This window comes from Phyllostomus hastatus, unplaced genomic scaffold, assembly GCF_019186645.2.
Source record: "Phyllostomus hastatus isolate PE091 unplaced genomic scaffold, TTU_PhHast_1.1 phas_contig_118, whole genome shotgun sequence".
NCBI lineage: Eukaryota > Metazoa > Chordata > Mammalia > Chiroptera > Phyllostomidae > Phyllostomus > Phyllostomus hastatus.
The window spans coordinates 10395040-10539218 of record NW_025333543.1 but is presented as its reverse complement, the minus strand read 5'-3'; the positions used below and the strand labels follow the sequence as shown (position 1 = coordinate 10539218).

At 35.4% G+C, this 144179-nt stretch overlaps 1 pseudogene; it reads right to left on the bottom strand.

The window, feature by feature from the left end:
- Positions 1–34204: 34204 nt before the first annotated feature.
- Positions 34205–137413, bottom strand: LOC123824337 (annotated as a pseudogene).
- Between the last annotated feature and the right edge of the window lie 6766 nt (positions 137414–144179).

Here is a 144179-nt window from a genome sequence, read left to right as displayed (position 1 = left end):
ACTAAGCAAAATCCATTTACCCACCATTCAGATTTAATAGATGTTGCTATTTTGCTATTTTATTTTGCCTTCTTATTATGAAATATTAAAAGATAGAAATCTTCATTTTTTATTATTGAAATGCCCATTTTATTTTCTTTTATTATGCAAATATTTCTTTTTTATTGTTGTTAAAGTATAGTTATCTCCATTTTTACCCCACCACACTCCTCACACCACCCATCCCTGCCTCCCATCCTCAAACCTGCCCTTTTTGGCTTTGTCCATGTGTCCTTTATATGTGTTCCTTGATGGCCCTTTCCCTATTTTCCCTCATTATCTCTCTCCCCCATCCTCTCTGGTTACTGTCAGCTTGTTCTTTACTTCAATGTCTCTGGTTGTATTTTGCTTGCCTGTTTATTTTTTTTATTAGGTTCCACTTATAGGTGAGATCATATGGCATTTGTCTTTCACTGCCTGGCTTATTTCATTTAGCATAATGATTTCTAGTTTCATCCATGCTGTCATTTGACAGCAACATCTTAAGGTTGTTAAGTGATATTTCTTTCCAAGTTTAATGTTGTATTGGTAATTGTAGTTTCCTCAAAATGGCTACAGCTCCTTGGTGGTGAAGCTTAAAGAAGATGAAAGGCTATTCTGTCACAGAATTTCAATTTTCCTACTCATTATTTTCATAACACCTGAAATTATTTTATTTTCCAATTTTTAATTAAAGGACAATGGGGGTTATTATCAAGCATAAATGCTTTTTGGATAGAATAACACATTAAGCCATCATAAGCTATTATCGCCATTCAGATGCTAATATGATAGAACTGGAATCCAAGAAGATAGAGTGACTGGAAGAACAAGAAGGCATAAGGTAAGGTTCACCTTTGCATTTCATAGATGTGTAGAAATGAGAGAATCCATATGACACATATAAAAAGAATCATATAATGTATCACAAAATTCTTTAGTGGGACTGTATGTGGCAAGAGAAACAAATAAAAGCAACATCATATTTAGGTACTTGTTTTTTGGCAAAGTAAAACTCAGCTGTTACTATGCTGTTTAATATGTACAACTACTAAGTAAGCTCCTTTTTGGTTTCAACATACATTCAGAAAATTTCATATGTAGCTGCTTTAAAACACATTTACTAATGAGAATATTGTCTAAAAAAGGGAGTTAATAACTTTATAAAATTGTACAGCTAAGAGGTTAAGATTCTAGAATCCCTTCTTTTAAGTCTATCTGTTGAATATACTTTAATACTTCATGTAATTGATTGTCTTCATTACCAAAAGGTACTTCATCCACCTTTAAACTTACCTAAAGTTTACCTGCCTTTAAAGAAACAGTTCAAGTCCTATACTTCCCATAAAATGTTGCCCACAAAATTCAGTGCTCTCCTTTCTGAATACTTAGTGCTTACAATATATTCAGATTTTTATGGTCTCATATATTCCACTAACATTGTATGTGTGTTCATTATCCTTTTAAACTGTTTTATTGGCCCCTTTTCATATGGGCCCCTTAATACTATTTGGTTGCAATTATTACTAATCCAGGGCTAAGCACTGAGTGGATCTCAATGGCATATGTTTCTGAATTTAATCCAGGGCTCCATTTCCAGTGCTGCCAATTACCAATTATATGATATCAGGGAAATTAATATCTCAGCTTTAATTTCCTCATTTGTAAAAAAAAAGGTAATAAAATAAAGCTATCTCAAAGGTTGTTATGAAAATTAAACAAGATATTATAACATAAAGAAGTTAGCTTAGTGTGTGGAACATAGAAAGTGTTCAATAAATGCTAGCTGTAGTTATCATTTTTATCATTATAATCAATTAATGCTCACAAAGTGAAGGACTACCCATAGAATTACCTTTATTAGAGAAATTCTCTAATTTAAATTTTTGTGTCCCATTTGGCAAAAAATCTTTTTAGAGTAAACACTTAATTCAGAAGAGTGTGATTAAATAGAAAACATATGTACACACAAGTTTTTTCTTTTTTTCTTTTTTTATTGTTCAAGTATAGTTGTCTCCATTTTCACCTCCTCATGCTCCCCTGCTCCGCCCATCCCCACCTCCCACCCTCTGGCTTTGTCCGTGTGTCCTTTATACATGTTCCTTGATGGCCCTTCCCCTATTATCCCTCTCCCTCCTCCTCTCTGGTAACTCTCAGTTTGTTCTTTATTTCAATGTGTCTGATTGTATTTTGCCTGCTTGTTTGTTTTCTTTTTTGATTAGGTTCCACTTATAGGTGAGATCATATGGTATTTGTCTTTTACCGCCTGGCTTATTTCACTTAACATAATGTGTTCCAGTTCCATCCATGCTGTCACAAAGGGTAGGCAACTCCTTTTTTTTCTGCTGCATAGTATTCCATTGTGTAAATGTACCATAGTTTTTTGACCCACCTATTTACTGATGGACACCTAGGTTGCTTTCAGCACTTGGCTATTATAAATTGTGCTGCTATGAACATTGCAGTGTGTAGGTTTTTTGAATTGTTGTTTCAGGATCCTTGGGGTATAATCCCAACAGTAGTATTTCTGTGTCAAAAGGCAGTTCCATTTTCAGTTTTCTGAGGAAGTTTCATACTGTTTTCCTCAGTGACTGCATCAGTTTCCATTCCCACCAACTAGGATTCCCTGTTCTCCTCATCCTCTCCAATACTTACTGTTAGTTCATTTGGTTATGTTGGCCATTCTGACCAGTGTGAAATGATATCTCATTGTGGTTTTTATTTGCATCTCCCTGATGGCTACTTGTGCTGAACATCTTTTCATATGTCTCTGGGCTCTTTGTCTGTCCTCCTGGAGAAGTTTCTGTTCTGGTCCTTTGCCCATTTTGTAATTGAGTTGTTTGTCTTCCTGTAGTGGAATCATGTGAGTTTATACATTTTATCCATGATCAGAAATTTGAACCTAGCTAGTAAGCAAATAACCTAGAAATCCCAAGTTTTTCTTGGAGTCATTCACTCCTCTTCATATCCACTACAATAGCCTTTTTAATTCTACATTCCCTCATGTTCACTAGCAGGAGTTCTTAAACCTGGACCTTTTGCCTCCACAGGTTCCCAACAGAAATTAATTTTAGCATAATTAGTTTCTTTTGTGATCCTATGTATTTTAAATTATTATTCTGAGAAGGGATTCATTGGCTTCACTGAACTGACAGAAGGGCACCAGAAACATCTAAGAATCCATACCAGAAATCTATTTTTTTCAGACCACCATCATGGTGCTGAATTAATAATGCTAATTGGATAACGTCACTTTTCAATGTTAAAGCCTTAACTGTACTTGGAATAAAATATAAACTTCTTACCGTATGTATTGGCTTTTGCCTAACTTTCCTATCTCATCTATTGACACCTTCTCCCTTGCTTACTTAGCTTGGCATAGCTGGCTTTCTGTTAGCTCTTGAAAGCCTCTCTGACTCTTTGCACTTGGTGTTTCCATGATTTAGAACACTCCTCTTTTGCCTGTTCTGTGCCTTCTTATCCTTTAGATCTCAGTCTAAAGCAAAAGCTCCCAGAGAAGGTTTCACTTAGTTATTTCTTAAGTTTCACTTAAGTTATATCTCAAACTTTTAATAAAATATAGGAAGTCTTCACTCCTCTATATTCTCTTGTTCTTATATCATCTACTTAATTATTTGTAACACATGAATATGTTCATTTAATTCCTGTTTTTGTATTAATTTGTAAATTCCATGGGAGCATAGAACGTGTCTTATTCATGTTGTCACTTTGTACAGAGCCTGACCAATTGTAGAACAGTAAATATCTATGGAAGGAAGGAAGGAAGGAAGGAAGGAAGGAAGGAAGGAAGGAAGGGAGGGAGGGAGGGAGGGAGGGAGGGAGGGAGGGAGGGAGGGAGGGAGGGAGGAAGGAAGGAAGAAAGGAAGGAAGGGAAGGAGGGAGGGAGGGAGGAAAAAAGGAAGGAAGGGCATGTGAATGGTCTGCTAATTGGAATATGAATTGTGAATTATGAATATGAAATATGAATCATGCATATATGAATTTAAACTAATTCTTTGTCATATATAATATTACTTTTAAAAAAATCTTACCATTTGTATAGAAAATTATATCTCAAATTTATTATAAATATTTTGATCCTATTACAAGGTAAGGTATTGCCATTTGTTATATCCTGACTTAAATTATTGGGTTGGCCAAAAAGTCCCTTTGTTTTTTTCATAATATAAAAGGCATATTTTCTCCAATAACTGTATTGATATGGATATTTTTCATATATTGGATATATCCCACATGGTATAATATTGGTTGTTCTTAGTTAATGTTTTGATTTGATTGCTATCAGCTTCAATTGGTCTACCTGACTGTGGAACATCATCCAGTGAGAAATCTCTAGCACAAAACTTTGCAAACCACTCTTGACATGTTTGATAAGTCACAGCACCTTCTCCATACACTGTCTAAATCTTTCCCTTCTGCATTTCAGTTGTGTTTTTACCTTTCTTGAAATGATAAAGCATAATATATCAAAAATATTGTGTATTTCTTCCCTCTTCAATATTACAATGGATACACAAAAATTCATCAATTTTTATGTTTTTTTAAGTGTGCACTGATATGATAGATGTCACAATACAATCTAACAATATAGTTTAGAGTGAAGTTAAAGACAACTAAACACTACTAGAGCCATCTTATAGAGAAAACCAAATGAACTTTTTGGTCAACCAAATATGTTTATTGAGCTGATATTTTTCTATTAAAATGGAAGATACCTCTTAATCATAAATGGATTTGAACAGTAAGTCTTTTATTTACCATATTTTTTTGGATTATAAGATGCATCTAGGTTTTAGAGGAGAAAAACAGGAACAAAAATTTTGAGGCAAAGTGCTAAGTGGTAAAATATTTATAACATAAATAACATAATATTTCACCAATTTAAATGTAAACAGAACTCAACAGCAGCATTAAAAACCATTATTCCTCCCAAATTTGGGGGTGTGTTTTATAATCTGAAAAATATGCCTATGTGGAAATAAATCCCAGAAAGGTATACTCTTCTATTACCCATGTCTTCTTTGGAGAGAAAGTATTCTTTAGTGGAGTTGGAGAACGGTTGTGTACAGTACATTGTTTCTTTAAGTAGGTCAGTGATAACCTGAAAATGTTTTTATTCTTTTCTTAAATAACCAGAAACATATTATCATGGATGGCCTTGTGATCTATAAAAGTGAAAAAAATATACTTTATATCTTTATCATGATTTAGAAGACTTTTGCTAGACAGGAAGAAAAACAGGTAACTTTCTTCTTGAAGAGAAAATAACTTTATTTTTTTGGTTTAGTACCTTTGTTACTTTAATTCATTAGAAAACTCACAAAATACCAAGTAGTTCCAATAATGATTAAAGATGTTCTTTTTTTTATTTCACTTATGTGTTGACATATTTCCATAATTGATTACTTTTAGTCTTGTTCTTTTCTTGGTTATATTGACTCTTTGTAGAGAATTTCATGCAGATGAATGCATTTTTATAAACACATATTTATGGAAGAAGTTTTACTTTAGATCTATTAGTATATAACAGGAATGGAAAAGAAGGCTTATTATATACTTATTTGATGTACTTTATTATTTCTTTTAGGACTCTGAGAACACAGGGACAATGTTCTTATGCCATTACTTAAGTGATAAGTGCCAAATCCTGTTATTACTTTTCTCCTCATTGTTGAATTTAACTAAATTATGTTTAATCCCAGTTCTTAATATTCGTATGTCTTGTCCTGTATCCATTCTTTGTTTTCTTTTAATTTTATCTCTTCCTCCTCTATCTGTTCCTATTCTTCTTCCAAAAATATGTAAAGAAATGAATTCAATATCATAAAATATAAGAAAACAAAGAACCCAATCAATATAAAAAGAAAAATGTGTCAAATAGTGATATGGGTTTCTGCTTGGGTTGGGGAAGGAGGTGTTTTCTGGTTCTGTGGAATAAGGGAGGGTAAGCAAGGGAGTCTAATCCTTTCTTAAATGTCTTCATTCTTATTCCAGAGGTACCTAGTACTACAATGATGTGAGCTGCTGCAATATGGATCAGGTTTACCCCCAGTGTCAGCCAAGGATTCAGCTTTATAAATGTTTGCTTAATCAACTATAACTCAGGTGTTAGTCTTTCCAGCTTCCAAAGTTTTCTTGTTATTGTCTTTTATTTTGAATTTTCTAACTGTGAATATTTATTTCTTTTTTTAACAGTCTTTAGCTGTCATTTTTGTATGGCTTATAGAAGGAGAAGGAATAAATGAGTTCCATTTCTATTTTTAACGGCAAGTTCTTGTTTCATTTTGACAGGTATATTTGAGATATCTAGTTATACATGGAATGAAAAAAGCATCATAGAGTAATATAAAATCTCAAGAGATTTCATTGTGACATATACCTGTGTACAATAAAGGTATTTAACTTCATCCATACCTATTAGTTCCCAACTACCCTAGAGCATGAGTTGAGGTGAGGATGAAGGTAAAAACTAAAGGCACATATGCAGCCAAATACTTAAGCACAATTGCTTAGAAGGCATATAGTATCAGTCCACCCATAAAAATTTTCCATTGAAGGACTATGACCATATAACCTGATTTATTAACTTCTTTTTTAAAAATTATAGACCTAATTTATAAGAGAAGTATTATGTTTATAGGAAAAAATGAGCAGTAGGTACAGAGTTTCAATATTACTTCACCTGTCTCCTCAAAATAGTTTTCCCTACTATTAACATCTAGCATTAGAGTAGTACATTTACTACCATTGATGAACCAAAACTGAATATATTATTAACTAAATTCCAGAGTTCACATTAGGATCAAATTTTTTGTCTTATAAAATTCTATCAGTTAAATACATAGTCATATGTATTCATTCATATATATAATGTCATGCAAATATATAATGTCATGCAGTATCAAAGAAAGAAATATCACTGCCCTAAAAGTACTGTGGTCTTCCTATTTTTTTCTCCCCCTTTTTTCATTCCCTTGAAGCCCAATGGTAGCAGCTGATCTTTTATTATCGCTATAGTTTTTTCCTTTTACAAAGTGTCATGTAGTTCAGTCATACAGAAATGTAACATTATCAGACTGTCTAATTTTACTTTGCAGTATACATGTAAGGTTCATCCATGTCTTGTCCTGGTTCAATATAATAGGTCATTTCTTTTTGTTGATGAACGATATTCCCTCCTTTGGATGTATCCCAGTGTGTTTATCCATTCAATTATTGAAGGACATATTGGTTGCTTTGGAATTCTTGCAGTAATAAATACAGCTGCTATAAACATTACTGTACAGGTTTTTGTGTGAATGTGTATGTTTTCATCATATTGGGTAAATGGCTAGAGTGTAATTCCTGGGTCATATGGTAAGATTACATTTGGCTTTGTAAAAAAATAGATAAATACATACATATAAACATATATACATACATACGTACATAAATACTGCCCAAATGTTTTACAAAGTATCTACACATGAACATTTTTTAGTAAACCTCACTGAGGATATGTTTATTGATTTTAGAGAGGGGAAGGGGGGAAGGAGGGAGAGAGAGAGAGACAGACATGTGTGAGAGAAACATTGATTGGTTGCCTCCTGTATGCACCCAAACTAAGGATTGAACCCTCAACCTAGGTATATGTCCTGACTGGGGTGGAATCTCCAACATTTTCGTGAACAGGACAGTGTACCAGCCAACTAAGCCATGTAGCTAGGTCTGCATTAACATTATTAATAGTTTAGAAATATTCTAGATTGTTTATAGAGTGATATATATGGTAATCAATAGTCATATGTATTCATTCATTATTTACACAAGGGAAAATTCATTGTAAAGATATTATGCTTTTAGTATTTATTTGTACATTACTTTATAAGTTGTCTTCAGCCTAACACTGCTAGAAGAGAAGGATTTAAAAGAAGATGCTGTGAAAGTTTAAAGTAATAACATTAGCATTCTCTACTTTTCATATAGTGAAGTAATTCTTAATACCTTAGAAATAAATATACATAAATGGAGAACTATGGACTATGTTCGAATGATGATGTTTTGTTTGATACTTCATCTACTCATTTAGTAAACATTTATTGAGCACCTATGGACTATGATCTTAAAGAGACTTAAATAATTATAAACATGTTTATATCTTAAAGAATGTACCACAGGAAATTGCAGGGCATCTAGTATCCCTCACCTTTATCTATTAAGTACTACCAGATCCTATCAATTATTATGAGAACTAAACATGCCTTCTCAGTTTTTTTTTATTTTTTATTTTTTTATTGTTGTTCAATTTCAGGTGTCCCCATTCCCCCATATAACTCTGCCCTGCTCTACCCATCCACATCTCCCACATCTAATCCTCCCCCACTGCCATGACCTTCTCAAATTTTTTAATTTCAGTGACACTAACATTGTTAAGGACTGTTTGATTATTTAAAGGTGAGTCTATTTGTAGCTCAGTTTGTCCTTTATTGCACATTATATTTCACCGTAACATAAGTTAGTGGCTTCAGAAATCAGTCAGTGATGGTTTATAAATGAACTTACAACATTTAGTCAGTTAAGGATATCAGAAATCTGCTGAGACGTGTTTCAATAAGTAAATTAGAAAACTGAGCCCTGGCTGGCATAGCTCAGTGGATTGAGCGCGGGCTGTGAACCAAAGTGTCGCAGGTTCGGTTCCCAGTCAGGGTACATGCGTGGGTTGCAGGCCATGACCCCCAGCAACCACACATTGATGTTTCTCTCTCTCTCTTTCTCCCTCCCTTCCCTCTCTAAAAATAAATAAATAAAAATCTTAAAAGAAAAGAAAAGAAAATCATAAAAAAAAGAAAAAAAAAGGAAAACTGAAAGTTGTATTGTGGGATAGAAGGTAAGTTAATTGTGCAATGCGATAAAGCCTGCCAGTAGCAGCACAGTTTTTATAAGCCCATATTGTATTTCTGTACACTGGAAATATTGTTCTAAATCTCTTGTGCATAACAACTAATTTTTCTTCTTATCAATAACAACCAAAGAGATAAAAAAATTGAAAGCTGATTAACATTGTACCTTTTCTATTTTGTGTTTTAAATTAATTTACAATGGCTTTTATTTTACTCTTTATTTTTTTTTTGTTTTTAATACTCTGAGTATCTTTTCTTAAGTACTTGCTGTTTCTTTGTAATCACTGAATGTTGTCTTTTTACTGGCTTCTTGAATTCTGCTGTATTGCTTTTTGCCTTTCTTTAATCTTTGCTCTTATGTTTAATTTTTAAAGTCTTTGCTCTTCATCTTTCTTTCAGTCTTTTCAACTTCTCTCCCTTCCTTTGATTTCCTCATAAATGATACTTCTTCTTAACATTGTGCTACTTCATTGATTTTCTTGTTTTATCTTTTCAGTTGTAAGATTTTCATTGCATATGAGGACAACCCACTTTGCCTACCCATACTTAATTAAAAAGAAAAGATACTACTAAATTATCTGTCTTAAATGAGAAAACAACAACAATGTTTAGTCAGACTAACTCTGCAGATACTGAAAGATTTATGACACATTTTCTTCTTTTTTCTTGTTTTTTTTTAAATAAAGCTCAAATGATTGATGTGCTGCTGATACACATCAAATTCAATTACTTTTTATCATGCACTAACTTTAACTGTATACAAAATATACTTTTGAGACTGTTTATTGTAATTAAATCAATTTTGCCTTTTATAAGATGTTTAGGATTAACTGTAATACATTTATAATACTATTATGAGCACATATCAAAGGCATAATGAAAAACAAGATCATGATGAAGTTGTTTTTTTCCCAAATTATGATATCTTATCTGTTCAAATATTCAATAAATTTAGTTTAATATATGCTAGATTTTAATAGTAATATTCATTTATCTTTGAATTTAAGGAAGATCTGAAGAAAATCCATAAACAAAACTTTCTTCAACTGGGTTGCTTCTTGGTTTATGGGTCTGTCTTCAGGCATTCTAAGAAATCACTAAGATAGCATTCTAGATAGTCACTTTTCAGAGAGAGAAAGGAACAGGCAAGTATTATAAGGAACAAACAGATGTGAGTGAAATCTTAGGTATATTGTTCTGCTTCAAACAAGGGACAAATTTCTTAAGGGACATAGTATAGTTGAAGAAAGAGAGACCAAGAGAGATCAAGAGACTTGCCTTAGTTAACCCAGAGAAAATAGAAGAGTTAGGAATTAAATTCAGATTTACTTTATTGATCATTTTTATTCTAATGTATCTTATTTATTTATACATTGTGCTGAGTATAATTACTGTTTATACTCAAGCTTGATTTATAGTTTATTCAAAAGACAAAATATATCCTCAATTGTTATTGTTGGAGAAGGGAAGATGGTGTGGTAGCAGGGAGCAGATTCCACTTTCCCCTACACATGGGAGAAAATATGAGGTCAAAAATTGTAGCAGACATTGAAAAACCAGATGGTAAGGAGAGTGCTTCAGAACAATAAGGGCCCAGGGATTGGCTCAGGGACCAGAGGGGCTGCAGCCCCAGGCCCAGTGTTCACTGGGTCTGCCACATGGCTCTTGGGGGAGAGCTGGGTCAACCGCTTCCTCCCCAGGCCAAACAAGGTTTGAGCAGCACTGGGAGAGACCTGGTTGCTTGAAGTCACAGAGAGGGGAATAAGGACTAAGTGGCAAACACACAGGGGCTGTGAGCACCCACACATAGCTCTGGGAAGAGTGTACACCTGAACTCTTGGGACCAGAGGTAGCCTGGCCACGTGTTCATGCCTGCAATCTGGGGAAAGTGTGCTTTGTGGAAAACCTGGAGCCCACACCTGTAAACCCAGGGAGAGCACATGCTTCAGAAGGCCCTGATCACACACCCAAGGCCCTGCAGAGAGGGACCAGGCTATCTCTGGGGAGAATGCATGGCTACCCCTGGGGAGAGTATGCACCTGGCTGACTGAGTGCTGAACAGGAAGGCAGAAGAGTGATACTAATTTCCCCTCAGCCTGCTGCAGACTGCAAGACCAGAAAAAAACAGTTTGGCCAGTTTGAAACCAGCAAGAGGTTTGCTGTTGTTGTTTGATTTTTGGGGTTTTTTTTAAGTAATTATTTTTTAATTCTTATTATTTTCATATCTCTCATTTCCTTTTACTTCCCTTAGCTTCATTCTAGTTTTATTCCTTCTTCCTTTCTTTCCAATTTTATCTATTCTTCCTTCCTCCTTCTGCTTTTCTTTTTTTCTTTTTTCTCTTTAAATACCCACAAGTGAGACAAAAAACCCCTGGAACTGTAAAGAGACCAGAGTTGGACCCAAAGAGGGGGCATCCCACCAGCTGAGACAGTGAGACAAATTTCACTTTGCTGTTACAGAGAACCTGCAAGTTATTGCATATTTGTATTATTTTTTTTCATTATTCTTATATCTTTTATTTTAATAGTGTTTTTGCATTCCTCTTCTTTCTGTATACTCTTCTTTGCTTGACTGTTTATATTATATCATTTGACAGGTTTCCCGTTATCTCATTCATAGTGTATTGCTAATTTACTGTCCTTCACTTCATTTGTGTTCCATTAGCACATTACTAAAGGTCCTATACTCCCTATTCTTGTTATCTAGATCTCATAGATTCTCTCATATGATTGTTGCTCTCATATTACTGTAAATAATAGATATTCCATACAATTGTAAATACTACACAACACCCCTTCCAGATCTTAGCCCACTTCATAGTTTCCTGAAATCTATTACTGTAGTGTTAGTTAACTCTATTCTCTCACACACTATGCCTATTTATTATCCTTCACTCTCACCTTACCTCAGAATCTGACCTCCCAAAACCTCACTGCTTTCTAGATCCAACTCACAATCCTTCCCTCCCCAACAAGAGTCTTATCTTCTTTCCATCCTTTCTAAAAAGTGGCTAGTTGGGTGGAATATCACAGTTAACACTATACATAGCAAAAGGATCACCTATCTCTCCTCTACCAGCTGCTATTGTAATTATCATAGAATACTTTCTTGCTGTCTTAAACCAATTTGCCTTACCCTTCCAACTGATCACAAAAAAGAGTAGGTGGAATCTGTGAACACCAGGATACCCAAAGGAGACTGCCCCACTGATTCTCACAGATATTCTACCACAGAAATTCACACCATAAACCCAGGTAGCCAGAACAGATCAATTTAAGAAGCTGAAGCTAACAAAGAAGAGTCTCACAAAACAATGGGAAGATAAAGAAACAAACCCTAAATGAAGGAAAATGAGGAAGCCTCAGAAAGAATGCTAAATGAAATAGAGGCAACTCAACTATCAGATACTGAGTTCAAAGCCATGGTTATCAGGAAGCTCAATGAGCTCACAGTGAATTATCAGAAACAACAGGGAAAATTACAATGAACTCACTGCAAACTACATCAACATGAAAAAGGAAACAGAAACTATCTACAAGGGGTGACAGGAAATGAAGAACACAATATCTGAACTGAAGAGCACAGTAGAAGTAAACAAAAGCAGGATTGATGAAACAGAAGATGGGATCAGTAGAGGAAAAAGTAGGAAAAAACACCCAGAAAGAGCAAGAAAAGGAAAAAGAGGCTCAGAAAGAATGAAGAGGGATTGAGAAAAATTCAAGACATTAAGAACATAATAATATCCATATAATAGGGATACCAGAAGGGGAAGAAGAAGAGCAAGGGATAGAAAACCTATTTGAAAAAGTCATGATGGAAAATTTTCCTAATTCGATGAGAGAAAAAGTCACATAACTTCAGGAAATACAGAGAGTCCCAATCAAGAGGAACCCAAAGAGGCCCACCTCAAGACACATCATAATTATAATGGCAAAATTTCAAGACAAAGAAAGAATGTTAAAGGCAGCAAGGGAAAAACAGGAAGTAACTTACAAGGGACCCCCGATAAGGTTAGCAACGGACTTCTCATCTCAATGGAAACACCCAAAGCCAGAAGAGAATGGCAAGAAATATTCCAAGTAATGACAACCAGAGTGCTGCAACCAAAGCTACTTTACCCAGCAAGGCTTTCAATCAAGACAGAAGGCCAAATAAGGACCTTCCTACACAAAAGAAGGCTGAAAGAATCCACTCCACTGAACCAGCTCTAAAAGAGATGCTAAAGGGCCTGCTTTAAGGAAAGGAAGGAAAAGAGAGAAAGAGAGAGGAACACAGGCACAAAAACCACAATTGAATAAGTACTTATCAATAGTAACCTTAAATGTAAATGGATTAAATGCTCCAATCAAAAGACATGGAATAGCTGAATGGATAAGAAAGCATGACCCACATATATGCTGCCTACAAGAGACCCACTTTAGGAAAACAGATCTAAACACACTGAAACTGTAGGGCTGGAAAAAAAATTCCAAGCAAACAGACAGGAAAAAGGCAGGGTAGCAATACTCATATCAGACAAAATAGACTTCAAACAAAGGGCCATAAAGAGAGACCCAGAAGTTCACTTCATAATACTAAAGGGAAGAATCCACCAAGGGGACATAAACATTGTTAATACACATGCACTCAACATAGGACCACTAAAATATATAAGGAAAATCTTGGAGGACTTCAGGAAAAATATTGACCACAAAATAATTATACTATGGGATTTTAACACCCAACTGTCAAATATGGACATATCTTCCAAACAAAATATCAACTAATATATTGGGGCATTGAACAATACCCTAGAGGAAGTGGACTTAACTGATATATAGAGAAACCTTCATCCCAAAGAAGCTAAATACACATTCTTATTAAATGCACATGGGGCATTTTTAAAGATACACCACATGATAAGACACAAAACAAGCCTCAACAAATTCAAGAAAATTGAAATCATTCCAAACATTTTCTCTGACTGCAAGGGACTGAAACTAGAAACCACCCCCAAGGAAAAACCCAAAATACTCAAAATCATGGAGATTGAATAGAATGCTGTAAAACAATGGATGGGTCAAGAATGATATTAGGGAAGAAATTAAAAAGTTTCTGGAAACAAATGAAAATGAACTCACAACAACCCAAAACTTGTGGGAGACAGCAAAGGCAGTCCTGAGAGGGTAGTTTATAGAAATACAGGCATACCTAAAAAAGATAGAAACATTTCAAACAAACAACCTAACCCTAAATCTACAAGAACTCAAGGCACAACAACAAAGACAACCCAGAGCAAGTATAAGGATGTATATAAGCAAGATTAGAGCAGAATTAAATGACATTGACATTAAAAGCAAATTTCTAAGGATCAATTAATCCAGGAGCTGGTTCTTTGAAAAGATAAACAAAATTGACAAGCCTTTAAGCAGGCTCCTCAAGAAAAAAAGAGACAGGACCCAAATAAATACAATCAGAAGTGAAAGAGAGAGTACAACTGATACCACAGAAATACAAAGGATTGTAAGAAATTACTATGAAGAACAGTATGCCAAGAAACTTGAAAACCTAGGTGAAATGGACAAATTTCTAGAAAAATATAATCTTCCAAAACTCAATAAAAAATAATCAGAAAGCCCAAAAAGACCAATAACAGCAGGTGAAATTGAAGCAGTAAAAAAAAACTCCCAACACACAAAAACCTTTGAATGGATGGTTTGACAGGAGAGTTCTATGAAGCATTTAAGGAAGATCTAACCCCTATCCTTCACAGACTATTCAAAAAAAATCCGAGAAATGGAAGATTCCCAAACTCTTTTTATGAAGCCAGCATCATCCTAATCACAAAACCAGATAAAGACTCATCCAAGAAAAATAACTTTGGGCCAATATCGCTGATGAACATAGATGCTAAAACCTTCAACAAAATATTGGCAAACCACATCTGACGACACATTAAAAAGATCATACACCATGACCAAGTGGGATTCATTCCAGGGATGCGAGGATGGTACAATATTCCCAAATCAGTAACTGTGATTCATCAAATAAAAAATAACAAAAACAAAAATCACATGATCATATCAATAGATGCAGAAAAGGCATTTGATAAGGTACAGCACCCATTTATGAAAAAAACAAAAACAAAAAACAACATTCAGCAAAGTGGGAATAGAGGGAGCATTCCTCAACCTAATAAAGGCCATATATGTGAGACCTACAGCCAACATCATATTCAATGGGCAAAAACTAAATTCTTTTCCACTAAGATCAGGAACAAGACAAGGCTGTCCACTTTCACCGCTTCTAATCAAATAGTACTGGAAGTTTTAGCTACAGTGATCAGACAAGAAAAGGAAATAAAAGGCATCCAAGTCAGAAAGGAGGAAACAAAACTGTCATGGTTTGCAGATGACATGACAGTGTATGTAGAAAATCCTATAGATTCCACCAAAAACTGCTTGAACTAATAAATGAATTTGGCAAAATAGCGGGATACAAAGTCAATATCTGGAAATCAAAGGCATTTTTTGTACGCCAACAATAAAACAGCAGAAGCAGGAATCAAGAAAAAAATCCCATTTTATATAGCAAAAGGAAAAATAAAATACCTAGAATAAACCTAACCAAAAAGGTAAAAGCTCTGCATGCAGAAAACTACACAACACTGAAGAGAGAAACCAAGGAAAACACAAACAAATGGAAATATATACCATGTTCATGGATCAGAAGAATTAACATCATCAGAATGTCTATACTACCCAAGGCAATTTACTGATACAATGCAATACCTATTAAAGTACCAATGCCATATTTCACAGACATAAAACAAACACTTCCAAAATTTATATGAAACCATCAACGACCCTGAACAGCTGCTGCAATTTTGAGATGGAAGAGCAAACTGGGAGGGATCACAATACCTGATATCAAACTGTACTACAAGGCCACTGTACTCAAAACAGCCTGGCACTGGCATAAAAACAGGCACACCAACCAATGGAAAAGAACAGAGAGCTCAGAAAAAACGCAAGTTTCTATGGTCAATTAATATTCGACAAAGGTGGCAGAAACAAAATGAAGTAATAATAGCCTCTTCAACAAATGTTGGAAGAGCTGGACAGTTAGTTGCATGCAAAAAAATGAAACTCAGGCACAAAATTATACCATACACAAGAATAAATTCAAGGTGGATACGAGATTTAAACATAAGCCATGACACCATTGGCTTATGGTGTCATGAGGAGAACATAGGCAGGAAAATCTCAGATATTTCATGCAGCAACATTTTTACTGATATGTCCCTTAGAGCAAGGGATATAAAGGAAAGAATAAACAAATGAGATCTCATTAAAATAAAAAGCTTTTGCACAGTTTAAGAAAACAATATTAAAATAAAAAGAGAACCAACCATATGGGAAAACATATTTGCCAATGATACCTCAGACAAGGGTTTAATCTCCAAAATATATAAAAAACATACATGACTCCACTGTAAGAAGACAAGCAACCCAATTAAAAAAGGGCAAAGGACTTGAACAGACACTTCTCCAAGGAGGACATGCAGAGGGTCCACAGACACATGAAAAGATGCTCAGTATGGCTACCTATCAGAGAGATGCAAATTAAAACCACAATGAGATACCACTTCGCACCAGTCAGACTGGCCATCATAAACAAAGCAACAAACAGCAAGTGTGGGAGAGGTTGTGGAGAAAAGGGAACCCTAGAGCACTGTTGGTGGGATTTCAGACTGGTACAACCACTGTGGAAAACAGTATGGAACTTCCTCAGAAAACTAAAAAAGGATCTGCCTTTTGACCCAGCAATTACACTGCTAGGATTATATCCTAAGAGTCCTGAAACACCAGTACAAAAGAACCAATGCACCTCAATGTTCATAGCAGCACAATTTACAAGTAGCCAAGTGTTCAAAGAAACCTAAAGTGCCCATCAGTAAATGAATGGATCAAAAAACTATGGTACATTTACACAATGGAATTCTATGCAGCAGAAGGAAAGAAGGAGATCTTACCCTTTGTAGCAGCATGGATGGAACTCGAAAGCATTATGCTAAATGAAATAGGCCAGGCAGTGGAAAACAAATACCATATGATCTCACCTTTAACAGGAACCTAATCAACAAAACAAACAAACAAACAAAATATAACCAAAGACACTGAAATAGAGAACAGGCTGACAGTGTCCAGAGGGGTGAGAGGAGGGAATTTTAGGGGAATTTCAGGAGAAAAGGGAAGGGTTTACAGGAGCAAGTATAAAGGACACATGGACAAAAACAGCAGGGGTGTAAATGGGAAGGAGGTGGGAGCGATGGGTGGGTGGGATTGGATGAGAGTAAAAGATAGAAAACTGTACTTGAACAACAATTGAAATAAAACAAAAACAATGTTATTGTTGCTTATGATAGCTTTATATGTATATAGTTATATAAATATTAAATATATAAAATTGTTATTTATAAGTAAAATTATTATATAGTGCATTGGTATATTAAATAATAGTTCTTTTTCATTAATTTTACTGAATAACAATTACTGAAGCTTACTCTTCCTAAAGTTAACTGATAGAGTTATTTTTTCTGTCATATGATTATTTTTAAATTCTCATGTGCTCTTTTGGATAATGTGTTATCTGTTGGATTCATTCTGCCTACCATTGGAATAGTTTACATTTATTATGCTCAAGAAAATGAGAATTATTATGTATGTAGGTAATACACAGAATTTTAGAGATGCATATCAAATATATTCAAAATAATGAATTTTCTGACAATGATGCACTTTAGAAATAATAATAGTATTTTAATAGTATATTTCATAAGGAAATTGTGGTAAGACACTTTTCTAAATAATATTTTAACCAATTTTTATTGTATTCTAATTAAGGCAATGAAAGTTTCCTTGCTAATTTTAAAATTTTAGAGTATTAATTCCTTGTTAAAACAAACTGGAGATTTTTAAATCTTCCTTTTGAAAACACACCCTACTCTAGATACCCAGGATAAAAATCTTGTAAATCCATTTTGATATTATGTGTATGTGTATGTGTGTGTGTGTGTTTTATGTTTTTCCTTTTATTTTATTTTTTAAATTATTTTGTTGTTCAATTACAGTTGCCTGTATTTTCTCCCCACCCTTCCTCCTCCACCCCCTCAAAACCCAGCTCCTTCCCTTGCTTCCACCCTCCTCCCTGGTTTTGTCCATGTGTCGCTTTTAGTAACTCCTGAAATATGTGTGTTTAAAATGCACTCTTGGTGTTCCTAATGTATTGTGATTTATACTTTTCCTCTATCTATATAAATAATTTATAAAATGTGGTTTTGTAAGCATAAACATTACTGGGAACTTTTGTTAGAAATGCATGTGTTTGGGCCCCAACCCAGACTTGTTGAATAAAACACTGTGGGGTATGCGGTCATTGATCTATATTCCAATAAATTTTTCAAGAGATTACAATGCAGCCTATGTGCAATTTCAGCTTATTTATATGGACTTCCTCTTTTATTAGAATAATTTTTTAAAAAATATTTAATTTAATTGTTGTTCAAGTACAATTTTATATATTTTACTCCCATCCCAGCCTACCCACCCATCGTTCCCCACCTCCTTCTCATTTCCACCTGCCCGTAGTTTTTGTCCATGTTTCCTTTATACTTGCTCCTGTAAACCCTTCTTTTCCCCTGCAATTCCCCTGAAGTTCCCTCCCATCTCCGCTCTGGATACTGTCAGCCTTTTCTCTATTTCAGTGTCTTTGGTTATATTTTGTTTGTTTGTTTGTTTTGTTGTTTAGGTTCCTGTTAAAGGTGAGATCATATGGTATTTGTTTTCCACTGCCTGGCCTATTTCACTTAGCATAAGGCTTTCCAGTTTCATCCATTCTGTTGCAAAGGGTAGGAGCTCCTTCTTTCTTTCTGCTCCATGGAATTCCATTGTGTAAATATACCAGAGTTTTTTGATTCATTCATTTACTGATTAGAACATTTGTTATTTAAAAAAAATAAATATTCCTAATATATAATATTTAATGTGATAATATTCAATAACACCTAAAGTTTGTAAATGCATATATTATTTATCATTAGCTTCTATAATAAAATACCATAGACTAGGTTGCTTAACAAATAGAAACATATTTGTCATAATTCTAGAAGATAGAATTTCAATATAAGAGTGCCAACATGGTGAGTTCTAGTGAGAGTTTTTACCTGGCTTGCCTTCTCACTGTATCCTTACATAGTGGGGGCCAGGGAGAGATAATTTGTGTGTGTGTGAGAGAGAGAGATCATATATCTGGTACGTCTTCTTATAATCTCACTCTTTTTATAATCCCAATCTTTTTATAATCACATGATGGGATGGCACTAATCCCATTATGTGAGCCCCACCCTCATTAAGTCATCTAAACTTAATTCTCTCCTAAAGTCCTCATCTCCAAATAAGATCATATTGGGGATTTGAGGGGGTGGATTTCACACTTCAGCCCATAGCAATACAATTTCTTATATAAAACGAGAGGTAATGCTAAAATAAAAGGACTTCTGGAGTCTAGTTCTTAGTCATAATTCAGTTCTTAAGTAATAGTGCACCTCTTTAGTCTTAGCTTCCATATTTGGAAATATAATAAAAATGTAAACTATATGTGGGTTAGGATTGTTGGGAAATTCAAAGTAATAAATATGTGAAAGACTGGTATATAGACCACATTACTGTATAACTAGAATAAAAGATTATTATTATATTTAAGCAATATATTTTATTGTAAGCCAGCTGCCTATAATTAGTAACTATAAGCCCATCTAAACAATACACCATTTGATACCCAAATACTATATTGATTAAAATGATATGTTACTGGAAGTCATGAAGGGATATTGAACATGCTCAAAAAAATTATCCAGATTACTCTACTTTCTACCTGATATGGAAACCTACTCTAGAGAATACCAACCTTAGAATGAATGCCATCAGTTACCTTATTATTCAGCATACTCCAGAGTAAAAGAGACAATAGGATGTATGTGTGTTGCAGGGGATGGAGAGAGACAGAGATTTACTTTAAATTGGGTACTAATGATTCTGAAATCTGAAGACCAGGCTCCCAGGCTGGAGAGCCTTGGAAGATTTGATGTTGAAACTCAAGTCTGAAACCACTTTGGAGGGAGAATTCTCTCTTTATCAGGAGATCTCAGTCTTTTTTTTTTCCTTTAAGATTTTTAACAAGTTGAATGTGGCCCACCCACATTATGGGGGCTAATCTGCCTTACCCAAATGTTAACACCATCTAAGCAGTACCTCCATGGTGACATCTAGACTGCTGTCTGATCAAATATCTAATAATCATAGGCTAGCAGATTTGACACATAAAATTAACCATCACACCATTCCTTAATATTCTGGGTCTTTTGAATTTGAAAATATTATGTAACCTTTATAATTTTGAAATGATACGAACATGACATATAGTAAATTGATACAAGAAGTCTATCTAGAAGGTACCCAGCCATGTAATATGAAAAATAAAGACATTTATTGAAGAAGATTCAAGATACAAGAAACATTGTGCATAGAACAATAACATCTCAGTTCCTTTCAAAGTAGACACCTTGGGACCTCACACAGTTCTCCCAATTGCCATCAGCTACCCCATTTATTTTCCTGAATCTTATAAACATACTCAAATCTCTTCCCTCTCAAAGGTGATTTTAATTTTGGGAAAAAGCCAGAAGTCACATGCTGCCAAATCTGGGTTATAGAAGGGATGATTCATCTGGCTGATTTGATGTTTCATCAAAACACTGCATGAGACATGATTCATGAGCAGGCATGTCATTGTGATGAAGCTACCAATCACTAGTTGCCCACAGCTGCAGACTTCTGAATCATCCAAATAGTTTCTGTGGAGGAATGTTCAAGCTTAATGCAAAATTTGATGTAGATTCCTTGCTCTACTCACTCAGTCATTTTGAATACGATGGCTCACTCAATGACATCTGCCACCCCCACTGACTAGTAATACTGTGAAGTCATCATTGTTCATGCCTGTGCATTCTAGTCCACTCCCCTTGGCTGCCAGGTTACATTGATATTGAACAACCCATTCTTGTTATATTAACAATGGCTGACTTTTCCAGACAGGCCTCATATATGTAAATCAATGAGTGGATAAATAGAAAAATGCAGTCCGATACCAGATATATTACCTTTACTTATCCCTTAATTAAAAAAGATTCAACTTCCTCTCAATTTTGTGGACATTTTAGAAACAGAGCAGCTAACAGAAGTATGTGTTGAGTGCATTGATTCAAAGACACAGTAATGTATCACAGAGCCCTTTTTTTGGCCTTAGCTGAATAATTATCACATCAAGCAAAATACACAAACTGAGGAAAGGTAACTGCTATGTTGAATGTCTGATTTGAGATCCAACAACATTTTTGGCACAGTGGTTTGAGGACAGCAACATGAAAATTAATGGGGTGGACAAAAATCTTTCCCTCAAGTTTCAAAAAAGTTGTATAAGTGTGAATAAAAATGACAACCAAAAATCATTAATTCATTTATTCTCTCCATTGTCTGTGTATGGGTTGAAACTTGCTTGGCGAGGTGGTCATTATTTGTGTTCAACTATTTGTACAAGATGATGGTGATATGGTTGATCTTACACTTATCTCCCCCCAACACAGAACCAGAGATATAATTAAATTTTTAAAAAATCTCCCTAAATTACCAATGAGTATCTGAAGAGGAGTCTTATAACCAGGGATTTGCAGAAGAAGCCACATCAAAACTGCATCTGCAGAGCAGCTTGCACATCATAGACAGGGTTGAGCCTCACAGTTAGCCAGTCTGCGGCTCTATCCCATGCTTGAATGGAACAACAGCAATTAAGATTCAATTACATCAGAAGGGCCCATATTACCTTCAAAAGTGGCAATCCTAGAACATCTAGCTCAGGAGATAAAAGAGACTGCACCATTGGATCCACCAGGATATCCCCTACATAAGGTTACCCCATGAAGACTGGGAGTCATAGTAGATATATATTACTTAGTAAGAAACACAAAGCAGCATCAAAAATAAGGTGACAAAGAATCAGGCCCCAAGTGAAAGAAAAGGAGAAATCTCCAGAAAAGAGCTAAATGAAATGGAGTCAAGCAATATATCACACATAGAGTTCAATATCATGGTTTTAAGCAGGCTCAAGGAACTTAATGAGAACTACAGCAACATGAGAAAGAACATAGAGACCATGAAAGAGAACCAGTCAGAAATGAAGAATACCATATATGGCATCAATAATACACTGGAAGAAATAAAAAGTAGGTTGGATGAAGTAGAGGATAGAATCAATAATTTGGAACACAAGAGAAAAAAAACAGAGCACTGAAAAAAAAAGAATGAGGATAGTTAAAGGGACCTTTGGGACAACATGAAGCATAACAACATCTGCATCATACAGTCCCAGAAGAAGAGAGAGATCAAAGAATTGAAAACCTATTTGAATAAATAATGACAAAAGTTCCCTAACTCAGTGAAGGAAAAAAGACATACAAGTGCAGGAAGCACAGAGAATCCCAAACAAGAGGCCTGTGCCAAAACACATCATAATTAAAACAACAAATGTTAAAGACAAAAGAGAATGACTTGAAAACAGCAAGAGAAAAATCAGTTAATTACCCACAAGGGAACTCCCATAAGACTGTCAGCTGATTTTTCCAGAGAAATATGTCAGGTCAGAAGGGATTGGCATGCAGTATTCCAAGTGATGAAAAGCAAGGACCCACATTTAAAATTGAAGGAGAAGTAAAAAGTTCCCAGACAAGAAAATCATCAAGGAATTTGTTAACACCAAACCAGTATTACAAGAAATGTTAAAGGGCCCACTTTTAGAAGAAAGACGAGGGGGTTAGGAGGATAAAGAGAAGAAGAAAACAACACAACAAAAAGTATCAAAGTTAAAAGAATGACGTGGCAACAAATACATACATATCAATGGTCACTTTAAATGTAGAGGGCGTAAATACTCCAATCAAAAGGTCTATTATAAGGTCAATGTAGCTGTATTGACAAGAAAGCAAGAGCCATCCACAAAAGATATTTCATGCAAATAGCAATGAAAAAAACAAGCTGGAGTAGCAATATGTATATGAAAAAGTTGACTTTAAAACAGAGGGTATAGTGAGAGACAAATAAACTCACTACATAGTGGTAAAAGGAGCAATACAACAAGAGGATATAACTACTGTAAACATTTATGTACTAAACATAGTAGCACCTAAATAGGTAAAGCAAATCTTGATGGACATAAAGGGAGAAGTTGACATTCATACAGTCACAGTAGGGTATTTTAACACCCCATTGACATCAATGGAAAGATCTTCCAGACAGCAGATCAACAAGGAAATGGTGGGCTTAAATAACCCACTAGATCAGGTGGATTTAAGGGATATCTTCAGAGCACTTTACTCCAGAGAATTGAAATACACATTCTTTTCAAGTGCATATGGAACATTTGAGGATAGACCATGTGTTCAGACACAGAAAGCAGCACAATAAGTTTAAGAACATTGAAATCACATCGAGCATAATTTTCGATCATAGTAGTATGAAACTTGAAATCAATCACAAGAAAATAAATACACAAAGACATAGAGGCTAAGTAATGTGTTACTATACAATGAATTAGTAAATGATGTCAAAAGATACTTTGAAACAAATGACATGAGAATACAACAACCCACAATCTATAGGACACAGAAAAAGCAGTCCTAAGAGGGAAATTCATGGTATTATAAGACTACCTCAGGAAACAGGAAAAATCTCAAACAATCTAAATTTGACTTACAAGTGCTGGGAAAAAAAGCAAAAAACAAAAGGACAATGTGAATTGAAGGAAGGAAATTATAAAGATTAAATAAGAAATAAAAGAAATAGAGTATAAAAATACAAAAAGATCAATGAAAATAAAGCTTTATTTTTTGAAAAGATAAACAAGATTAACAAACCACTAGCCATATCACTGTGAAAAAAAAGAGAAGATTCAAATAAATAAAATTAGAAATGAAAATGGACAAGAAACAACTGATACTAAAGAATTACAAATGATTGTGAGAAACATTATGAAAAACTATATTGCAACAATGTAGACAATCTAGAAGGAATGGATACATTTCTAGAAATATAGTCTTAAAAAATTGAATCAGAGACTTTTAATGGACAGATTACAGCTAGTGAAACTGAAGCAATAATCAAAAATTTCCCAGCAAACAAAAGTCCTGCACCAGATGGCTTCACAGGAGAATTTTACCAAACTTTTCAAGAACTAACACTTACACTTCTCAAAATATTCAGAAAAAGTTCAAGAGGAAGGAAAACTCCCAAGCTTGTTTTATGTACCCAGCATTATCCTGATATCAAAACTATATAAAGACACAACAAAGGAAGAAAATTATAGACCAATATCCCTCATGAACATAGATGCTAAATTCCTCAACAGAATATTCACAAACTGGATCCAGCAATATATTTAAAAGATTATACACCATGATCAAGTGGGATTTACTCTGGGAATGTAAGGTTGGTACAGCATACTCAAATCAATTAATATCACATTTTTAAAAAAGATAAAAATCACATGATCATATCAATAGATGCAGAAAAGAATTTAGTAAAATTCAACACCCATTTATGATTAAAAAAGAAACACTCAGCAAAGTGGGAATAAAGGGGACATAACCTCAATGTATTATGGGTCATATATGACAAACCCATGCCAACATCATACTTAGTGAGCAAAATTACAAGCATTGCCTTAATAATGGGAAGAAGATAAGGATATCCACTTTTATCACCGTTATTCGACATTGTACTGGAAGCCTTGTCTCAGCAATCAGACAAGCAGAAGAAATAAAAGTCATCCAATTGGACATGAGGAGGTAAAAATATAATTTTTTGTAGATGACATGATACTACTGTCCATGGAAAACCCCAAAGACTTCACCAAAAAGCTACTAAGACTAATTAATGAATTTCTTAAAACAGCAGGACACAAAATCAATATTCAGAAATTGGTTGCCTTTCCATACAACAACAATGAAACTACCAGAAAGAGAAACTAAGAAAACTTTTGATTTATTATTGCAGCAACAGCAGAAAATAAGGTATTTTGGGTTAATTTAACCAAGTCAGTAAAAGACCTGTATTTGGAAAACTATAGGACATTGAAGAAAGAATTCAAGGAAGATACAAATAAATTGAAGCATATACCGTGTTCATGGATTAGAAGAATTAACATCACTACATATGCATACTATCCAAACAATCTATAAATTCACTTCAATTCCTATTAAAATACCAATGATTTATTTCACTTATCTAGAATAAATATTTAAAAATTATATGGAAACAAAAAGATTCTGAAAAGCCTCAGAAATCTTGAGATAGAAGAACAAAATTGGAGGTATCACAATACCTGATATCAAACTATACTGTAAGGCCATTATAATAAAAACAGACTGGTATAGGCATAAGAATGGGCATACAGACCAGTGGAACAGAACAGAGAGCCGAGAAATCAATTCACACTTATGTGATGAATTGATATTTGACAAAATAAATAAGGGAAAGCAATAGCGTAAGGACAGTTTATTCATAAATGGTGTTGGTAAAAGTGGAGATACTAGTTACATGCAAAATATAATATAGTTACATGAAACTAGGCCACCCATTTATACCATGCAGAAGACTACACTCAAAATGTTAAAAGACTTATATGTAAGTCACAAAACCATGACAATCCTAGATCAAAACTTAGGCAGTAAAATCTCAGAAATCTTTCATAGCAATATTTTCCTCAATCTATCTCCTAGGGCAGGGAAACAAAGGGAAAAATAAATCAGTAGGACTGCACCAAACTAAAAAGCTTCTGCACAGCCAAAGAACCATCAAAAATTAACACAGGACCAACTGTATGGGAGAACATATTTGCCATTGATACTTCTAATGAGTTTAATTTCCAAAATATATAAAGAACTTATACAACATGAGGTGGACAAACAATCCAATTAAAAATTGGGGTCAAGGACATGAAAGGGACTCTAAGGAGGCCATGCAGAGGGCCGATATACCTGAAAAAAAAATGCTCAATGTCACTAATCATCAGAGTGATGGAAATTAAAACCACAGTGAGATACTACCTCACATCTGTCAGAGTGGTATTCATCAATAAATCAACAAACAACAAGGGCTGGCTGGCAAGAATGTGGAGAAAAGGGAACTCTAGTTCACTATTGGTGGGAAATGCAGACTGGTGCAGCAACTGGGAAAACAGAATGGACTTTCCTAAAAAAAAAATAAGAATGGAACTGCCATTTGACAAGTGATCCTACTACTAGAAATATATCCTAAGAAATCTGAAACATCAATTCAAATGAATATATACACCTCGTTGTTCATAGCAATGTTATTTACAACAGCCAAGATCAAGAAACAGTCCAAGTGACCATCAGTATATGAATAGATTAAAAAACTGGATACATTTACACAACAGAATACTGTACAGCCATAAGAATGATGCAACTGGAAAACATTATGCTAAGCAGAATAAGCCAGGTGGTGAAGGACAAATACCATATCATCTCACCTTTAACAGGAACCAAAAGAACAAAACAAAGAAACAAGCAAAATATAACCAAAGACACTGAAATAGAGAACAGTCTGACAGTGTTCAGAGGGGAGAGGAGAGGGAATTTCAGAAGAAAAGGGGAAGGATTTACAGGAACAAGTATAAAGGACACATGAATAAAAACTAGGGGCTGGTGGAAATGGGAGGGAGGAGGGAAGGGCTGGGTGGGCAAGTTGGGATGGCAGTAAAAGATAGAAAATTGTACTGCAACAACAATTAAAATTAAAAAAAGATTAAAAATGGTTAAATCTAAAAAAAATAAAATTAAAAAATAAAACATATGTACACTTGCCAAAAAAAGAATGCAGCCATTAAGAATTTATTAATTATTTTTATTGTTGTTCAAGTACAGCTGTCTCCATTTTCATCCTACCATGACCACCCACCCTACCCATCCCCACACTCTGCCCTCGAACCCACCCCTTTTAGCTTTGTCCATGTGTCCTTCATACATGTTCCTTGATGGCCTCCCCTATTATCTCTCTCCCCTTTCCTTTCTGGGAATTGTCAGTTTGTTCTTTATTTCAATGCCTCTGGTTGTATTTTGCTGCCTTGTTTGTTTAGTTGATTAGGTTCCACTTACAGGTGACCTCATACGATATTTCTCCTTCAGTGTCTGGCTTGTTTCACTTAGCATAATGCTTTCCGTCCCATTCATGCTGTTGCAAAAGGTAGGGGCTCCTTTCTTTCTGCTGCATAGTATTCCATTGTGTAAAGGTACTACAGTTTTTTGATCCATTCATTTACTGATGGACACTTAAGTTGTTTCCAGCACTTGGCTATTGTGAATTGTACTGCTATGCACATTGGGATGCATAGGTTCTTTTGGATTGCTGTTTCAGGATTCTTAGGGTATAATCCTAAGAGTAGTATTGCTGGGTCAAAAGGCAGTTCCAGTTTTAGATTTCTGAGGAAATTCCATACTGTTTCCCATAGTGGCTTCCCCAGTATGCATTCCCACCAACAGTGCACTAGGGTTCCCTTTTCTTCACAGCCTCTCCAGCACTTGTTTGTTGGTTTATGATGGCCATTCTCATCGATGTGAAGTAGTGTCTCATTGTGGCTTCAATTTACATCTCTCTGATGGCTAGTAATGCTGAGTATTTTTTCACATGTCTCTGGGCCCTCTGTATGTCTTCCTTGGAAAAATGTCTATTCTGGTCATTTGCACATTTGTTAATTGAGTTGTTTGTCTTCCTGGAGTGGAGTTGAGTGAGTTCTTTATATACTTTGGAGATCAAACCCTTATCTGAGGTATTATTTGCAAATATGTTTTCCCATCCATTAGGTTCTATTTACATTCTAATGCCCCTTTCTTTAGCTGTGCAGAAGGTTTTTATTTATTTATTTTTTTAATTTTTAAAACTTATTTTATTGTTGTTCAATTACAGTTGCCTGCATTTACCCACCCCCAACTCTCCTCTAGGAGACATATCGGTAAAAACATTACTGTTTACAATATCAGAGATTTTCCTGCCTATGTTATCCTCTAGGACATTTATGGTATCACCACTTATATTGAAGCCTTTTATCCACCTTGAATCTATTTCTGTGTATGCTGTAAGTTGTTGGACGAGTTTCATTTTTTTGCATATGTCTCCTCCAGATCTCCCATCACCATTTGTCTAAGAGGCTATTTTCACTCCATTTTATGCTTCTGCCATTTTTGTCAAATATTAATAGATTGTAAAGACTTGGATTTATTTCTGGACTCTCTATTCACTTCCATTTGTCTGCATGTCTGTTTCTGTGTCAGTACCAAACTGTTTTGATTACAGAAGCCTGGTAATGTAGCTTGATGTCAGGTATTGTCATCCATCCTACTTTGTTCTTCTTTCTCAAAATGGCAATGGCTATTAGGGGTCATTTATGGTTCCATATAAATTTCTAAAATGTTTGTTCTGTATGTGTGAAATATGTCATTGGTATTTTAACAGGGGTTGCATTGAATCTATAAATTGCTTTGGGTAATGTGGAAAATTGAATGTTGTTTATTCTTCCAATCCATGAGCACAGTATATACTTCCATTTATTACTGTCTTCCTTAATTTCTTTCTTCAGTGTTGTGTAGTTTCCTGAGTACAGGTCTTTTACTTCCTTAGTTAGGTTTATTCCAAGTATTTTATTTTTCTTGTTGCTATAGCAAATGGGATTTTTTTTCTTTATTCCTGTTTCTGATCTTTCATTGTTGGTGTATAAAAATGTCTTTGATTTCTGAATATTGACTGTGAGCATTGCTATTTTGCCAAATTAACTTATTAGGTCGCGTACTTTTTTAATTGGAATCTATAGGGTTTTCTAGGTACACCATCATATTATCTGAAAACAGTGACAATTTCACTTTCTCTTTTCCACTTTGGATGCCTTTTATTTTTTTTCCTTGTCTGATTTCTGTGGCTAGGACTTCCAATACTATATTGAATAGAAGTGGTGAAAGCCAACATCCTTGTCTTGTTCTTAATCTTAGTGGGAAAGAATTTAATTTTTGCCTGTTGAGTGTGATGCTAGCAGTATATTTCCAGTATATGGCCTTTATTATGTTGAGGCATTCTCCCTCTAATCCCACTTTGCTGAGTGGTTTTTTTTTTTTATCATAAACGGGTGCTGTACCTTACCAACTGCTTTTTCTGCATCTATTTATATGATCATGTAATTTTTGTCTTTTGTTTATGTGATATATTATATTTATTCATTTGAAAATGTACCATCCTTGCATCCCTATAATGAATCCCACTTGATCACAGTGTATTATCTTTTTAATGTATTGCTGGATGCATTTTGCAAATACTTTGTTGAGGATTTTGGCATCTATGTTCATCAGATATATTGACCTATAGCTTTATTTATTTGTTGTATATTTATCTGGTTTTGGAATTAATATAATGCGGGCTTCATAAAAGGAGTTTGGGAGTCTTCCCTCTTCTTGCATTTTTTGTAATAGTCTGAGATGGATAGGGGTTAGCTTTACCTTAAATGCTTTGAAAAAATTCTCCTGTGAAACCGTCCAGTCTGGAGCATTTGTGTGCTGGGAATTTTTTATTACTGCTTTGATTTCATTAACTGTTATTGGTGTGTTCATACTTTCTGTTTCTTCCTCATTCCATTTTGGGAGATTTTATTTCTCTAGAAATTTTTCTATTTCACCTAGGTTTTCAAATTTCTTAGCATATAGTTGTTCATAGTAATTTCTTTAATCCTTTGTATCTCTTTGGAATCAGTTGTTATCTCTCCTCTTTTGTTTCAGATTGTGTTTATTTGGGTCCTCTCTCTTTTTTCTTGATGAGTCTGCTTAATGGCTTGTCTATTTTATCTTTTCAAAGAACCAGCTCCTGGCTTATTGATCCTCTGGATTGTTGTCTTAGTCTCTGTGCCATTTAATTTTGCACTGACCTTGCTTTTTTTCTTTCCTTCTACTAGCTCTGGACTTCGTTTGTTTTTGTTTCTCCAATTCTTGTAGATGTAAGGTTAGGTTGTTTATTTAAAATGTTTCCATCTTTTTTAGGTAGGCTTGCATTGTGGTGAACTTTCCTCTCAGGACTGCCTTTCCTATGTCCCATTAGTTTTGGACTATTTTATGCTCATTTTCATTTGTTTCCAGAAACTTTTGGATTTCTTTCTTGATCTCATTCTTAACCCATTCATTGTTTAATAGCATGCTATTCAATCTCCATAAATTTGAGTGTGTTTGGGTATTTTCCTTGAGGTTGGATTCTATTTTCAGTCCCCTGTGATCAGAGGAAATGCTTGATATGATTTGCATTTTCTTGAATTTGTTAAGGCTGGTTTTGTGTCCTATCATGTGGTCTCTCTGAAAATATTCCATGTGATTTGAAAAGAATGTGTATTTTGCTTCTTTGGAATGAAAGGTTCTATATACATCAGTTAAGTTCATTTGATCTAGGGCATTGTTCAGTGCCACAATATCCTTGTTGATATTTTGTTTGGAAGATCTACCCCTTTTTAGCATTGGGGGTGTTAAAATCCCCTACTATAAGTGTGTTGCTTTCTCTATTTTTCTTGAAGTCCTTCAAGATTTTCCTTGTATATTTGAGTGCTCCTATTTTGGGTGCACGTATGTTTGCAGTGTTTGTCTTCTTGATGAATTCTTCCCTTGAGTATTTTGAGGTGTCCTTCAGTGTCTCTTTATGGCTTTTGTTTTGAAGTCTATTTTGTCTGACTTAAGTATTGTTACTCCAGCTTTTTTTTCCTGTCCATTTGCTTGGAATATGTTTTTTCCAACCCCTCACTTTCAGTCTGTGTAGCTCTTTTTTTATATAAGGTGATTTTCTTGTAGACAGCATTTGTCCAGTTCATCTTTTCTTATCCATTCAGCTACCCTATGTCTTTTGGTTGGAGGATTTAATCCATTAACATCTAAGGTTTTTTATTGATAGGTATTTATTCCTTTTACCCACTTTGTATCTGTTTTCCTCTCTCACTCTTTTCCTTCCTCTTCTTATAGTAGTACCTTTAGCATGTCTTGCAGTACTGGTTTGGTGAAGGAGTGTTCTTTCAGCCTTCTTTTGTCTGGGAAACTCCTTATTTCACCTTCCATTTTAATTGAGCAGCTTGCTGGGTAGAGTAGTCTTGATTGAAGGCCTTTACTTTTTATTACTTGAAATATTTCTTGCCATTCTCTCCCGGATTGGAGTATTTCTGTTCAGAAACCAACTGCTAGTCCTTTTGGAGCCCCTTTGTATGTTACTTCTTGTTTCTTCCTTTCTGCTTTGAAGATTCTGTCTTGGTCTTTGAAACTTGGCATTTTAATTATGATCTGTCTTGGAGTAGGCTTATTTGGGTTCATCTTGGTTGGGACCCTCTGTGTTTCCTGAACTTCTGTTTTCCCCCTTTCCAGGCTCAGAAATTTTCCTGTTATTATCTTTTCAGAGTCTCTATCCCTTGTTTCTTTTATTCTCCTTCTGGTATTCCTATGATTCTAATGTTGTTGCTTTTCATGTTATCTTGGAGTTCCCTTTAGCTATCTTCATATTAATTGAGACTTTTTTCATACAGCTGCTGTACCTGGGTGTTTCTTTCTGCCTTGTCTTCCAGCTTACTAATTTGGTCTTCTGCTTCATTCAGCCTGATTGTAATTCCTTCAAGTGTTTTTTTTTTTTTATTTCAGAGATTGTATTATTCATTCCTTCCTTTTTTTTATAGTTTCTATTTTATTTTCATTCTGTTGTAGTTCTCACTCAGTTCCTTGTATTTGTCTTTGAGTTCCTTGAGCATCCTTATAACCATTATTTTGAATTCTATATCTGATAGTTAGTTAGCTTACCTCCATTTCATTTAACTCTTTTAGTGGGGAGTCTTCCATTCCTTTTGATTACAGGTTCTTTTTTGTCTTCCTATTTTAGGTGACTCTTATTATTTGTTTCTGCACTTTTTATGTTCTGCTTTGCAGGCTGTCTTTGTAGGGTGGACTTCTATGGTAGGAACTGTGTGGGATTCAGTGATGTGGTCTCTTTGATCTCCTTGCCTGGATGCTCTAGGGTTGCCCTTTTTTTCTGTTTGTGTAGGTTCTCTTGTTGTACTTGGGTTTTTACCCACTGGTGGTTCCTTTGTTGTTAGGTTCTCTCCTCCAGCAGGTATACTGGTGTTTATAACTCCTACCTAATCTTGTATGTGATCAGTGGCCAGGGGAAGGCAAAATGAATTAAGACAGCAGGATCATATTCTATGGAATTTAAAGTACCAACCAGTATGGAGAGAGTTAGGAGATCCCTTGGAGAAGTACAGTATTAACTGTGATATTTCACCCAACTAGCCACTTTTTATAAAAGTTTAAAAAAGTAATAAAAGTCTTATTAGAGGAGTGAAGGAATGTGGGCTGGATCCAGAAAACAGAGTGCTTGTGCAAGGTTAAATGGTGAGGTATACCTGGTGAGAGTAAACGAGAGAAAGTCGGCATAGTGTGCCAGAGAACAGAATTAACCACAACAATAATAAAGCTTAGGAAGATAGTGAAATGGACTAAGGTCAGGGAGGGGGGCCATGTGGTATTTACAGTAATATGTAACAACAATTATTTATAATAAAGTTGGAATCACAATAATATGACAAGAAATATATGATTTGCATAAAAATAATAGAAAGTTAGAAAGTACATGAACAGGAGTAGTGTTGTTAGAACATGAGTGAAGTGAAAGAAAGAAAATTAAAATGCAATACGAGAGAACAAGGAAATCCAGTCAAACAATGCAATTAAACAAACAAAATGAAGAAAACTAAGTAGGAAGAAGAGAAATAGAAATACTAATAAAATAAGTAAAAACAATGAAAAATAAAAATAATAAAATGCAAGTTCTATAGGACAGCAAAGTAAAAGTTGTCTCAGTTTCTCAGTTGTTGGCTTTAGCCTTGTAATCCCTCTGTGGATCTGTCTGTCATCCTTTCACAGCTTCAGGTCTTATTGTCTCACACTTAAGATAAAAAAAAAGCTTCCTGCTCACTTTAAACCTACCAAGGGAGTTCTGCTGGTCTTCCTGGATGCTTCTAGGCAGAAGGGGGCTTAGCTTAGCTTTTATCCCTTCCTGCAGTTTTGTGAGGATGGGTCAGGACTGAGCTACAATATTCACAGTTGTCCAGTCTCCAACCCAAGTTGTGTGTGTGTGCTGCTGGTTCCTCACTGTCCATCTGCACCAGGCCAGTGCCTTTAATCCACCAGTTGTGTCTCCCATGAGGCGCACTGATTAGGAGCAACTCACACCCTACCTCCTACCTCTTTGCTGGCCTTTGTGCTGTGTGCTCTCAAAGTCCCTTCAGAGCAGTTCAGCTCTCCCACTAAATTAAGTCTCTCTGGGGACTGCTAGCTCTCTGAGCCCCACTGCCCTTCTTTGAATGGTCAGTGTGGTGTGTGATCCTCCTCTTCCTCCCTCTTCATGAGCCCAGCCTCTGCACAAGAGTCCTTTAAACAGCAGCTGAGAGTCTTTTTTTGAGTAAAATCCTCGTTTAAGAGGATATTGACCAACTGTCTGACCAGTCTCAAGGCTCTCTAGGTCAGGGTCTGACACAGTCTAACTCTTCTCCTCTCTCCAGGTGTCACCCTGCTCCCCAGTTTCTCTGTTAATGACCTATCCAGTGACCACAGTCCCATCGGGTAAATACCATCTCTGTGCATCTGCCACTTGTCTTTATTCCCCACATCCCACCCACCTCCACCCTGTGACTTCAAGAATCCAGGTCTCTCCTGGCAAGGCTAGGTGTTCCAGCTGAGTGCAGGGGCAAGTTGGCTCTACTCCTACCTGCCTCACCACCATCTTCCTATATACCACATTCTTTCTGATTTTATTTAAACTAGCTAATTTAAATATTATGTATCTTGGATTTTAAAAAATTTGTTCTTTTAATTTCATTTTAATTTGTTTTTTATTTTAATTTTTATTCCTAAAATGCTTTCATTTTATTCTTCTATATGTACATTCTCCAGCTCCCAGATTTGAAAGCTTACCATAATATAAGCTCAGCAGTCCTGCTCAGAACCTTTAACAGATTCTATCAGTTTCCCTTTTCCTATCCCCCATCTTCACCCAACTCCAACTCACGTTTCCTGTCCATTTCTCATGGATAAGAAGAGCATAGTAGAGATAGAAGCCTGAGCTCAATCTCCCCTCCCATCCTTCTTCTCTCTCCAACTACAAGAGAGCAAGCCTGTATAGAAAAGACCTAGATTCCAGTGAGAGATGTTGGCTGGTTTCCACACATAGATTGGGGGAGGGGGAGACTTTCTCAACATATCCACTGTTTTGTTCAGATTTGGGTATATGCTGTCCCAGAGCCTGGGTTTGCTATGCCTTCGACTGAGGAGGAAAGTAATGTGAGGACACTAGTGGGGGTTCACAGATACCATGGAGGCCAGCCACTGCCACATCACTAAAGAATGCCTGGGTCTTTGCAGGTGGTTTTGCACGGTAAGGACCATGCTGTCACCCTTCTAGAACACCATGTCAATAAGGGCCTTCCCCAAACATCACAGCATATAACGCACAGCCTAAGGGCCAGACATCAATCCACACATCAATGACATAGTGGCTCTGCACTGGGAAGAGATCTAGAGCCAGGTAGGAGATGGTGCACTGCTGGGGGGCCTAGTTCTCTAGCACCAGAGCCTGGCAGAATCCCTCCACATGGATGCATGCTTGATTAATGGAACCCAAGTCCATTACAACAAGCTTCCCCTCATCTCCAGGTAAGGTACTGGTGTGTTTTAGGTCCCTGTGGGCATAACCCTGGGCGTGAATTGCATTAAAGCCTCTATAGATACCTAACAGCAGATAAAGAATTTGATTTTCAGTCAAGAAGTTACCTTTGTCTTTCAGTCTTTCTATCTCATTACACAGTGTACCTCTCTTGCAGAATAGCAACAGCCAGGACTGGTGGTGTGCCCTGCTCTCTCAGACAGAAAACTATAAGGCAAATGATGTTGGGGTGATGGAAGAGGTTATGTATGTCTGCTTCTCATTGTGCCTTCCCCCAGTCCTGCCCTCACCCTGTTTCTGGATAAAGAGGTAGCATTTATTGTCAATGATGATAGTTCCCTGGGAGCAGACACAGAGTGTGGCCTGTAATATCTAAGTCATCCACCTCAAGGTCTGTCTGAGGCTGCCACAGGGGTTCATCCAGCTTGAGTGGCCTCTTCCAAGGATGTTCTGGGGGACCTAGCAGATCATGCTAGCTTGAGCTGAAGGTAATTTATTTTTTAAGTCACTTTTTTTTTCTCAATAATCTTACTACTTAAAATGGTTTTTTTCCAAATACTGACCATTTCAAATAAGTGCCCTTCACAATTAGTAGATAACTTACTGAAGAAATTTAAGAAGCATACAAATTTTGAATTTATAGTTATACTAATGTATTTTGTTTCTTATTTAGTTATACCTACCTTGTTTATACAAAGATTGTAGTTTTTTTCTGCTACACATCTGCTATACAAACTAGAGATTTACTTTTATTAAAAGGATTTCTGGACCATACACCTGATAATATAGTCTTAGAGTACTATAGAGGTTGCAACCATAATAGGTTTCAGTTTAATAAAAAGATGACCTATTATATTCAGCACTTAAGTACTACAGTTAAGCAATGGCTGAAAATTCCATAAGGAACAAGAATATGGAGACAGGGCAATTAACTTATTATAAATATGAAACTGCACTTGATAGTACTGTAACAAAATCAGATATTTGGGCTTTTTGGTCTAAATCAACAAATTTCAAGAAATTTAGTTACAATCAAACTTTTTGAGGAAAGGGAACTTCCTCAATCTTCCCTGAGAACTGTTCTCGCCTTATTTCTTTCTTCCTTCTTTCCTTCTCTTCTCTCTCTCTCTCTCTCTCTCTCTCTCTCTGTCTCTGTCTTTTTCTTTCTTCAAGAAATATTTATTTAGTTTCTTCTCTGTGTAAGACACTGGGCTAAACATTTGTAACATGTAACATTTATAGGTTTCTAAGAAATGGATTAATAAATTCCATTACCTGTTTCAAGTCTGTTAAAACCAGCTGTATAATTTTTCACAAAAACCAGTTTATTACATAGTCACAATGCTGCATCTGATTCTGAATGTCTTCTCATATATTTGTCACTTTTAATTATCCCTTAATCTTTTAAATTAAGACTTTATTTTTAGAACAATTTTAGTTCCATAGGAAAATTGAAAAAGTAGAGATATTTCCCAAAAACTCCCTACACCCACATATGCATAGCCTCCGTTATCAACAACCCCCACCAAAGTTACAATAAATCATATACATTTGTTAAAACTGATGAACCTACATTGACATTATCATCACCCAAGTTTCATAGTTTACATAAGGGTTCACTTTTGATGTTGTACATCCTACGAGTTGGAATAAATATGTAATGAAATGTACAATATCTATCATTATGTTATCATATGAAGTAGTTTCCTTGCCCCAAAAATCCTGTCCTCTGCCTATTTACCTCCCATAACCACTGGCAACAACTACTGATGTTTTTACTGTCTCCATTGTTTTGTCATTTCCATGTCATGTAGTTGGAATCATACAGTATGCAGCCTTTTCAGATTGATTTCTTTCACTTAGTAATATGCATTTCAGTTTTTTCATGACTTTTCATAGTTTGTTATCTTATTTCTTTTTCACACTTAATAATATTGTATTGTCTGGAAGTTCTATAGTTTGTTTATTTAAAATTGTAGTCCTGGCATTAGCATTAACTATGTTTGAGATCTTAGATAAGTCTCCTAAAGACACCTTCCCCTCTTCCCAGCTCTTGGAAACCACTATTCTATTTTCTGTTTATATGGATTTCCTTATTCTAGATATCTCATAAATAGAATCATACAATATTCAACTTTTATATCTAGCTTTGTTCACTTAGTGTAATGTTTTCAAAGTTCATCCATGTTATAGCATGTATCAGTATGCTATTCCTTTGATATGTCTAAATAATATTCCACTGTATAGATGCACTCCATTTGTTTATTCATTAGTTGAGGGACATTTGGATTATTTCTAATTTGGGGCTATTATAAATAATGCTGCAATGAGCATTTATGTTTTTATTAGAATATACATTTTCAGTTCTCTTACATACACACTTTGGATTCATACAGTAACATCATATGTAAATTTTCAGGAACTGCCAAATTGTTATCAGAAGTGGACACACTACTTTATAATCCCACTAACAATGTGGGAAGTTTTCACTTATTATAGTCTGTCTTTTTTAATTTGAGCCATCTTAGAAGGTGTGAAGTAGTATTTCATTGTGTTTTAATTTTTGTTTCCTTAATCACCAATGATGTTGGCAACTTTTTCTGTGCTGATCATTTCTTCTCTGGAGTAATACCTTCTCAAAACTTGTGTCATTTAAAAAAATGGGTTATATGTATTTTTATTGTTGAGTTGTAAGAATTCTTTATGTGTTTTGGGTACTAGTCTCATCAGATCTATAATTTAAAAATATTTTCTCCATTTCTGTGGCTTTTTTTCAATTATATCTTTTGAAGCAAAAAATTTAAAATTTTGACAAAGTACAGTTTCTTCCTTCCTCCCTCTTTCCTTCCTTCCTTCCTTCCTTCCTTCCTTCCTTCCTCCTTCCATCATTTGTGCTTTTGATGCCAAGTCTAATAATTCATTACATAATGTGGGGGTCATAAAGATTGACTCCTATGTATTCTAAGAATTTTATAGTTGCAGCTCTCATATTTAGCTATATGATTCAATTTGATTTAATTTTTATGTATCTTGTGAGGGAGGGCTCCAAGTTCACTCTTTTGCATTTGTATGTCTGGTGCTGCCAGAACCATTTGTTGAAAATACTATTCTTTTATCATTGAATTTTCTTCCCTTATTAAAAATCAATTGGCAAAACATGTAAGAGTTTATTTCTATACTCTCAATTTTATTTCATTAGTTTACATGTCTATTCTTATGTTGGTATTATATTGTCTTGATTATGTAGCTAAGTATTACATTTTATTTTTTAACTATTCTACTTTTCAGTTACAGCTAACATTTGATATTATATTAGTTTCAGGTGTACAGCATAGTGGTTTGACATTTACATAACTTACAAAGTGATTTCCTGGTAAGTCTAGTACCCATAGGGCACTACACACAGTTATTACAATATCACTGACTATATTCCCTACTTGTACTTTATACCCCTATAATTATTTTGTAACTGCTAATTTGTACCTCTTTATCCTTTCACCTTTTTCATCTCCCATCTGGCAACCAACAGTTTGTTCTCTGTGGTTTATTTCTGTTACATTTGTTCATTTATTTTGTTTTCTAGATTCTATGTGAGATTCTAAGTGAGATCATGTATTTGTCTTTCTATTTCTGACTTATTCACTTAGCGTAATACCCTCTCAGTCCATGAATGTTGTCACAAAAGGCAACATTTCATTTTTTAAAAAATACTTATTGTATTTTTCCATTACTATTTAGTACCTTTATACCACACCCCCAGCAATCACTCATGTTCATGAGTCCTTTCTTCATTATTTTTATGTTTGACTATTATTTCATTGCATATGTATACCATCTCTTCTTTAACAATGGACAGTTAGGTTGCTTTTATATCTCATCTATAATAAATAATTCTGAAATGCATATAGAAGTGTGTATGTCTTTTTGAATTATTGTTTTGATTTTTTTCTGATAAATGCCCATAAGTGGGATTGTTGTATCATATGGTACTTTTATATTTAATTTTTTGAGGAGCATCCATAGTGTTTCCCATATTTTCTGCACCAATTAGCATTTCCCCCAACAGTGCATATGATTTCATTTTCTTCACTTCCTCTCCAACATAGTTTGTTAATTTATTGATAACATCCATTCAGCAGGTTGAGGTTATACCTTATTGTAGTTTTAATTTGCATTTCTCTGACGATTAGTGACCTTGATCATATTTTTAAGCCTATTGGCCAGCTCTATTCCCTCTTTGAGGAAATGTCTATTCAGGTCCCCTGCCCATTGTTTTTAATTGGATTTTTTTGGTTTTTGGTGTTAAGTTGTATAAGTCCTGTGTATATTTTAGATATTAAGAATTATGGATGTATCATGGACAAATACGTTCTCTCATTCAGTAGATTGTCTTTATGTTTTGTTGATTGTTTGCTGTGCATTGACTTTTTGAGTCTTTAATCCATTTTGGGTATATTCTTGTATGTGGTGAAAGAAAGTGGAATAGTTTCATTTTTTAGATATATATATATATATATTTTCCTAACACCATTTATTGAAGAGACTGTTTTTGCTCAATTGTATATTCATTCCTACTCTGATATAAATTAATTGACAATATAGGCATGAGTTTCCTTCTGGTCTCTTTTGTTTCATCAATCTCTGTGTCTATTTTTTTTCCAGTACCATGATGTTTTGATTTCCAATATCTAGATATGGCTTAAGAGCATGAATTCTTTTGAATTAGTGTTTTGGGATATTTGGGATATATTCCCTGAAGTGGGATCACTGGGTGAAAAGACAGGTCCCCATTTTAAATTTTTTGAGTGAACACCATACATTTTCCACAGTGACTGCACCAGTTTTCATTCCCACTGACACTGCACTAAGGTTCCCTTTTCTCCACATCTTTTATACTTGTTTGTTGATTTATTGATAGTAACTATTCTGGCAAATGTGGTGATATTTCATTGTAGCTTTAATTTGCACTTCTCTGTTGATTTGTGATGTTGAGCATTTTTTTCATATGTCTATTGACCACCTCTGTGTCCGCTGTGGAGAAGTGTCTATTCTGGTCCTTGGCCCGTTTTTTAAAAGTTTGGATTGCTTGTGTTCCTGGTGTTGAGTTTATATATTTTGGAAATTAAACTCTTATCAGACGTATCATTGGCAAATATGTTCTCCCATACAGTGGATTGCTTTTTCATTTTGTTGACTTTTCCTTTAGCTGTGTGGAAGCCTTTAGTTTGATGTAGTCCTGTTTGTTTTTTCCTTTGTTTCTGTAGCCTTATGAGATATATCAAAAAATATTGCTATGTGAGATGTCTGAAACTTGACTGCCTATGTTTTCTTCTAGAATGTGTTTTGTCTCATGACTTACTTTTACGTCATTTAATTATTTTAAGTATATTCTTGTGCATGGTATAAGTTGGAGGTCTAGTTTCATTTTTTGCATGTACCTGTCCAGTTTTCCTAACACCATTTATTGAAAAGGCTTTCTTTACTCCATTGTATGTCCTTGCCTTCTTTATCAAATATTAATTGACCATAAATGTATGGGTTAATTTCTGGGCTCTTTGATCTGTTCCATTGATTTATATACCAGTTCTTATGCCAATATCAGGTAGTTTTGATTATACTGGCTGTATAGTATAGTTTCATAACAGGTATTGTGGTACCTCTAACTTTTTTTTTCAAAGTTGCTGAGTCTATTCAGGGTCTTTTCTGGTTCCATACAAATTTTTTGAAAATTTTTTCTAGATCTGTGAAATATGCCACTGGTATATTAATGGGAATTGCATTGACTGCTACTGGTGGTGTGGATATTTTAATGATATTAATTCTTCCAACCCATGAACAAAGTATAGGCTTTCACTTGTTTGTAACTTCCTCAATTACTTCTTTTAGTGTCCTTTAGTTCCCAGTACAGGTCTTTACCTTCTTGGTTAAATTTATCCCCAAGTCCTTGTTTATTTTGTTGCAATAGTAAAATAAATTGTTCTGTCAAATTTATTTATTAGATGTTGTAATTTTTTAGTGGAGTCTAGGATTTTCTGCTTACAATATCATGTCATCTGTGAATGATGACAGTTTTACTTATTCTTTTGCAATTTGGGTGCCTTTTATTTCTTCTTTTTTGTCTGATTCCTGTGGCTAGGACTTCTAGTGTTGTGTTAAATAAGAGTGATAAAAGTAAGCTTCCCTGTCTTGATCCTGATCTTAAGAGAAACACTTAATTTTTGCCCATTGACGATGATGTTGGTTGTAGAATTTTTTTATATATGCCTTTTATTATGTTGATGTATTATCCCTCTATTCCCACTTTGCTGAGAGTTTTTTAAAGAGTTTATTTATTTATTTTTAGAGAGAGGAGAGTAAAGGGAGAAAGGGGGGGAGAAAAACACATGTATGAGAAAAACACAGATTGGCTGCTTCTCACATGCCTCCAACTGGAAATGTGGGTCACACCTCAGGCTTGTGCCCTACCTGGGAATCAAACTGGTGACCTTTCAAGTCACAGACCAGTGCTCAATCCACTAAGCCACACCAACCAGGGCTGCTGAGAATTTTTATTATGAATGGGTGCTGGATTTTATCAAATGCTTTTTTCTTAATCTATTGATATGATCATTATAATTGTTATCTTCCATTTTTTTATATAATGTATCACAGTTATTGATTGTGAATGTTTTACTACCCTTGCATCCATGGGATAAATCCCAGTTCATCATGTTGCATGATTTTTTAAATGTATTGCTGGATTCATTTTGCTAATATTATGTTGAGAAATTTAGCATCTATATTAATTAGGGACATTGGCCTACATTTTTCTTTTTCTGTAATGTCTTAATCTGGTTTTGGAATTAGAATAATTCTGGCTTGGTAAAAAGAGCTTGGAAGTTTTTTCTTCTATTGAATATTTTGGAATAATTTGAGAAAGATAAGTATTAGTTATTCTTTGAATGTTTGCTAATATTCTCCTCTGAAGCCATCTAGTCCCGGACTTTTGTTAGGTGGGAGCTTTTTGTTTAGTGCTTCAATTCTGTTAGTTGTAATCAGTCTATTGATTTTTATGCTTCTTTCTGATTTACTTTTGAAAGATTGTATGTGTCTAGAAATTTATCCATTTTGCCCAGATTGTCCAATTTGTTGGCATATAGTTGTTCATAGTAATTTTTTACAATCATTTGTATATCTGTGTCATAAGTTTTTACTTCTCCTCCATCATTTCTGATTTTATTATTTTGGTTCCTCCCCCCTTTTTTTTTTGATGAGTTTGGTTAAAGGTCTTTCAATCTTCATTATCTTTCTAGAGAACTAGCTCTTAGCTTCACTGATCTTTTTAATTTATTTTTTTAGTCTCTATGTCATTTATTTTTACTGTGATAATTAATATCCCCTTCCTTCTAATTATTATTAGCTTTGCTAATGTTTTTCTAGTTTTTCAAAATTAAAAAAATATATATACTTTATTCCACACAGCAATATTTGCACTGATATGTTTGTTAGAGCTAGAGCTACAAAGTAAAGAATGAACAAATGGGACTACATCAAATTAAAAAGCTTCTGCACAGCTAAAGAAAATATCAGCAAAGTGATAAGGGAACCAACCTTATGGGAAACTATTTTTGCCTATGATACCTTGGTAAGAGTTTGATCCCAAAAATACATTAAAAATTCACATGACTCCACACCAGGAAGACAAACAATCCAATTAAAAAATGGGCAAAGGACCAGAACAGACACTTCTCTGAGGAGGACATACAGAGGGCCCAGAGACATATGAAAGGATGCTCAGCATCACCAGTTATCAGAGAGATGCAAATTAAAACCATAATGAGATACAACTACACACTTGTCAGAATGGCCATCATAAACAAACCAACAAACAAGTGTTGAAGAGGTTATGGAGGAAAGGGAACCTTAGTACACTGTTGGTGGAAATGCAGACTGCTGCAGCCACTATTGAAAACAGTATGGCATTTCCTCAAAAAACTAAAAATAGAACTGCTTTTTCACCCAGCAATTCCACTGCTGGGATTATATCCTAAGGACCCTGAAATATCAATCCAACAAAACCTTTGCACCCCAATGTTCACAGCAGCACAATTTACAATAGCTAAGTGCTGGAAGCAACCTAGATTCCCATCAGTAAATGAATGGATCAAAACATTATGATACATTTACACAATGGAATACTATGCAGCAGAAAAAAAGAAGGAGCTTCTATCCTTTGTGACAGCATGGATAGAACTGGAAAGCGTTATGCTAAGAGAAATAAACCAGGTGGTGAAAGACAAATACCATATGATCCCACCTTTAAGTGGAACCTAATCAACAAACAAACAAGCAAGCAAAATATAACCAGAAATGTTGAAATTAAGAACAAACTAACAGTAACCAGAAGGGAGGTGGGAGGGGACAATGGGGGGAAAGGGTCAAGGGTTTTCATAAACAACTATAAAGGACACATTGACAAAACCAAGGGGGGTAGAATTGGGACAGAGAGATGGGGATGGCTGGGGTGGAGGGAGTGGTGGGGAAAAAGGCAGACAACTATACTTGAACACTAAAATTTTTAAAAAGGTTAAAAATATTGATAAGATTTCAATCTTCTTGAATTTGTTAATGCTTATTTTGTATCTTAATGTGGTCTGGTCTTGAAAATATTCCACGTGCACTTGAAAATAATGTATACTTTGCTATTTTTGGATGAAGTCATCTGTAAATATTAATTAAATCTGCCCAGTGTAGTTTGCTATTTAAGGTCACTATTTCCTTATTAAATTTTTGTTTGGAAAATCTATCCATTTATGAGATTTGGTTGATAAAATCCCCTACTATGGGGATTTTACTGCTGCCAATCTCTTCCTTGAAGTCTACAAAGATTTTCTTCATATATTTAGTTGCCCCAATATTGGCTGCATAAATGTTTTACAAGGGTCATATCCTCTTCATGATTTGATCCCTTTAGTATTATGCAGTGTCCTTCTTTGTCTTTTGTCATGGCTGTTGTTTTCATGCCTATTTTCTCATATATAAGTATTGCTACACCAGCATTTTTTTTCATTTCCATTAGGACGGAATGTTTTTACATCCATTAACTTTCAGCCTGTCTGAATCTTTTGTTCCAATGTGGGTCTCTTGTAGAGAGCATACATAAAGGTCATGTTTTCTTATTCATTCAGGTATCCTATGTCTTTGATTGGCACATTTAATTCACTTACATTTAAGGTTATTATTGATTTGTGTTTATTTATTTTTGTCTTTATAGCTATGTTCCTCTCTCTCTAGTTCTTCTTTTTAAAGCATTCTTTTTAACATTTCTCACAATGCTGGTTTCATTAGCACTTCTTTTTTGTCTGGAAAATTCCTTATTTCACCTTCCATTTTAAATGATAGACTTGCTGGTTAGAGTAGTTTGGTTGCATGTCCTTGTTTTTCATCACTCTGAATACATTATGCCAGTCCCTTCTAGCCAGAGGTCCTTCTATTGAAAAATCACATGAAATCCTAATGAGAACGCTCTTGTAAGTAACTAACTCTTTCTTTTTTGCTGCCATTAAGATTCACTCTTTTTCTTTAACCTTTGCCATTTCAGTTATGTTGTGTATCAGTATGGGTCTCTTTGGGTTCTTGTTTGGGACTCTATGTGACTGTGTCTGAACTTGTGTGATATTTTTCTTTACTGTTAGGGAAGTTTTCAGCCATTATTTCCTCCAACAGGTTCTCTATCCCTTGCTCACTCTCTTCTCTTTCTAGTTCCCCTATTATGCAGATGTCATTATGCTTGTTGTTGTCCCAGAGGTCCCTAAGGCTTTCCCCATTTCTCTTAATTCTCTTTTGATTTTCACGTCCTCTTTGGATGAGTACTGTCATTTTATCCTTTTAATTTGCTAAAACTACCCTCTGTTTCATCCAACCTAAATTTGTTTCCTTTATTGTATTCTTCATTCCAGACATTGTATTCTTCATTTCTAACTGGTTCTATGTTATGGTTTCTATGTCCTTTTTAATGCTTAACATCTCTCTCTATAAGTTCTTACTGACATCATCCATTCTTCACCTGAGGTCCCTGAGCATCCTTACAAACATTTTGAGCATATTTTAATACTTTATTATATTATAACCATTGCTTTTAAGCTCTGCACCTGACATTTTTGTTGTTTTCATTTCATCCATTTCTCTTCATTCTTTTTTTATGGGGATGTTTCATGTTCTTTGGTTTGGGAAATTTTTCTTTGTCTCTATTTTGTCTCTGTGTGTTAGATACATCTGCTAGGTCTCCCTAACTTATTTGATAATTTTATGATGAAGGTGTCTTTTGGGCTCAGTGGCATAATCTTCCAGATCACCTGAACTTTGAGCTTTCAGAGTGTTTCTTTTGGTTTATGTGGACCCTTTGTTGTATTTGAATCTTGAATGCTGTTTGTCTTTGCTTAGATAGACTCATCCCTTCAGGCTGGGCAACTATAAGGATAAACCTCAATTACTGTGTATGAGACGTTGTGTAGGGGTTACACCTTAGGTCGGGTTGTCCTGAGCAGGATCTTTGGCCTCCTGGAATCCCACTTCATGTGTGTCCTTTGTGTGGCTAGTTGGATTGAGCTCTGGTGTGGTCTGAAGCCCATTACTGGTTGTTTTATTTTTTTAATTGTTGTTGCAGTAAAATTTTCTATCTTTTACTCCCATCTCAACCCACTCACCCAACCCTCCCCACCTCCATCCCATTTCCACCCACCCCTAGTTTTTATCCATGTATCCTTTATACTAGTTCCTGTAAACCCTTCCCCTTTTCCCCTAAAATTCCCCTGAAATTCCCTCTCCTCTCCCCTCTGAACTTGGTCAGTCTGTTCTTTATTTCAGTGTCTTTGGTTATATTTTGCTTGTTTCTTTGTTTTGTTGTTTAGGTTTCTGTTAAAGGTGAGATCATATGGTATTTGTTTTCCACTGCCTGGCTTGTTTCACTTAGCCTAATACTTTCCAGTTGCATCCATTCTGTTGCAAAGTGTAGGAGCTCTTTCTTTCTTTCTGCTGCATAGAATTCCATTGCATAAATGTACCATAGTTTTTTGATCCATTCATTTACTGATGGGCATTTAGGTTGCTTCCAGCACTTGGCTATTGTAAATTGTGCTGCTATGAACATTGGGGTGCATAGGTTCTTTTGGATTGTTTTCTCAGGGTTCTTAGGATATAATCCTAGAAGTGGAATTGCTGGGTCAAAAGGCAGATCCTTTTTTAGTTTTCTGAGAAAATCCCATACTGTTTTCCATAGTTGTTGTACAAGTCTGCATCCCACCAACAGTGCACTAGAGTCTCCTTTTCTCCACAACCTCTCCAACACTTGTTGTTTGTTGGTTTGTTTATGATGGTCATTCTGACTGGTGTAAAGTGGTATCTCTTTGTGGTTTTAATTTGCATCTCTCTGATAACTAGCGATATTGAGCATCTTTTCATGTGTCTCTGTATCTTTTGTATGTCCTCCTTGGAGAAGTGTCTGTTCAAGTCCTTTGCCCATTTTTTTTTTATTTGGGTTGCTTGTCTTCTTAGAGTGGAGTCATGTAAGTTCTTTATATATTTTAGAGATTAAACCCTTGTCTGAGGTATCATAGACAAATATGTTTTCTGATACAGTTGGTTCTCTTTTTATTATAATACTGTTTTCTTTAGATGTGCAGAAGCTTTTTATTTTGATGAGATCCCATTTGTGTATTCTTTCTTTAATGTCTCTTGTTCTGGGGGACGTATCAGTAAAAAAGTTTCTGCGTGAAATATCTGAGATTTTCCTGCCTATGTTTTACTCTAGGACTTTAATGGTGACATGGCTTATATTTACGTCTTTTATTCACCTTCAATTTATTTTTGTGTATGGTATAAGTTGGTGCTCAAGTTTCATTTTTTTGCACTTAGCTGTCCGGTTTTCCCAATACCATTTGTTGAAGGGACTTTTTTATTCCATTTTATGTTGCTGTCCCCGTTGTCAAATATTAATTAACTGTAGAGACTTGGGCTTATTTCTGGGCTCTCTGTTCTGTTCCATTTGTCCATGTGCCTGTTTTTATGCCAGTACCAGGCTGTTTTGATTACAGTGGCCTTGTAATAGAGTTTTGTATCAGGTATTGTGATCCCTCCTACTCTGCTCTTCTTTCTCAAAATTGCAGCAGCTATTCGGGGTTATTTATGGTCCCATATAAATTTTTGAAGTGTTTGTTCTATCTCTGTGAAATATGCCATTGGTCCTTTAATAGGTATTGCATTGAATGTGTAAATTGCTTTGGGTAGTGTGGACATTTTGATGATGTTAATTCTTCCAATCCATGAACATGGTATATGTTTCCATTTGTTTCTGTATTTCTTAATTTCTTTCTTCAGTGCTGTGTAGTTTTCTTTACACATCTCTTTTACTTCCTTGGTTAGACTTATCGCTAGGTATTTTATTTTTCTTTTTGCTGTGCCAAATGTGATTTTTTCCCTCTGATTTCTGTTTCTGCTGTTTCATTGTTGGTGTACAAAAATGCATTTGATTTCTGGATATTGATTTTTTGTCCTGCAGTTTTGCCAAATTCATTTATGAGGTCAAGCAGTTTTTTAACAGAGTCTATAAGATTTTCTATGTACACTATCATGTCATCTTCAACCAATGACAGTTTTGTTTCCTCCTTTCTGATTTGGGTGCCTTTTATTTCCTTTTCTTGTCTGATCATTGTGGCTAAAACTTCCAATACTATATTGAATAAAAGTGGAGAAAGTGGACAGCTTTGTCTTGTTCCTGATCTTAGTGGAAAACATTTTAATTTTTTCCCATTGAGTATGATGTTGGCTGTAGGCCTCTCATATATGGCCTTTATTATGTTGAGGAATGATCCCTCTATTCCCACTTTGCTGAGTGTTTGTATAAAAAATGAGTGCTGTACTTTATCAAATGCTTTTTCCAGCCCTGGCTGGTGTAGCTCAGTGGATTGAGCATGGACTGTGAACCAAAGCATCACAGGTGAAATTCCCAGCCAGGGCACATCCCTGGGTTGCAGGCCAGTGCAGGGTCATGTGAGAGGCAACCACACGTTGATGTTTCTCTCTCTCTCTTTCTCGCTCCCTTCCCATCTCTAAAAAACAAAACAAAAACAAAAACAAAAACAAAAAAAACCAACAAATAAAATCTTAAAAAAAAGAGTATTAAAAAATGCTTTTTCTGCATCTATTGATATGATCATGTGATTGTTTTCTTTGCTTTTGTTTATGTGATGTATTACAGTTACTGATTTGGGAATATTGCACCATCCTTGCATCCCTGGAATGAATCCCACTTGGTCATGGCGTATGATCTTTCTAGTATATTGTTGGATGCGGTTTGCCAGTATTTTGTTGAGAATTTCAGTGTCTATGTTCATCAGCAATATTGGTCTGAAATTTTCTTTCTTTGTTTTGTCTTTATCTGGTTTTGGGATTAGGATGATCCTGGCTTCATAAAAAGAGTTTGGGAGTCTTCCATCAATCTGGATTTTTTGTAATAGTCTATGAAGGATAAGGATTAGCTCTTCCTTAAATGCTTTGTAGCATTCTCCTGTGAAACCATGTGGACCCAGACTTTTATGTGTCGGGAGTTTTTTGATTACTGCTTCAATTCCATCTGCTGTTATTGGTTTGTTCAGACATTCTGCTTCTTTTTTATTGAGGTTTGGAATATATTATATTTTTCTAAAAATTTGTCCATTTCACCTGGGTTTACAAATTTCTTGGCATACAGTTCTTCACAGTAATTTCTTACAATGTTTTGTATTTCTATGGTGTCAGTTGTAATCTCTCCTCTTTCATTTCTGATTGTGCTTATTTGGATCCTTTCTCTGTTTTTCTTGATGAGCCTGCTTAAAGGCTTGTCAATTTTGTTTATCCTTTTAAAGAACCAGCTCCTGTATTCATTGATTCTTAGAATTGTGTTTTTAGTCTCTATGTCATTTAATTCTGCTCTGATCTTGGTTATTTCCTTCCTTCTGCTTGCTCTGGGCTGTCTTTGTTATTTTTCCTCAAGTTCTTGTAGATGTGGAGTTAGATTGTTTGTTTGAAATGTTTCTATCTTTTTTAGGTAGGCCTGTATCACTATGAACTTGCCTCTCAGGACTGCCTTTGCTGTGTCCCATAAGTTTTGGGTTGTTGTGAGTTCATTTTCATTTGTTTCTGGAAACTTTTTGATTTCTTCCCTTATTTCATTCTTGATCCATTCATTGTTTGATAGCATGCTATTCAATCTCCATGATTTTGAGTGTTTCGGGTTTCTTTCCTTGAGGTTGGTTTCTAGTTTCAGTCCCTTGTGGTCAGAGAAAATGCTTGGTATAATTTCATTTTTCTTAAATTTGTTGAGGCTTGTTTTGTGTTCTATCTTGTGGTCTATCTTTGAAAATATTCCATGTGCATTTGAAAAGAATGTGTATTTTGTAAAGCCCATCACCTGCTGTGGTTGTTCTGGGTCTGCTTGAGTGGAATTTAGATATAGTGTTTTGTAACCAGCCCTGGACTACTTGTGGGTAGCTACTGTTGAGAGCCCCCATGCCTGGCTTCAGAATCTGTAACCCCCCATGACTAAGGCTGAGTGGGAGACCTTGGGACCATAAGTCACTGAGGAGACAAAGTTTATCTCCTTGGCAGGAGCACCTCCTCTTCCCATTTTATTTCACCCTGCCTGGCCCCCAAGCTTGGTTGGTTAGCCAATGAGGGGTAAGATTCCTCAAGGGAGGATTGATCTAAGACAGGCATGATCACATGGAGGCCCCAGGGAAGGACTTGGGGGACTATGGAGAAAGAGTGTGATGGACCCTCACCCCTCAGCTTTGACAAAGCCTGAGTCCTCATTCTGCCTGCAAAAAGTCTCCTAATTTCTTGGCTTTCTTGCTTCCTCTGCCCGACTTAAGCCTGAAACAATGATAGAGGGCAGTGCAGCCCTGTGCTAGAAAGGATGGGCTCCCTGGGTGATCAGGCCTGAGAAAGAACATCTAAAATACTGTGATACCTGTTTTGCTAAGAATGCTCTTAATTAAATGATAAAGGCCTGAGCAGGAAATAAGTTTGTTTCTCAAAGTTTTGTAGCCTTTTAGCTAATAGACCCTGATGCAGAATGAGCCCTAATAGTTCTTTCTATGCTATCTATCACTTGATCCTTACTGCCTGGCAATGACTAATAAGCTGTGCCTGTATTCCTGCACAAATTAAACCCAATAAAAGCCTGTCTAGGCAAGGGCATGCTGTGCTCTTCCCTCGAGAGAGTGGCCTGCCTCTTTTCCTCCACAGGAATCAGTAGTTCCTGTGAATTTGTCCTGCATCCCATCCATAATGCTGTGACACTGTGGGCTGGTGCACACATCAAGGTACCAAGCTGTGCACTGTTTGTGTCTCTCTACTGGAGCTGTGTGTGTATGTGAGGGGCCAATCTGTGTAAGTGTCAGTGTCTTTCTACTTAGAGCTGGGTGCTGATCTGTAAAAGGACTGAGGCTTCTTGAGGTCCACCTACACCTTCCATCTACTCCATCATCCCCTCAGGTTGCCTGGTCTTTCTCAAGAGCCATTTGATGAGAGACTGTAGGGTGGTCCTTGTCTAGTTGAGATATAGCTACCAGGTCTCCTACTTGGGGGGTCACAGGGTCAGATACTCAAGGACAGAATAGTAGCTCCTGCTTCAAAGCCAAACCCCTCAGTCTCTTCCAGATTTTCCAACTCCAGTTCCCCTAGCAGGCTTACTGCAGATTTAAGTTGTGTATACCCAGCCATCCCATTTGTAGGAGCAAGCTCAGCTGCCCAGGAATCAGGGCAGCAGATCAAAAAAGTCTCCAATTTGAGGTGATGGTCGTGTACCCTGTGAATGGGTCATGCTCTGTGTTCTGCTCCCAGAAAATAGCCTCCTGAGGTCTCCCACTTTGAATGTCCTTGTTCCATGCTGATCTTCCTTCTTCCCATGCAAGTGCACCCAGCAGGATTATCTGGGACTTAGCAGGGCTGATTCAAACAGTTTCTGATTGGGGGTGGTGCACACATACCATTAGGAGCAGGCAGGCCCTTCTTGCCCTTCTTGGGGTACCTTAGGCTGAACTCACAGGGGAGATTAGATTAGCTTCCCTATAATACAACCATGAAGCCCAGAACACTCCCATCTGGCTCCTGAAAAGTATCCTCTCCAGGAGACAGTCTGAAAATCCCAGCTCTGTTTGCCTCCTTGGCATGCCACAGAACCAAGCAGTATGGGCCAAAAATCACAGCACTTTGCTGTGCTCTGATCTCTCCACATGGTTGGTCTTAGCAGATCGGGACCCAAATTTCCAGCCCTGCACAGATCCTCTGTACCTTTGTACTCAGCAGGACTGGGCAGGCCAATTGGCTCAAATGCTCAAGGAGGAACAGTGTTTGTGCACTTGTAGTGTGGGGAACCTGTCCTCTTTCCAGAGACACAATTTAGTCACTGTGTGGGTCTCTGTCAAAAGCCTCACCAAGAAATAGAGGACGTTCTAAAAGTTACTACTGGGTGTAGCCAACAGATGCTTCCACAGGACCCAAGAGTCTAGACCATGAACTTCTCAGACTGATGCTGTAATAGCAGTGCTCTACCCTGTGAGGGTAGTGCTCTACCCTGGAATGCTCTGAGTATTCCAGGCAGGGTAAATCCCCACTGATTCTCACCACTAGATGCTACACAAACTCCTCTGCCCATCTCTCTTGCTCTGGGTTGAGGACCTCTGGGTGTGGTTAAGACTTCATGCTTCTAGGGGAAAGGAGTTCTGCAGCCATGACATTTCACCAGCTTCTCAGCTGCTTCTATACCTATATGAAGGGGTATATCCCCATCAGAATCTCAACCCTTCATACCAGTCTATATGTAGCTTCTACTGTACTTCTTGGTTATAATATCACAAACATATAGGCCATTAAATTTCATATCTCCTGGCTTTAAGTTGGTTGTTCAAGATGATTGCTCTGTATGTTAGCTGTAAATCTGAGTTGGGGCTGGGTGAAAGTGGTTGCAGCTTCCACCTATTCTGTAGCTATCTTCAACTCTCCAACAATAGCATTTATTTTATGTCATGAACTGGGATGTAGTCCTTAGCCTGTAAAATGGACTGACCTTTCTGAGGATAGATTTGTGTTAACCAAGTTTATGAAATTAATGTTTAGAAATAAAAAAATACTTACTGAATGTATTGTAATAAATTATTTTATCTTATTTTAGGGACAAAACTGCTTAGTATATTATAGAATCCATGAATTCTGTGTATAAGGAACTGAAAATGAGTAATTTGGTCATTAAAAACTTTCTTTTCCTACAGGCAGAGCAGCACTGGAAACTAAAAACTAATCATAATCACAAGATTTCTTGGAGGTTGTGGAACTGCAATTAAAGTGAGATTGATATGTGATGTGTTTTATGGTATTGAGTCAAGACAGATGTAGCCATATATACCGTAGGTGTGGTCTTGCTACTGGAACTAAAATACTGATGTCTGCTGGCTCCCACTCCTGCCAGTCAGGGGAAGAATATTCCAATATGTGAATGACCTTACATGTGAATGGATATTAAATCAGTAGACCTTACTAATCACCTAATTGGGTATCACGATTCACGCTAGGTAGTGGAAAGATGAATAAGACATAGTGCTTGGACCTCCATAGAATTAAAATTAATGTAACATACTATAATAATGTTTCACCATAAAAGTTCTTTGACTGAAGTATAAACAAAACATTGTAGGAGCCAGAATGATGAACTGTTTTAATGGTATTGGGAAAGGTGGTAAATGTGAACTAGGTTCTGATAGGTGAGTAAAATTTGAAGCACTCTAAAGGTTGATGAAGTCACTAGATGCATGTTGTACAGCATGCCAAAAAGTGAGTAGGTGTGATACATCTGGGCTATAAGGTTTGTGTTAGGGAGTGGGGAGACATGTGAGGATGGAATGACTGGTTGGAGTCAGTACAAAGTTGGGGAACGAATTGAGTTTGGAGCCAGACACTTACATTCAAATTCCATCTATGCCATTTACTACCTTTTAATCTCTGGTAAATTTCTTAGCCTCAATTTCCTAATTTCTAAAAAAAGGGTGATAGTATTAATTCAGCAGTATTGTAGTGGCTGAAAATTAATACATAAAGGACATGGCATGGAATCCTCCCAAATAACAAATGTAAGTCAGTAATAACATATTCATAGGGCTGCTATAAAAACTAAATGGAGTAAAAAAAAGCAAATATAAGATCCTGTTTACACAAAGCCCTCAGGCTGAAATAATGCTAATGAAAATAAAACTTTAATAACTGTTCACTGCAGTTATAAACCATCACTTTTATAAAAACAATTTGCATAATTTAGGAAAAGCTTTATTATTATCTGTGTGAAAATTAATCTATAAATGTATTAACTTGTGTTGATTCCAGGTCCTTCTCTAAGTAATGACTCTTCTCAGTTTAGATCTGAGTGCAGACAGCAGGTTTTATTCCAATCCATTTGATTTAAAATCATATTTTGTGAATATATGCACGCCTTGACTATATATATTAAAATTAATCATTGTTTTATCTCTTCACTAAAAAGTGAGCACTTTTTCCATAATGCTTCAGAAAATATTAGGCTCATAGGAGTGGGTTGAAATGATTTTAGGCTTAGACAGAATTAATATGCATATGTGCACATAGTGTGTATTATAAAATTGCTATTTTTTACCTTTGAATTTAAAAGCCTACTGTAATTTTGTTATAGTACCCTCTATTCTCTGAAAGTAGCGTGACATATTTCTGTCCACACAGTCCAAAATTTATGGTTTAAATAGATGTATAGTTAGAAAAGTAGAGATAGCCCACAACCTCACCCCTAGAATTATCTCCATTACATCTTTGCTTAGCAAGTAGTACAAATTATAAGGCAGCTCTTAAATATAGGCCTTTCTTATAGCAGTAGAATATACAAAAATGCCCTTAGGCAATCCAAAAATATTTTTTTTCCACACAACAGTAGAGTGACTCTTCAGAGCTGTGTAGTATTTAAAGACAGGAAGCTCACCAAGAAGACCACAGTGCATATCCCTACATATAATAAGCAGTAATGGGATCAGTATGGGGAAAAAAATGAAGACAAATAAAAAGAAATCTAATTTAAGCAAAATCAAAGAAATGTCAACATTAAATACATTAACTATGAAAGAATAATATTCACTTGTCTGAAATAATTGCAGCATGGTTCTATTGTGTGCCATTTCAGTTATATGTATTTGACAGTTTCAGTCATTAAGGGTATTATTTATCCTAACCATCCACATTTCTGCAGCAATAGTACACATGTTTATACAATTATATCAAATCATACTTGATATATTTTGGTACCAGTTTGTGTTCTAAACTCATACAATTTTGGGATACATTTACTGCCTCATGGGAATCCTTACTTCCCCTTCTTTTTTACCTTGAGTCTAGACAAGTGCCACATGAAATGAAATGCTAACTGGATTCAGCATTTAGATGGAATCCAAACAAGTTCCATTAAATTTTAGTTTAAAAACTGCTTGTATCTGAAATAAATTAATTATACAAATTTCCATAAGTCATTTAGTAACCAAAATTTTAATTTCATGAAGTTCCAATAATAAAGGTTATATCAATTTTAACTGTGTCATTTAAACCACAGATCCATTTTTAAGATAAAATATTTACCCAATAGTAGGAAGAACATAAGGTTGGTTTCTATGACAATAAAAATGGAAATAGTAGTACTTTATTAGTAGATCTAGTAAAGAAAATGCAACTTTAAAGAGGTATAATAATATATGAGCTTTACCTTTCAAAAGTGTTAAAATTTTAATATACTTAGCTTGGCTTTGATAAAATGTATTATTTTTTCTGCTTTTGAGTTTTTCTTAGTAGCAACAATTAGATTTGTTTTATGTCATTGGTAGCACTTTAGAACCATTTACTTTACTAAAAAAAATACTTTCCATAGCTTTGAGTGACCTTATTTGTGAAAATGATTTTTTAAACATATTTGTATTTATTTGGTTAAACTCATTGCAAGTGTAAAATAACTTCACAAAAATTTTAAATTATTTTATTGGCTTCTGTAGTTTTTTACCTCTCCACTATATTGCTCCTTTATTTATTTCCAGTTGATTAATAACATCAGCCTTTATTTCCTCCATTTGTTTAATTTCATGGTACAGGCACAGCATAATCACATTGCAGACATAGCTGATATAAAATTGAAGTTTTCATAATGCTATGTTGGGACTTGGTGGTACTTGTTTCTTTTTCTTCTTAAAATATTACAACATAATAAAAAATAGGAAAAATATAAGTAAGCTTACATTACTATATAGCAGTATCTGTTGTCCATATTCTTACATGGATTCATGACTAATTATGAAGTATGTACCATTTTGTATTCTAATTTCTTCCCTTAAATATATATTATAACTTTATTTTTATAACTATTACTTTTAATTAATATAGGTATTCCTCCTTATGTATATGCAATAAGAATATACACACTTAAATTGAACATTATTTCAAGTAGCATTATTTACCTGATATAGATATTATTTTAAGTAGCTTCCCATAACCTTTGGTGGTAGCCCTTTTTGATCTATTTCAGGCTATCTCTGCATAGGAGAGAAATGAAGGGGAAAAAATGACAGTTCAGACTTTGCTTTTCAGAGTCTTTTTGTCAAAGAAATACCACAACTTTATCACCACTACAACAACAATAAAAGAACTATGTTCAATATTCCCTTTCATTGAAATAATCCTAAGGTTAATTTAAATGGACTCATGTCATTTCTAAAATACTCATTATACTGAGTGCCTATTGTTTCAATGCCCAAACATTATCTGAAGAATAAATCAACTGAAGCTTTTTTTTTATTTTTGGGGGGTTTTGATTAAATGAAAACTCAAAGTTTTTTTTAAAATTCTACATTAAATTGGTTTTAATTAAGTGAAATTTTGTGGTTATTATCATCCTTCTTTTTAAATTAAAATTTTAGGGTGATATTGATTAATTAAATGATACAGGTGTTAAGTGTACAATTCTATGATACTTCATCTGTATATTGCATTATGTATCTACCACCCAAAGTTGAGACTTATTCCATCACTATATATTTGACCACCTTTACTACCCCCCACACTCTTTTCCTCTGGTAACCAACATACTGTTGTCTGTGTCTAAAAGTTTTTTTATAGTTTGTCTTGTTTGTTCATCTGTTGCTTTCCAGTTTATATCACACATAAGAGTGAAATCATATGGTTCTTGACTTTTTATGTCTGATTTATTTTGCTTAGCATGATATTCTCAAGAACCAGTTATGTTGTTACAAATGGCAATATTTCAGCTCTTCATATGGCTGAGTAGTATTCCACTGAGTGTATACTACATTTTCTTTACCATTCATTTATCAAAGAACGCTTTGGTTTTTCCTTGACTTGGCCACCATGAGAATAATGCTATAATGAACACAGGGCTGCATATATCTTTGTGAATAAATGTTTTCAAATTCTTGGGGTAGATATGCAGAAGAAGGTTTGCTAGGTTGTATGGCCACACTGTTCCTCACACATTCTTAGTTTGTGAGGACTTTCCATACTGTTTACCATACTGGCTGTACCAGTTTACATTCCCACCAGCTGCGAATGAGGGTTCTTTTTTTCTCCATAGCCTCTCTAACTCTTGTTATTACTTGACTTGTTGAGAATAGTCATTCTAACAGGTGTGAGGTAAGATTGCATTGTAGTTTTGATTTACATTTTCTTAATAGCTAGTGAAGATGAACACCCTTTCATATATCTGTTGGCCATTTGCATGTCTTCTTAAAAGAAACATTTGTTCAGGTCCTCTGCCCATTTTTAATGGGATTCTTTGGGGTTTGTTGTTGTTGTTGTTGTTTAGTTGTATGAGTTCTTTGTACATTAACCCCTTGTCAGAGCTACTATTTGCAAATATCTTCTCCCATTTGGTTGGTTCCCTTTTTGTTTTGTTTGTGGTTTCTTTGGCTGTGCAAGAGCTTTTAGTTTGATATAGTCCCATTCATTCATTTTCTTCTTTACCTCCCTTGACCAAATGACTTCACTAGTGAATTCTACCAAACATTCAATGAAGATGTGATACCTACACCTCTCAAACTCTTCTAGTAAAAAACAAAGAAGAGGCAATACTCCTTAAAATGTTTTATGAGGCCAACATAACCCTAATACCAAAACCTGGCAAAAATAACGCACATACACAAATGAAAACTGAAGGCCAGTGTCTCTAATGAATACAAATTCAAATGTCCTGATGAAAATACTGGAAGACTGAATACAGCAATATATTAAAAACATAATACATCATATTCAAATGGGGTTCACTCTAGTGTACAAGGATGCTTCAGTATATAAAAAAATTGAGCAGTGTAATGCACCACATTAAAAAAAAATATAGGATGAGAATCATATGACCACATCAGTAGATTAAAACACTCCATAAAATGGGTATGGAAGTACCTCAACATAATAAAGATCATATACGATGAACACTCAGCTAATATCATACTCAATGGTGAAAAACGGAAACATTTTCATATAAGATCGGGAACAAGACAAGGGTATTTACTCTCATCACTCCTATTAAACATAGTTTTGGAAGCCCTTGCCAGAGCAATTAGGAAAGACAGATAAATAAAATACACCCAAATTAAGAATGAAGAAGTGAAAGTGTCACTTTACGTAGATGGCATAGTTCTTTAATACAGAAAACTCTAAAGACTCCACTAAAACACTATTAGAAACAATAAACAAATACAGTAAATATTCAGGATACAAAATAAAGGTACAAAAAACCTATATACTAACAATACAATTTCAGAAAAAGAAATGGAAAATGATCTCTTTTGCAACTGATTTTCAACAAAAAGAATAAAATACCTAGGCATAAAATTAAGGTATTTGAAGTACATATGCATTATTAAAAGAGGTGGAAAAAGACACAGTGAAATGGAAAGATATTTTGTGTTCATGGTTTGGAAGACTCAACATAGCTAAAATTGTTATTACTGAAAGCAGTATACAGATAATGCAATCCCCATCAAAATCCCAAAGAAATGCTTAAAGAACTAGAACAAATTATCAGGTTTGTATGCAACTACAAAACACCACAAATAGCTAAATAAATTATGAGAAGAAAAAGAACAAAGCCAGAGGAATCACACTCCCTGGTTTCAAATTGTATTACAAAGTGACAATAATCAAAACAGTATGATATTGGCAGAAAAACAGACACACTGACCAATGGAACAGAATTGAGAGTCCATAAATAAATACACATGTATATAGGCAAACATATATTTTAAAATTTTATTTATTTATTTTTAGAGAGAGGGGAAGGAAGAAAAGGAGAGAAACATTGATGTGTGGTTGCCTTTTGCACACGCCTTACCGTGGACCGAGCCTGCAACCCAAGCATGTGCCCTGACTGGGAATCGAACTGGTGACTCTTTGGTTTACAGACTGGTATTCAATCCACTGAGCCACACCAGACAGGGACAGGCAAATAATTTTTGACAAAGGATCCAAAAAACATACAACAGAAACAAATTCTGTTCAACAAATGGTGTTGGGAACATTGGAAAGTCACAATGCAAAAGAATAAAACTAGACTAATGTTAGTTCCCATATGCAAAAAATTAACTCAAAATGGATTAAAGACCTAACTATGAGGACACAGAGTAAAGGAACCCTAGTGCACTGTTGGTGGGAATGCAGAAAATATTGTGGAACTTCCTCAGAAAACTAAAAATGGAACTGCCTTTTGACCTGGCAATTCCACTGCTGGGATTATGTCCTAAGAGCCCTGAAACACCAATCCAAAAGAACCTATGCACCCCAGTGTTCATAGCAGCACAATTTACAATAGCCAAGTGCTGGAAGCAACCTAAGTGTCCATCAGTAAATGAGTGGATCAAAAAACTATGGTACATTTACGCAATGGAATTCTATGCAGCAGAGAGAGAGAAGGAGCTTATACCCTATGTGACAGCATGGGTGGAACTGGAGAGCATTATGTTAAGTGAAATGAGCCAGGTAGAAAGGGACAAATACCATAAAATCTCACCATTAACTGGAACATAATCAACAAGAGTAAAAAGCAAACAAAATGTAACCAGAGTCATTGAAATTAAGAACAATCTAACAATAGCCAGAGGGGAGAGGAGGGGACAGTGGGGAGAAGGGTTTTCAGGAACAAATACAAGGACACATGGACAAAACCAAAGGGGAGGGTGGAAGCAAGGGAGGGTGGCAGGTTTGGAGGGGGTGGAGGGAGGGGTGAGGAGAAAATACAGACAGCTGTAATTGAACAACAATAAAATAATTTTAAAAAGACCTAAATATGAGAGCTGAATAAATAAATTACATAGAAGAAAACATAGGTATTGAATTTATGGACCCTTATCTTATAGAGGATTTTATGAATTTGACCCCAAAGGTAAGAGAAGTAAAGGCAAAAGTAAATGGATGGGACTATGTCATCATCATTCTTGTAAGTAGTAAAAGCAGTATTAGCATGACAGTATATTAGTTTTAAGACACACTTATGATACAGTGAATTTTCAATCTCAGCTATTTTTATATCTCACATTATATTTTGTAATCAGTATTTTAAATATCTGTCATGAATCTGTGCTTATTGAAGTTTAATTTTATGATTTAAGTAACTATTTTATGACTTTATGATTTTATTCATATTATCTTAGCTTTTTCTATCATTTTTTCATAAGTTTAATACTAAGTTCTTGAATGAAAGTTCAGTTCTGAATTATAATATTCTTCACATAAGTAAAAATAGTTCATTTTGTTTTTTAAATATATTTTATTGTTTATACTATTACAATTGCCCCATTATTTTCTCCCCTTTATTCACCTCTGCCCCGTACCACCCCTCCCACCAGCATTTCCCCACCTTAGTTCATGTCCATGGGTCATATATATAAGTTCTTTGGCTTCTTCATTTTCCATACTATTCTCAAACACCACTTGTCTATTTTGTACCTACCATTTGTGTGTGTGCATTTGGGCTGCTTATTCTCTATACCTTATCCCCCATTCTCCTGCCCTCCCCACTGGTAACCCACCATATTATCTCCATTTCTTTGCATCTGTTCCGGTTCTAGTTGTTTGCTTATTTCATTTTTTTTAGGTTCAATTGTTGATAGTTTTGAGTTTGTTGTCATTTTACTGTTCATATTTTTTATCTTCTTATTTTTATTAGATAAGTCCCTTTAACATTTCATATAATAAGGGCTTGGTGATGATGAACTTTAACTTGACCTTAGCTAGGAAGTACTTTATTTGCCCTTCCATTCCAAATGACAGCTTTGCTGGATACAGTACTCTTGGATGTAGGTCCTTGCCTTTCATGATTTTGAATAATTCTTTCAAGCCCTTTCTTGCCTGTAAGATTTCTTTTCAGAAATCAGCTGATAGTATTATGGAAACTCCTTTGCAGATAACTCTCCTTTTCTCTTGCTGCTTTTAAGATTCTCTCCTTATCTTTAATCTTGGGTAATGTAATTATGGTCTGCCCTGGTGTGTGCTTCCTTTGGTCCAACCTCTTTGGGACTTTCTGAATTACCTGGACTTCCTGGAAGTCTATTTCCTTTGCCAGATTGGAGAAGTTCTCCTTTATTATTTTTTCAAGAAAGTTGTCAATTTCTTGGTCTTCCTCTTTTCCTTATGGCACCCCTGTGATTCAGATGTTGGAACATTTAAAGATGTCCTAGAGATTCCTAAGCCTCTCCTCATTTTTTTTGAATTCTTGGTTTTTCATTCTGTTTTCATTGAATATGTATGTCTTCCTTCTGTTCCAAACGATTTGAGTACTGGTTTCCTTCCCATTACTGTTGGTACCCTGTGTATTTTTCTTTATTTTACTTTGCATAGCCATTACTTCTTCTTCTATTTTGGGACCATACTCAACCATTTCTGTGACCATCCTGATTATCTCTGTTTTGAACTGTGATCTGATAGGTTGGCTATGTCTTCATTGCTTAGTGTTATTTTATCTGGAGCTTTAATATATTCTTCCATTTGGGCCTTTTTTGTTTGTTTGTTTTGGTATGTCTGTTATGTTAAGGGGCAGTGCCTTAGGTATTCCCCAGGGCATGGCAACCCACTTTGCTGACTTGTGGTGCTATATGTGGGGAAGGGGTTTGAGAATATACAATGTCACAATGCCACTTGCTTGGCTCTCAGCTGGCTTTCAATCACTTGCTCCACTACCCACAAACAAATCAGGCCCTTCTGGTGCTGATTCCCAGGTGGATGGGTTTGTGCTCATTCTAGGACCCTGTGAGTCTCTTCCATGATCTCTCCTGTGAGGCTGGGAGTTTCTATAGCCCCCTCAACCCCATTAGTTTTTTTTTCTCAGAGGTTTTGAGGCTTTATGTCCCTATGCTGGAAAGCTGGATTGTGCCATCTGTCTTGCTCTCTGTTGTTCCTCCCAGTTTATTGGCACAGAAATGTGGGACCACCTGGTCTGTCAGCTGCCACCTCCCCCACCCCAGTCCTATAGCCATCATCTTGCTCTAAGTCCTGTTCACCTCAGCTACCCATCTCCACTCCTCCTACCAGTCTGGATGAATATTTCCTCTTTAACTCCTTGGTTTCCGGGCTTCTGTACAGTTTGATTTTATGGCAGTTCTGGTAATTTTTTTTTTGTTTTAAAATTTGTTGACCTTCTTTTGGTTGTTCAAGGAGTCAAAGCATATCTACTTATGCATACATCTTGGATGGAAGTCCCTATTTTGTGGTTTTCTACTTTATGATACAATTTCCAGGAAATTGTGAGGGAAAATGATACTGCCAAGACTTTTTTTTTTTTGTAGTTCAAATTGTCTTGAAATTCTTGACCTAGAAATGAATAATTTCAATATTTTTCTAAGAAATCTTTTGATTTACTATACTTAGGGCCAAAAGAGTCAAGGAAAAAGAGGACAAATGGATCAGTCTTAGGTAAAATTGGCAAGTAACATTTTTTTCATGTGTATTCTCCTTCATTCTTTTTATTATTTTTTAACCGCCAGCCACTGGACAGTGTTTCTTCGGACTCTTCCACATTCTCTTGTCTCCCAAAGGCTGTGCACCATAATAAAGCACCTTCTTCAGAAGGGGAATTTTATATGCCTTTTGCAGCACCAATTCTTCATTTCCTTTAATTAAAGCCTAATTCCTTTGTCATCATCAAGAAAACCATTTGAACTTAATGACTTGAAATACCTGATACATTAATAATGCTATGGTACAATTCTGGCCATGACCCTTGATAACTATTCTCAAGATTTAATGAGTTCATCCTTCATCCTTTCCTCCTAAGCTCTGCTCTTTACCAAGACATTGGCTCTTGATATGTCTTAAGGATACACAACTGATTTTTCAACCAGATAGAAAGGGTTTCTGGCAGAAGGGGATGAACTTCTTTATTCATGTGAACTAGACCAGTCCATATCCATCAGGACAGGAATCGCTCCACATGAAGTGGTCCTCTCAAGAGACTTTATCTTCAAGCAGAACATATAGTTGTGTAGTAATTCTTGACATTGCTTCTAATACTTCATGTTCATGTATTCATTCACTTATTTATTCACTGATTTATTTCAATTCATATTCATATATGTACTTATTAGGCATTAACTATGGCCCAGGCTTTATTCAATATGCTAAGGACATAAAAATTCTCTTCATCTTCTGCAGTTTTCTTATAGTTCAGTATAATCACTAGATTATGAGACTCTATGGAAAGAGAGGCAAGCAACTATGTTTACAGTAAGTTATGTTGCATATTAAAAGGACTTTGCATGAGTAGCTTTGTGAGCATAAAAAGAAGTATTTTAAAGTAATTCCAAGGATGTGAAGTTTCTGGAAGAAATCACATTTGAGTTGAGTCTTGAAGGATATGGAGGAATTGTTACAAGAAGAAGAGGAAAGGAATTTCAAAACAAAATAAGGGCATAGGATACTGTAACATTAAAGACATAGGAGAAGTGTTGAATGCATACCCAAAATGATTACTCATACTAGTAGTATATTAGAATGCCTATTTCCTTGCAGATTTCCTATCAATTAGCATTGTAATTTACTAAATACTTGTTACTTGAATAAACAGCTCAATTATTATCGACATTTAAAATATCATGTCTTTGCTGGCAAGGATAAACACTTTTATGATGTCTTCTAGCTATACTGCTTTGCTTCATATATTTTGGATTTTAATGTTTTAAATTTCTATAATCTATTTAAATACTAAAGATAAAACTGCTGTAAATACTTTTCAGTCTATATTTATTACTTTATACAGATGTTTTTCAAAAAAAGAAAAATATTAAATTATACTTTTTTAGTATTTTTACTAGAAATATATGTTAAAATTTATCTAATGCCTGTTCATAGGCATAGTCATATAATTTAAGATGTTAAAGATATGGATGTATCATTTTTCTATCATACTTCCTTAGCCATAATTATTAAGTTAATAAGGCTATGGTATTTTCTTTGAGAAATTAGTTTGCATTTTTTATTCCATTTGGTCTTTCTGTGTAAGTCACACATAACTCATTATATGATTTTTTAGGTTAGGTATCATTAAATTTTTGCTTCAGAACCTAAAGAACTTGGAAAGCAATCTGAGGATAAAATCCTTTAAGGTCTTTATTACATTTATGCCTAATTTAACAATAAAATCTTTTTAAAGATTTTATTTAATTTTAGAGAAGGGAAACAGAGGAAGAAAGAGAGTGGGAGAAACATGGATTGGTTGCCTTTCAAATGAACCCTGACCAGGGACCAAACCCACAACCTGGGCGTAAGTCCTGACTGGGAATTGAACCAGCGACCTTTTGCTTTGCAGGATAATACCCAACCAACTGAGTCACACTGGACTAATCTTTAATGAGTTTTTCCAAAGTACTAATTCAGTCACCCCCCAAAAGATCATTCTGCTCTTTTGTTTTTGAATTCATATTCTAGTATATTACTTAATGCTTAATTTAATCATGCAACATCCATAAATTCAATGGGAATTTATAAGTTCAAACAGATGCAGCAGAAGACATACTCAGCCCTGGCTGGTCTGGCTCAGTGGATTGAGCATGAGCTGCTAACCAAAGGGTTGCCAGTTTGATTCCCAGTCAGGGTGCATGCCTGGGTTGCAGGCCAGGTCCCCAGTGGGGACCATGTGAGAGGCAACCACACATTGATGTTTTCCTCCCTTTCTCCCTCCTTCCCTTCTCCTCTCTCTAAAAATAAATAAATAAATAAACTTTAAAAAATATGTAGAAAGCATGTGCTGATATGCACCAATTTTTTTAAAGAAGACATATTCAGATTGTTTTCATGAGAGTTTAATAAAGGGCCTAATACAAAAATATAGGCAAGGTGCAGGGAAACCCTAAAGGATTAGGCAGCACTGAAGAATAGCTACCCTAAGGTCATTCTCCTTATTCTGACTTCTCTTAGTTGTCCCCAAAAAGAAACCAGAGATGTACATTGATGTATATGGTGTAGTTCACTTCGTTAGGACAGACAAGAGAATGAGAAGAATGGGGAGTGGCTATGGGAAGGCAACTGAAATATATCTGGCACACTTGGGACCCAACACAGTCTGTCCCGATTTAGCACACTAGAGCATGTGTTCATATTCGCTCTCCTATAGATATCAGTCAGTGTGTTTAATAAAGGGAGTGTGAAACACTGTTAACGAGTGAGTGAGTTAACAGACCTTTTATTGAGTGTGGCCACTAAACTTCCAGTAACATACTTTCTCCAAATCTGTTCTGGCTCTTCATATCTGGGTAAAGGTTTTTATCTAGATTTTTCTAACTCTTTCCAAATTAGTACACCTTTTTTTATTTTCTAAGTCTCCACTTTCCATATCTACATTAAATATTGAGGTAAATAAATTAAGCTGTTGGAATTTTTTATTATATTCAAGAAAAACTTCAATGAAAAAATTTGGAAAAAAAATTTCCCTGCTACTTTGAGTAACTGTTATACTTCAGGGAGTTGTTTTAAATTATGATTATTTGTGTTTTTCTCCCTCTATTATGTAACAGTTAATACATACAAAAGAATATGAATGTCTTCATAAGTTTCGAAACATAATAAAACTGTGTGAATCCACACTCAATAAAAGAATATTACCAATAAAATTAATTTTTTGCTACTTAATGTTTCAGTAATATATCACATTTTTACTTAACTATTTTATTGTTGATAGGCAGTTGTTTGTTTTTGCTATTTCAAACAACAATAAATAATTTTTATACCTTTCACTCAGATTTGTTAGTGCACATAGGCAAGACTTTCCACAGTATCTTTTCTTAGGGATGGAATCATTTAGTCATAGAGTATGCAAGTTCAGGGTTAGAAGACAATATCAGAATATTTTTCATGATAATGCATCTATTTCACTTTTCTACCAATACAGATAACTGTTCTACTTTCTATACATGTTCATCAATATTTCTAGTCAACTCTTTTTTTTTAAAATCAGGTCAATGGGTAAAAATATGTATACCTCACAATATTCCTAATTTTCATATATTTGACTGTTAATCAGTTTCATCCATCTTTCATTTTTCTATTACTCATTGGGCATTCATCTTCTTTTTTTTCTATTTATCCTTTGGGTTATGGGCCTATTGTTTTGAGGGTTTTTTATACTGCTATTTATTTTAATTTAATTATATTTTATTATTTTATTTGTTGTTCAAGTACAGTTTTCTCTTTTACTCAAATAGCAGCTCACCTTCCCAAACCTCTCCACCTCCCTCCCATTTCCACCACCCCTAGTTTTTGTCTATGTGTCCTTTATACTTGTTCCTGTAAACCCCTTGCCTTTTCCCCTGAAATTCCCTCCCCTCTCCCCTCTGGTCACTGTCAGCCTGTTTCAGTGTGGTTGGTTTTATTTTGCTTGTTTGTTTATTTTGTTTACGATCCTGTTAAAGATGAGATGATATGGTATTTGTCTTGCACCCCCTGGCTTAGTTTGCTTAGCATAATGCTTTCCAGTTCCATCTATGCTGTCGCAAAAGATAGGAGCCCCTTCTTAATTTCTGCTGCATTGAATTCCATTGTGTAAATGTACCATGGATTTTGATCCATTCATTTACTGATGGGCATTTAGGTTGCTTTGAACACTTGGTTATTGTAAGTTGTGCTGCTTTGAACACTGGGGTGCATAGATTCTTTTGGATTGGTGTTTCAGGCTCTTAGGATATAATCCTAGTGGTGGAATTGCTGGATCAAAAGGCAGATCCATTTTTAGTTTTCTGAGAAAATCCCATACTTCTTTCCATAGTGGTTGTACCAGTCTGCAATCCCACCAACAGTGCACCGGATTCCACCTTTTCCACAACCTCTCCAACACTTGTTGTTTGTTGCTTTGTTTATGATTGCCATTCTGACTGGTGTGAAGTGGTATCTCATTGTGGTTTTAATTTGCATCTCTCTGATAGCTAGTGATATTGAGCATCTTTTCATGTGTCTCTGGATTCTCTGTATGTTCTACTTGAAGAAGTGTCTGTTCAAGTCCTTTGCTCATTTTTAATTGGGTTGCTTGTCTTCTTAGAGTAGAGTCATGTAAAGTCCTTCTATATTTTGGAGATTAAACCCTTGTCTGAGGTATCATTGGCAAATATGTTTTCCCATACAGTTGGTTCTCTTTTTATTTTAACGCTGTTTTCTTTAGCCATGCAGAAGCTTTTTATTTTGGTGAGATCACATTTGTTTATTCTTTCCTTTATGTCCCTTGGTCTAGGGGACATATCAGTAAAAATGTTGATTCGTGAAATATCTGAGATTTTTCTGCCTATGTTCTCCTCTAGGACTTTAATGGTGTCACAGCTTATAATTAAATCTTTTGTCCACCTTGAAATTATTTTCATGTGTAGTGTCAGTTGGTGCTCAAGTTTTATTTTCCTGAATGTAGCTATCCAGTTCTCCCAACAACATTTGTTGAAGAGGAAATTTTTACTCCATTTTATGTCACTGCCCCTTTGTCAAATATTAATTGACTGTAGAGACTTGGGTTTATTCCTGGGCTCTCTGTTCTGTTCCATTGGTCCATATGTCTGTTCTTATGCCAGTACCAGGCTGTTTTTCTTACAATGGCCTTAAAATACAGTTTGATATCATGTATTGTGATCCCTCCTACTCTGCTCTTCTTTCTCAAAATTGCAGCAGCTATTCCAGGTCATTTATGGTTCCATATAAATTTGTGAAGTGTTTGTTCTATGTCTGTGAAATATGCCATTGGTACTTCAATGGGTATTGCATTAAATCTGTAGATTGCTTTGGGTAGTATGGACATTTTGATGATGTTCATTTTTTGATCCATGAGCATGGTATATGTTTCCATTTGTTTGTGTCTTCCTTGATTTCTTTCTTCAGTGTTGTGTAGTTTTCTGTGTACAGATCTTTTACCTTCTTGGTTTGGTTTATTCCTAGGAATTTATTTTTCTTTTCACTCTATCAAATGGGTTTTTTTTCTTGATTTCTGCTTATGCTGTTTCATTGCTGGTATAGAAAAATGCCTTTGATTTCTGGATATTGACTTTGTATCCCACCGTTTTGCCAAATTCATTTATTAGGTCAAGCAGTTTTTTGGTGGAGTCTATAGAATTTTGTATGTATACTATTATGCAATCTTCAAACAATGACAGTTTTGTTTTCTCCTTTCTGATTTGTATGCATTTTATTTCCTTTTCTTGTCTGATCACTGTAGCTAAAATTTCCAATACTTTAATGAATACAAGTGGTGAAAGTGGACAATCTTGTCTTGTTCTTGATCTTAGTGGAAAACAATTTACTTTTTGCCCATTGAGTATGATGTTGGCTGTAGTTCTCTCATATCTAGCCTTTATTAGGGTGAGGAATGCTCTCTCTATTCCCACTTTGTAGTGTGTCTTTATCATAAATGGTGCTCTACCTTATCAAACGCTTTTTCTGCATCTATGGATATCATCATGTGATGTTTGTCTCTGCTTTTTCTATGTGATATATTACATTTACTGATTTGCAAATATTGAGCCATCCTTGCTTCCCTGGGATGAAATCCACTTGGTCATGGTGTATGATCTTTTTAATATATTGTTGGATGCAGTTTGCCAATATTTTGATGAGGATTTAGCATCTATGTTCATCAGTGATAATGGCCTGGAGTTTCCTTTCTTTGCTGTGCCTTTACCTGGTTTGGGGATTAGGAGGATTCTGGCTTCATAAAAAGACTTTGGGAGTTCCATCATTTTGGATTTTTTGGAATAGCCTGTGAAAGATAGGGGTTAGCTCTTTCTTAATTGCTTTGTAGAATTCTCCTGTGAAACCATCTGTTCCAGTGCTTTTGCGTGTTGGGAGTGTTTTGATTAATGCTTCAATTTCACCTGCTGTTATTGGTCTGTTCAGGCTTTCTGCTTCTTCTTCATTGAGTTCTGGAAGATCATCTTTTTCTAGAAATTTGTCCATTTCACCTAAGTTTTCAAGTTTCTTGACGTATTGTTCTTCCTAGTAATTTTTTACAGTCTCTTGTATTTCTGTGGTGTCAGTTGTAATCTCTCTTCTTTCATTTCTGATTGTGTTTATTTGGGTCTTACCTCTTTTTTTCTTGATGAGTCTGCTTAAAGGCTTGTCAATTTTGTTTATCTTTTCAAAGAACCATCTCTTGGATTCACTGATTCTTAGAATTGTGCTTTAGTGTCTATGTCATTTAATTGTGCTCTGATGTTGGTTATTTCCTTTCTTCTACTTGCTCTGGGCTGTCTTTGTTGTTGTTCCTTGAGTTCTTGTAGACATCATGTTAGGTTGTTTGTTTGAAATGTTTCTATCCTTTTTATGTAGGCCTGTATCACTATGAACTTTCCTCTCTGGACTGCCTTCATTGCGTCTCATAAGTTTTGAGTTGTTGTGAGTTCATTTTCATTTGTTTCTGGAAACTTTTTGATTTCTTCCCTTATTTCATTCTTGACCCATTCATTGTTTAATAGCATGCTATTCAATCTCCATGATTTTGAGTGTTTGGGCTTTTTTTCCCTTGAGGTTGGTTTCTAGTTTCAGTCTCTTGTGGTCAGAGAAAATGCTTGGTATGATTTCAATTTTCTTGAATTTGTTGAGGCTTGTTTTGTGTTCTATCATGTGGTCTATCTTTGAAAATGTTCCATGGCAATATGAAAAGAATGTGTATTTAGTTTCTTTGGAATGAAGGCTGCTGTCTCTCTCTCTCTCTCTCTCTCTCTATATATATATATATATATATATATATATATATATATATATATATATATATATATATATATATATATATATATATATATATATATATATAATCAGTTAAGTCCATTTCATCTAGGGTATTGTTCAATGCCACAATATCTTTGGACAGGGGGCTGTTAAAATCCCCTACTATAATTGTGTTGCTGTCAATATCTTTCTTGAGGTCCTCTAAGATTTTCTTCATATATTTGGTTCCTCCTATGTTGGGTGCATATATATTTACAGTGTTTATGTCTTCTTGGTGGATTCTTCTGTGTAGTATTATAAAGTGACCTTCTGGGTCTCTCTCTTTATGGCCCTTTTGTGGAAGTCTATTTTGTCTGATATGAGTATTGCTATCCTGGCTTTTTTCCCCCTGTTCATTTGCTTTGAAAAAATTTTTTCCAGCCCTTTTCTTTCAGTCTGTGTAGGTTTTTTTCCTGAGCTAGGTCTCTTGTAGGCATCATATGTATGGGTCATGCTTTCTTATCCATTCAGCTATTCTATGTCTTTTGATTGGAGCACTTAATCCATTTACCTTTAAGGTTATTATTGATAGGTACTTATTCATTGACATTTTTGTACCTGTGTTCCCCCCTCTCTCTCTCTCTTTTCCTTCTTTTCCTTAAAGCACTCCCTTTAGCATCTCTTGCAGAGCTGGTTAGGTGGAGGTGTATTCTTTTAGACTTCTTTTGTCTGGGAGGGTCCTTATTTGGCTTTGTATCTTGATTGAGAGCCATGCTGGGTAAAGTAGCCTTGGTTGCTGGCCTCTGGTTCTCATTACTTAGGAATATTTCTTGCCATTCTCTTCTGGCTTAGAGCATTTCCATTGAGAAGTCAGCTGCTAACCTTATTGGGGCTCCCTTGTATGTTACTTCCTGTTTCTCCCTTGTTGTCCTTAAGATTCTCTCTTTGTCTTGGAATTTTGCCATTTTAATTATGATGTGTCCTGAGGTGGGCCTCTTTGGGTACCTCCCTTGTTTGGGACTCTCTGTGTTTCCTGGATTTTTGTGACTTTTTCTCTCATCAAATTAGGGAAGTTTCCCTTCATTACTTTTCTAGTAGGTTTTCTTTCCCTTGCTCTTCTCCTTCTCCTTCTGGTATCCCTATTATATGGATATTATGTTTCATATTGTCTTGCATTTATCTTAATCCCTCTCCATTCTTTCTGAGTCTTTTTTCCTTTTCTTGCTCTTTCTGGGTGTTTTTTTTTCTACTTTGTCCTCCAATTTGCTGATCCGATCTTCTGCTTCATAGATCCTGCTTTTGAGTCCTTCCACTGTGTTCTTCAGTTCAGAAAATTGTGTTCTTCATTTCCTCTATCCCTTTGTTGATAGTTTCTATTTCCTTTTTCATGATATAGTTTTCAGTGAGTTCATTGTAGTTTTCCTGTAGTTTCTGGTAATTCACTGTGAGCTCATTGAGCTTCCTGATAGCCACTGCTTTGAACTCCATATCTGATAGTTGAGTTGCCTCTATTTCATTTAGCATTCTTCCTGAGGCTTCCTCCTTTCATTTCACTTGAGGGTTGTTTCCTTGTCTTCCCATTATTTGTGAGACTGGTCTTGTTAGCTTCAGCTTCTTGAATTGATCTGTTCTGGCTCCCTGGGTTTATGTTGTGAACTTCAGTGTGATAATACTTGTGAGATTCAGTGGTGCAGTGTCCTTGATCTCCAGAACTCACTGGTCTTGGGCTGTCATTTAAGTTGGCTCTGTGTTTGTCTTTGGGTTTTGATTGTTGTTGGGTCTTTCTTTGGTGGTTCCTTCCCACCAGCTGGTTAAATGAGGGTCACTCTGTCCACCACCTCTTGTATTTTGTTGTGCTGATGAGGGCAGGTTGTGTTGAAGCTGGTTCTTCTGTGTGTACAAGGTTTTGAGGATTCTCTCTTGCTCTTGTTCAGTTGTTTGTAGTGGGTAGTTTTTCCACTTTTTAGTTGTGTTTCCAGATAGGTCCTGGATTGATGTCTGTGTGGTTTCCACTCCCTCCTTCACCTTCTTCTGTTGTTATCTGTTAGTGGTTCCTTTGTTGTTGGGTTTCGTCTTTCAGTGGGTACCCTCATGTTCACTGCTTCCACCTACTCTTTTTTTTATGATCAGGTGGAGGGGAAGGCAAAATGGTTTAAGACAGGAGGGGAGTATTCTATGATATTTACAGTAGCAGCTGCTAGAGAAGAGATAGGAGATCCTTTGGCTATTTATAGTGTTAACTGTGATCTTCCACCCAGCTAGCCACTTTTTAGAAAGTATGGAAAGAAGATAAGACTCTTGTTGGGGAGGGAAGGATTGTGAGTTGGATCTAGAAAGCAGTGAGGTTATAGGAGTTTAGATTCTGAGGTAAGGTGACAGTAAAGGATATTAAATACATGTACTGTGTGAAAGAATGGTGTTAAACACTACAGTAATAGAATTCAAGAAATTGTGAAGTGGGCTAAGATCTGGGAGTGGTATTGTGAAGTATTTACAATTGTATGGGGCAGCTATTATTTACCATAATATTAGAGCAACAATCATACAACAGAATTTATGTGATCTGGTTAACAAGAATAGGGAGTATAGGACCTTGAGTAGTGTGCTAATAGGACCCAAGTGAAGGACAGTAAATTAACAATACACTATGAAAGGGATATCAGGAGAACCTGTTAAATGATACAATATAACCATCCAAGTGAAAAAGACTATACAGGAAGAAGAGGAATACAAAAATACTATTAAATTAAAAGATGGAAGAATAATGAAAAAATAATAATACAAATATGCAATAACTTTCAGGTTCTCCGTAACAGCAAAGCAAAATTTGTCTCACTCTCTTAGCTGGTGGGATTCCCCTTGTTTGGGTCCAACTCTGGTCTTCTCACAGTTCTAGGTTTTTTTTTTTGTCTCACTTGTGGGTATTAAAAAAAAGCATAAGACAGAAGCAAGAAGAGATAAAATTGGATAGCAAGGAAGAAGGAATAAAACAGGAAATAAGGAAAGAGAGGAAAAAGGAATTGAGAGATAAAAAATAACAAAAATTAAAAAATTACTTTAAAAAGAAGGCTCTTGTTTGTTTCAAACTGGCCAAATCGGTTTCTCTGGTCTTGCTGGCTGTAGCATGCTGAGGGCCATTGGTATGGCTTTTCTCCCTTCCTGATCTGCACTCAGTCTGCCTTGGGCACACTCTCCCCAGAGCTAGTCTGGTGCCTCTCCCCCGTGCCTTGGGTGTAGGGTCCAGGCCTTCTTCAGAGTGCACTTTCCCTGGGTACCTTGGGTGTAGGATCAAGGCTTCTTAAGAGTGCACTTTCCCTGATGTTACTGCTGTGGGCTGGGGTGTGTGTGCGTGTGTGCTTGGCCAGACTGCCTCTGTCCCATGGGTTTGGGTGTGCACCCTTCTCAGTGCTATGGGGGTGCGTAGGTCTTTTGGTGCAACCTTCCGCTCAACCTGGGAATTGCTGCCTGGCTGGGTGGGTAGTATGCAGGAATGTTTGCTGCAGGAGAATTCCCCAAACAGTGTCTCTCTTTTCACTTTTTCATTTTTGATAAATTCCTCCTACTCAAGCCTGCCACTCTGTACAGTGGCCTGCCCTTTCCCACAGCCCAATTCTCCAACCAGACCAGGGATTATTGGGGTCAGGGCCCATCACTGAGGGACTCTCAACTCTCCCCAGTTGGCCTCCACAGACTTTGTGGGTGCTCATAGTCCCTGTGTGTTTGCCAATTAGTCCTTATTCCCCTCTCTGCAACTTCAAGGAAGCAGGTCTCTCCCAGTGCTACTTAAACCTTGTTTGGCCAGGGAGTGAGCAGTTGACCTGGCTGTCTCCCAAAGACCCTGTGGCAGACCCAGAGTGTGCCAGGCCTGGGGCTGCAGCTACCCTGGTTTCCATGCTGGTCCCTGGGACCTTATTGTCCTGATGCATTCTCTTTACCAATGGGGTTTTCAGTGTCTGCTACAATTTTTGGTCTCTTATTTTCATTTATGCTAAGGTACTGTTGGCTGTTTGCTCTGTTCCTCCATAGATAGGCTAGGTTTTACTCCCGTGTGTAGGAAGAAGTGGAATATGCTCCCTACTACCTCGCTGCCATCTTCCTCTTATGGGCCTATTGTTTTCTGATGTTAAGGAATTCTTTATATATTACGTATACAAGTACTCTGTTACATAAGTAGGTGATAGATAGGTAGATATACAGATAATTAGATAGCAAAACCATTCTCCTAATTTGTGAATATATGTTATTATAGATACATCTTTCCAATTTGTGTTGCTTTTTAAAAAATTTCACTGGGAAAGTTTTGATGTGAATTTTAATTTCATTTATCAATTATTTTTCTTTTAAAGTTAGAAATTTTGGTTTCTTATTTAGGAAAACATTTCCAATCTTACAATTTGCAAAATTATTTTTCTTTATTTTATGCTACAAATTTAAAGTTTTGCTTTTTTCATTTATATCTTCATTCTATGATGGATATATATTTTTATGAATAGCCTGAATTTCATTTCATTCTCTATGTCTAACCAATAATTTAGCACTGTTATTGAGTAGTCCATGCTTTACCAATTGTATACTATTTCCAAGAAGTGTCTTGAATATTCTTATGCAGTTGTTTTTCCATATGAATTTAAAAACACTTTGGCAGTTTACATGAAATCCTTTGGGATTTTCATGGGAATAACACTTACTCCATAAATCAGTATGGGGGAACTCTGAGAGATATTGAGTCTTCCTTAGAAGACACTTTCTGCTCTATACATTCTTAACCTCTTTGAATAAAGTTTAACAATTTACTTTAAGAAGAATATACAAATTTCTGAATATGTTTTTAGAATATTTATTCCTTATGTTGTTAAATTATTATACAAAAATAGATTTCTCATGTCAAAAATTGTATCATGTGCTAATCACCAGTTTTATTTCTTCTTTTTCAAATCTTCTACCTGTTATTATTTTTTCTTATTTCCTCAGCTGACAAGAACTTCTACTATAGTATTGAAAGAAGCACTCATAGTAGGCATCTTTGTTTTGTTCTTGATTTTAAAGGATTTCTAATATTTTTGGAAGATAGTTGATAAGATTTAATAAACTATTACTAGTTTTTAAGAGATATTAAAACACAAGAAGATGATAATCCTTACAAAATGTTATTTTTCTACAGTTGAGAAGAGTTAAATTATCTATTGAGTTAAATTATAGCTTTTCTGTTGTTAAATTTCCCTTGCATGTTGTGATTAAAATCTAATTCATCATAATAGACAATACATTATTCTTATGCCTACAGGCCTCAGCTTGCTAATATTTAGAATTTTGGTCTATCTTTTCCCTCTTGTACAGTACTTTTCTGATTGAGGTATTAGGGTAGGAGTGTTTCTGTCTTTGTTTTATTTTGTGGAACAGTATGCAAGATGGAAAAATAAATTTCTTCCAAATTTGGTAGAATTTGCCTCTTGCTTATAGTTTATTAGGTTCTTGTGTGACTTTTCTTTTTTTTTTGTAATGTTATTTACTACTGGTTCATCTTATTTTACCTCTCAATTTACAGTTGAGGTAGTTAAACTTTTGTAATTTCTAACTTTCATCTAAACTTTGAAATATTTTATTACAATATTTGTTTTTATTTCCCCTAATTTTTAATTTTTTGTTTGTTTTTCTCTCTGCCTTATAATAAATGCTTCATATGGTTCATTCAGCCTGCCAAAATTTTTTAAAAAATTATTACATTACTTTTCCCATTTTATTTATAAGAGATTTTGTGAGAATAAGTAACTGGTTCAAATTTACATAGTCAGTGGTGGGAATGAATTGCATTTGTTTTCTTTAAGATTACACAAGTTCTTGTTAGTACAACACAATATCCATTTTCTAATGCCTGAGTTGAAGGAAGTAATCCATGTCATTTGTCTAAAAGCATAAACTTGAAGTGGAGAGAAAATGACTTCTTTTGACCCTACTTTGACCACATAGTTGTCTACAAAGCCTAGTCAAGAAGTTTCTGCTCTAATCATGTTTGTCTCAAACAGTGCTGAATTTCAGTCTTCAAAATGGCATGAAAAAATAAAAGTAAATCTTATATGGTATATTCCATATTAAGACATAGTCCCTCATACATTGCTGATCTCTCCTTTAAATGAAGGAAAGCTAATTGGTCTAATCTGTTCTACAACATTGTTACATTAGTTTTTCTGAGGTTTTCTGTCTACTTCAACAAAGTACTAGATGTAATTTATTTATTTCTCTTATTTTATAAAGATATTTAAGCCCTGGTTGGCGTATCTCAGTGGATTGAGTGAGGGCTACGAACCAAAGTATCGCAGGTTTGATTCCCAGCCAGGATACATGCCTGGGTTGCAGGCCACGACCCCCAGTAACTGTACATTGGTGCTTCTCTCTCTCTCTCTTTCTCCCTCCCATCCCTCTCTAAAATAAATAAATAAATAAATAAATAAATAAATCTTAAAAAAAAGAAATTTGACAGGGGAGGGAGGTGGGAAAGGCTGGGATGGTGGGAAGGGATGGGGGTAAAACACAGAAAATTGTACTTAAAAAACAATAAAAATGTTAAAAAATAAATTTAAAATAAAAATTTAAAAAATCATGCTCATAAAATGTTTGGTTTTCCACCTATGACTTTAAAGCCCATTTTAAAGGCCTAGGCAGTGTGGCTCAGATGGTTGGAACATCATCTTATAGACTGGAAGTTTGTGGGTCCAATTCCTGATCAGAGTACATATCCAGGTTGCAAGTTTGATCCCCAGTAGAAGTGCTTATGAGAAGGCAACCAATCAAGGTTTTTCTTTGACTCTCTCTTTCCCTCTCTCCCTGAAAGTAATAAAAAATGTCTTCACATGAGGATTAAAGAAAAATATACCCATTTACATTTTTGTCAATTATTGGAAATCTTTAAAAAATCTACATTGAATTTTAGGAAAAAATGTTATTGTAGAAGTATACTTATTGCAGGTGCTCCCTTTGTACACTGCATAATATTTCAGATGGTTTATTTGACTAGGAGGAACATAATTTCAGTGACTCTGGATGTCCTTGTACAAGGACTAGTTTTCTTTCCCCAAATACAATAATCGGTTGTTCTTAGTTGCTCCATTGAGAATAGAAAATTCACATGAAACTTGAAACTGTTCACTTTTTACATGTTCACTAACATTTAGCACCTTTCTGTACAATGGATAGGATGTTTTATGTTCATCTGAATATTTACGTGGTCTCATCTTCTTTAACGTGCTTCAACAAGAAGTTGTTTTTAGAATTTATTTGTTTAGCAGTGTTGAGAGTGTATGTTTGCAATATAGTCTTTCCTATAAGCCAGGCTTCAATCCCTGCCTGGGTTCTCTGATTTGGGTCTTAAGAACTGAAAGTGCCAAGCCTCCTGTACAACCACCAGTCCTACACTGCCACCAGGAGATAACAGGGAGCCAACACATCTATAGATGACTATGCTGTTCATTTGGATTTTATTAATGAGCGTTCACTCAGCTTTTATTACTGCATACTTAATAAGTTTATACTAACCTAACAACAATGTTAATCACTCAAAAACAATCAGTAATAATGTCACACGAGAGAATTGGGGGATAATGAATCTGAGTCCCAGAGTGTCAGCCTGTCCATGACACAAAAAAGTGAGTAAGGGAGCCATCAGTGTTTTGCAAGTAGGAATCTCCAAAGCCAGGTGGGCAGCAGGGCGGATGACATCCTCAGTCAAGCAGGGCAGAGTCTCTAGTGGCTGATGCCAAGGGTGACCGGCATGGTGTGGAGCATCACACTGGTGTGTGGAGCCCCGCTGTCTCAGCAGTGGTCTGAAGCCTGCTTAGTTAAATCCCTGAAAGTGGTGTACTCCACCCTTCTGAGTCTCTTGATAAGTGTCTTGGTATTGCTGATGGCAAGTGGGGAATTTCCCTAAGAGTTAGTCTATGGGTGGTCCTGCTCTGCAGACCTGTCTGTTTTGGTCATGTGTGTAGATATCTTAGGAGTGTCTCCTTGCCAGTGTCTAGAATGATTTAGGTAGTTTCTATCTTGAAACAAAGTGTCATGGCTGCTGGCAGCCATCTTAGTTGACATGAATGATGCCGTTTTGTTTTATATACTTTATGCTGTCTTGACTGGACCAATGCCATTTTACTTGTCCTCTTCTCCACAAGCAGATTAGAAAACTAGAATTTCCAACTTTCTGCGATATTTAATTTGGAAGCATTCACATTGACCTTTAACTTTTAGCTTTGGAATGTTTACCATTTTAGTACATCTCTCCCATTTTCTGTTAGATAAGGTAGTGCAAATATTATATCTGTCTTATTTATGTTAATATTCTCTTTGTTATTTTGATTTTTTTTGTTGTTATGCAGAGAACAACATTATTGGTATGTATTTCCCTCATAGGTTTTTTTCCAATATTGATTTTTGCTTGAGTCAACATAGATAGAAAATTTTTACTTATTTTAGTATTAAGCTGCAGTAATACAGATGTGATTTAAATTCATTCTGTATACAGTTGCTTGATTATTTTCAATTACTCCAATGTGCTGAGCCACTTAAATCTTTGCAAGAGAGAAAAGGCAGTCATTTTTCCCTCTTGTAATTTTGGTTTACTAAACCAGTATTCTGTGTCAGATTTTATAAATAAAACAAATTTTGTATGTGGGCTTGGAATAATTTCTTGTTAATTGTAATCATTCACAAAAATAGGGGATACTACTTAGTGTGTCAAAATAATTATAGATTTTATAGGTAAACTACAACATTTCCATTATTTTGTTATGGTGGAATCAATGTGAGCACAGAAGAAATTCAAAAAGTATGTGGCCTGACTTTAGGGTTGAGGTTCAGTTTCCTTCTAGCTGAGTTTTTATATTTCATGTCAGTCAGTCTTTATTTATTTAATTATTTAGTGTTTCTAGGAAGAAAAAGTGTTATGGTTCAAGCAGACTGCCAAACACCCAAACAGCATTCTGATTTGCTTCTCTTCTAGTCCCTGATGCATTTACTTTCCTGAAACTTTGTGCTTTCTCTTTTTCTTTAATACACACTTTAAAAAATATATTGCTTACAGTTGTAATCCAACAAAAAGCCCTAAGAATTGCAAGCCTTTCTTGAAATACTGTTTTAGATTTCATTTTACTTATATTGTAAAACTTTTTAAAAATAGAGTATTTAATTAGTATTTACTTACTGTTTTCCATATAATGTAGTTTTCACTTTTTTTCAAAAAATATTTAAGGTGGTTACAAAAGTATATACAATAAAATTATGAAGTGAAGAGATAGAGCTAAAGGCAAATATCATTGTAAAGTCTGAAGTGAAACACGGAGCAAAGTTAATACATACATTGACAACATCAAGTCCAATTTACTTTCTACAGATAAGCCACAAACTGAGCATTTCCTAACCACAGATGCCACAGAGAAATATGGATATTTGCATAACCCACACAGAATCTATCACAGCAAAGCAGTGGTACTTTGAGTAGTGAGGGTATGGAGAAATAAACACTTTAAATAATGTTATTCTCTTAAATTCAATTCAATATTTTTATCTTCATTCAAATATATGTTTCACTGGGCTTTTCTTGTACGTTTCTTAATTTATTGTGATGGAATATTCAAAAAGGCTCATATCAACAAATTTCGGGGACTTCCAGCAAGATGGAGGCATAGGTGGATACACCGTACCTACACGCACAACCAAGATTAGAACAACAATTTAGAGCTAGAATAACACCCAGAACTGACAGAGAATTTATCTGAATGGAAGTCGGACAGCCAAGAAGTTGAAGTAGACCTGTTCATCCAGACCGGTACTAGGGGCGGAGAGGAGGAGCCAGTGGGCACCGGTTGGTGGCACGCGGGAGGTCGGGGAGAACTTGGCTCGAACTCGGCACGTAAGCCATCAGGGCACGCAAGAACGAAGTGGTGGACCCTGAATACGAAAGCTGCGGCTGGAGGACCCAGTGAGGCGGCGATTGTGAACCAGGGCAGAGCTCGCAACCCAGGATCCCAGAGAAGGGACTGAGATCCCAGGAGAACGGAACTACTGCCATTGTTCCCTCCCGCCCCCACTCCCGCCCCCGCCCCCACATATAACGTCACAATCTAGCGACTGGGGTACCCAGCCCCGGTGAACACCTAAGGCTCCACCCCTCATTGTAACAAGGGCCAACAAACTGGAAAAAAAAAAGGAGAAACAGGGAGAGACAAGTCGCCAACAGAAGAACAGATCAGTCCTCCAGGACTCATCCTTTTGAGCGACCAACAAATAGCCAATCTGTCAGATGCACAGTTCAAAACACAGGTGATCAGAAAGCTCACAGAATTGGTTGATTTTGGGCACAAATTAGATGAAAAAATGCAGGTTACCATAAAAGAGATGAAGGAAGATGCACGGAGAGCCAATAGTGAAGGGAAGGAACCTGGGTCTCAAAACAATAGAGTGGACCAGAAGGAAGAAATAATCAACCAAGCAGGAAAGCATGAAGAAATAAGAATTCAAAAAAAAAAATGAGGAGAAGCTTAAGAGCCTCCAGGACATCTTTAAATGCTCCAAAATCCAAATTATAGGGGTACCAGAAGGGGAAGAGGAAAAGCAACAGATTGAGCACATATTTGAACAAATAATAAAGGAGAACTTTCCCATTCTGGCAAAGGAAATAGTCTTCCAAGAAATCCAGGAAGCTCAGAGAACTCCAAAGAAGTTGGACCCAAGAAGAAACACACCAAGGCACATCATAATTACATTAGCCAATGAAAAAATGAAGGAGAGAATCCTAGAAGCAGCAAAAGATAAGGGGACAGTAACCTACAAAGGAGTTCCCATCAGACTGTCAGCTGATATCTCCAAAGAGACCTTACAGGCAAGAAGGGGCTGGAAAGAAATATTCCAAGTCATGAAAGACAAGGACCTACATCCCAGATTGCTCTATCCAGCAAAGCTCTCATTTAGAATGGAAGGGAAGATAAAGTGCTTTTCAGATAAGGTCAAGTTAAAGGAGTTCATCATCACCAAGCCCTTATTTTATGACATGTTAAAGGGACTTATCTAAGAAAAGAAGATAAAGAAAAGACATGTATAGTAAAAGGACAGCAAACTCATCATTATTAACAACCACACCTAAAGCAAAACCAAAAGAAACTAAGCAAACAACTAGAACAGGAACAGAACCACAGAAATGGAGATCACATGGAGGGTTAGCAACAGGGGAGTGGGAGGGGGAGAGAGGGGGAAAAGGTACAGAGAATAAGTAGCATAGAATGTAGGTTGAAAATAGATAGAGGGAGGGTAAGAATAGTATGGGAAATGTAGAAGCTAAAGAACTTATAAGTATGACACATGGACACGACTAAAGGGGGGGATATGGGTGGGAGAGGGTGTACAGGGTAGAGGGGAGTGAAGGGGAGAAATGGGACAACTGTAATAGCATAATCAATAAAATATATTAAAAAAACACAAATCTCATTCTTTGAAACATCAAACAATTCCAGTATAGTACAATACTACCTGATCACCTGACCAAATCTAATGGTAAACTTCTGAATATGCAAATATGCAGTCTTAAAAATGAATGTTGTTGGATTCATGAATGGATGTAAGTGAAATAAGTCAGACAGAGAAAGGCAAATACCTTGTGATTTTACCTTAAAAGTGAATAAACAGAAGAAAACAGAAATAGACCCATAGATACAGAGAACAACCTGATGGTTGCTAAAGGGGAAGGTTTGGAAGATAGGTGAAAAACAAAAGAAAATCATAAATAGAAGGTAGTCCAATGAAGGCAATTTTCCCTTTTTTAAAGCTCATATATATATAAAGCTTAAAACAAAATGAATTAAAAATACTGTGAAAGGTGGGGAGATGGTGAGTGAGGACCAGAAAATAGAGGAGAAAACAATTAAATATAAATAACTCAGACAAATATTCCAAAATATTTGATTATCTGAAGGACTATTTGAAATAACAATTTGTCTTTATTATCAAATATGTAGCTTGAAACTCATTGTATGTACACTTTTAGTTATTTTACTAATTATTTAATTATACTAGGTATTGGTTTTAAGTGTATAGTGGTTAGACAAGGATACACTTTACAGAGTGTTTCCCTTGATTTTTCCAGTATCCCAAATGGCACCATACATAGTTATCACAATGTTATTAACTATATTTCTGATGCTTTGTTAATTCCTTGTGACTATTTTGTAACTACTAATTTATTCTCCTTAGTACCATCACCTCTTTACCCACTCATAAGTGAAATCATATGGTATTTGACTTTCTCTGACTGATTTAGTTCATTGAGCATAATACACTCTAGGTCTGTCCATGCTGTCTGAAATGGTTAAGATTTCATTCTTTTTTATGGAAGAGTAACATTCCATTGCATATATGTACCACAACATCTTTAGCCAGTCATTTATTTATGGGAACTTGGATTGATTCCATAGCTTAACTCTCATGAATAATGCTACATTGAACATAGGGATGCATATATTCTTTCAAATTTGTACTTCGGGGTTTTTTTTATATATTTTCAGAAGTGGAATCACTGAGTGTTAAGGCATATAATTTCTTAATATTTTAAAGACACTCCATACTGTTTTTCACACTGGATGCACCAATATGCATTCTTACCAACAGTGCATGAGGGTATCATTTTTTCCACATCCTTGCCAAAATTCTCATTTGTGGGTTTATTGATGATAGCCATCCTGACAGGTGTGAGGTGATATCTCATTGTTCTTCTTTCTGAAGACTGCCATTGTTTTCCAGGATCTATTGTGGTTCCACATAAATTATAGAATATTTTATTTAGTTCAGTGAAATACACCATTAATATCTTGAGTTGAATCTATAGATTGGTAGTAAAATATAGACATTTCAATGTTAATTCATTCTATTCATTAGCATGGTGTGTGCACTTATTTATTTGTATCTTCTTAATTTCCCCTGTGATCTCCCTCACCCCTCCCCTCTGATCACTGTCAGTTTGTTCTTTATTTCCATATCCCTGGTTCTGTTTTTCTCATTTGTTTGTTTTGTTGATTAGGTTCCAATTATAGGTGAGATAACTTTCACCACCCAGCTTATTTCACTTAGCATAATGCTCTCCAGTTTCATCCATGCTGTAGAGAAGGATAAGAGTTTCTTCTTTCTTTCTGCTGCATAGTATTCCATTGTGTAAATGTACCGCTGATTTACTGATGGGTACTTAAGCTGTATCCAGCACTTGACTATTGTAAATAACTCTGCTATGAACATAGTGGAGCATAGGTTCTTTTGAATTGATGATTTAAGATTCTTAGGGTATAATCCAAGCAGTGGCTTTGCTGGATCAAAAGGCAGTTCCATCTTTTTTTTTTTTAAATAAATTCCATACTGTTTAAAACAGGGGCTGGCACCAATCTACATTCCCACCAGCAGTGTACCAGGGTTCCCTTTTCTCCAAAAATTCTCCAAAACTTGTTTGTTGATTTGTTAATGATGTCCATTTTCACTGGTGTGAAGTAATATCTCATTGTGGTTTCAATTGCATCATTTGATAGCTTGTGACAGTGAGCATTTTTTCATGTGACTATGAGCCCTCTGTATGTCCTCCTTGGAGAAGTATCTGTTCAGGTCCCTTGCCTATTTTTTAATTGTATTGTTTGTATTCTTGGTGTGGAGTCATGTGAGTTCTTTATATATTTTGGAGATCCAACCCTTGTCTGAGGTATCATTGGCAAATATGTTTTCCCATACAGTTGGTTCCTTTTCATTATCTTCATTTTTTTCTTTAGCTATGCAGAAGCTTTCTACTTTAATGTAGCCCAATTTATTAATTTTTTCATTCATATTTCTTGCCCTAGAGGATGTATCAGTGATTGTTTTTTGGGATATTTGAAATTTTCTTGCTTATGTTCACCTCTAGGACTTTAAGATATATTTAAGTCTTTTATCCATCTTAAGTCTATTTTGGTATATGGTGAAATTTGGGGATCTAGTTTCATTTTTTTGCATGCACTTGTCCAGATCACCAAACACAATTTATTGAAAAGGTTATTTTACTCCATTTTATGTCCCTGCCCCCTTTGTCAAATATCCATTGCTCATATCGACATGGGTTTATTTCTGGGCTGTCTGTTCTGTTCCATTGGTCTATGTATTTGTTCTTATGCCAGTATCAGACAGTTAAAATTACAGTAGCTTTGTAATATAGTTTGATATCAGGTATTTTGATCCCTCCTACTTTGTTCTTCATTCTTAAATTTGCTGTGGTTATTCATGGATATTTATGGTGCCATATAAATTTTTGAAATCTTTGTTCTATACCTGTGAAATATGTCATTGGTATTTTAATAAGGATTATTAATAGCATTGAATCTATAAATTGCTTTGGGTATTATGGACATTTAAATTATGTTAATTCTTCTAATCTATGAATATAGTATATGCTTTCACTTATTTGTGTCTTCCTTAATTTCTTTTTTTTTTCAGTGTTCTGTAGTTTTCTGAGTACAGGTCTTTTAACTCCTTGGTTAGGTTTTCCTAAGTACTTTATTTTTCTTTTATAAAGTAAATGGATTTTTTTCTTTAATTTTTGTTTCTGTTATTTAACTGGTGTACAAAAATGCCTTTGATTCCAGAGTGTTTACCCTGCATCCTGCAGTTTTGCCAAATTCATTTATTAGTTTGAGTAGTTTTTGTTTTGTTTTTTTTTTTTTGAGCCTATAGGGTTTTGTATATATACTATGATGTCATCTGCAAAGAGTGACAACTTTACATCCCCCTTTCCAGTGTGGATCCCTTTTATTTATTTTTCTTTTCTGATCTCTATAGCTAGAAATCAATACTATATTGAATAGAAGTGAAAGCAGACAACCTTACCCTGTGTCTGCTCTTATGGGAACAGCTGTTAGTTTTTGTCCATTGATTACGATGTTGGTTGTAGGTTTCTCACATGTGGTCTTTATTATGTTGAGGAATACTCCCTAAATTCCCACTTTGCTGAGTGTTTTTGATCATAAATGGGGAATGTGCTGTGTTTTATCAAATGATTTTTCAGCATCTATTGATATGATCATGTGATTTTTGTCTTCCATATTATTTTCCTATTACATTTATTGATTTGCATATATTGTACCATCCATGCATCCCTTCAATGAATCCCAGTTGATTATGGTGTATTATCTTTTTAGTGTATTGCTAGATCCAGTTAGCCAACATTTTCTTGAGGGTTTTAGTGTCTATGTTCACCAGTGATATTAACAAGAAGTTATCTTTCTTTGTTGTGTCTTTATCAGGTTTTAGAGTTAGGATAATACACATCTCATAAAAAGAGTTTATGAGTCTCTCTTCTACTTGGATTTTTTGAAATAGTTAGAAGAATTGAGATTAACTCTTCCCTAAATGTCTGGTAAAATTCTCCTTTGTATCCATTCAGCTCAGGGCTTTTTCTGTTGTTGTTGTTCCGTTTTTTTGTTTTGTTTTGTTTTTCTGCTTCAAATTCACTAACTGTCATCTGTCTATTCAGGTCTTCTGAAACTTGTGACTCAATTTTGGAGAATTATATTTCTAGAAATTTGTCCATTTCATTCAGGTTTCCAAATTTCTTGGCATATAGTTATTCATAGTAATTTCTTAAAACCCTTTGTATTTCTGTGGAATCTGTTGTCATTTCTTCTCTTTCCTTTCTTACTTTATTTATTTGTGTCTTTCTTTTTATCATGATGAGTCTGGTGAAATACTTTTTGATTTTATCTTTTCAAATAACCCATTCCTGGATTTATTGATCTTTTGAATTATTCTTTTAGACTATATGTCATTTATTTCTGCTCTGATCATGATTATTTCCTTCCTTATGCTCACTCTGGCCTTTGTTTGCTGTTGTTCCTCTAGATTTTGTAGATGAAGAGTTAGTTTTTTTTTTTTTTAATTTTTTTCTGTCTTTTTAGTTAGGCTTGTATTGCATATGAACTTCACTCTCAGGACCTCTTTCTCTGTGTCCCACTGGTTTTGGCTTGTTGTGTGTTAATTTTCATTTGTTTCCTGAAACTTCTGATTTCTTCCTTGATTACATTGCTTACCCATTCATTGTTTAATAACATGTTATTCAGTCTCCATGCATTTGATTGTTTTGAACTTTTCCTTGAGGTGGGTTTCTAGTTTCAAGTCATTGTGGTGTGAGGAAATGTTTGATATGATTCAAATTTTTTGAATTTGTTGAGGCTTGTTTTGTGTTATCATGTGGTCTATCTTTGAAAATGTTTCATGTGCATTTGAAAAGAATGTGTATTTTGTTCCTTTGGGGTGAAAATTTCTCTGTGTATCAGTTAGGTCCATTTGATCTAGCATATCATTCAATGCCACTGTCCTTTGATTCTTTGTTTGGAATATCTGTCCATTGTTGACAGTGGAGTGTTAAAACTCACTTCTATAACTGTGTGTCTTTCTATATTTTCCTTGAAGTCCTCCAAGATTTCCCTTATATATTTGGGTTCTCCTATGTTGGGTGCATATATGTTTGCAATGTTTATAGCTTCTTGATGAATTCTTCCCTTATGAATTATGAAGTTACTTTCTTTGTCTCTTTTTTATGCCTTTTTTTTTGAAAAATATTTAGCCTTATATAAGTACTGCTACCCTGACTTTTTTTTCTTCTCTATTTCCTTGGAATATTTTTTCTGACCCATCACTTTCAGTCAGTGTTTGTCTTTTATTCTGAGGTGTGTCTTTGGTAGACAGCGTATATGCAGGTTGTGTTTTTTAATCCATTTAGCTACACTGTCTTTTGATTGGAGCCCTTAATCCACCTACATTTAAGTCTTTATTGATAGGTGTTTATTCATGTTTCCCCTTTGTACCTGTGTCCCCCCTCTCACTCTTCTCCTTCATCTTCTTAAAGCAGTCCCTTTAAAATATCTTGCTATGATGGTTTCATGGAAATGTATTATTTTAGCCTTCTTTTGTCTAGGAAACTCCTTATTTCACCTTCCACTTTAAATGACAACCTTGCTGGGTAGAGCAGTCTTGGTAGCAGGCCTTTGCTTTTCATTACTTGGAATATTTCTTGCCATTCCCTTCTGGCTTATAGTGTTTTTGTTAAGAAATCAGCTGCTAGCTTTATCAGAGCTCCTTTTTACATTACTATCTGTTTCTCCCTTACTGCCTTTAAGATTCTCTGCTTGTCTTTAAATTTTGGCATTTTAATTATTATGTGTCTTGGAGTAGGCTTCTTTGGGTTCCTCTTGATTGGAACCCTTTGTGCTTCCTGAACTTGCATGGTTTTCCTCCTCTCCAATTTAGAGAAGTCTTCTGTCATTATTTTTTCAAACAAGTTTTCTATCCTTTGCTCCTTCCCTTCTCATTCTTGTATTCCTTTGATGGAAATGTTGTTACATTTCATGTCATCCTTAAGTGACCTTAAACTATCTCATACTTTTTGAATTTTTTTTTTTCATTTTGGTACTCCACCTGAACATTTCTTGTCTTCCAACTTGGTAATTTGGTGCTCTGCTTTATCCAGCCTGCCTGTAATTCCTTATATTGTATTTTTTTATTTCAAGTATTGTATTCTTCATTTCTTCCTGGTTCCTGTTTATAGTTTCTATTTCCTCTTCCATGCTGTTGTAGTTCCCACTTAGTTCTTAGCACTTGTCATTGAGTTCCTTGAATATCCTTATAATCATTTTTTTTAATTGTGTGTCTGATATATTTCTTGCCTCCATTTCATTTAGTTCTTTTTCTGGGCATTCTTTCCTCCTATTTGATTTGGGGTTCTTTCTTTGTCTTTCCATTTTATGTCACTCTTTTTGTTGGTGTCTGAATTTCCAGATGCTCTTCTGTGCCTGCCTGTGCTCTTTGTGGGGTGGACTTCTTTGGCAGGAGTTCTATGGGATTTAGTGGTGCGCTGTCTTTGATCTCCTTGCCTGGATGCTCAAGGGTTGCCCTTTCTTCCATTTGCATGGGCTATCTTGTTGTACTTGAACTTTGCTTGTTGGTGGCTTCTTTGTTGGTGGGTTCCCCTTTCCAGTGTGCTTCCTTGTAGTCACAACTCCCCATGGCCTTGTATGCTGTTATACAGGTTTTGGTTAACAAAGCAGCATTACCAGACATCCAAACATACAACAGCAAAAAGAACCACCCCCAACACATCAGCAATACCAACCACAACTGAGCAAAGTTTAATAAAGTTGAAGAGAGATTAAGAATATTATAAGAAAAAGGGAATATGAGATGACTAGAAAAGGGGAAATGTTTTTGAGTGAGTAGAAAGAGGAGAATTAATAAAAGCAAGGATAGAACCATGGTGAAGAAAGGGAGACAACAAATTTAAAATGTAAGTAAAATACAGAAGGGCAATGGCAAAAAATGGGGTAAGAAAGGAGAAGAGTATACTATGAAACTTGAATTAAAATTAAAAAGATAGTGGACCAATGGTAGCAAAATTGCAGACAAACCACAGGAAGGTCAAGAGCAACCACAGCTAAATAAAATTTAATGAAAGTGGAAAGGGAATATGAATATTGTAGAAAAGAGAAAAGTGAATATAAGATTTATAAGGTAAAGAAAAATGATTTTGATAGGATGGGTGAATCAAACTAATAAGAGTAAGGGGTAAAGCCCAGGCTGAGAGAGGGTAAAAATTAAAATAAAATTCCTCACTCAACTGAGCAAGGGCAGGAGAAGCCATAATAGAGACAGAGGGAGAGTATTTTATGGGATTTAAAATATAAACAAATAGTGAACAAATAGGAGTTCCTTTGGAGAAGTACAACAATAACCATGGCATTTCACCCAATTAGCCACAACTCATAAAGGTAGAAAGGAAATAAGACTGTCATAAGGAGTGGGGCCAATGTAAGCTGACTTAAGAAAGAAGAGAGCTTATGCAAGTTCAGCTGAAGGAGAAATAATGAGAGTAAGGGATAGGAACATGACTTGGTGTGAAAGAAAATAAAGTTTAAAATAGTATCAAAGGTCAGGAGGATGGAAAAAATGGATTAAGACCAGGGAAGAGTGCTGTGTGTGATTTGGAATAATGATATGATAAAAATATATAATCTGAATAAAAAGAATAAAAAATAAAAGACCAAGTGTAGTGAGTTATTTGGAACATGAGTGAAGTGAAAGAAGAAAAATTATAATGCTATCTATATGAAAGGAAGCAAAAAAGGCCTAAAACATAAAAGATAAGAAGAAAGAAAAAAAATTTTTAAATCATGCATGTTCTGATGAAGATCAAGGTGAAATCCGTCTCAGCTGTTGGTGTTCACCTTCTGAATTCTTTCTGGATCCATTTCTGATTTTTTCTCAGCTCAAGGTCCCAAGCAGATTGTCCAACTTTTGGCAACATTACCCGTATCTCCTTCCCCTCTCTTTAGAGGGAGGTTCTATTGTGATGGACAGGGTGAAGTCTGTGTGTTTCTACTGAGACACTGTTTGGTCTTCTGGGAAAATTGTGGGTATGTTTCCCCTGGCCCTACACCTCCCATCTTAGTCTGTCCCAGTTTATTTCCTATAATGTATAGTTTCTGCTTAAATAGCTGTCCATTTCATTGGAAGCAGAGGGCAATCTGTGTAAGAGTGTCAGCTCTTTAGTGCTTGATGTAGCCTACAGCTCTGTGTGTGAGCCATGTTGAGGTGGCACTCTCAACCCCCTTGTTGTGTGTACCCTTTCTTACCTTCCTGTTTTGTTGGCCTCAGTGAAATAGGGCCCTTGGACCAAGGGCACTTTGTCTCCCTGTGAAGAGCTCAAAATGGGCCCTTTTAGGCATTAATCCTACTGTCTTCCTCTTGCAGAAAAGCTCCTGCTGGTTGCTAAGCCTACTCACTGGTTTTGCAGATCTCCCTCCTTCCTGCCCCCCTGCCAACTCCTCACCCCTGCTCCTGCTGGAGGAGGGGTCTGGGCTCATTTTTCCCTTTTCAGTGGTTCTGCCAAGGAAGAGGGCTCAGTCTGGCCTACAATAATCACAAGTGCACAGTTTCCAGCCCACTGCCCTCACAGTACTCTGTGGCTCACACTTACCAATCTGAGCCATTGCCCTGGGCTGGGCCAAGAAAGCACCTTGCTTTGTATCCCATTGATCAATCTGCCAGGTGTACTGAGTGGGAGCAAATAGCGCCCCCAACTCCCTCCTTGTTGCTTAGGCAGCAACACACATGCATGGCCCCTGCCCAGTATTCCTCAGTTCCCCTTTTGATAAGTTTCTTTGGGCATCCCTGGCTCTGACCCACTGCCTGGCTTTCCACACACTCCAACTCTATGACAAGTCAAGAGTTTATCTCAGTCACAGCCAGTCATGTCCGTCCTCTTCTCCCAGATTTAGGAATAACCACAATCCCCTCCATAACCTGGGAATCTCCTGACCAGCAACCACTGCCCCTGCTAGGGTACATTGCCAACTGTGTGCATGTGTGCAGCCTGTTTCTCCCCAGTGACTTTGTGATTTTAAGTCATTCCTGGTGCAGTTCTATGGTTTTCCCACCCTGGGAGGGAAGGGAGCCACTAGGCTGCTATTCCTGACCAGGTTCTCCTCAGATGTTGTCCCTGCGACAGTTGTGGTTTCTGGCACCATGCCAGGGGACTCTACCTATCCACTTATAAAACCTCCTTACTGCCCATTTTGAAGCATCCTCTGCAGACTTTGGCCTCCATACTTCATATCAGCTAAGATTCTATTGAACCTCATTTTGTTTTTTGGAAGAATGGCTAAGTGTCATAGTTGGGTGCACAATTAAGTGGGCTCAGCTCCCACCTACTTTGCCAACATCTTCCTAAAACCCCCATAATTGTTTTATCCATATATCTACTGATGGGTGCTTGGGCCGCTTCCTTATCTTGGCAATTGAAAATAATGTTGCAATGAACATAACTGTGCTTATATTCTTTTGAATTAGTGTTTTGTATTCCTTCAGATATATTCCCAGAAATGGGATTGCTGGGTCAAAAGGCACATCCATCTTTAATTTTTTTGAAGTATCTCCATACTTCTTTCCAGAGGGGCTGCATCAATCTGCATTCCCAAAGATAATGCAAAAGGATTCCCTTTTCTCCACATCCTCACCAACACTTGTTTGTTGCCTTATTGATGATCTATTCTGACAGGTGTGAGATTATATCTCATTGTGGTTTTAATTTGCATTTCTCTAATAAGTAGTGACATTGAGCATCTTTTCATATGTCTGTTAGCTATCAGGATGTTCTATTTGGAGAAGTGTCTATTCAGGTCCTTTGCCCATTTTTTAATTGGGTTGTTTGTTTGGTGTTGAGTATTGTAAGTTCTTTATGCATTTTGGATATTTACCCCTTATTAGGTATATTGGTGAGTATGTTCTCCCATTCTGTGGTTGTCTTTTTTATTTTTTGATGTTTTCCTTTGCTGTGCAATTTTTTTTAGTTTAATGTAGGCCCATTTATTTATCTTTCTTCTTTTGTTTCTCTTGCCTAGGAAGAAATATCTGAAACATATTGCTACAAGCAATGTCTGTGATTTTATGCCTATGTTTTCTTCTACAGTTTTGGTTTTGGGTCTAAGATTTAAGTCTTTAATCCATTTTCAACTTATTCTTGTGTATGGTGTAAGAAGGTGGTCTGGTTTCATTTTTTCTCATGTATCTGTCCAATGTTCCCAACATTATTTATTAAATAAATTACCTACAGCCCATTATATGTGTATGTTTTGTCTGTAGAATATAATTGACTCTGAAGGTGTGGGTTTATTCTGGACTCTTTATTCTGTTCCATTAATCTATGTGTCTGTTTTTATTCAGTACCATGCTGTTTTGATTACTATGGCCTTATAGTGTAGTTTGATATTAGATATTGTGATTCCTCCAACTTTGTTATTCTTTCTCAGGATCATGGTTGCTATGCTGGGCTTTTTGTGGTTCCTTATAACTTTGTGAAACTTTTTTTTGTAGTTCAGTAAAATATGTCACTGGTATCTTGATCAGAATTGCATCGAATCTATAGGTTGCTTTGGGTACAAAATCCGTGGACCTGATATCTTCACAAGTCAATTTTACCAAACATTCAGAGAAGAACTAACACCTCTCCTTCTCAAACTAGTTCAAAAATTCAAGAGAAGGGAAAGCTCCTAATCCCATTATATGAGGTCAGCATTATCCTAATTCCAAAACCAGGTCAAGACATGACAAGCTAATATCCCTGATATACATAGATGTAATATCCTTAAAAAATATTAGCAAACTGAATACAAAAATACATCAGAAAGTTAATTCATATACCATGATCAAGTGGGATTTATTCCAGGTATTCAAAGTTGGTACAACATTTACAAAGCGATAAATGTGATTCACCTCATAAACAAAATTAATGATAAAAATTACACAAATCACATCAATAGATAAAGAAATTCATTTGATAAAATCCATCACCCATTTATGATAAAACCTGTCAGCAAAGTGGGATTAGAGGGAACATATTTAAACATAATAAAGGCAAACCCACTGTCAGCATCGTACTCAATGGGCAAAACCTACAAGTGTTCCCCTTAACATTGGGAACAAGACACGGATGTCTGCTTTCACTTCTCTTATTCAACATAGTACTGGAAGTCCTGTCACCACAAACAGACAAAAAGAAGAAATAAAAGGCATCCAAATTGGAAATGAAAAAATAAAACTGTTTTTAGATGCAGATGATGATACTATACGTAAAGAAGATTCCACCAAGAAGCTACTAGAACTGATAAATGAATTCAGCAAGGTAATTGGATACAAAGTGAATATCCAGAAATCAGTTTCATTTTATATGCCAATAATGAACTAACAGAAAAGGAAATTAAGAAAACAATCATGGCCCTGACTGGCATAGCTCAGTGGATTGAGCGCGGGCTGTGAACCAAAGTGTCGCAGGTTAGATTCCCAGTCAGGGTACATGCCAGGGTTGCAGGCCATGACTTCCAGCAAACGCACATTGATTTCTCTCTCTCTCCCCACCCCCCCCGCTCTCTTTCTCTCTTTCTCTCTCCCTTCCCTCTCTAAAAATAAATAAATAAAATCTTAAAAAAATCAACAACACCAAAAAAGAAAACAGTCACATTCATAATTATTTCAAAAAGAATAACATACCTAAGAAAAATGCTAACCAAGGATGTAAAAAAACCTTTACCTGGAAAATTATAAGACACTGAAGAAAGAAACTGAACAAGATACAAATAAGTGGAAGTTCATACCATATGAATGGATAGGAAGAATTAACATCATTAAGATATCTGGCAGTTTTTTATTATTACTCTGATGTCATTAGTTTTAATCACTGTGCTCAGATTTTCTAATTCTGCTCAGTTATGGAAGAATGTATGTTTATAAAAACTCATCAGTTTCTCTCTGGTTGTGAAATTTGTTGGCATATAGTTGTTTGATACATTTTCTTACAATCTTTTGTATTTCGGTGGTGTCCATCATTACTCTTCTTTCATTTCTGATTTTATTTATTTGGGTCCTCTCTCTCTTTTTTTCTTTATGAGCCTGGTTATATGTTTATCAATGTTGTTTTCCTTGCAAAAATACAGCTCTTGGTTTCTTTTTTTTGTTTGTTTGTTTGTTTAGTCCCTATATCACTTATCACTTCTCTGATGTTTATTATTTCCTTTCTCCTACTCATTTGGTGCTTTGTTTATTACTGGTTTTCTAATATCTTTACATGTAAGTTTAGATTGTATATTTTATATTTTATGCTTTTTGAGGTAGTCCTGGTTGCTCTGAATTTCCTTTTTTGGACTGCTTTTGCCTTACCCATAGTTTTCGATTGTTATGTGCTCATTTTCATTTGTCTAAAGTTATCTTGTAATTTCTTCCTTGATCTCATTTTTGATTCCTTCATTGTGGGGTCACATGTTATTTAGCCTCCATGTTTTTGTGTGTTTTCAGTTCTATTCTTGTAATAAATTTCTAGTTTCATACCATTGTGGTTGGAGAAGATGCTTGGTTTGAAATGCTCTGAAAATATCAATGAAATCCATTTGATCTAGTGTATCATTTAAAAGCTGCTGGGTTTTTGTTGTTGTTGTTGTTGTTGAGTTTTTATCTGGAAGAGCAATCTATTCATTTCAGTAAGGTATTAAAAATTCCTTAGTATGACTGTATTTCTCTTGATCCCTTCCTTTACATCAATGAATATTTGTATTTCATATTGAGTTGCTTCTATGTTGGGTGCCTAAATCTTTAAAAGGGTTATATCTTCTTGATGGGTTGCCCCATTTTATCATAATGTAGTGTCCATCTTTGTCCCTTATAGCCTTTGTTTTGAAATCTAACTTGTCTAATATAAACATTGCTACCTCAACTTTTTTTCTTTTTCACTTGCATGATATATGAAGGGGCACCCCTGCAAAAATGAAATTATCTTCTGGAGGGCAGGCGCTTTGTAGTACAGGCTTCACCCACTAGGTCAGTGTTCTAAGAACCCATCTATATCAGTGTACCAGCTGATGTTGTTGTGAGAGACTGCCTTTGGCTTCAGTTAATTTTTTTGAAGGCTCTTTTCACATGTTTGCTCATATAATGATGGGTGATTTATGAGTGCACCTACCCACACCATTCTGAGTGTTCAGCAGTTTTTTGACCAAAAACATCATGACCCCCATATCCCATCCTCTCTAATTACCTGACCTCACCCTGAGTGACTTTTCTGTTTCCTCAGATGAAAGAAAGTCCTCAAAGGGAAACATTTTGTTGATGTGGAAGAGGCAAAACAGAAAATGGTGGAAGCACTAAAAGACATCAAAATCTAAGAGTTCAAAAACTGTTTTGAGCCTTTGTAAAAATGTCTCAATAGATATATTCAGTCAAATAGAGAGTAATTTAAAGATTACTGAAGTTTAAACATGTAAGAATAAATACACAATTTTTATAAATAAATTCCAGTTTGGGGGGACCTCTCATATTCTTTTCCATCTGTTTACTATCAGTTAGTGTGTATATTTTGTTCTGAAGTGGGTTTCTTATAGACTGAATATATGGGTCTTGTTTTCTTATCCATTAAGCTACCTGTTTCTTTTGATTGGCTCATTTAAGTTGTTTACATTAGAGGAGATTATATATAGGTATGTGTTTATTGCTATTCTTTATAATTATGGCCCTGTGTTCTTTTTCTTTCTTTTTAAAGAAGACCCTTTAACATTTCTTATAATCCTTGTTTTGTGGTAGTAAACTCCTTTAGCTTTCTCTTGTCTGAGAAGCTCTTTATTTCACCTTAATTCTGAATAATAGACTTATTAAGTAGAGTAGTCTTGGTTGTAGGTCTTTGCTTTTCATCACTTTGAATATTTCATACCAAAACCTTCAGGTCTGTTGAGAAATCAGCTGACAATCTTATGGGGCTTCCTTGCAGGTAACTGTCTTTCTATTGCTGCTTTTAAGATTCTGTCTTTGTCTTTAAACTTTGCCATTTTAATTATGATGTGTCTTTGTATGTGCTTAAGTTCATTTTGTTTGGGACAGTTTCAGGGTATACAAAGGTTAGTTGCCACTTTCCATGTGCTGCTCATGGACCTTTGTGGTGGTACTGGGTCTCAGGGATTCATCAGGACCTTTCCAACATCATTCATCAGGCCCACACAGACCAGAGTTTGACCATGTGAAGGGAGGGCTCTGCACGTGAACTGCAGTACTGGTGTGAAGGAAAAGAACCAGAACAGCACACACAATATTAAAGAAGAACAAAGTTGGAAGATTAACACTACCTGACTTCAAGGCTTACTAGTATATGGTCTGGTCAGTGTGGCTCAGTTGGTTGGAGTATCATCCCATAATCAAAAGGTTGCAGCTTTGATTCCAGGTCAGGGCACATACCTAGCTTGCACATTTGATCCCAGATCTGGATGCTTATGGGAGGCAACTGATCAATGCTTCTCTCTTTCTCTGGCATCAGTGTTTCTCTATCTCCTTTCCTCTCTCTCTAAAAGCAATGAAAATATACCCTTGGGTGAGGACTTAAAAAAGGCATACTAGTATAAAACTACAGTAATTAAGACAGTGTGACATTAGCAAAAAATAAACATATAGGTCAATAGTATGGAAAATAGAGCACAGAGATTGACTTACAAGAAGCCAGTCAACTGATATTTGACAAAGAAGCAAAGGTAACTTAGTGGAGAATAGTCATTTCAATGAATGGTATAATGACTGGGGATCAGTAAAACAAAAAGTGATTCTAGACACACTTCTTAAACTTTTCACAAATATGAAATCTAACTTGATTACAGATCTAAATGTAAATACTAAACTATGAAAAAAATAAAATAGGAGAAAATCCAGATGACCATGTGCTTAACAATGACTTTTTAGCTGTAACTTAAAAAGTGGGAAGCAAAACTCACTATTTGTGGATGGCATGATAGTGTACAATGCAAATCTTATAGACTCCAACAAAAAATTACTCAATTGAATATGTGAACTTGACAAAACAGTGGGATACAAAGTCAGTATGCAGAAATCGAAGGCATTTTTGTCTACTAATAATGAAATATCAGAAGCAGATATCAGGGAAAAAATCCCATTTGACAAAACAACAAGAAAAATAAAATACCTAGGAATAAACCTAACCAAAGAGGTAAAAGACCTGTACTCAGAAAACAACACAACACTGAAGAAAGAAATTAAAGAAGACATAAACAAATGGAAGCATATACTTTGCTCATGGATTGGAAGACTATATCACCAAATTTGCATACTACCCAAAGGAATTTATAGATTCAACACAATCCCTCTTAAAATACCAATGGCATATTTCATAGATATAAAGAAAACATTTCAAAAATGTATATGGAGCCATAAATGACCCCATATAGCCACAGTGATTTTGAGAAAGAACAAAGTAGGAAGGATCACAATATTTTATATCAAACTGTATTATAAGGCCACCATAATTAAGACAGCTTGGTTCTGGCATAACAACAAACACATATATCAATGGAGTAGAATAGAGACCCCAGAAATAACCCCATGTCTCCATGGTCAATTAATATTGGAAAGGGGGCAGAAGCATAAACTGGAGTAAAAATAGTTTCTTCAACAAATGGTGTTGGGAGACCTGGAAAGTTACATGCAAAAAAATGACTCAACCACCAACTTACACCATACACAAAAATAAATTCAAGGTGGATAAAAGACTTAAATATAAGTCATGACACCAAAAAAGTCCTACAGTAGAACATCAAGGTGAAAATATGAGATATTCCATGAAGCAATCTTTTCAATGATATGTACCCTATAGCAAGGGACATAAAGGAAAGAATAAGCAAATGAGCTTTCATCAAAATAAATAGTTTCTGCACAGCTAAAAAAAAAGCATTCAAATGCAAAGAGAACCAACTGTATGAGAATACATATTTGCCAATGACACTTCAGACAAGGGTTTGATCTCCAAAATATATAAGGAACTCACATGACTCCACTCCAGGAAGACAAACAATCCAATTAAAAAATGAGCTAAGGACCTAAACAGACACTTCTCCAAGGGGGGCATACAGAAGGCCCAGGGACACATGAAAAGATGCTCGGCATCAATAGCCACCCCAGAGATACAAATTAAAACTACAATGCGATATTATTTCACAACAGTGAGAATGGTCATCATAAACAAATCAACAAACAGCAAGTGCTAGAGAAGTTGTGTAGAAAAGAGAACCCTAGTGCACTGTTGGCTGGAATGCAGACTGGTGCAGCCACTATGGAAAACAGTATGGAATTTCCTTAAAAAACTAAACTGAAACTGCATTTTGACCCAGGAGTGGAACTGCTTAGGATTATATCCTAAGAACCATAAAATACCAATCCAAAAGAACCTGTGCACCACAATGTTCATAGCAGAACAATTTACAATAGCCAAATGCTAGAAAGAACTTAAGTGCCCATTAGTAAATGAATGGATCAAAAAATGGTACATTTACACAATGTAATACTATGCAGCAGAAAGAAAGAAGGAGCTCTTACCCTTGGTGACACTGTGGACAGAACTAGAGAGCATTATGCTAAGTGAAATTAGCCAGGCAATGAATGATCTCATCTATCAGAAGCAGATATCAAGTGGGTCTCACCTATGTTCTCACCTATTAGTGGATCTTAATCCACAAAAGAAATAAGCAAGCAAAATATAACCAGATACATTGAAGTTAATAACAAAGTGATAGTAACCAGAGGACAAGTGGTAGGGGATAATTGGGGGAAAAGAGGAAGGTTTTCAGGAACATCTACAAAAGACACATGGACAAATCCAAAGAGAGGTAAAATCAAGGGTGGGAAGTTTAGATGGCTGGGGTAGACAGGAGTGGTGGGGGGAAGATGGAGACAACTGTAATTAAACAATAATTAATAAAAAGTTTTAAAAAAGAATCTTCAAAGAACAACACTTCTATATATATTTTAAAGTTTGGACTAAGTTAAAGTTTTAACTTTATTTAATACATATATTCTGTGATGTTCATGTGGAAATTGTCTCTCTGTATGGAGCATGTCTGATTTGGAGAACAAAATGTACTTCACTTGTGTTTTTCAAAATATAGACAAGAGTTTAATGAAACTGTTTACCTACAAAACAAGATCTAGACTGAGAATAAGTAAAGCATTTAATTTTCCCCATATTCTAACCTTGTTCATAAAACATTCATACAATCAGGCTTAGAATTGTGCTATTTATTATTCTAATAAGCTTATTTTTATTTGATTTTTTTAATTGTTCAAATACGGTTGTCTCTGTTTTCCCCTACTACTCCTCCACCACACCCATTCCCACCTCCCACCCTTGATCCTACTCACCTTTGGCTTTGTCCATGTTAACTTTATATATGTTCTTTGAAAACTCCTCTGCTATTTTTCCCATTATCACCCTCCCCTGACCATCCAATTAATATCAGTACAGATATGTTGTTTTCCATGCACCTGTAGATACAAAAGAAAAGAAATAATAGCATTGAAAATAATTTTGTTTAATTTGGGGGGCTGAGAAAGCTTCTACTTCTTCATTTATAAATTTGCAATGATCAAAATTAATGCCCTTCAATTTTTAAAACACATAAATTTTCCCTACATTATTTGTATTTACTGTATTCACTTAATTTTTCACATGGTGCCCTCAAATATTTTCATTTTGTACGTGAAGGTTTTTACTAAAGAATAAATTCACAAAATGTGGATATAAACTATGAAATATTTTATTTTAATAACATATTTCCTTCAGAAAAGCCAAAGTAACAGTACTTAGAGAAAATACATTTCAAAACAAAGACCATAAAATAGACCAATAAAGATATTTTATAATTCTAAATGGAAGATTCCATCAGAAGCTAGAAACATTGTAAACATATACACACCAAACATAGGAGCACCCGAATATATAAGGAAAATCTTGGAGGATTTCAAGGAAGATATAGGCAATGACACACTTACAGTAGGAGACTTTAACACCCCATTGTCTGTCAACAATGGACAGACATTTCAAACAAAGAATCAGCAAGGACACTGTGGCACTGAATGACACACTAGATCAAATGAGCTTAACTGATATATACAGAACCTTCCACCCCAAAGAGGCAAAATAGTGGTCTATCTTTGAAAATATTCCATTGTCATGGACATATTTTCAAAGATAGACCACATGATAGGAAACAAAAGAAGCCTCATCAAATTCAAGAAAATTGAAATCATATCAAGAATTTCCTTACACGACAATGGCTTGAAACTAGAAACCAACCTCAGGGACAAAACTCAAAAACATTCAAATCCATGGAGCCTGAATAACATGTTGCTTAACAATGAATGGGTAAACAATGAGATCAAGGAAGAAAACAAGAAGTTTCTGGTAAAAAATGAAAATGAACACACAACAACCTAAAATCTATGGAACAGAGCAAAGGCAGTCCTGAGAGGGAAGTTCATAGCAATACACGCCTAACTAAAAAGATAGAAAATTTTCAAATAAACAAAGTAACTCTATATCTACAAAAACTAGAAGAGCAACAACAAATAAAGTCCAGAACGAGTAGAAGGAAGAAAATAATCAAGATCAGAGCAGAATTAAGTGGCATATAGACTAAAAGAACAATTCAAAGGATCAATAAATCCAGAGGATGGTTCTTTGCTAAGATAAAATCAACAAGCTTTTTACAAGACTCATTATAAAAAAAAAAAGAATGAAGACCCAAATAAAATCAGATGAAAGAGGTGAAATTACAACTGAAAACACAGAAATGCAAAGGACCGTAAGAAGTTACTATGAACAACTATATGACACATAATTGGAAAACCTCGGTAAAATGGACACATTTCTAGAAACATAGCCCTCCAAACCCGAGTCAAGAAAAAGCAGAAAGCCTCAATAGATAAGTATCAATTAGTGAAATGGAAGCAGTAATAAAAAAACTCCTGGCACACAAAAGCCCTGGGTTGGACATATTCAGAGGAGAATTTTCCGAACCTTTAGGGAAGAGCTGATTTATTTCAAATGATTCAAAAAAAAAATCCAGAAACATGGAAGACTCCCAAATCATTTTTCTAAGGCCATTATTATCTTAATTCCAAAACCAGATAAAGACACAACAAGGAAATAAAACTACAGGCCAATATTGCTGATGACCATAAATGTTAAAATCCTCAACAAAATATTGGCAAACTTCATCCAACAATACACTAAAAAGATCATACACCATAATCACATGGGATTCATCCCAGGGATGCAAGGATGACACAATATATGCTTATCAATAAATATAATACACCACACAAGAATCTAAAAGACAAAAACCACGCGATCATATCAATAGATGCTGAAAAACCATGTGATAAATACAGCACCCATTTATGACAAAAACACTCAGCAAATTGGGAATAGAAGGAGCATACCTCAACATAATAAAGGCCATATATGAGAAATGTATAGACAACATCATACTCAACAGGCAAAAACTAAAAGTGTTTCCCTCAGGCACAAGATGAGGTCGTTTGCATTCACCACTTCTATTCAACAGAGTATATTGGATGTTCCAGCCACAGTGATAAGACAAGAAAAGAAAAGTCATACAAATTGGAAAGGAAGTAAAGCTGTCACTTTTTGCAGATGACATGATAATGTATATAGAAATCCTTGTAGTCTTGAGTGAAAAGCTACTCAAACAAATAAGTGAATTTGGCTAAATGATGGAATACAAAGTCAACACTCAGAAATTGAAGGCAATGTGTATACTAACAATGTAATATCATAAATAGAAATTAGGAAAAAATCCCATTTACTATAGCAACAAAAAATAAAAAAAACTTAGGAATAACCTTAACCAAGGAGGTAAAAGACCAATATTTGGTAAATCACAGAACACTGAAGAAAGAAATTAAGGAAGAAACAAGCCCTGGCTGGCGTAGCTCAGTGGATTGAGCGTGGGCTGGGAACCAAAGTGTCCCAGGTTCAATTCCCAGCCAGGGTACATTCCTGGGTTGCAGGCCAGAACCCCCAGCAACCGCACATTGATGTTTCTCTCTCTCTCTCTATCTCCCTCCCTTCCCTCTCTAAAAATAAAATAAGTAAAATCTTTAAAAAAAAAGAAATTAAGGAAGAAACAAATAAATGGAAGTATACACTGTGTTAATGGGAAGAATTAAAATCATTAAAATGTCCATACTATGCAAAGTGATCTATATATTTAATGCAATTCCTATCAAAGTACCATGATATATTTCACAAATATAAAAGAAATATTTCAAAAATGTATATGAAACCATAAACAACACCAAATATCTCCAGCAATTTTGAGAAAGAACAACAAGGTAGAAAGGATCACAATTCCTAATGTCAAACTATATTACAAGGCCATTGTAATCCAAAACATCTGGGTACTGGAAAAAGAACAGACACCTAAACTATTGGAATGGAATAGAGATCCCAGAAATAGCCATGTCAACATAGCCAGTTAATATTTGACAAAAGGAATGGGAACATAAAATAGAGTAAAAATACCTCTTCAACAAATGGTGTTGGGAGATCTGTATAATTACATGCAAAAAAAAAAAAAAAAGAAAGAAAGAAACTAAACCATCAACTTACACCAATACACCAAAATAAACTTAAGATGGATAAAAGATTTAATTTAAATATATGTCATGACACCATAAAAATCCTAGAGAAGATAGACAGAAGATTTCAGATACCCCACAAAGCAATGTTTTCAGTGATACACCCAATAGGGCAAGGGATATAAAGGAAAGAATAAACAAATAGGACTACATCAAATTAAAAAGCTTCAGCATGGCTAAAGAAAACATCAAGAAAATAAAAAGGGACCAAACCATATGGGAAAGCATAATTGCCAATGATACCTCAGGCAGGGGTTTGATCTCCAAAATATATAAAGTACCCACATGACTCCACACCAGAAAGATAAAAAAAAAACAATTAAAAATAGGCAAAGAATGTGCACAGACCCTTTTTTAAAAAGGACATAGAGTCCCATAGACACATGGAAAAATGCTCAACATCACTACCCATTAAAGAAATGCAAATTAAATCAACAATAAGGTACCACTTCACACCAGTCAGAATGACCGGCATTAATAAATCAACAAACAACAAGTGCTAATGAGGTTGTAGAGAAAACTTTTTTTGTAGAGACTGGTGCAGCCACTATGGAAAACAGTATGGGATTTCCTCAATAAATAAAGATGGGATTGCCCTTTGATCCAGCAATCCCACTGCTGGCATTATACCCTAAGAATTCTGAATTATCAATTGAACCTATGCACCGAAATTTTCATAGCAGCATCTTTTACAATAGCCAAGTGCTAGAAACAGCTTAAGTACCCATCAGTAAATGTGTGGATAAAAAAAAAAAAAAACTGTGGTACATTTACACAATGGAATACTACACAGCAGAAAGAAAGAAGCAACTCCTACCCTTGACCACAGGATGGATGAAACTGGAGAGCATATGACATTCTCTGACTTCTAAGAGCTTTCATTCTAGTTTAGGGAGTAAGGGTGTTTTTATTCCCATCTTTATTTCAATATAATTCAGCAAGATTTTTTATTAACTACTGTAATTATACCAGGAAAAACTGAGGCTATAAATAATAATACTTAATTTCTTTCCTCAAGGAGCCAAAATCAAGATTGGTAAAAGATTAAATGCTGATTATTACTATGTTAAAAATGCTGTACTTAATATGGTGAGCACAAAGCTATAAGATTACAGAGGGCTAAAGAACTATGTTTGACAGAATAATGGAAAACTCCACAGATGGTTTGGCATAGGTACTGTCCTGGATATGAGTAGGACTTTTGCTAGCATAGAATGTTGATAAAGACATTTTAAGCGATGTTAGCATTGTGAGAACACACCTAAAATTTTGTGAAAATATGTGGTGAGCTCAAGGAGTATTAGAAATCTGATCTAGTTGCCATGTGGATTCATAGTAACATAATGGAAAATAAACCTAAAAAAGAAATTTTGGAGCGATATTAACATTTTTATTTTGTTCTGTATGCAGCGGGAAGCCATTAAAATACTTAATGTAGGGAATGGCATAATTAGGTTATCTTCATTACTACTTGCCCAATTCAAGCCACCGCTGTTATTCTCATTACTGCTTTCCCTGATTCCATTCTGTCCCCCAACTAAAATCACTCCTAAGTCTAAAATTTTCCATGGCCCCTCATTGTGCTTAATATGATACACAACTTCTTTATTCCAATTTAAACAGAGTCCCAGATGATTTGACTCATGTCTGCTTCTCCAGAATTATTTTGTAGCATCTTCCTGACCCATTAAGCTCTACCCACAGAGCAGAAAATATTTGGAGGCAGGAGGATCTGATTTAAGATAACTGGAGTATTTGGAAATTAACTTCTTTTCACATGTATCATTGACAGATATGTTGTCCCAATAGAGTGGATTCTTTTTTCATTTTGTTGATGGTTTATTTTGCTGTGAAGAACCATTTTAGTTTTTTTAAATGCTTATTGTGAAGAATCTCTATTCAAATTGTTTGCCCCTTTTTTATTTTTAAGCACTTTTGATTTATGAAAAGACAACATTCTGTCTTTTCCACCCAACCCCTCCTCACCACCCCAGTGGTCCCCACCTTGGTCCGCTGTTTCTGCCACCTGTCATTATTGCCCATGTGTCCTTTATAGTTGTTCCTGTAAACCCTTTTCCATTTCTCTCCATTATCCCCTCCCCTCTCCCTTCTGGTTACTGTCAGCTTGTTCCCAATTTCAATGTCTTTGGTTAAATTTTACTTGCTAGTTTGTTTTTATGATTAGGTTCCAGTAAAAGGTAAGATCATATAGTATGTGTCTTTTATCCCCTGGTTTATTTTACTTAGCATAATGTTCTCCAGTTCCACCCATGCTGTCACAAAGGGTAGGAGTCCTTCTTTCTTTCTGCTGCATAGAATTCCATTGTGTAAATGTACCATAGTTTTTTGATCCATTTATTTACTGATGGTCACTTAGGTTATTTCTAGCAGTTGACTGTTGTAAATTGTGATGCTATGAATACTGGGGTGCATAGGCTCTTTTGGATAGGTGTTTGAGGACTCTTAGGATACAACCTCAGCAGTGGAAATGCTGGGTCAAAAGGCAGCTCTATTTTAAGTTTTCTGAGGAAATTCCATACTGTTTTCCATAGTGGCTGCACCAGTCTGCATTCCAATGAACAGTGCATTAGGTTCCCTTTTCTCTACAACCACTTCAAACTTGTTGTTTGTTGTTTGTCTATAATGGGCACTCTCACTGGTGTAAAGTAATATCTCATTGTGGTTTTAATTTGCATCTCTCTGATGGCTATTGATGCTGAACATCTTTTCATATGTCTCTGGGCCCTCTGTATGTCCTACTTGGAGAAGTGTCTTTTCAAATCCTTTGCCCATTTTTTAATTGGGTTGCTTGTCTCCTTAGAGTGGAGTTGTGTGAGTATTTTATATATTTTGTATATCAAACCCTTGTGTGAGGTATCATTAGCAAATATGTTTTCCCATATGGTTGGTTCTCTTTTCATTTTAGTGCTGTTTTATTTAGCCATGCAGAAGCTTTTTATTTTGATGAGATCCCCTTTGTTTATTCTTTCCTTTATGTCCCTTGCTCTAGGGGACATATCAGTGAAAATATTGCTGTGTAGAATATCTGAAAATTTCCTGCCTATATTCTTCTGAAGGAGTTTTCTGGTATCATAACTTATATTTAAATCTTTTATCCATCTTAAAGTTATTTTTGTGCATGGTGCAAGTTGGTGGTCAAGTTTCAATTTTTGCATGTAGCTTCCTGCTGTCCCAACAGCATATGTTGAGAAGGCTATTTTCACTCCATTTTATGCTGCTGCCCCCTTTGTCAAATACTAATTGACTATAGAGACCTGGGTTTATTTCTGGGCTCTCTGTTCTGTTCCATTGGCCCATGTGTGTATTCTCATGTCAGTACTAGGCTGTTGTGATTACAGTGGCCTTGTGATACATTTTGATATCAGGTACTGTGATCCTTCTATTTTGTTCTTCTTTCTCAAAATTGCAGCAGCTATTTGGGGTCATTTATGGTTTCATATAATTGTTTGAAGTTTTTCTTCTACATATGTGAAATATGTGATTGGTTCTTTAATAGGGATTACATTGAATGTGTAAATTGCTTTGGGTAGTATGGACATTTCAATGATGTTAATTCTTGAATCCATGAACATGATAGATGCTTCCATTTGTTTGTGAATTCCTTGGGTTCCTTTCTTAAGTGCTGTGTAGTTTTCTGAGTACAGGTCTTTTGCCTCCTTGGTTATGTTTATTCCTAGGTATTTTATTTTTCTTGTTGCTATTTGAAATGGGATTTTTTCCCTGATTTCTACTTCTAATATTTCATCATTGCTATACAAAACTGCCTTTGATTTCTGAATATTGACATTGTATCTTGCTGTTCTGCCAAGTCCATTTATTAGGTTTAGCAGGTTTTTTTTTGTTTGTTTGTTTTTGTTTTTGGTGGAGTCTATAGGATTTTCTATGTACATGATCATGTCATTTGCAAACAATGACAGTTTTGTTTACTCTCCCAATTTGGACGCCTTTTATTTCCTTTACTTGTATGACTATTGTCACTAGAATTTCCAATACTATGTTGAATAGAAGTGGTGAAAGTGGACAGCCTTGTCTTGTTCCTGATCTTTGTGGGAAAGATTTTAGTTTTTGCTGATTGAGTATGATGTTGGCTATAGGTCTCTCTTATATGGCCTTAACTATGTTGAGGAATGCTCCTTCAATTCCCACTTTGCTGAGTGTTTTTATCATAAATGTGTGCTATACTTTATCAAATGCTTTTCCCACATCTATTGATATGATTATGTGATTTTTGTCTTTGATTTTGTTTATGTGTGTATTACATATATTGATTTTCTAATATTGTACCATCCTTGCATCCCTGGGATGGGTCCGACTTGATCATGGTGTATGATCTTTTTTATGTATTGCTGGATTCAGTTTGCCAATATTTTGTTGAGGGTTTTCATGTCTATGTTCATCAGCAATATTAATCAGAAGTTTTCTTTCTTTGTCCTGTCTTTATGTAATTTTGGTTTAGGATGATGCTGGCTTCATAAAAAGACTTTGGGAGTTTTCTATCTTCTTTGATTTTTTGGCATAGTCTGTGAAGGATAGCAGTTAGCTCTTCTTTAAATGCTTTGTAAAATTCTTCTGTGAAACCATCTGGTCTATGACTTTTGTGTGTTGGGAATTTTTTCATTACTGCTTCAATTTCATCAGTTCTTTTTGGTCTGTTCAGTCTTTCTGTTTCTTCATTTGGTTTTGGAAGATTATATTTTTCTAGAAATTTATATTTTCTAGAAATATCTAGAAAATTAAATTTTCTAGAAATTTATCACTGAAGTTTTCACATTTCTTGGCATATAGTTCTTCATAGTAATTTCATACAATCCTTTGTATTTCTGTGGTATCAGTTGTAATCTCTCCTCTTTCATTTTTAATTAGGTCCTCTCTCTTTTTTTTCTTGATGGACCTGTTTAAAAGCTTGTTGATTTTGTTTATCTTTTCAAAGAACCAACTCCTGGATTTATTGATGCTTAGAATTGTACTTCTAGTGTCTATGTCATTTAATTCTGCTCTGATCTTGGTTATTTCCTCCCTCCTACTTGCTCTGCGTTGTCTTTGTTGTTGCTCTTTGAGTTCTTGTAGGTATAGGATTAGGTTGTTTATGTGAAATGTTTCTATCTTTTTAAGGTAGGTCTATATCACTATGAACTTCTCTCTCAGGACTGCCTTCTCTATGTCTTATAAGTTTTGAGTTGTGAGTTCATTTTCATTTGTTTCCAGAAACTTTTTCATTTCTTCCTGGTTGCATTCTTGACCCATTCATTGTTTGATAGCATGCTATTCAATCTCTATGAGTTTCAGTGTTTTTGAATTTTTTCCTTGAGGTTTGTTTCTGGTTTCAGTCCCTTATGGTCAGAGAAAATGCTTGATATGAATTGCATTTTCTTGAATTTGTTGAGGCTGGTTTTATGTCCTATCATGTGGTCTATTTTGGAAAACACTTCATGTACATTTGAAAATCATGTGTATTTTGCTCCTTTGAGATAAAAGGCTCTATATATCCCTAAAGTCCATTTGATCTCAGACTTTGTTCAATGCTGTAATATCTTTCTTGATTTTTTGTTTGGAAGATTCGTCCATTTTTGACCGTGGGGTGTTGAAATTCCCTGCTATAATTGTTTTCTGTCAGTATGTTTCTTAAAGTCCTCCAAGATTTTTTTTTATGTATTTGGATGCTCCTATATTGAATATAAACATATTTACAATGTTTATATCTTCTTGATGGATTCTTCCCTTGAATATTGTGAAGTGGCCTTCTGGGTCGCTTCTTATGACCCTTGTTTTGAAGTTTATTTTGTGTGATATGGGTATTGCTACCCCGGCTTTATTCCCTATCCATTTAGTGGAGTATTTGTTTTTAGTCCTTCACTTTAAATCTGTGTTAGGTCTTTTGTTCTAAGGAAGGTCCCTTAGAACAAGCATATGTGTGGGCCACGGTTTCTTATCCATTAAGCTATTCTATGTCTTTTGATTGGAGCATTTAATCCATTTACATTTAAGGTTATTATTACCAGGTATGTATTCATTGCCATTTTTTTGTACCTGTGTTCCTCCTTCTCACTGTTTTTCTTCCTTTTCTTAAAGCAGTCCTTTTAGCATCTCTTGCAGAACTTGTTTGGTGGAGGTGTATTCTTTTAGACTTCTTTTGTCTGGGGAACTCGTTATTTGGCCTTCCATTTTAATTGAGAGTCTTGTTGGATAAAGCAGTCTTGGTAGCAGGCCTTTGGTTTTCATTACTTGGAATACTTCTTGCCATTCTCTTCTGGCTTGGAGGGTTTCCATTGAAAATTCAGCTGCTATTCTTATTGGGGCTCCCTTCTGTATTTTCTGTTTCTACTTTGCTGCCTTTACTATTCTCTCTTTGTCTTGGAATTGTGACATTTTAATTATGATGTGTCTTGAACTGGGCCTCTTTGGGATCCTGTTGATTTGGACTCTCTGTATTTTCTGGATTTTTTAAAATGTATTTTATTGATTATGCTATTACAGTTGTCCCATTTCCCCCCTTCTCTCCCCTCCACCCTGTACCCCCTCTCCCACCCACATCCCCCCCTTTAGTTCATGTCCATGTGTCATTCTTATGAGTTCTTTAGCTTCTACATTTCCCATACTATTCTTGCCCTCCCCCTATCAATTTTCAACCTACATTCTATGCTACTTATTCTCTATAGCTTTTCTCCCTCTCTCCTCCTCCCACCCCCCTGCTGCTAGCCCTCCATGTGCCCTCCATTTCTGTGGTTCTATTCCTGTTCTAGTTGTTTACTTAGTTTCTTTTGGTTTTGCTTTAGGTGTGGTGGTTAATAATGATGAGTTTGCTGTCCTTTTACTATACATGTCTTTTCTTTATCTTCTTTTCTTAGATAAGTCCCTTTGGCATTTCATAAAATAAGGGCTTGGTGATGATGAACTCCTTTAACTTGACCTTATCTGAAAAGCACTTTATCTTCCCTTCCATTCTAAATGAGAGCTTTGCTGGATAGAGCAATCTGGGATGTAGGTCCTTGTCTTTCATGACTTGGAATATTTCTTTCCAGCCCCTTCTTGCCTGTAAGGTCTCTTTGGAGAAATCAGCTGACAGTCTGATGGGAACTCCTCAAGGAAAAGCTTAAGAGCATCCAGGACACCTTTAAACATTCCAACATCCAAATTATAGGGGTACCAGAACAGGAAGGAGAAAAGCAACAGATGGAGCAAGTATTTGAACAAATAATAAAGGAGAACTTCCCCAATCTGGCAAAGGGAACAGTCTTCCAAGAAATCCAAGAAGCTCAGAGAGCCCCAAAGAAGTTGGACCCAAGCAGAAACACACCAAGGCACATCATAATTACATTAGCCAAGGTAAAAACGAAGGAAAGAATCCTAGAAGCAAGAGATAAGGGGACAGTAACCTACAAAGGTGTATTTTCTGGATTTGTGTGACTTTTTCTCTCATTAAATTAAGGAAGTTTTCCATCATTACTTTTTCAAACAGGTTTTCTATACCTTGCTTTTCTTCTTCTCTTTCTGGTATCCTTATTATATCGATATTATTACATTTCATATTGGCTTGCAGCTCCCTTACCATATGTTTGTTCTTTCTGAGTCTCTTCTTTTCTTGCTCTTTCTAGGTGTTTTTTTCAACCTCATCTTCCAGCTTGCTGATTTGATCCTTGCGCTCATCCAGCCTGCTTGTGATTCATTCTAGTGTGTTTTTTATTCCTGAAATTGTATTGTTCATTTCTTCCTGGTTTTTATTTATAGTTTCTATTTCATTTTTCATACTTTTGTAGTTCTCACTCAGTTCTTTGTAGTTGTCTGTGAGTTCCTTGAACATCCTTATAGCCATTATTTTGAATTCTATATCTGAGAGTTTGCTTACCTTCATTTTGTTAACTATTTTATTTGGGAGTCTTCCATTCCATTTGATTGCATATTCTTATTTTGTCTCCCCATTTTAGGTGACTGTTTTTGTTTGTTTCTGCACTTTCTGATGTTTGGCTTTGCTAGCTGTCTTTGAGGGGTGGACTTCTATGGTAGGAATTCTATGGGGTTTAGTGGTGTGCTATCTTTGATCTCCTTGTCTGGATGTTCTAGGTTTGCCCTTTCTTCTGTTTGTGTGGGTTCTCTTGTTGTACTTGGGTTTTTACCTTTTGAAGGTTCATTTGTTGGTGGTTTTCCCTCTAGCAGATATACTGGTGTTCACAGCTCCCATCTATTCTTGTATGTGATCAGTGGCAAGGGTTAGGCAAAATGGTTTAAGACTGTGGGAGAATATTTTATGAGATTTAAATTGCCTGCATGTAGAGAAAAGAGATTCTTTGGATAAGTATAGCATTAACTATGATATTTCAACCAACTATCCACTTTTAATAAAGGTTAAGGAGAAATAAGACTATTTTTAGAGGGGAGGAGTATTGTGAGCTGAACCCAGAAAACAGAGCACTTGTGCAAGGTTAGATGATGAGATATAGTAAGGGTAAAGGATATAAATTAGGCATAGTGTGTGAGAGAATAGAGTTAACCACAACATTACTAATGCTCAGCATTTAAGTGAAGTGGGCTAAGACCAGGGAGAGTTGCTATGTAGTATGTGCAATTGTATGGAACAGCAATTACTTACAATAGCACTGGAACTACAATAATATGACATAAAATACATGATTTGGATAACCAGAATAGAAAGTACAGGACCAAGAGTAGTGTGTTATTGGCACACGAGTGATGTGAAAGAAGGAAAATTATAATCCAATAAAGAAAGAATAAGGAAAACCAGTCAAACAATGCAATTAAACAGAGAAATAAAATCAGGAAAACTAAACATAATGAAGATAAATGAAAAAAATACTAATAAAATAAAAGTTGTAAAACTAATGAAAAATAATAATACACAGGAAGAATAAAATGTGAACTCTATGGGATAGCAAAATGATATTTGTCTCAGTTTCTCAGATTTTGTTGTTAGCCTGGTGCTTTCCCTTTGGATATGTCTCTGGACTCTTCATAAATCTATGTCTTCCTGTCTCACATGGGGGAAAGAAAAAAAGAGAGAGAGGAATGAATAAAAATAAGCCTCCTGCTGACTGTAAACTTGTTCAATGAGTTCTGCTGGTTTTCCTAGTGCCACAGGAAGCAGGGGGGATGGGCTTCACTTTTCTTATTTTCTATGCTTTTGTGAGGATAAGGATCAGGTCTGGGCCGCAATATTCACAGTTGCCCAGTCTCTGACCCAGGTCGTTTGTGAGCCACCAGGCTCCATTTAGCTACTCAGTCTCTGGGTGTGCAGCACTGTGAGCAAATCTCAGGTGTGCTGTTCCACTCAGCCGCTGAGCCTCTAGCCTCACAATGTGAGACAAGTTCAGGCACATGGTTCCACTCAGCAACTCATCCTCTAGGTGCACACAACTCTAATCACCCTCAAGGCGAGCAAGCTGCTGCTTGAGAGTTCCTTACAAAGCAGCAGCCCTGCCATTTTTGATAAGTGCGTGACTTTTCGCACAGCCCAAATTTCCAGCCAGTCCAGAGACTATCCAAGTCAAGGTCTGATTTGGCCCAACTTCTCCCTTCTCCAGGTGTTGCCTAGTACCTCAATTTCTCTGGTGCCGGCTTCCACAGTACCAGCAGTTGTGGACAGTCTCTGTTTGTCTCCCACTTTGTCTCTATTCCCCCAGTGACTTCCAGCATCCAGGTCCTTCCTGGTGCCAGGCTGCCCTCCCTGTTCTGGTAAGGAAGAGAGCTGGTGATCTAACTCTCCTCCTTGTATCCTGTGGCAAGTGCCATTCCAGGGCCAGAGCAGCCTAGGTACTTGTGCAGATCCCAGGGACCTTACCATCCCACTGCAATCTCCTCACTGTCTGTTTTTCAATGTCCTCTGCAATTTTTGGACTCTAAAGTTCATATAAGCTGGGATTCCATTGGCCGTTTACTCTGTTCCTCAGAAAATTGGCTAGGTGTTCCAGCTGGGCACAGGGAGAACTGGGCTCCACTCCCACCTACCTGGTTGCCACCTTCAAGAACCTTTTAAGTTTGATACAGCTGCGTTTGTTTATTTTTTACTTGTTTCTCTTGCCTGAGGAGATACATTGGCTAAAATATTGCTGCAGGAAATATCTGAGATTTTGCTGCCTATGTTTTCTTCTAGGATGTTTATGGTTTTGCAACTTACATATAAGTCTTTTAACCATTTTGTGTTTATTCTTGTGTATGGTGCAATTTGGTGGTCTAGTTTCATTATTTTTGCATGTACTTATTCAATTTTCCTGATACCAATTTTTGAGAGACTGTTTTTATTCCCTTATGTCCTCCTCCCAACACCAATTATTGAAGAGACTGTTTTTACTCCAATGTATTTCATTATATTAATTTACCATAAAGGTGTGGGTTGATTTCTGGGTCTGCTATTCTGTTGCATTGATCTGTATGCCTGTGTTTGTGTCAGTACCTGTCTCTTTTGATTACAGCAGCTTTGTAATACAGTGTGATTTCTGCAAGTGTCATCTGTCCAACTTTGCTCTTCTTTCACAAGATTGTTGAGTCAGCCCTGGCTGGCATAGGTCAGTGCATTGAGCACAGGCCTGTGAACCAAAGGGTCAACAGTTTGATTCCCAGTCTAAGCACATACCTGGTTGTGGGCCAGGTCTCCAATAGGGGGCACGTGAGAGGCAACCACATATTGATGTTTCTCTCCCTCTCTTTCTCCTTCCCTTCTTGACTCTCTAAAAATAAATAAAATCTTTAAAAAAAGATTGCTGAGTCAATCTGGGATCTTTTTTTTTTGATCCTTATACATCTTTGGAATATTTGTTTTATATCTATGAAATATGTCATTGCTATTTTAATGTGAATTGCATGGAATCTATGGATTGCTATATACAGTATGGGCAGTTTAATGTTATTTCTTCCAATACATGAACATGGTATATGCTTCAAATTATTTGCATTTTCATCAATTTCTTTCATCAATATCCTATAGTTTTCCAACTATAGATCTCTTACCTCCTTGGTTAAGTTTATTCCTAAGTACCTTATTGTGTTGTTGCAGTAGTAAATGGGGTTTTCTTAGTTTCTCTTTCTGGTAGTTCATTATTGTTATATATAAATGCCACTGACTTCTGGATATTAATCTTGTATTCTGCTACTTTGCTGAATTCATTTATTAGATATAGTAGTTTTTTGGTGGTCTGTAGGGTTTTCCATGTACAGTCTCATATTATCTGCAAATAAGGGAAAAAAAACTACTGGAGTAATTTAGATGAAGACAAAGTAGGGACAAATTGGAATCATGGTAGGGAATGGTCTGAAAAGATGTATATCACTTAAAAAATACAGCCTACAGTTGGTATGATAGGAAGGTAACTTGAAAAATACAAGTTAAAGATAGAAAATATAACCTATATGTAGTTGAAAAACATATGAAATATAACTTTCATGATATGAAGGATCTTAAACCTAGATTACAAGTACAAAAGGTTATTTTATTAATAAAATTAGGGAACTAGGGTACTAACATTTAGTTTGGGATGAGTAGTTTACATTTGAATACAAACTTTATATTCAGTTGGTATATAGCATATACCAATGGGCATGTCTGTCAACTCACATCTCTTCCATAACTTTCCCCTGTCACTTCCATACCTCACAATAAAAGTTTACAGAGGTGGAATCTTGAGTCATATTGTAATTTGATGATATTCCCATAGCCATTTTTTAAAAATTTAACTAGAGATCAGCCTCCAGAATTTAAAACTGGGACCAAGAGGGTGAAATATCTTTGTGGCTAGGACACTTAAAATATGAATTTGAAAGCTGAAAGGCATTTTTATCTACTAACTTTTTGGACTAATAATGTTCCTAGAATTTTGCTACCTAGAAACAAGAATGAAAAGGATATAGAAAGACAAAGAGATACCAAGATAGGGAAACTACTCTCCTCTCTCACACTTGAGATGTGGCTACATTATTTTCTGAGAATTCTTATAATTAAGTCTTTTGTAGCTCAAGCTATCTCAAGCTGGTTTATACTATTTATAAGTATGAATTTATTGCCAAATGTATTTGACCTTAGATATGTAAAATTTGAGGTTTGGGTGGGAATTCTAGATGGGAATATTTAGCATCTACATAAAATATGGATCTAATACAAAGTCAATATCAAGAAATCAAAGGCATTTTTGTGTACCAACAATGAAACATCAGAAGCAGAAATCAAGAAAAAAATCCCATTTGATATAGCAAGAAGAAAAAATAGAATACCTAGGAATAAATCAAACCAAGGAGGTAAAAGACCACTACTCAGAAAACTACACAACACTGAAGAAAGAAATCAAGGAAGACACAAACAAGTGGAAACAGATACCGTGTTCATAGATCAGAAGAATTAATATCATCAAAGTGTCCATACTACCCAAGCAATTTACAGATTCAATGCAATACCTATTAAAGTACAAATGTCTGTGTTTGACAGACATAAAGTACCAAATATGTTTCACAGACATAGAACAAACACTTCAAAAATTTATATGGAACCATAAATGACCCCAAATAGCTGCTGGAATTTTGAGAAAGAAAAGCAAAGTAGGAGGGATCACAATTACTGATACCAAACTGTATTAGAAGGCCACTGAATTCAAAACAACCTGGTACTGGCATAAAAACAGACAGACAGACCAATGGAACAGAACAGAGAGTGCAGAAATAAACCCAAGTCTCTATGGTCAATTAGTATTTGACAAAGGGGGCAGCAACATAAAATGGAGTAAAAATAACCTGTTCAACAAATGGTGTTGGGAGAGCTGGACAGCTACATGCAAAAAATTGAAACTCGATCACCAACTTACACCATACAAAAAAATAAATTCAAAATGGATAAAAGATTTAAATTTAAGTCATGACACCATTAAAATCCTAGAGGAGAACATAGGCAGGATAATCTCAGAATTTACATGCAGAAATATTTTCACTGATATGTCCCTTAGATCAAGGGACATGAAGGGAAGAATAAACAAGTGGAATCTCATCAAAATAAAAAGCTTGTGCAAGGCTAAAGAAAACAGTATTAAAATAAAAAGAGAACCAACTGTATGGGAAAACATATTTGCCAATGATACCTCAGACAAGGGTTTAATCTCCCAAATATATAAAGAACTCACACGACTCCATTCTAAAAACACAAGCAAGCCAATTAAAGAATGGACAAAGGAATTGAACAGACACTTCTCCAAGGAGGACATACAGAGGATCCAGAAACACAGGAAAAGATGTTCAGTATCACTAGCTATTAGAGAGATGCAAATTAAAACCACAATGAGGTACCACTTCACACTGGTCAGAATGGCCATATCATAGACAAAGCAAGAAATAGCAAGTGTTGGAGAGGTTTTGGAGAAAAGGGAACACTACTGCATTGTTGGTGGGATTGCAGACTGGTGGAGCCACTATGTGAAACAGTATGGGATTTTCTCAGAAAATTAAAAATGGATCTGCCTTTTGACCCAGCAATTTCACTGCTAGGATTATATCATAAGAACCCTGAAACACCAATCCAAAAGAACCTATGCACCCCAATGTCCATAGCACAATTTACAATAGTCAAGTGTTGGAAGCAACCTAAGTGCCCATCAGTAAATAAATGGATCAAAAAACGATGGTTCATTTACACAATGAAATTCAATGCAGCACAAAGAAAGGAGCTCCTACCCTTTGCAACAGCATGGATGGAGCTGGAAAGCATTATGCTAGGCAAAATAAGCCAGGCAGTGAAAGACAAATGCTGTATCATATCACCTTTAAGATGAACTTAATCAACAAAACAAACAAACAAGCAAAATATAAGCGAAGACACTAATATTGAGAACAGTCTGACAGTGTTCAGAGGAGAGAGGGGAGGGAATTTCAGGGAGGAAGGGGAAGGGCTTGAAGGAACAAGTATAAAGGACACATATAGAATAACAAGGAGGATAGAAACGGGAGGGCGGTGTGGAGGGATGGGGGTTGGGCTGGGATGGTGGTAAAAGGCTGAAAACTGTACTTGAACATTTTTTAAAAATGTTGGTCTATAGGTTATTTTTATGTTTTGGCTAGTACATGAAATGAAAGTGATTGATTGATTTTAGAGGGAAGAGGTTCTTTATTGAGAATGACTTTATATGTTTACATCACTGCTTACTGATTCTTTAATTCTAAAGTTTTTTTTGTTATTGAACTGTTTTGAGATTTAGAAGTATGAAATTGTACAAAATAATATTTTGATTCCCTTTTCAAGTTGTGTTTCTAAGGACTTAAGTAATGTGCTGTTCCATTATTTGTTTCTTCTTTTCTTGGAATTTTTTCTGTGTGTGTGAGAGAGGGATGTTCTGAGGAAAGATTAAGCTTTCCTGATGTCTTTGGACAACAATAAAAGACTAAGGTAACAGTTTTGTGAACCAAGCAGAGTCAATGAACCAGGTGAGGTGTGACATAAGCCATGGTTTAAAGAACACCTTGTATGTATTTTGTTATATAAGGGATGGTGAGAGTAGATTAATCAACATGATTCAGTAATTATGCTATATATACACACACATAAATAATATGATCATGTGCCACCCTTCCTTTGTATCTGCAACATTTTCTATATAAAGCAATGGTGTTTTCTATTTCTAGAAAGTTTGATACATAATATATCCCCATTATGCTCTACTCACTCAATTTCTTCTTAAACTTTTTCTTTTAAGTTTTCAGAAAAATTGAGATGGTACAAAATTTTTGTATACCTAACTCACTCCCTCCCCAAACATGCTCAGTTTCTCCTACTATTCATGTACACTGTAACTATGGTATGTTTATCCCAATAAATAAACTAATGTTGACATATTACTATTGACTAAAGTCCAGATATCATTCATTAGTTTTTGCTTAATGCCCTTTTCCTAGATAACACATCAGGGTAACATTAAATTTACTTGTTATGACTTTTTAAGTTCCTTCTCTGAATGGCTCTGATTTCCTTTACTTATGTTTAAAGTTTGTTATAATTGTAATTTAATCTTATTTTTTTTATTGTTGTTCAAGAACAGTTGTCTCCATTTTCATCCCACCATAGGACCCTTGCCCAACCCATCCTGCCTCCCACCATCAAACATATCCCCTTTGGTTTTGTCCATTTGTCTGTTATATATGTTCCTTGATGGTCCCTTCCCTACTTTCCCCCATTTTCCTTCTCCCTCCTTCCCACTGGTTACTGTTAATTTGTTCTTTATTTCAATGTCTCTAGTTGTAATTTGCTTCCTTGATCCTTTTGTTGATTAGGTTCCACTTATAGGTGAGATCATATGGTATTTGTCTTTCACTGCCTGTCTTCTTTTGCTTAGCATGATGCTCGCCAGTTCCATACATGTGATTGCAAATTAAAGGAGCTCCTTCTTACTTTCTGCTGCATAGTATTCCATTGTATAAGTGTACAATAGTTTTTGATCCACTCATTTGCTGGTGGACATTTACATTGCTTCCAGCACTTGGATATTGTAAGTTGTGCTGCTATAAACATTGGGGTGCATAGATGCTTGTGAATTGGTGTTTCAGGATTCTTAGGGTATAATCTCAGCAGTGGTATCACTGGGTCAAAAGGTAGTTAAACTTTTAGTCTTCAGAGAATATTCCATACTGTTTTCCACAGTGGCTGCACCAGTCTGCATTCCCAGCAACAGTGCTCTAAGGTTCCCTTTTCTCCAAAACCTCACCAGCACTTCTTGTCTGTTGATTTGTTAGGATGGACATCCTGACCTGTGTGAAGTGGCATCTCACTATGGTTTTCATTTGCATGTCTCTGATGGCCAGTGATGTTGAGCATGCTTTTATATGTCTGTGGGTATTCTATATGTCCTCCTTGGAGAAGTGTCTGTTCAGTTCCTTTGCCCATTTTTTAATTGGGTTGTTTGTCTTCCCGCAGTGGAGTTGTGTGAGTTCTTTACATATTTTGGAGATCAAACCCTTGTCCAATATATAAAAGGTCAATATGTTTTCTTGTATTGTTAATTCCCTTTCATTTTACTGCTGTTTTCTTTAGCAGTGCAGAAGGTTTTTATTTGGAGGAGGTCCCACTTGTTTATTCATTCCTTTATGTCCCTGGCTCTAAGGGACATATTGGTGGAAATATTGCTAGGTTGAATATCTGAGATTTTCCTGCCTATGTTCCCCTCTTGAACTTTTATGTTGTCACAACTTATATTTAAGTCTTTTATCCATCTTGAGTTTCTTTTTGTGTATGGTGTAAGTTGATAGTGAAGTTTCATTTTCTTGAATTTAGTTGTCCAGATCTCTCTAGTTGAATAGGCTATTTTTACTCCATTTTATGCTTCCCCCCCTTTGTCAAATATTACTTTACCATAGAAAATTGGGTTTATTTCTGGACTCTCTATTCTGTCACATTGGTCCATGTGCCTGTTCCTATACTAGCACCAAACTGTTTTGATTACCGTGGCTTTGTAATATAGTGTTGTATCAGATATTGTGATCCCTCCTATTTTGTTCTTCTTTCTCAAAATTGCTGTAGCATTTCAGGGTCATTTATGGTTCCATATACATTTTTGAAATGTTTGCTCTATACCTCTGAAATATATCATTGATATTTCCATAGGGATTTCATTGAATCTCTAAATTGCTTTGGATGGTATGGACATTTTGATGATGTTAATTCTTCCAATCCATGAATATGGTGCATGTTTTCATTTGTTTTTGTTGTTGTTGTTGTTGTTGTTGTTGTTTGTTCATTTGTTTGTCCTTCTTAATTTCTTTCTTCAGTGTTTTATAATTTTCTGAGTACAGGCATTTTACTTCCTTGGTTAGTATATTCCTAGGTAATTTATTTTTCTTGGTGCTATAGTATTATATTTTTTCTCCCTGATTTTTATTTCTGATATTTCATTGTTGGTGAATAAAAATTCCTTTAATTTCTGAATGTTGACTTTGTATCCTGCTGTTTGGAGAAATTCACTTATTAGGTATAGTAGTTTTTTGGTGGAATCTATATGGTTTTCTTTGTACACTATCATGCCATCTGCAAACAATGACCATTTTACTTCCTCCCTTACAATTTGTATGTCTTTTATTTCTTCTTGTCTGATCACTGTGAATAGGACTTCCAATACTCTGTTGAATAGAAGTGGTTAAAGCAGACACCCTTATCTTGCTCCTGATCTTAGTGAGGATGCTTTTATTTTTGAACATTGAGTAGGATGTAGGTTAATCATATATGGCCTTTATTATGTTGAAGTATGCTCCCTCACCTCCCACTTTGCTAAATGTTTTTATCATAAATGGGTGTTGTACCTTACCAAAAGTTTTCCTCACCTATTGATATAATCATGTGATTTTTGTCTTTTCTTTGTTTATGTGATGTATTATGTTTATTGATTTGTGAATATTGCACCATCCTTGCATCCCTGGGATGAATCTCACTTTATCATGGCATGTGATATTTTTAGTGTATTTGATGGATGCAGTATACCAGGTTTTTTTTTTTTTTTAGGATTTTAGCATTAATATTCACGAGTGATATTTGCTTGTAGTTTTCATTCTTTGTTTTGCTTTTATATGTTTTGGGGATTACAATGATGCTTGCTTCATATAAAATTTGGGAGTCTTCCTTCTTTGAAATTTTGGAATAGTCTATTAAGGATAGAGATTAGCTCTTCCTTTGATGTTTTGTAAAATTATCCAGTGAAATTGTTCAGTTTAGGGTTTTGTGAGTGGGGAGTTCTTGATTACTGCTTCAATTTCACCAACTGTTATCAGTCTGTTCAGGCTTTGCACTTCTTTTTCACTCAGTTTTGGAAGATTACATTTTTCTAGAAATATGTCTATTTCACCCAGGTTTTCAAGTTCCTTGGCATATAGTTTTTGGTAGTAATTTCTCTCAGTCCTTAGTATTTCTGTGGTTTCAGTTGTAATCTCTCCTCTTTTCTGATTTTTTAAAAAATTAGGGTCCTGTCTCTTTTTTTCTTGATGTGCCCCATTAAAGGCTTGTTAATTTTGTTTATCTTTTTGACAAATCAGCTGTTGGGTTAATTGGTACTTTGAATTATTTTATTAGTCCCTATGTCATTTAATTCTGCTCTGATCTTGGTTACTTCATTATTTCTAGTTGCTCTAGGCTTTGTTTGTTGTTGTTCCTCCAGTTCTTGTAGCAGTAGATTTAGGTTGTTTTTTGACATGTTTCTATCTTTTTTAGGTAGACATGTATCACTATGAACTTCCCTCTCAGGACTTTCTTTGCTGTGTCCCACAAATTTTGGACTATTGTGTGTTCATTTTCATTTGTTACCAGAAACTTATTGATTTCTTCCTAGATCTAACTGTTGACCCATTCAATGCTTAATAGCATGCTATTAAATCTCCATGAATTTGAGTTTTCCTTGAGGTTGGTTTCCAGTTTCAGGCTCTTGCAGTCAGAGAAAATGCTTGATATGATTTCAATTTTCTTGAATTTGTTGAGGCTTGTTTTGTGTACTGTCATGTCGTCTATCTTTGAAGACATTCCATGTACATTTGAAAAGAATGTGTGTTTTTGCTTCTTTGGGATGAAAAGTTTTATATATATATTATCATTTATGTCCTATTTTGTTTGAAAGTTCTATCCCTTGTGATTCAGACTCTGTCCAGCAGGGTCCATATGTTGTGCATGCAATGAACAAATTCACACAGACTGCAGAGGTCCTGTGGAGAAAAGGGGATGGCATGGCCATTCTCTGAGTGAGTGAATGAGAGTGTGCCCTGACCCTTCACAGGACAGGCTTTTATTGCTTTTCTAGGAATATTAGCTCAAGGAAGGTCTTCATTCATCATTGTCAGGCAGTAATGATGTAAGAATAGATAACATTCAAAGAACTATGAGAGCTTATTCTGAGTCAGGGTCAGTTAGCTAAAGGGCCATAAAACTTTGAGAAACAAACTAATTTTATGAGTGGACCCTTATCATTTAAATTGAGGGTGTTAGCAAAGCAGATTTCACAGGATTTTATCCATTCTTTCTTAGGCCTGATTGCCTAGGGGACCCACCTGTTCTTGCCCAAAGCAGAACCACCCTCTGGCATTGTTTCAGGCTTAAGTCAGGCAAGGGAAGCAAGGCAGCCAAGAGATTAGGCCACTCAGAGAATGGCCATGCCACCCCTTTTTCTCCACAGGACCTCTGCAGTCTGTGTGAATTTGTTCATTGCATGCACAACAAATGGACCCTGCTAGACAGAGTCTGAATCACAAGGGATAGAACTTTCAAACAAAATAGGACATAAATGATAATATATATATAAAACTTTTCATCCCAAAGAAGCAAAAACACACATTCTTTTCAAATGTACATGGAATGTCTTCAAAGATAGATGACATGACAGTACACAAAACAAGACTTCTTGCAGACAGAATGAGGACTCAGGCTATGTCAAAGCCAAGGGGTAAGGGTCCATCACCCCCTTTTTCTATAGCCTCCAAGTTCTTCCCTGAGGGCTCCTTCACAACTTCACCTGTCTTAGGGTGTCCCTCCTTTGAGGAATCTTATCCATCATTGGCTCACCAGTCATACACCTGGGGCCAAGCAGGGTGAAGTAAAAGGGGGCAGAGACAGCCAGGGAGATAATCTTTGTCTCATTAGTGGCTTATGGCCCCAAAGTCCTTTACTCAGCCTTAGCCATTGGGGTTCCAGCTTCTGAAACCAGGCAAGGCATTTTCCGACACCCTTGTTGACAGTGGGCTGTTAAAATTCCTTAGTATAAGTGTGTTCTGTCTCTATCTTTCTTGAAGTCCTCCAAGATTTTTCTTATGTATTTGGGTGCTCTTATGTTCATTGCATATATGTGTATAATGCTTATGTCTTCTTGATGGATTCTTCCTTTGAGTATTTTGAAGTGTCCTTCTGTGTCTCTTTTTATGTCCCAAGTTTTGAAGTCTATTTTTGATATGACTATTGCTATCCCAGATTTTTTTTCCTGTGCATTTGCTTGGAATATTTTTTTCCAGTACTTCACTTTCGGTCTGTGTAGTTTTGTTTTTTTTTTTTTCTGAGGTGGTTCTCTTTTAGGAAGCATATGTGGAAATCATGTTTTCTTATCTCTTCAGCTACTCTATGTCTTTTAATTGGAGCATTTAAGCTTTTACATTTAAGGTTATTATTATAGGTACTTATTCATTGCCATTTTACTCCCTTCATACCTATGTTCCTCTCTTGTTCACTCTCTTCCTTTTCTTAAAGCATTCCCTTTGGTATATTCTTTTAGCCTTCTTTTGTTTGGGAAACTCCTTATTTCATCTTCCATTTTAATTAAGAGCTACGCTGGGTAGAGTAGGCTTGGTTGCATGCCTTTGTTTTCCAGTACTTGGAATATTTCTTGTCAGTCCCTCCTGGCTTGTAGTGTTTTCACCGGGAAGTCAGCTGCTAGCTTTATTTGGGCTTCTTTTTATGTTACTCCTGTTTCTTCCTTGCTGCATTTAAGAGTCTCCCTTTGTCTTTGAATTTTTCATTTTAATTATGATATGTCTTCGAGTGGACTTCTTTGGGTTTTTCTTGATTGGGACCTTCTGTGTTTCCTGGGTTTGTGTGACTTTTCCTCTCATCAAATTAGGGACATTTTCCCATTATTACTTTTTCAAACAGGTTTTCTATCTCTTGCTTTCTATCTCTTGTTTTCTTCTCCTTCTGGTTTCTCCATTGTGTGGATATTTTTACATTTCATGTTGTTCTGAATTTTCCTTAACCCATCTTCATTCTTTTTGAGTGTTCTTTCCTTTTTTTACTGTTTCTGTGATTTTTTTCTACCTTTCCCTCCAGCTCGTTGAATCAATACTCTATTTCATCTAGCCTCCCTTTGAATTTTTCTACTGTGTTATTCAATGCAGAAATTGTATTCTTCATTTTCTCTGGGCTCTTGTTGATAGTTTCTATGTCCTTAGTCATGCTGGTGTAATTCCCAATAACTTCCTTGTAGCTTCCCTATAGTTTCTGGTGATTCTCTGTGAGCTCACTGAGCTTCTTTATATCGGTTGTTTTGAACTCAATATTTGATAGTTGACTTACCTGTATTCCATTTAGCATTTTTTTCTGAGGATTCCTCCTTTCCTTTCATTTGGGGATTGTTGCTTTGTCTTCCCATTATTTGTGAGACTCGTCTCATTTGCCTCTGCTTCTTAAATTGATCTGTTCTGACTTTTTGACTTTGTGGTGTGAACTTCTATGGTAGGATAATTGTGAGATCCAGTGGTGCAGTCTCTTTGATTTTCTGAACTTGATGCTCTGGGGATGCCTCTATTCTATTTGTGTTGACTCTCTGGATATAACTGAGTCTTGAAAGCTGTTGGGTTCTTTGGTGGGTACTTCTCTCCACATGGTTGAGTTAGGGTCACTCCATCTTCCATGTCTTGTATGCTGTTGCGTAGGTGCTGCCAGAACAACACTACAAAGCCTAGGGTATAAACCTACACCTGCAAAAATATCTCCTCCCCACAATCCCACTATCAAAAGCAAATGAACCAGTATTCATAAGGGTATAAAGAGATTAAGACTATTATAAGAAAGGAGAGAAATAAACTATAGTATAAATTCTAGTGACTGAATATGCACAAACTTGAAGGACAAGAAATAAAGGTTAAGAAATTATTCTGGAAAGAAAATATTGCTAATCATGGAGAAGACCACATTGGATTTCTTTTGGTAGCCTCTAGTATTTACCACTGCTTTTTTTATTTCTGGATCCTCTTTTGATGATTTCAGATGGTGATTCCATTCGAGTTTACCAGGAATCTACTGTTTGTGGCTGATTCCTTCAGTTGTTAGTCTAGTCACTCTGCACTCAGAAGTCAGGATTAAGCACCACAGAGCAGAGACAGAGTCTCTCTTGGTGTTGGGGTGGTTGTTTTCCCTAAGGCTGCTTCCACTTGTAGGGGAGTGGTCTGCCTGACATGATCACTGCTGCCATATTGGAGAGACTCAGAACTGGTGACACATCCTGGTGTCTATTCTCTCAGCTCACTCCCCAAAATGTATGTTCCCAGACTTTCCTCAGGCATCTCTAGTCAACACTGCCTCCACCTTAGTCAGAGCCCCAGGTAAGTGGCTGCAAATGAAAATCTGTGCACTGACCTTTTAAATGGTCCTTTGCCTCTCCAGCCATATGTTTCTGGCAGAGAGCAATCCTGCTGCTTTTTGCCACCAGTTGTTATCTATGTTCTTTTTTTTTTCTAATTTTATTGTAATCATTGTTCAAGTACAGTTTTCTGTCTTTTACTCCCATCTGTGTTCTTTTTGGGCTCTGGTGATCTAGGCTGAGGATCCTAGCTTAAAGTTTAGACCCTGTTTTTTTCAGGAGGATCCAGCCAGTTCTTAATTATCCCTCTGGTGATGCTGCATGTGGGCACCCAGCAGGCTTCTGGAGTTTCCACCACACTCCTTACCAGTCAGTTAATGCTGAAGCTGCTTCTTCTCTCTGTTGAGGTTATAAAGCTCTTCTCTTGATATTGTTCAGTTGTTTATTCCTGGTGATTTCTCCACAATGTAGTTCTAATTCCAGATTGATCCTGGGAGGAGGTTAGTTTGGCTTCCCTTCACTCTTCCGCCATCTTCCCTTTCAAAGTTATCTTTATACATATATTTTACTTTTATCATTTGTAAACTTTAATGACTTTTTTTGGCCATAGAATGTATCTTTTTTCTACCCTCTTGGCTCAGTTTATTTTTCCTTGCCTTTATTTCCACTCTATCTGATGTTAATATTGTCATCCATGCCTTTTTTTTACTCTACGAAATGAATTGCACAGTGGCTTGAACATAGGTGATACTCAAATATCCAGAGTGATATATATATATATATATATATATATATATATATATCCATTAATACAAATGAGAAAAATAGAAGGTAAATGCAAAAAATACACAGCCAATTTTCTGTAGAAGACCCAGCTATTTCATTATATATGGAATATGTGGATGTTTTCTTTTTATTATCTGAAGCTTCACACATTCCTATAACTGACACTATATACTTTTAAAGCTTAAGAAGCTATGCATATTTGTATAACCAGTGAAACATTTCCAATAATCAGTGTAGTGTGAAAAAAATACAGGGATAATGATGTTTAATCATAGCTCCTGTTTGAAACTTAAAATAGGACTATTGTCCATTGGTAGTTCACATATTTGGCATTTTAGTGTTCTTACTGTTTTAGTTTTCAAAATAATAAATCTTACAAATAAAAATGGATATTACTTATAACACTGAAGATTCCATGTGAGTTTTATAACTGAGTTGTCTTCTGTTTTCATCTTTGTAAGAAGACTTACATATCATGTATAAGTTCATAATATTTATACACTTTTAAGTTTTATAAGTATGTGAGATTTATGCTATTAAAAAGAACATGGAAAAAGGTTTAATTTCCTAAAACTTATAAGCATTTTATTTTCTGAAATACACTCAGACAAACTGTGCTAAAGGGTTATTGTTGAAGAAATTGTAAGAATGAGTTAAGAACACAAAATATGAGATATTCACAGACAGACTATACATGTGATTTCTCTTTGGCATTAAAAGAAGTTTAAAGATTTATTGAACATATGTGACACTGTAGATCTGAAATAATAGACTTTGAAAGCCAAAATTGTTCACACTCATATAAAATGATACAGAATATCTTTTTAACTGTGATATTCAGAAACAATCTCATTGGAGGTACTACAAAGTATATCTTAATGTTAAACAAGATTTGTTCTTTCAATAAGGCTAACTTATCACTTTAAATGAGAATATTCTTCAAAGCATATTTTAATCAATTTATTTAATAAATATTTATTGGAGTAAGCCTTTGTGTTAGGGATAGTGAACAAAATAAAAACCTTACCTTTATTAAACTTGAAATCTTCATCTTATTCCATTTAATAATGTGTTTCTCCAATTTAAAAATCATACTTAGATTCTTCTTCAGGTGTAATCTTAAACCATTAAGCAAAGTCAAGGAAACACAATATAAGAGAAGCAATATTTATTATTGGCCAGATACTTTACAAGGCTTTATATACATGATATGTGTAATATATATATATATATATACACTATACACACACACACACACACATATAGTTTAAAGAAACTAATGTTCAAACAATTACTGTCAATTTATTCTAGAAATATTTATCAAGTCCTATAAATATTTCTTGAATAAATTAAATATATAAATATATTTGGCAGTGGTTACACAATCATACACTTTACAAAGTATCCCCCCCAATATTTCCAGTAATCATCTGGCACTCTACTAGTTATTGCAGTGTTATTGACTATATTCTCTATGCTGTACCTTATATCCCCATGAGCATTTTGTAAGTACAAAATTGGACTTCTTAATCCCATCACTTCTTTCAACCAGTTCTTCTACCTCACATTATTTACAGTAGCCAAGATATGGAAGCAATGCAAATGCCCATTAATAGATGACTAGATAAAAAAAAATTGTGGTGCATATATACAATGGAATATTACTTATGCATAAAAAAATAATGAAATCTTATTATTTGCAACACCATGGATGAACCTGCAGGATATTATATTCAGTGAAATGAGTCAGTCAGAAAACAACTTTTTTGTGTATTTTTATCACTATGTGTCATGAAATAATCTCATAACAAATTGTCAGAATTCTATAGCTACGCCTTTGCTCAAACATGGTTGGAGATGGTTTTCTTCCCATTCTTCCATATATTCTGTATAATGGTTTTGTTATCAGTATGCCTATTTTATTTATGTTTATATTCCAAATACTTGAATCTATTTTATAACCCAACATTTTCTCTAAAGCTCTCCACTTGAGTATCTCATTATCTACATGCATATCTCACACACCTTGCTTATCTCACAGACTTGTAAAATTCAACCTTATAAAAGTACATGGATCCATTATATTGCACTCCAAAACTCCTTACCTTCTGCAGCTTGTCTTGAGAGCAGCAACATTTGCCCAAGTCAGGCATAGGGATGCTAATCTTTGTTTTATTTTTCTTTTTACAGTCCCAGTTGATGAAAACTTCTTACTTATTTTATTTTCTTAAGACTTCTTATATTGCCCCCTTCTCCCCTCCTTTCCTTTTGCAACTGCCTAAGTGAATCATCATTTCTGTTTAAGCAGTACTGTTCTTACTGGTATCCTGCCTCCTCACTGATGAGCCTTTCCTGGGTCCAAAACAAATAGTAGTCTTATCTCTACTGAGTATGATTCTCACATAATACCCATCATAACTGATAATTCACTTGTTTTGCATGTTTACAGTCCACTCCTGAGCTAGAAGTTCTTTGAGGATAAGAGGGTAGTTGGCTTTGCAATCATTGCATAGTAATGAGCAAGAAAGACATATGATAATTAAGAAGTGGAAAATGAATTGAGTATATTTTAAAATTTTTGGAAGTACCTTTTATAAAAATAAATAAAGATACATAAAATAAATGAAAAAAATTCAATGTATATTCATTCAGATTATAGTCTCCCTGTTACTGGAAAACATGTTGTTTTTAATTTAGAACACTTGAATTTTTGCTTACAGTTGCTTAAGTTGCTTACATTTGCCTACAGTTGCTTACAGTTTTGCTTACAGTTGGTCACAATTGAGTTTTTAAAATAAATACCCACAAAACTATAAGGATAAAGAGAAAGGAAAGGAAAATATTGAGTCATTTTATTTTTTACTTCTATCCTTGTCTCTAGTAGAGAATGTGGCTATATAGCGTTAACTTAATAGGTTTACTAAGATTAGCAATAGCTGAAACTTAATTTTAAGACTTATTTTATGCTAGGCACTATTTTAAGCAAGCTATATGTACTAACTGTTTTTCTCCTCACATTACATAAATAGGCCTGATAATATGTTGTTATTATTATATTTCTGATTTATAATGAGTAAACAGAATACAGAAGGACTATTTCCCCCAAAGTCAAACACCTTATATAAAATGGGTTCAAACTTAATTTTAACTCATCATTCATAAATATTTATTGATTTTATCCTATGTTTCAGGCACTCTTCTTGGTACCGGGTATACAGCAGTATATAATACAGTGTCCGTGCTCTATGTGACTTAATGTATATGTGTGGAATGTTAGACCGTTGTTGATGAGCAGTAAAGTAGGGTAAGAGGGCAAAAGGAGTGCCTAGGTTGGGGAAGAGTGGTGTTTACCATTACATATAGAGTAAACAAAGAAAGTCTTTCTAATAAAGTCACATTTAAGTAGAGACATGAAAGAAGTGAGCCAAATAGATACAATGATCTTGGGGGGAAATATTCCTGGGAGATGGAGTAGCAAGTGCAGATTCTTTCAAGTAGGAAAATTCTTTATGTGTTTAAACAATAGGGGGAAGCATGGCTAGAGCCCACTTAGTAAGATAAAAAAAGAGTGATAGGAGAAGAAGCCAGAGAAATAAAGAAGAGTCAAATCCTATGAGAAATTCTAGATGATTTAAGCACTTTGTTGTTTAACCCCTTAGAATGAAAACTATGGAAGGAATTTGAGAAGAGTGATTTTAAAACATAATGTCACTTATTTGTTAACCATCATATTGGCTGCTTTATTGAGTATAGACAAGGGTTGAAAGAAAAAACAGAAAGACTACTTAGGAAGCTATTATAGTAATCCAGATTGAGGATGATGGTGGTTTGGATCTAGATGGTTGTGGTAGAAGTAATGGTTGATGATAATTCTAGAGGTTGAGTTCTGGGTATATTTTCAAGGTCGAAACAATAGAATTTGCTGCAGAATTATGTGTTTTAATCTGTATATTGTACTGTATTTGGTAGTTATTTCATGATTGAATATTGTCCCTTTGCAAAGCAAGAACACAAATCCAGGGATTGATCAAGTATGTCAATTATGAAAAAGAGAAACAGTATTATAGAACCATCTCTTCAAGAGAGAGCATAAGAAACAGTAGTTGTATAGGCTATATAGAAGTCCTGGTATGGCCCAAGTATAATGGAACAGTATAAGAGACTGAAAGGAAGGATCTCAAGAGAGTAACAAAGACAATACAATGTGCACACCCTAAAACTTTAAAAGAGAAAAAGCCACTACTTAAAAATAGGTAATTTTACTTATCATAAATATTCAGTTTGCTGCCATAACATTTAAAAAGTAAACATCTTATATCAGTGTGTATTACAATATCTTTGACTTACAAATTGTTTGACATTGTCTTTTTCTCAGATCCAATGTGAAGTTTTCCATCTTAGAAACATCAGAAATACTGACTAGTAGATTAGCTGAACAGCTAGTTTCATTTATATGAACATAAATTGTAATGTTTTACAGTGTTTAAACTGTGATGGAATTTAAGGGTTCTTACCAGACAGAAAAAACATGGGTCAACTATTAATAGTTTAGTATCTCATTTCTTATGGGAATGTGGCTTCCACTTGAAGATGATAATAGTTTAGTCCTACTTAGTATAAAATTCATATATTGTTGAAGATATGTTTGAGGTCCCAGTTGGATTTTTCTGAATTTGTTATCTTACAAAGTAATGTACATCTTTTATAAAAGGAGAAAATATATTGTAAAGTAGTATCTGAGACTCTTCAATCAACTTACTACATTTTGATGACCATTTCCACCAATGAACAGAAGTAGAATAACTGGAAGAATACAGATGAGGTTAAGAAGTCATTGATAAACAGCAGCAGAATTCAAAACTCAAAGATGTTTAACAATGTAGAGTACTAACCACTATGATATGATCTCACCTTTAACAAGAACCTAAACAACAAAACAAACAAACAAGCAAAATATAACCAAACACACTGAAATAGAGAACAGGCTGACAGTGTCAAGAGGGGAGAGGGGAGGGAATTTCAGGGGAAAAAGGGGAAGGCTTTACAGGAACAAGTATAAAGGACACGTGGACAAAAACTAGGGCAGGGGTGGAAATGGGAAGGAGGTGAAGAGGGCTGGGTGGGTGGGCTGAGATGGGATTAAAAGATAGAAAATTGTACTTGAACAATTAAAATAAAATTAAAAAACATTTTGAAAATTAAAAAAGAGTAACCAGACAAAAAGATTCTCAGGGGTTTGTCATATAAGCCAGTTATTTTGAGTCTTTAAAGTTTATTAGTTTCTTTCAGGATCACTGATAATTAAATCAGCTTAGATAACATACATCATAGCTTATCAATTGTAAAACACATTTGTTTTTGTTCATATTTTTCCATACTTGAAAATAGAATGTGTTTCACAATCAATGGTATTTACAACATTTGGTACAATTTTCCCCTTTTTAACAGTTCATAAAATAATAATGTATCTTACAGTTGAACCTTATATTTAATAAAATATGATGTGAAGATTATTACTCAGTAAAAAAAAAGTAAAAAAAAGATGTTTAGCAAGCATATATTTCAGGCAAATTTTACAAAAAATATTTCAAGAGATATTAAAGCTGTTTATATTGAAACAGGCCATTAAAAAGTCTGCTTTGGGCCAATTAGGTTAAGTTTTATCTTTCATTTCTGATGTAAAAAAATCTCTTTAAAATCCTCATAAAATCACTTTCCATATAGTTATTCTTTGAATAGGACTGAAATATTTAACCAGAGCATAATAATGGCCAGAGAAAGATGTTTGATTCTCATAAGCACCTACTAACTTCTCAATTCAGCCCTGTTCAGAGAGTCTATGACAAACAGCTTTTGTAGATATGATTTCTCAGCCACAAAAAAAAAGTTTTCAATAGAAGAAGGAACTTAAATGTGTGTATGTTGGGAGAGGATGATTAATAGTGAATAAATTGATAAAATCATTGGGTCAAAGAAGTAAAAAGAACTGGAAACCTCACATAGAAGGGGGAATAAAGCTTAAATACAGAATTATAAAATGATGGCCTTCTCAGTGATAGGTTTTCCTTGTGATAATATTAAATCAACAAACTCTAAATAATCATTTATAAGAAGTCTGAAAATAATTCATCTTAAGAAATAGATTTCCATCTGATAGGTGACAAAATATGGTCATAAAATTCTCCCATCCTTGAATAGATCTCTTTTTACAATGTGACTTGGAAGCCTCTCTCATGCAAAATGTTTTCCTTCATTCTCTTGAATCAGGGAAGGCCTTTTGATGAATAGACAGTGACACACATGACACTAGCTCAGAAAATAGTAAAGCACACTAATTGAAAAATATAAACAAGTTCTGAAAGGGTGTGCCTACATTCTTGAGTGATACATCCTAGTAAGTTATTGGGGGCAAATTATTTTGAAGCCATTAAATAGTAAATAATTTATAAAAATATCTAAAAAGTTATAAGCACATAAAATATCCTCTACTGGTTCTCTTAAAATGAAATACTGTGCTGAACAAACCATTTAACTGACCTGATTTTTCTAGCCTAGTATTTTATGTTTTAAGTATATAGAAATAAATAATAGCTTTATTTTTAATAGCTTAAGAATAAAAATCACTATACAGAGCCAAGAAGTTTATACCTTTCAGTTTTAAAACTTTTAATTAAACACCAAAAAAAACCCCTTCAGATTTTAGTTTTATTTTTCCTAATTTAAAATGAGGTCACATATCCTTTAAAGAAAGGATGAGGTTTATACCAGTTAATATGAGTGGTTAAAACTGCACAAGTAAGTTATTGTAATGATATTTTAAAGACATTCCCAGGCAATTAGCTGAATACATAAAGAAAAAAATTAAAGAGTGGGTGGAAGAGGAGCTCCATATCTTTGACAATAAAACAATAGGAGATGGTTTTCAGCTTGGTACAAGAAATAAGAAGGTGAATGTGTATAAAAGATTACTCTCTCTTTTTTCTTTTTAAATAGTAGGAGATGTGAATCTGTTAGAGAGCAATGCAATTGTCTTTTCTTTGATCTTCAGTTTTTGTATGCTGTTAAGTAAATTTTGATGCACTTTATATAAAAAAGACTATTAATGAATGAATGTTTATAAGTGTCTTTGAGACCATCATATAGCAGTGTTGTGGTGTTTTCTGTGCCAACTCTAACTTTCCTACTTGATAGGAACTTACAGAGTAAGGTGGGTAAGTTAAAGTTGGTATGACTACTTAACTTTTTGAACTTTCTAATTTAAAACATTTCAAATTGGAAGTTTAATATGGTATAGATATTTTATTTTCATTAATAAATATTTTTGTGTATAGTCATTCCATTCTTGTTACTTGTCACTGTATTCTGATTATCCAAAGGAACAGCAATTCAGCTTTAAACTACCCAGATATTATCACTTTTGAAATATTAGTCTTCTTCCTCATTCTTCTGTCCTTAGAGTTAGAAAATCCTTGGGTTCAATCTTATATCTGCTACGGTGTGATCTAAAACAAGTTATTTGTCTCTCTTAATCTGTTTTGTCATCTGTAAAATGGAAATCTAATAGGGCCTATTTCAAAAGATCTTTGTGAGGACTGAATTCAATCATGTATATGAATTGCTTAGTACACTATCCAATGCATAGTAAAACACAGTAATTACAAGCCACTATATAATGCATTGTTTTCCACCCTTAAAATAAATGCATCTAGGGCTATATCCAATAGAACTTATGATTATGATGAAAATGTTCATACCTACATGGCCCAATATGGTAGCCATCAGCAACACCTAGTTATTAAGTACCTGAAATATAATTAGTGCCATTAAATCACTGAATTTGATATTTTATTTAATTTTCCTATGTTTAAATAGTCACATGTGGGTAGATATTACCAATGTTGGATATTGTGAGTCTAGTGTAAACTTCTCTTTTCCCCTGATAAACTATATTATTAGCATTTCAGTTGGAATCATGGGGTTTCTTTTTTAAGTTTTTAAAACTTAAATTTATTGGGTAACATTGGTTAACAAACTTTTATAAGTTTCAAATTTACAATTCTGTAATACCTTATCTGTACATTGTATTGTGTTCATCATCCAAAATATCATTTATTTTCTTTTTTCATATCTTAGTAGCTCTTTATGTTTTATCAAGTCTATTTTTATCACCATTAGTCCCTATTTTATCCTCTTTTACCTCCCCCAGACCTCCTTTCCTCTTGTAATCAACATACTATGATCTGTGTCTCTGAGTTTGTTTGTTTGTTCTTTTTTACTTAATCCCTTCACTTTTTTTCACCCAGCTCCCCAACCCTCTCCCCTCTGACAGCTATCAGTCTCTTTTCTATTTCTGTGAGTCTGTTTTGATTTTGTTTGTTTTATTTATTAGACACAACAAATAAGTGAAATCATGTGGTATTAGTATTTCTCTGACTGGCATATTTCACTTAGCATAAATACTCTCCAGGTCCATCCATGCTGTCAAAAAAGGTAAGATTTATTTCTTTTATCACAGTCAAGTAGTATTCAATTGTGTATATGCACCACAGCTTTTTTATACAGTCATGTACTGGTGGACACTTGGTTTCCTCCCAAATCTTGGCTATTGTCAATAATGCTGCAGTGAACGTAGAGATGCATATACATTTTTGAACCAATGTTTCAGGTTACTCCTGATATATTCCCAGAAGTGGAATTGCTGGGTCATAAGGCAGTTTCATTTTTAATTTTTTATGAAACTCCCTACTATTTTCCAAGCTGGTTGCACCAATCTGCATTCCCACCAACAGAGGGTTTCCTTTAATCACATCATTGTCAACACTTGTTTGTTGATTTCTTGATGATAGACATTCTGACAGGCATGAGATGATAACATCATTGTGTTTTTTTCTGTGATGATTAGAGACACTGAGGATTTTTCATATGTTTATTGGCCATCTGTATGTTCTCTTTAGAGAAGTGTTCATTCAGATGCTTTGCCCATATTTTAATTGGATTGTGTTTTGGGTGTTAAGTTGCATAAATTCTTTACAAATTTTGAATATTAACCACTTATCAATGTATTTGTATTGGTGAATGACTTCTCCCCCATTCAGTGGGTTGTCTTTTCATTTTGTTGATTTTTTTTTGCTGTGCAAAAATTTTTCAGTTTGTTGTAGTCTCATTTGTTCATTTTTTCTTTTATTTTCCTTGCCTCAGGAAATACATCAGAAAAAAATATTGCAACAGGAAATGTTCAAGATTTTACTACCTATTTTTTATAATTTTTAATTGTTTTGAATTTATTTGATCTTATTCTTGTGCATGGCATAAAATAAAAAATGGTGCAGTTTCATTTTTTGCAGGTGAACTTACAGTTTTTCCAGCACCATATTTTGAATAGATTGTGTCTATACACCATTGTATATTCTTGCCCTCTTTGTCAAATATTAATTGACCATAAAGGCATATTATGGGTATATTTCTCAGTTCTCTATTCTATTTAATTGATCTATATGTATGTTTTTATGCCAGTATCATCCTGTCCTTTTTTCTTTTTTTTCATTGTTGTTCAAGTACATTTGTCTACATTTCCCCACCACCACTCCCCCCCACCCCAGCCATCCCCACCTCCCACCCTTGACCCTACCCTCCTTTGGCTTTGTCCATGTGTCCTTTATACGTGTTCCTTGACAACCCTTCCCCCTTTCATCCCCATTACCCCTTCTCCCCCTCCTCTGGTTACTGTCAGTTTGTTCTTAATTTCAATGTCTCTGGTTATATTTTGCTTGTTTGTGTGTTTTGTTGATTCAGTTCCACCTATAGGTGAGATCATACGGTATTTGTCTTTCACCACTTGTCTTATTTCACTTGATTACTATGGCCTTGAAGTATAGTTTGATGTCAGATTGCATGATTTCTCCAACTTTGTTCTTCTTTCTCAAGACTATTGTGACTATTCAGGGTCTTTTTTCATTCCATATAAATTTATGGAATATTTGTTCTAATTCTGTGAAGTATGTCATTGGTATCTTGACAGAAATTGCATTAAATCCATAGATGATTTTTGTAGTATGGATATTTTAATGATGTTAATTTTTCCTATTCATGAAAATGATATATGTTTCCACTTATTTGAATTTTCTTCAGTTTATATCTTCAGTGTCTTATAATTTTCCAAGTATAGGTCTTTTACATTTGTGGTTAAATTTGTTCCTAAGTACTTATATGCACTTAGATGGGATTGTTTCTTAGCTTTCTTTTCTAATAGTTGATTATTAGTGTATAGAAATACCACCAATTTCTGGATATTTATTTTGTATCCTGCTCTTTAGTGAAACCATTTATCAGTTCTAGCAGTTTTGGTGAAACCTTTAGGGTTTCTGTATACTGTATCTTGTCTTCTGCAAATTTGACAGTTTTATTTCTTCCTTTCCAATTTAGATGCCTTTTATTTCTTCTTTTCTGATTTCTGCGGCTATGACTTCTAGTAATATGTTGAATAAGAGAGTTAAAAGAAGACATCCCTCTCTTGTTCTTGAAATTAAGGGAAACAGTTTATTTTCTGCCCATTGATTATGATGCTGGCAGTGGGTTGGTAATATATGGCCTTTATTATGTTGAGGTCTGTTTCCACTATTCTCAATTTATGGACAGTTTTTATCACAAATGTGGCTGGATTTTATCAAGTGCTTTTTCTGCATTTATTGATGTGATTATGTGATTTCTTCTTCTCCTTCTTCTTCTTCTGCTTCTTCTTCTTCTTCTTCTTCTTCTTCTTCTTCTTCTTCTTCTTCTTCTTCTTCTTCTTCTTTTCTTTTCTTCTTCTTCTATTTTTTTTGCCTTAACACATTCATTGTTTTTCTGATACTGTGTCATCTTTCATCCCCAAAATATATATACCTTGATTATGGTATATAGTTTTAATGTATTGCTGGACCCACTTTGCTAATATTTTGTTGATAATTTTAGCATCTATGTTCATCAGAGACATTAGCATATAAGTGTTTTCTTTGTAATGCCTTTATCTTGTTTTGAAAGTAAGGTAATGCTGGCCTTGTAAAATGAGCTTGGGAGTGTTTCCTCCTTTGGGAATTTTTGGAATAGTTTGAGAAGCATTTGTGTTTGTTCTTCTTTGAACATTTGGTAATATTCAACTGTGAAGTCATCTAGTATAGGACTTTTGTTCATTTGGGATTTTTTTATTACTACTTCAGTTTCATTAGTTGTAATTAGCCTATTCAGTTTATCTGATTCTTCCTTATTCTATTTTGGAAGCCTGTTGTTTTTTTTTTAAGAATTTATCCATATCATCCAGATTGTACAATCTGTTGGCATATGGTTGTTTGTAACATTTTCTTACAAACCTTTGTATTTCTGTGGTGTCAGTTGTTACTTCTCTTCTTCTATTTCTGATTTCATTTATTTGGGTTCTCTCCTTTTTTTCTTGATGAGTCTGGTGAAATGTCAGTCTTGTTTATCATTTCAAAGACAAAGCTCATGGTTTCACTGATATTTTGTTTTGTTTGTTTAAAATATTTCACTTATTTTTCCTTCCTTCTACTCACTTTCAGAAAGAAAAGTTACTTTGTTATTCTTTTTATAGTTCATTAAATGTAAAGTAAGATTTTTTTTGACATTCTTCTTGTTTCTTGGGGTAGGCTTATAATGCTATGAATTTTACTCTTAGAACTGCTGGGTCCATTAGATTTTGGGTTGTTGTGTTCTCATTTTCATTTCTTTCAATGTTACTTATGATTGTTCCCTTGATCTCATTGTTAAACCATTAATGTTTTAGTTCTATGTTATTTAGCCTCAGTGTCATTATGTATTTTTATTATTTTCTTATGATTGATTTCTTTCACATCATTACAGTCAAATAAATGCTTGATATAATTTCAACTGTCTTAAATGTATAGGCTTGCTTTGCATCCTAATATGTAGACTCTCCTAGAAAATGTTCCATGTGCACTTGAAAAGACTGTATTCTGGTGCTTTGGGGTCACATGCTCTGAAGATATCAATTAATTCTATTTGATCTAGTGTTTCTATTAAGGCTCCTGTATCTTTGTTGATTTTCTTTCTGAAAGGTCTATCCATTGATATCAATGGAGTGTTAAAATCCACTATAATGACTTTTTTTTTTTTACTTTTGATCTCTCTCTTTGTGTCCATCATGAATTGCTTTAGATTTTTAGATGCTTCTATGTTGGGAAAACAAATGTTTACAAGTGTTTTATGCTCTTGTTGGATTGTTCCTTTTATCACTATGTGTCTTACTACAGCCTTTGTTTTAAAGTCTAATTTGTCTGATATAAGTATTGCTACCCAAATGTTTTTCTTTTCCATGTACATAATGTATTTTGTACTTTCCATACCTTCACTTTCAGTGTGTATTTTTCATTCTGAGATGCATCTCTTGTAGATAGCACATACAATGAGCTGCTCTATATCTTTTGTTTGAATCATTTAAGCCATTTGCTTTTAAAGTGATTATCAAAAGGCAGGTATTTAATGCCATTTTGTTCTTTTTAAAAACATTTTATTTACTTATTTTTTGAGAGAGGGAAAGAGAGGAAAAAAAAGAGAGAGAGAAACATTGATGTAAGAAACATTGATCAGTTGCCTTTCATATGAGACCCAACCTGGACAAACCTACAACCCAAATAATTCCTGACCAGGAATGAAATGGCAATCTTTCACTTTGTGAGATGATGCCCAACCAACAGAGCCACACTGTTCAGGGCATATAATTTTATTCTTCATATCTATGCACCTGTTTTTTTCTTCTTTTTCTCAATAAAGACAGTAACATTTCTTATAATACGCTGTTGGTGATAATGAACTGTTAGCTGTTTCTTGTCTGGGTTCTCTTTATCTTTCCCTAAATTTTAAATGAGAGCCTTGCTGGTTAAAGTAGTCTTGATTATAGGTCCTTGCTTTTCATTACTTTGAATATTTCAGGCTAGTCCCTTCTGGCCTACAAACTTTCTGTTGAGAAATCAGCTGACAGTTTTATGGGAACTCCCTTGTAGGTGGTCTTTCCCTTACTGATAAGATTCTCTCTTTGTCTTTAACATTTGCCATTTAGTTATTATGTGTCGTAGTGCGGATCTCTTTGAGTTTATCTTGGTTGGGACTCTCTGTACTTCCTGGTGTTTTGCGTCTTTGTTTTTTTTTCCTTTACCAGGTTAGGGGAATTTTCTGTCATCATTTCTTCAAATAGATTCTTTATCCCTTGCTCTCTCAACTCCTTCTGGTACCACTATGATGCAGACATTGTTATGTATCATGTTGTCCCAAAGGTCCCTTAAACTATCCTCATTTTTTAAATTATTTTTTTCCTTTTTACAGCTCTGATTGAGTGTTTTCTGCTACCTTGTTTTCCAGTTCACTGATTTGATACTCTGCTTCATCCAACTGATTCTTTATTCCTTCAACTGTATTCTTCAGTTTAGATATTGTAGTCTTCACTTTGGCCTGACCTTTTTTTATGGTTTCTATGTCTTCCTTCATGCTATTCTGTTTTTCACTAAGTTCCTTGTGGTTTTGAGTTTCTTGAGTATCTTTATTATCATTGTTTTGATCTTTATATCCAGTAAATTGCTTCCCCTAATTTTGTTCAACCATTTTCTGGAGATTTCTACTGCTTTTTCATTTGGGACAGGTTTATTTATCCTTGTTTTGGCTGCCTCTGGTTGTGTGTGTTTTGTATTAGTTAGTTATGCTATGTATTTCAGTCTTGTAGGGGTGTCTATGTAGTAGACATTACATGGTATCCAGTGTTACAATCTTTTTGTTCACTTTAGCTATGTGCCCCAGCAATGTTCCTTGCATGGACATTGTTTTAATTGAGTCTTCATTGCTATAATGATCCCCAGCCCAGAGCCACACAACTCAGCCACTGCCCATGCCCCCTGAATCTGTCCAGACCTCTATACCCCTGTCCAGGCAGCTAACTCTTCAGCATGATGTGATCTCAGAAGGGCAGGGTGACAGAGACTCCAGATGTTGAGGCTATTGCATCCTCTAGGCTGATGTCCTATGGTGGGAAGTGCTCCACCCAAGCAAGATGTCCTCTGTAGTGTGGGAGAAAGACTCAGTATGGGGATCTTGGCAGCTGTCCCTTCAGCTTTCTCCCCAAAGCCACAAACCCCAGTCTCTCTTCACATAACTCTAATGTGCTTTGCCCTCCCTGCACTGGAACCCAGGGTAAGTGGCTGTGAACAAGATTTTGTGTGTTAGACCTTTAAGAGGGCAGCTTTGTCTCTAACTAACTTCTATTTCTCCCTGGAAGACAGAATTCCCAATGATTTTCACAACCAAATGTTGTGCGGGTACCTTTTTCCACCTCCTGTGTTCTGGGCTGGAAGGCTCATCATGAGGTTGATTTCCCTACCATTCTTTATTTGGCTTCTGTAAATCCTTGGTTAAAAGACTTCTGTTCAGTTAGTCATTAGTTGGTTATTCATGTCAATTGCTCTGTATTTTAATTGTAATTCCAATTTTGTCCTGGGAGAAGACTAGTATAGCTTCCACCTACTCCACTACCATCTTGGACCTTCCGGAATCATGGGGTTTCAGCATCTGGTGTTCTGTCCTCCCTGTTAATGATGCATATTAACAGAAACTGTAATTCTCATATTTTTCTTATTTTATTCTCTTTTCATTCTTCCTTAGTTCTGTTCCTGCTCATGACCTTCTCCCCTTCTGATTTCTATATTTTCTCTCTGTGAATTCTTCTGCTCATTTTTCTTTTATCAATGAATTCCCTATACTCTTAGCCTACATATTTCCTTTTATCTCTGTCTCACAAGAAAAATATGGAGCTTTTCTTTTGATTAAAAACATTTTCCATCTACCTTCTTTGAAATATAGCTCCACTTTAGTCCTTGTTCCTTCAATCTTTTCTTCAACACCAGTTTCTTTCATTGCTTTCAGTCACTATTCTGCATTAAATTATAAATATCAAATATCTTTATTTTAGAGATTTACTCCCATATGGACCTGTATAGTAGTTAATAACTTAAATTTTGGTTCAAATATACATAACATTAAATTTGACTTTTTAAGCATTGGCATGAGCAATGGGGGAAAAACAGGACAACTGTAACTGAACAATAATAAATAAAAAATTTAAAAAGAATTGGCTCAGTAGAATTAAATATTTTTTTAACTTTTGTACAACCATTTTCAGGACTTTTTTCATTTTGCAAAACTAAAATTCTGTACCTATTAAACAGTAAATAATTCTTCCTCTCATCCCCTTGCAGCCCCTGGCAACCACCATTCCATTTTATGTTTGTATGAATTTGAATAATCTAGGTATCTCATATAAGTGGAGTCATATAATATTTGTCCTTTTATGATTAGTTTATTTTACTTAAAATTAATGATTTAAAGGTTCATGTGTTTTTAGCTTTTCTCAGAAATTATTCCTCTTTAAGGCTGAATATTCCTTTGTATGCCTATATCAGTTTACTTATCCATTCATCTGTCGATGGCCATAAACATATAAATTGGAATTGTACTTTTCATTTATGGAATTCATTATAATCAAATTATCAAAGAACTGTTCTTATAAGCTACCTGGTAAGACATTAAGTTAAGGTTGTTATATGGTATTTGTTCAAGAGGGAATTTACTCACAGGTGGGTTAATATTAGGACACATTTATTTGAACAGAATGTAGGCAGATAAAAAATCAGATAAAAAATTGAAAATGAGTACAAAAATACTCACACTTTGAAAAATACTATTTTTTTGCATGCAAGCTACCTTTTTGCCAACAAAAATACAACATATATCAGAATATATTGTTTTAAATATAGTATAGCAGGTGAGATAAGCGAAATCCTTTTTACTGGGGCTTTGATCCTAGAGCTACTGTTTCTGATGTTCTTAAATCTGTTTCTTCAGTATGCTTTGTTATTGCCACTACTCACTCTGATGATGACTAAAAGCTATATCTTTCATGGGCTTCAAAGTAGAAAACCAGTTTCATATTTCCAAACTATCTATGGAAGACACAAACTACGTGATTCTAATAAATTAGAAAATGAAAGTGTTTTACATTTTTATTGAAAATTAAAGATGCTTAATGAGAAAGTAAAAGTGATAGTTAAGAATCTCCTGCTCATGGAGGGAAGATGGCAGAGGAGTGAATGGAAATCACATTGACCTCCTCTCAGACCAATCTGGAATTACAACTCAATTGTGGAGAAACCACCCTGAACAAACAACTGAACAATAGCCAGAGAGAAGCATGTAACTCTGGACATACAGCACAACTGATCTAGTAAGGAGTGTGGTGGAGACTTGAGAGAGCTTTCTGGACATCCATGGGCAGCAGTGGTGGTGGGATAATTAAACAGCCAGTTGGATCCCCTGAGAAAATCAGGGTCTAAACCATAACCTAGGAATCCCAGCCTAGAACACCAGAGCCCAAAAAGTACACAGATAACAACCAGTGGAAAAAGCAGCAGGGTTGCTCTCTGCCAGAGACAGATGGTTGGAGATGCAAGGGCTTATTTAAAGGGCCAAGACACAAATTTTCACTCGCAGCCACTTACCTGGGACTCAGGCAAAAGCAAGAGCAGAGCAGGGTGGAGACACCTGAGGACTGACTGGGTAAGGGGCTTTGGGGAGAGAACTGAGAAAGTAGCCCCTGGGATCCAGTGCTGAGCAAACCCCCATACGCAGCAATCATCCTGCTCAGGCAACCACTCCCCTCTAAGAAGCAGCTACCTGATTGGAAACAATAGCCCCCACCATAGGAGAGATTCTGCCCTACCCTATGGTGCTTAAACTTGACTGCTGAATGTAGAGGGACCACATTAACAATTGAAGGAGACAGCCAGTGATAGCAGATCACTGGAAGTATTGAACAGGCTACCTAAGTTCAGACAGGGTCAACATTTGACATCACCAGAGGCAGATTCCCAAAGGAAAAAAAAAAACAACAGTGGTAAATACAAGAGGCTACTGAGACAAAAGCCACTGGGTCTTCTTCATGATTTGAGATATTTTCTTTCCTGCATAGCTTTATAACAATCATTTCTTGTCCAGCAAATTTGTATATACCAAGTCACTAGATTTTATACTATAGGGTATTTCAATTCACATATTTTGCCCCTCCCTTCTCTTTGCCCAACTTACCTTCCACTATCCTTGCAATATTCTCATTTCAAATTTGGTTTTCTCTCTAGCTACAACTTGTTTCCATTCCACACTAATACTATTTCTCCTTTGTCCAGACACTCAAAACAAATTCTCTTGTCAAGGGTCATTGCACATCCTTTGCCCGGCTATTAAAATACTCATGTTCTCTCTATACCTGCAAGAAACTTTGCTAGTTGGTTTTAGATAGGGTAGTTGTTGTTTGTTGCATTGTTTCTTCAAGATTATTTCTAGAACTTCACAGATTCTGTATTTCAAAGAACAAATATTACTGGATTCCTCTCCTACTCTTTTTTTTACTTAAATTCTAATTGTGCCATCTTAGCCTGTTTTCTTTTTCTTTTTCTTTTTCTTTTTCTTTTTTGTTTTTCCTCTATTTCTCTTTCATCCAACCCTTTTATGTTTATTTTCATTTTTATACATCCCAAATTTTAATTTTTCCTCACTTAGTCTAGTTTTTTTGTTCCCCACTCTTAGTATTCCCTCTCCCTCTATCATTACAAAATCACTTCCACTCCTCTAAACATCTCTTAGGCTTCTCTTTGTTTCTTTCTCCCCACTTATTTTCATACCAACTATATTAATTTTAGCTTTTTGCTGTTGATAGTACTCTGATGGATCTTTCCAATTTGACTCCTATGTTTTTATCAATTATTTAATATTTCCTTCCTTTTCCTTTCTCTCTCTCACTTTATTTTATTTTATACTATTTTAATTTCTGTTTAAACCTAATATTACACACTTGCCTTCTTATACTCCAATCCATATCATTCATTCCCTTTCATTATTCATCAGGTACACTTTACCTTCTCTCCTTCCATTGTTCCAACTCCCAACTCTTATTAGTGCTCCTCCCTCTCAAAATCATATCTCTTTGAGTAGATCATCTCATATCCACTCTCTTTTTTAATAATAATCTTAATCTCATTACACCCTTCTTAATACTGATTCATTGATATTTATAGTGGGATTGTGGGGGAGTTATATTTGCAGGTATGGGTTTTTTTCTTAGGCTCTGTGGTTTTGTTCAGGCAGTGCATGCACAACAGCACATAAGATGTGTTGGGCTAAGTCACCCTCAGTCAACAAGCTGCAGGGAAGGACCCACAAAAGAATGACCCAACAACAATCAAAACCCAATTACATCCTGAAAACAAGCATAGAGGACATCCCAAGAACACCAAGTTCAGGTGATCAAGGAGATTGTACCACTGTATCTCACAGGCCTTCCATAGAAGTTCCCACCACTAATCAGAAAGTCAAAACAGATCAGTTTAAGAGACAGAAGCAAACAAGAAGAGTCCCAGAAATTATGGGAAGACAAAGAAACAACCCTCAACCTAAAGAACAGGAGGAATCCTCAGAAAGAATGCTAAATGAAATAGACACAAGCCAACAATCAGACATTGAGTTCAAAATAATGGTTATAAATAAGCACAATGTACTCATTGCAAACTACCAAAAACTGCAGGGAGATTATGAGGAACTTATTGCAAATTATATCAGCATAAAAAAGGACATAGAAACAGTCACCAAAGACAAGAGAAAATGAAGAATACAATTTCTGAATTGAAGAACACAGTAGAAGGAATCAAAGACAGGCTCAATGAAGCAGAGGATCGAATCAATGAGCTATAGGAAAAAGTCTCCCAAAAAGAGAAAGAAAAGAAAAAAAAGACTGAAAAAGAATGAAGAGGGGTAAGGGGAATGCAGGACAACGTGAAAATGAATAATATCCATATAATAGGGATACCAGAAGGAGAAGAAGAGGAGAAAGAGATAGAAAATCTGTTTGAAAAAGTAATGAAGGAAAACTTCCCTTATTTGATAAGAGAAGCCAGACAAGTCCAGGAAGCAGAGAGGGTCCCAGTCAAGAGGAACCCAAAGAGGCCCACTGCAAGACACATCATAATTAAAATGGCAAAATTTAAAGACAAGGAGACAATCTTAAAGGAAGCCAGGGAGAAACAGGAAGTAATATGCAAGGGAGCCCCAATAAGTCTAGCAGCTGACTTCTCAATGGAAGTGCTACAAGCCAGAAGGAAATGGCAAGAAATATTCCAAGTAATGGAAAACAAAGGCCAGCAACAGAGGATACTCTAGCCAGCAGGGATCTCAATTAAAATGGAAGGCCAAATAAGGAGCTTCCTAGACCAAAGAAGGCTAAAAGAATACACGCCACCAAACCAGCACTGCAAGACATGCTATAGGGACTGCTTTAAGAACAGGAAGAAAAATGGTAAAAGAGAAAGGAGAAAGGTACAAAGAGGGTAAAATGGCAATGAATAAGTACCTATCATTAATAACCTTAAATGTAAATGGATTAAATGCTCCAATCAAAAGACATAGAATAGCTGAATGGATAAGAATACGTGACCCACACTTATGCTGCCTACAGGAGACCACCTCAGAACAAAAGACCTACACAAAATGAAAGTGAAGGACTGGAAACAAATATCCCATGCAAACAGACAGGGAAAAAAAGCCAGGGTAGCAATACTTATATCTGACAAGTCCATGAAAAAAGACTCAGAATGTCACTTAATAATACTCAAGTGAAAAATGCACCAAGAACACATAAGCATTATAAACACATATCCACCCAACATAACAGCACCCACATACATAAGGAAAATTTTGTAAGACATCAAGAAAGATATAGATCGCAACACACTCTTACTAGAGATTTTTAACATACAACTGTCAACAAGAGATCAATCAATCTTCCAAGCAAAATATCACCAAAGATATTGTGGTACTGAACAATGCCCTAGATCTAAAGGAGAAATTCACAGGAGAATTTTACACAACATTGAAGGAAGAGCTAACCCCTATCCTTCCTAGACTTTTCCAAAAATCCAAGAATTAGGCAGACCCCCAAAGTCTTTTTATGAAGCCAGAACCCTCCTAATCCCAAAACCAGATAAAGACACAACAAAGAAAGAAAACTAGGGACCAATATCATTAATGAACACAGTACCTAAAATCCTCAATAAAACATGGAAAATTGCAATGCAGCAATACATTACAAAGACTATACCCCATGATTAAGTGGCATTCATCCCAGGGATGCAAGGATGGTAAATATTTGCAAATCAATAAA